The sequence below is a fragment of the Camelus dromedarius genome, chromosome 16 (genome assembly GCF_036321535.1).
Source record: "Camelus dromedarius isolate mCamDro1 chromosome 16, mCamDro1.pat, whole genome shotgun sequence".
NCBI lineage: Eukaryota > Metazoa > Chordata > Mammalia > Artiodactyla > Camelidae > Camelus > Camelus dromedarius.
The window spans coordinates 40,005,290-40,116,492 of NC_087451.1; the positions used below are offsets into that span (position 1 = coordinate 40,005,290).

At 43.7% G+C, this 111,203-nt stretch overlaps 7 protein-coding genes across 20 annotated transcripts; 5 read left to right on the plus strand and 2 right to left on the minus strand.

The window, feature by feature from the left end:
* Nucleotides 1–499: 499 nt before the first annotated feature.
* On the plus strand, nt 500–10,390 carry SMARCD2 (SWI/SNF related, matrix associated, actin dependent regulator of chromatin, subfamily d, member 2). Its single transcript, XM_031468871.2, has 13 exons — nt 500–1,037; nt 5,448–5,632; nt 5,831–5,873; nt 6,005–6,127; nt 6,951–7,106; nt 7,542–7,637; nt 7,754–7,855; nt 8,010–8,171; nt 8,341–8,438; nt 8,623–8,758; nt 8,939–9,061; nt 9,197–9,298; nt 9,424–10,390. The coding sequence occupies exons 1-13, from the start codon at nt 831–833 to the stop codon at nt 9,475–9,477; spliced, it is 1,587 nt and encodes a 528-aa protein (XP_031324731.1). The 5' UTR covers nt 500–830; the 3' UTR covers nt 9,478–10,390.
* A 51-nt stretch (nt 10,391–10,441) lies between these two features.
* PSMC5 (proteasome 26S subunit, ATPase 5) lies at nt 10,442–14,719 on the minus strand. Its single transcript, XM_031468876.2, has 12 exons — nt 14,637–14,719; nt 14,021–14,092; nt 12,916–12,985; nt 12,493–12,590; nt 12,266–12,322; nt 11,957–12,187; nt 11,516–11,642; nt 11,223–11,413; nt 11,025–11,123; nt 10,834–10,944; nt 10,655–10,741; nt 10,442–10,551 (listed from the first exon to the last, which is right to left on the minus strand). The coding sequence occupies exons 1-12, from the start codon at nt 14,658–14,660 to the stop codon at nt 10,498–10,500; spliced, it is 1,221 nt and encodes a 406-aa protein (XP_031324736.1). The 5' UTR covers nt 14,661–14,719; the 3' UTR covers nt 10,442–10,497.
* Nucleotides 14,720–14,768: 49 nt separating this feature from the next.
* On the plus strand, nt 14,769–22,088 carry FTSJ3 (FtsJ RNA 2'-O-methyltransferase 3). The gene is made up of 21 exons (XM_010981699.3): nt 14,769–14,831; nt 15,194–15,286; nt 15,460–15,565; nt 15,848–15,894; nt 16,017–16,096; nt 16,738–16,837; nt 16,939–17,133; nt 17,218–17,333; nt 17,443–17,547; nt 17,631–17,731; nt 17,953–18,033; nt 18,125–18,268; nt 18,385–18,520; nt 19,621–19,799; nt 19,954–20,074; nt 20,155–20,420; nt 20,696–20,784; nt 20,885–20,984; nt 21,084–21,267; nt 21,350–21,444; nt 21,539–22,088. Exons 2-21 carry the CDS (start codon nt 15,220–15,222, stop codon nt 21,729–21,731), a joined length of 2,505 nt encoding a protein of 834 aa, XP_010980001.3. The 5' UTR covers nt 14,769–14,831; nt 15,194–15,219; the 3' UTR covers nt 21,732–22,088.
* A 121-nt stretch (nt 22,089–22,209) lies between these two features.
* DDX42 (DEAD-box helicase 42) lies at nt 22,210–56,903 on the minus strand. 3 transcript variants are annotated; one of them, XM_031468870.2, is made up of 18 exons: nt 56,743–56,903; nt 46,854–47,090; nt 44,905–45,055; nt 40,638–40,699; nt 39,257–39,293; nt 38,207–38,356; nt 34,702–34,806; nt 33,107–33,226; nt 32,241–32,417; nt 31,513–31,641; nt 30,504–30,603; nt 29,861–29,908; nt 29,251–29,348; nt 28,015–28,291; nt 27,033–27,259; nt 25,710–25,820; nt 24,425–24,526; nt 22,210–23,814 (listed from the first exon to the last, which is right to left on the minus strand). In XM_031468870.2, the coding sequence occupies exons 2-18, from the start codon at nt 47,072–47,074 to the stop codon at nt 23,104–23,106; spliced, it is 2,826 nt and encodes a 941-aa protein (XP_031324730.2). In that variant the 5' UTR covers nt 47,075–47,090; nt 56,743–56,903; the 3' UTR covers nt 22,210–23,103. The 3 variants fall into 3 exon arrangements, with proteins under 3 accessions (XP_031324730.2, XP_010980004.2, XP_064351747.1); XM_010981702.3 differs by having other exon boundaries at nt 56,732–56,879; XM_064495677.1 differs by lacking the exons at nt 39,257–39,293; nt 46,854–47,090; nt 56,743–56,903 and having other exon boundaries at nt 44,905–44,956.
* A 570-nt stretch (nt 56,904–57,473) lies between these two features.
* Nucleotides 57,474–75,974, plus strand: CCDC47 (coiled-coil domain containing 47). Its single transcript, XM_010981703.3, has 13 exons — nt 57,474–57,681; nt 62,286–62,566; nt 63,030–63,137; nt 63,634–63,808; nt 65,210–65,331; nt 65,584–65,649; nt 67,874–67,975; nt 68,184–68,294; nt 69,022–69,107; nt 70,433–70,491; nt 70,781–70,890; nt 71,114–71,281; nt 74,318–75,974. Exons 2-13 carry the CDS (start codon nt 62,303–62,305, stop codon nt 74,396–74,398), a joined length of 1,452 nt encoding a protein of 483 aa, XP_010980005.1. The 5' UTR covers nt 57,474–57,681; nt 62,286–62,302; the 3' UTR covers nt 74,399–75,974.
* A 3,058-nt stretch (nt 75,975–79,032) lies between these two features.
* On the plus strand, nt 79,033–105,201 carry STRADA (STE20 related adaptor alpha). Of its 11 annotated transcripts, none has more exons than XM_064495681.1 (16): nt 79,033–79,127; nt 79,418–79,582; nt 79,940–80,065; nt 80,352–80,510; nt 86,918–86,997; nt 88,672–88,729; nt 91,062–91,090; nt 96,446–96,548; nt 96,951–97,072; nt 98,522–98,630; nt 98,749–98,872; nt 100,464–100,635; nt 101,177–101,281; nt 103,431–103,672; nt 103,964–104,006; nt 104,285–105,201. In XM_064495681.1, the coding sequence occupies exons 5-16, from the start codon at nt 86,962–86,964 to the stop codon at nt 104,435–104,437; spliced, it is 1,296 nt and encodes a 431-aa protein (XP_064351751.1). In that variant the 5' UTR covers nt 79,033–79,127; nt 79,418–79,582; nt 79,940–80,065; nt 80,352–80,510; nt 86,918–86,961; the 3' UTR covers nt 104,438–105,201. The 11 variants fall into 11 exon arrangements, with proteins under 11 accessions (XP_064351751.1, XP_064351749.1, XP_031324717.1 ...); XM_064495679.1 differs by having other exon boundaries at nt 79,982–80,172; XM_031468857.2 differs by having other exon boundaries at nt 79,982–80,065.
* A 2,577-nt stretch (nt 105,202–107,778) lies between these two features.
* On the plus strand, nt 107,779–110,148 carry LIMD2 (LIM domain containing 2). 2 transcript variants are annotated; one of them, XM_031468868.2, is made up of 5 exons: nt 107,779–107,933; nt 108,640–108,725; nt 108,922–108,966; nt 109,047–109,186; nt 109,261–110,148. In XM_031468868.2, the coding sequence occupies exons 2-5, from the start codon at nt 108,684–108,686 to the stop codon at nt 109,418–109,420; spliced, it is 387 nt and encodes a 128-aa protein (XP_031324728.1). In that variant the 5' UTR covers nt 107,779–107,933; nt 108,640–108,683; the 3' UTR covers nt 109,421–110,148. The 2 variants fall into 2 exon arrangements, with proteins under 2 accessions (XP_031324728.1, XP_031324729.1); XM_031468869.2 differs by having other exon boundaries at nt 107,868–107,995.
* Nucleotides 110,149–111,203: the final 1,055 nt, after the last annotated feature.

Consider the following 111,203-nt stretch of genomic DNA (forward strand, 5'->3'; position numbering starts at 1 on the left):
CTTAAAGAGAGGCAGAGGCATGTTCAAAATATGCGATAAGAACTCGGCGCTTGGCCAAGCCGACCCTTCACACAGCTGGATCGGGTCTGGAGCAGCCCTTGTCCTTTGGCAGCTCTGAGCCACCAGGATAGGCTTTTAAAGAAAGTCAAGTTGGCAGCTGTTCTATTCCAGAAAACAGCTCTAAATTGTCTTTAATGCTGAAAACGTAGAAGGGAGATTTGACAAAACTATTTTTAGGGAGCATGGACCGGAACCTCGGCGAGCCGGAGGAACAGGAAGAAGTGCTGCAACTACCGTTCACTGCTGAAGCCCTACGTGACCTTCTACCCCTGACCCCGCCCCATACTTCCGCCCCCGCCCCATCGGTGGAGGGCCAGCCCAAGGCTTGTGGGCGGGACTCTGGGTTCGGCAGTTAGGGGCGGTGTCTGTTGGGGGCGGGTCTCGCGAGGGGCGGGATTTGAGGAGGCATCCTCGCATTGGGCGGCTGAGTATAGGTGGGGCCTAACGCTGGGCTGGGTTAGGCGGAGTTAGTTGCCGCCTCTGGGTAACTGGACCCGGGTGGCCAAACCTCCGGAGGCCCGGGGCGGCTGGCGGGCCCGTAGCAGATCCCGGATCCGGAATTTCCCGGGCAGGACCGGAATCAGGATCGGCTCTGCCTCAAACTGGGTTTGTGAGGAACTCGCGAACTTGGATTAGGAAATCCCGGAACCCGGATCAACAAACCCCAGAACCCGGAATTTAGATCGGAAAGTCCCGGAGCGCGGAGCGCGGAGCGAACTCAGCGCGGAGCCCGGAATCCGGATCGCGACACCGCCGGACGGGACGGAGCGATGTCGGGCCGAGGCGCGGGCGGGTTCCCGCTGCCCCCGCTGAGCCCTGGCGGCGGCGCCGTTGCTGCAGCCCTGGGAGCGCCGCCTCCGCCAGCGGGACCCGGCATGCTGCCTGGACCGGCGCTTAGGGGGCCAGGGCCGACTGGAGGCGTGGTGGGCCCCGGGGCTGCAGCCTTCCGCCCCATGGGCCCCGCGGCACAGTACCAGGTGAGGAGGGCAGATAGGCGGGCGCCGCCGCGAGCACGCCTGGGGTAGGGGGCGAAGGGGGCCTCGAGTGAGGGCCCTGGGGCTGCCTCCTGGAAAGAAGGCACGGGGGCTCTGCATGCGGAGTTCACGGGGCACCGCGGAGGGCAAGGCCAGGGACCCTCGGGCTCTGCGAGGTGGTGGTGGAAGAGTTAAGGGAGAAGGTAAGAGTGACTCTGGGATAGAGAGTTTGAGGCAGTTGGGAGGGTCTGGGGTCTTGCTTGGAACAGGAATTCTGAGTGAGAGATGGAGTTGTTGGAGCTAGTGAGTTGTGAACGGTGGGTTGAGAAGTCTACTGTAGCTTTTCAGGTAAGGGGTCCTGGGAGGTGATGAGAAAGTTTTGCAAAAGGGCCCTCACTGAGACACCAGGGTTACCCTGCATTGGTCTTGGTCCTTCTCCAAGTTTGCTCTGTGTTTTTTCTAGTTGGGAACTGGCAGAGTTTTAGCGTGTCTGAGATGGCTCCCAGCTGCTGAGGAGGAGGAAGAAGGGCCTGGCTTCCCACAGCGCAGGAGGCAGAAGATAGGGCCAGGGAATTCCAGCCTGTGCAAGGGGGAGTCTACTCCTGCATCAGGCCCAGGGGCCTTCACGCAGGGATAACTCTGGGTTAGACCAGAGAGGGTGGTGGACAGGCCTGAGGAAGGAGAAAAGTCCAGCCCATTGTGGACAGACTGTTTTTGGCGTTCTGCCTGGTGTCATAGTGTCCAGGAGTTGATTAGTCTGGAGGAGCAGAGAGGCTCCACCGAGCTCTGCTGGTCTGGGGCTGGACCAGCCTGTAGAGAGCTGCTTCAGAGGGTTCTGTCCTGACCCCTATGGGGTTTGGCTTTGCAGAGGGCTTCTCAGGTTGCAGCTTCAAAGGCCACTGAGAGTCCGAGACTCTGTCCTTGGGGTCAGTGTGTGAGGAACTCCGTCTAACCCTGCTGGAGGGGCTTATTAGTCCTCCAGTGCATTGTTTCTGGTTGCCCCTGAATGCTTGGCAGTTGTGTCCATCCTTTTCCCACCTGTCTCCACTTTTAATTAGCTTTTAGGTTTTAACAATGCCGCGTCTCAGTCCTGTGTCTTAGCTCTTGACACTGGCTTCTTTCTAGTCTTAGGGAAGCTGGGACTCTCCTCTACCTCAGAGCTCCAGGTAGAGGCCCCAGAAATGGATTCTTATAGAGTAGGGTACACATATCTCCCCTGACCCCTCCGCCCTCACTTTGTAGAGATGCTTAACAGTAATTTTTCCCTCTTACTCCCCTTTCTCCCTCCTACCTCTAAAGTAACAAAAGGTCTGGGTATTGACAGAGACGGACCTGGTCCCAACGACTCCAACTGGGATCCATCATTCCCATCTTGCTCTCTCTCATGGGGATTCATGGGCCCAAGATGTCTCTGCATCTGTCATTCCCACCCTTGGGCCAGTTCACTGGGTCTTTGGCCTGGGACAGATCTAAGGAACATATAGGAACCTCTGCAGTTTCCTCAGCTTGCAACCTGTGGGAAATGTGGCCTGGAGAGAGCCCCTGAAAGGATGATTCCACAGCGATTTTCAGGGAGTGTCCTTGGGCCATGGCAAGGCTGAGCTGGCTGGCTGGGTAGCCCCAGGCTTCTAGGAGCAGGGACGCAAGGAAGGCACTGAGTATCTGCTCCCAGGGGCTTCTCATCTCCCTCCGCACCCTCCTCCTCTGGTCCCCAGCTTCTCATGGCTGTAGAGGTCGATGGGTGGTGGGGGGAGGCCCCAGTTCACTTTGGCTGAGTTCAAGAAGGATCCTGCTTGGCCTCTTTCCAAGTTCAGTTATGTGACTTCCAGGAGAAGGGATTTGAGATTTGAGGAGTGAGGGGGCGCCTCTCTGTTGGGATGCATGAGGTGAACTGGGAGAGCAAGGCTCTCAGGGCCCAAGTTGGGCAAATAGGGGAGCCTGTTAATAGGAGGGAAGCAGGGACCCCATCTCCTTGCTGTGGATCACAGTCTACTAAGGAGCTTAAAGAAAACAAAAAATAACAACCCCCCAAAAAACACAGATTGCTGGGTTCACTCCAGAAAGTTGAAAATATTTTCTGCATACGCAGGGCTTTCTTCTCTCCTCCTAAGTCCTTAGGTCCAGCCACCAGGAGCACCAGGGCCACAGGCTCTGGGCCAGGGCAGAGTGTGCTCTCTGGAGGCGGCAGCCTCCCGCCCCTGCTGTCCCTGGTGGTGGAGAGAGAATCCAGCTGGGGATGTGGGCTGCTGCTGGGCTGAGGGAGAGGAGGTTGCTACTTGCTTCTGAGGCTCAGGGCACAGAGCTAGGCCTGCCCAGCCCTGCTGCAGGTCGGGGGTTAGGGAGCCCAAGAGTTTGGGGATATTTTTGTTTTTTCTTTTCTTTTTTTTTTTTTTTTTAACTCTTGGGTTGTTTTTTAGAAGAGGAGGAGTTACTGGTGCTTCAGAGCCCAGGTGTGGAGCTTGGCAGGGCCGAGCTGGGACTTCATGAACTGTAAGCAGCCTTTCCCTGGGCCCCTTCCCCCTCGGGAGAAGCCTGGGGCCCTGGGCGAGCTGGCGCTCCGCGCTTGGGAAGTCTGGAGCAGATGTCTGGAGGGGCCTCTTCCCGGCCTGCCGCCTGGTTTGGGGACTTCCTGTTCCGGGAGCACCTGCCTAGGCGGAGTCAGTGTTGCCGAGGTTTTGTGAGCCGCCTAGCAAGGAGGCCCTTGCTCCCACTCTGCAGGTCCCTGCTTCAGTTTTTCCTTCCCTTCAGCTCAGGAGCTGCCGGCAAAAACTAAAGCCCAGGGTGCTTGGCGCTGGGCTTACATCTGTGGCCACCCTGAGTGTTTTTTTTTATCATCTCTGGCTGTGGCTCATTAAGGCAGAGAAACAGACTGTCTTTCGCCTCTCAGCAGCTCAGCTGAATCTCTTCCTGATGAGGAGAGACTTGTGGCAGGACTCCAAAAGTCTCAGAGCCCCCCATGTTTAACCCCATCCTCTCAAACGCCTCCTTCCCACCCTACTCCTTTCCCCTTCCCCACATCTTTGGGGCTTGTTTCTCTCCATCTCTGCATCTGGTCAAGAATCTGACCCTCCTTGGTGAGAACATGGGTTTAGGGCTAGATGAAGAGGTGGAGTGGGAATCTCATCTCTGTGATGCTGGACTGGGGGCGGGGGTCCTTTGATTTGGTGTGAGTCCCCACCCAGCCTGGCTTGGTTGGCTGATTGTGCTGGTTGCATAATCTGGGCCCTGGGGCCAGCCCTGTGAAGCTGCCAGGGACAGTGTGTGCAAGGCAGAGCTGCCAAACAGGCCTTACAGGCAGCAGCCATGGGGAAGGGGGGTGGGGGTTACTCCCAGATGGGCTCCACAGAAATGTTGGGGGCTGGACCTCAATGGGAAATCCTTCTGCAGGCTTCTAAAGAAGCCGCCTCTCACCCAGATTCCTCTGCTGACCCTAAGGCTTTGGTCCTTGCATCCCAGGATAATCTAATCTCCGTTCTCCAGTCTGGCATTGCCAGGGCTACGCTGAGCCCAGACCAGCCCCAGCTGCCAGGTGGTGTGTGGACCACCAGGTCCAGCAGGTGCCAGCTGCTCTCTCTCCCTCCAACCACTCAGGAGCCACAGCTTCCCCTTTGGGATCTTCCGGCGTAGGGATTGGGGGCCAGGCAGCAGGGAGGTGAGAAAAGGGTCCACTTCCGGGTTGTGAGCATGGGCCATATGGTGACCAGATGGTCTCTGTACTCTGCCTGAGGCCCCCTCCACCAGTTGGGACGTGCTCCAAGGCCTCCTGTTGCAGCTTGCTCACCTGGGGTGCCGCTGCCTGGTGGGCTTGCCAGCCCATTGGACTGCCTTTCTCCCCTCAGTCACACTACCAGGCTGGCGACAGGGGATGGACATTGGGGCTGTGCCCGTCAGCCTGCTCATATCACACTGCACCCCACCGCCTGGCTGTGACACTTTCCCCAGGCCTCCTATGCTGCGCTTCTCCCTCCAGTTGGGAGAAAGAGAGGGATGGGAGTGCTTGGTGGAAACATCTGAGAGCCTCCAGAGTGCCTAGAAGCCGGCTGTTCCCCAGGAGCAGGGGCACAGTCTGCTAGGGTTGGAAGGTGGTTGGAAGGTGGTTGGAAGGTGGCGATGGGCCCTGAGAAACTCCCATGGGCCCTTCTCTCTGCGGGCAGGATTCTCCTCCCACCCCCTGGGCTCTGCAGGCCTCATTCGCTGGCACAGCTGCCAGGGCGGTTGAAGGGGGCGGGGCAGGTGTGGTTTACACTTCTGCTCTCGAGTGCCTGCTCCCCTTTGTTCCTGGCACTCCTGCCTGGGCTCTGGCGTGCCGCTCAGGGCTGGACCCGGCCGAGGAGAGGGATGGAGGGAATGAGTTATGGGCCCCGTAGGGCCCTGCCGCTGACCTATGTACCCCCATTGGCTCACTTCCCTCAGCGGCCTGGCATGTCACCAGGGAGCCGGATGCCCATGGCTGGCTTGCAGGTGGGACCCCCTGCCGGCTCCCCATTTGGCACAGCTGCTCCACTTCGACCTGGCATGCCACCCACCATGATGGACCCATTCCGAAAACGCCTGCTTGTGCCCCAGGCCCAGCCCCCGATGCCTGCCCAGCGCCGGGGGTAAGACCATCCTGTTTCTTCTACCCTACTTAGCACAGCTCTAGTGGAACAGAGGGTTTCCTTCTGTCCTAAGAGCTGTGATGACTGAGGAAGTCTCCTGGTTCTCTTGGGGGAAGGTCCTGGGGACTGGAGAGGTAGATGGGGCTGGGGGGAGGTCCTTTGGACCATTGACCTCTTAAGGGGTTTCTGTCCTCCCAGGTTAAAGAGGAGGAAGATGGCAGATAAAGTTCTACCTCAGCGAGTGAGTATGTTGGGAGGGGGCCCAGGAGGCCCACCCAGTGGCTGGTCAGCTTGGGGTGGAAGGAAGGGAGGAAGGAGCCAGAGTTACAGCTGAAACAAGCTGATGAATAAATTCCTTCTCCCTTCCTCCAGATTCGGGAGCTTGTCCCAGAGTCTCAGGCGTACATGGATCTCTTGGCTTTTGAGCGGAAGCTGGACCAGACCATTGCTCGAAAGCGGATGGAGATCCAGGAGGCCATCAAAAAGCCTCTGACGGTGTGTGCAGACCTGGCCGCTACTGGGCCTTCCCAAGCTTCTCTGCCTCTCCCTGGCCTGGTTTTCAGGGGCTGAGTGAGGATCTGTGATGGGCTAGAGCAGGATTAATCACACTGCAGGATACTGCCCATCGAGCACGAACTCAGTGTAAAGTGGTAGGGCCAGCGTGTTTTAATGAAATATAAAATAGTAGAGATTATAATAATTCCTCACAATAGTACTTACCATAGTGGCAAAGAAATTATTTTATGACATTTTTGTTTCAGATATAAATATGTGTGTGTGTGTGGATCCTGGATCATGATTTAAAATGTAAATATTATAGATCATGGTCAGAAGTTTGAAAGGCAAAACTAGAGCGTAGATAAGGATAGTTCGTATCTTCTTCCCCATCCCTAGAGAAGTTTTCCTTTCTTTTTTTTCCTCTTTCTTTTTAAAAAATAGTAATGTAGAACAGTCCCTTGAATGGTGAAGGCTTTCCAGGAGATGATATTTTGGGGCCATGGTGGGTGTTTCAGTTTCATTTAAAATATGAGCCAGAAGCTTCTGATTTGCCTGATAGCACCCTGTTTGTACCTCTGTCACACCACTGATCCCCTGTTGTTGGAACTGTTGGTAGTACATCTGTCTGTCTCCCCTATAAAATTGTGAGTTCACTGAAGACCAGGACTGGGATTTCCTACTCCTGATTCCAGCGCCTAACAAGGGGCCTGGCCCACAGTCACTGTGTTGATTGCCGAATGACTTTGGTTGGGAAGATTGGGTGGCATTGTTTTCCAACACGTTGGTCCGCCTCCAGCTAATCAGTTGTCTTTCCCTTTAGCAAAAACGAAAGCTGCGGATCTATATTTCCAATACATTCAGTCCCAGCAAGGCAGAAGGTGATGGTGCAGGAACCGCAGGGACCCCTGGGGGAACCCCAGCAGGGGACAAGGTGGCTTCTTGGGAACTCCGAGTAGAGGGAAAACTGCTTGATGACGTGAGTTGGGGAAGGAGGTGTCTGAAGGGGAGGTGGCCTTTGTGGGTTTCAGACTTGGGCCAGACACCTGGGCACTTCCGGGGAAGTCCTGCCTGAGGGGGACGACTCTGCCAGAGTTCTTGCTCAGCACGGCTCCAGGCTAGTAAGAGGTTGGAGATTTGTATGGTTATTACAACAGTTTTCCTGCAGATGGCAGTAAAGTGTCCCGAGGAAGGGGTACCCCTTTCTCATTCAGGGTCCTCTATTGGCTGGCAGTGGGCTGCATAGAGCCCTTTCCCTGCCTCCAGTCTCACTTTTCCCTGCTTCCTTCAGGGCCCAGGAATCCTCAGTGCCCTGAGCTTAAGGGCTGAAACAATATTCCTCTGTTTTGGGTTTAATATAGCTTAAGCTTGAGAGCTCAGCAGCACCCCCATCTCACACCCTTTGTATCCGCAGCCCAGCAAACAGAAGAGGAAGTTTTCTTCGTTCTTTAAGAGCCTCGTCATTGAGCTGGACAAGGAACTGTACGGGCCTGACAACCACCTGGTGGAGGTGAGAGTGGGTCTGAGGTTCTGGTGCACAGGCTGACCTGCTAGGTGGGCAGAGAAATGGCCTTGGTCCCCTTGCAGGGCCACATGTGCATGCTCTTCTCCCCTCCTCCCTGCCAGTGGCACCGGATGCCCACCACCCAGGAGACAGATGGCTTCCAGGTAAAACGGCCCGGAGACCTCAACGTCAAATGCACTCTCCTGCTCATGCTGGATCATCAGGTGACATGCCCTGGGGCTATGTCTGGGGTCATAGGGATGCCCTTCTAGGGGACAGGAGCAGGTTCCTATTGTAAACCCTTCCCATCCCTGCCCTATTCTCCCACTTTGATTTTTCACAAGAACCCCTCCTCTGATCCCCTCTGTCCATTCCCAGCCTCCCCAGTACAAGTTGGACCCCCGACTGGCAAGGCTGCTGGGGGTGCACACGCAGACGAGGGCTGCCATCATGCAGGCCCTGTGGCTTTACATCAAACACAACCAGCTGCAGGATGGCCACGAGCGCGAGTACATCAATTGCAACCGTTACTTCCGCCAGGTTAGCTGGGATGCCACCCCACTCTAGTCTCGCAGCCCCTGCCTTGCCTGCTGCTCCAGAGCCCCACTGGCCAGTCCTTGGCCACCTTCTCCTCATGGACCCTGGGACTCTGGGTCCACTTCCCTTTATGCCCTCAGAGGCATCACCAACCCTCTGGTGCCCTCTCCAGATCTTCAGTTGTGGCCGACTCCGTTTCTCTGAGATTCCTATGAAGCTGGCTGGGTTGCTGCAGCATCCAGACCCCATTGTCATCAACCATGTCATTAGGTAAGTGGGAAGTGGGGGATGGGAGGGCTAATCTAAGAGCAGTTTACCTTTGGCTGATGTAAAGCCAGAGAGAAGCAGCAGGTTTGGTTGCTTGCTCCCAGAGTGTGTGCATTTGGCCCTGGTGGGCGAGACGGAGACGGCTGTGTGCTCACCTTTCCCACCCTGTCCTGCCTTGTATCTGTAGTGTGGACCCCAATGACCAGAAGAAGACAGCCTGTTATGACATTGATGTGGAGGTGGATGACCCGCTCAAGGCCCAGATGAGCAATTTCCTGGCCTCTACCACCAATCAGCAGGAGATTGCCTCCCTTGATGTCAAGGTGGGTCCTCTACCTCCCAGCCTCCTCTGGGGCCCAAGATGGGGATGGGCAGGCTCTGTCGGTTATTTGCATTCTTGTAGCACCTTGGAAAGTGATCTTCATCTGAGTTCTTTGGGGTTAGGCCTAGAAACAGACTCCCTAGGGGTGGGGACCAGTCTGACACATGCACCCTTTCCCCAGATCCATGAGACCATTGAGTCCATCAACCAGCTGAAGACTCAGAGGGATTTCATGCTCAGTTTCAGCACTGACCCTCAGGACTTCATCCAGGAATGGCTCCGTTCCCAGCGCCGAGACCTCAAGGTGTGGTCCTCTTTCTGGAGGTTGAGCCCATGTTAAGCTCTGGATGGTTTTACCCCCATCACTATGCTTCTGGTTCCAGGGGCAGATCAGCTCAGGTGGGTATCATGCTAAAGCTTTCCTCCTGGCTCTCTGCAGATCATCACTGATGTGATTGGGAATCCCGAGGAGGAGAGACGAGCTGCTTTCTACCACCAGCCGTGGGCCCAGGAAGCAGTGGGGAGACACATCTTTGCCAAGGTGAGGCAGCTCTGCCCTGCCTGCTGGCCTGTGGTGGTGAGCTGCTACACACGGGAGGGGCAGGGTGAGCTGCTGGCCACAGCGGGCAGGAGACAGGCCTGAGCCGCTGGTCTCTCCTCCTCCAGGTGCAGCAGCGAAGGCAGGAACTGGAACAGGTGCTGGGAATCCGCCTGACCTAACTGCTCAGGGATCCTTTCCTCTCTCCAGGCCCTGGAGCCACCCCCTCCTCCGCCCGGAAGGGGACCACCCTCTAGGGTGCAGACGCGTAGGATAAGGAGCAGGCTGAGGATGTCTCCTGTCACCCGCTGCTCCCCGGCTTTAGCTTCATAAATGTAGTGATAGGATTCCTTGTTGCTTGTCCCCAGAGCCTTACTTACTGACCCACTTCACACGTTGGCTTTAGTTGGGTTCACATCAGAGGCCTCCTCGCCCCGGGCAGGCAGGCCCAAGTAGGGCCTGGAGGCTGTGCTCTGACATAGTAACCGAGACCTTTCAGAACCAAAGGCCGCTGGCTTTGCTTGTTTACAGACCCCCTTGGGGCGAGTGTCAGCACTGGCTCTGGGGAGCTGGGCGAGGAAGAGGGGCACAGCTCCCTCTTTTCCCAGCCCTTCTAAACCAAAGTTCTTTGCCATTCCTACCAGCCCAGCCTAGCTGCTGGTTTTTTCCTTTCCTTTGGGTATTTGCACTATTTGTGGAGCAGGTTTTTCTATGCGGGAGCCACTTTTTTTGTACGGGGGGGTAAGTTGGGGTTTTTTAGGGAGCCCTAATCGGTGCCTCCTCCTTTCTTTTCTTTCCTCAATCTATGCAAGCGGCTCTGGCCGCCATCATCTCCTGGGATGCCAGAGGGCTGCCACCCCAGCACTTGGGCCCAGGGGTAACGCCTCCTCGAGGGAGTGTACACACTAGTCCTCCAGCAGGGCCTGAGGTGTGGGTGTGCGCGCTTGGTGGAGAGCAGGGGGAGGCGAAGCAGGAAGGTGGGGAGGACTGTTGTTGCCCTTTGGAGCTCGGAAAGGAGGGTGGGCCTAAGGCTTGGCAAGTGCCACTTCTGGCAGGTTTGGAAATTTCCAAATAAACCTTTGTTTATTGGTGGTACCCAGACCTGGTCACTGAACAGTGCGGCCACTCATTAACAGACTCAAGTCCTCAAGGGCTTGTCCTGCAGAGCTTTATTTGAGGGATCCACACTAGGGACACCCGCCTCACTTCCACAGCTTCTTGATAGACATGTTTTTCTCACTGTCCTTCTGCATGACCTGGAGAGAGACAACATTTGAGTTAGAAACTGGGTGAACACGTACCCTATCCCCACTGCTCCAGAGCTATCATCAGCAAAGGCAGAAAGATGGAGGCCTGTACCTTGGCTACTGCCATCTCAAAGTCCTCCTGGGTGACATGGACTCGCCGTTCTCGCAGAGCGTACATACCGGCTTCGGTGCACACGCCCTGCGCGGGGAAAGGAAGACAGGTGCTGCTGCAGTGCCCTTGAACCCAGAGCTTCCTGCCTCTGCCCCTCTCTCCCTGGGCACTCCAATTACCTTCACTTCAGCCCCTGACGCTCCCGGCATGAGCTCTGCAATTTTTCTCAGGTTGATCCCCCGGGTCAGGTTCATTTTCCGAGAGTGGATCTTCAAGATGTCCAGCCGGGCCTAGATACGGGAGAGAACAGCCTGAGCCCACAGCCTACCCCCAGAGCCAGAGCCACTCCCCAGCACTACACATCACAAACCTCTTCGTTAGGGGGAGGGAATTCAATTTTTCTGTCGATGCGCCCTGGGCGAAGCAGTGCTGAGTCCAGGATATCAATCCTATTAGTGGCCATGATGACCTGAGTAGACAGAACGGGTGGCATCAGCTAAGCCCTTCCTGAGGCTGCACCTCACCCAGGGCTTTCCTTTGGCTCACCCCACGGCCAACCCCACCTCACCTTGATATTCTTGGTGGCCTCAAAGCCATCCAGCTGGTTGAGCAGCTCCAGCATTGTGCGCTGGACCTCACTGTCTCCTCCGGAGCCCCCCTCCAACCGTGAGGAGCCGATGGAGTCGATTTCATCCATGAAGATGATGGACGGAGCGTGTTCGCGGGCCATGACAAACAGCTCCCTCACCATCCTTGCCCCTGTGCAGAGGCCAAGCTGGCATCAAAGAGCTGATGAGCTCCCTACCCTCGCCTCCACCCCTCTATTCCAGCTTTAGTTGTGGTGTTTCTGGCCACAGTTACCTTCCCCGATGAATTTCTGTACCAATTCAGAGCCAGAGACACGAATAAAGGTACAGTCTGTATGATGAGCCACAGCCCGGGCTAACAGCGTCTTCCCAGTGCCTGGGGGTCCGTACAGAAGCACTCCCTAGAGAGCAACAGCACGACTCAGGGCAGAAAGCCAGCCCCACGTCTCACTCACTGAACGTTTACTGGGTTTGCACTGTGCTAGATAGATCCTGTGCTAGACACTAGAGACACAAAAAGTGAGCATCAAGGTCCCTTCTGGAGCATATACCCAAACCACTTCAGTGCTCTGGCACCATCTGCATGGGAAGGGCCAGCTTAAGTAGGCTCCTGTCAATCCCAACATCTCCCCGACCTTGCCCCCCACATTCAGTTCTGCCCCAGCCAGGAGACATATGGCAACAGCATAGCCTCCTCCACAGAAGCCCTGCTCACCTTGGGCTGTGCGATGCCTAGCGCTTCAAAGAGCTCAGGATGCTTAACGGGCAGCTCGATCACTTCTTTGATCTCCTTGATCTGCTTGTCGAGCCCACCAATCATCTCATAAGTTGAATCTGGCACCTTCTCCACCATCATCAGTGACACTAGTGGGTCTACCTTGTTAGGCAGGATCTTGTGCAGAGTGTAGCTGTCATTTCTGAGGGCTACCCGGCAATTGGGTGTCACCTGGGTGAGGGGAGAGAGTTTGAGGAAGTGGTGTGGTGAGAGCTGACCCCCACCTCCCACCTCACCTGCAGCACTCACGTCATTGATGTCGATGTTCTTGTCCACATCTACGACAAACTTGCCCTCGGGATGTACCTAGAGAAACAAGGGCTCATGACCTTCCCTGACAGCCACTGAATCACCAACCTCACCCAGGAAGACCCATGAGTCTTATTACAATAAAATGACAGAACAGTGTCCTCACTGCACATAGTATGGGAATGCAGTGGGCAGTGGGCTGGCCCCTAGGGTCATACTGTCTTTACCTTAACCAACACTTTCTTCTTATCCATGGCCCGGACCACTTCCCCCACATAGGAGCCCTGTTCCTGCAGCAGCTGCAGCTCTTCCCGCAGCAGGCGAACTGGATGGGAAACAGACATAGTGGTCACCCAGACACTTTGGTGTCCCCTCGCCCATGACTAAATTCAACATGTGTGAACAAAGCGCCGTTTTAAAGTTCTGAAGGGAAAGCCTCAAAAAAGTAAAAAATTCATGTTTTAAAAGAGATTACGATGGGGCTTGGGAGAGAGATGTGCATGTGAACAACTATGTGACGAGTGCAAAGCATCCCCTTCTACTGGGAGAAAATAGTAAGCACCAAATGTGAAGACTCACTTCAGGAAGACTGAACAGTCAGACCTCAGACAAAGTGCCCACACGGAGCCATCCCATCTCTCCCCCCTCACCTTTTGCATTAAGCTCATTCCTCTGTGCCTGCAGCCTCCGGAGATTTTGGCTCTTATCATTCACAATCAGCTGCAGAGGACAAGAAGCAAAGGGGTGAAAACAGTAGGAGGTTAAAATGTTGGCCAAGACCCTCATAGGCTGGTATGAGTTGAGTGAGGAAAGAGTACAGGGCACCTGCATGTTTCAGATTCTCCAATATTGATCCTAATGACTCTGTACTGTCCTCCAAGAGTCTCTCTGGAGCGTAGGACAACCATCAAAAAACAGCTGCTTGTCTAATACTGGTCCAGGAACAACAAACTCTAACTAAGAAGAGTTAATAGCTGGCTCATACAGTCAGTCTCACAGAGTGGTAACATGGTAGAGTGGGAAGATCTCTGAGTTAGAAGCCTAAGTTCTAGCCCCACTGCTGGCAATTAACAGCTGGGTAAGGCTAATGAAAGCCATTTAAAAGGTCTACATCTATTACCAAACTGCCAGTGGGTCCAGCATCTCCTACCCTGTCTCTTCTCAGGACTAACGTGAAGAACAAATGAAAGCACACGTAAAACATTTCAAAAATGACAGACCAAATACAATATCTGCAAATGTGACTGGAGTTCAGAATTTTTCACTGTGGCTCTCTGCCATTCAATTTATATTATTATTCTCATTTCTGTGGTCCCTGCTCCCTCTTTAGGCTAGAGCACTGGGTTGTCCAGTTCTTCATTCAGTCCCATGGAATCAGCATTGTCCAGACTCCTCAGTTCTGTCTTTCCTCACTATGCCTCAACCTGTCTCTGATAAATTTCATCTCCTGAGCCTGTGTTCCCTTTTGTAAGAAAGCCCTTCATTCAGGCTTCTTCCAAAAGGTATGGCCTTGGGCTGGGGTACCTTTCTTGTTAAATCTGACTCTTGAAGATGTTTAACAAACTGAGTATTGGTTACCTTCAGATGGACGGGACTTAAGGGGAACAAGAGACTGATAACTTCATGTACTTTACATTGTTGGCCTGTTTCTTCTTTCACTGAGCCACCAGTGGAACTATATGGATTTGAGAAATCTGCTTCGTCAATCCTACATCCCCTTCTAGCTCCCTCTGGACCTTTGGAGTCCATTCTCACCTGGAGTTCTTCAATCTTGGACAGATAGTATTGGCGGAGTCCACTGCCTGCCTTCCCCTCTTCCAGCTCCATCTGAAGACACAGTGTAACTATTACACAACAGGCTAAACATCGAAGGTAAAAAGCTACTTCCAGCTTGGACTATGAAGACTTAATAAAACTTGAGTTCTAACCCCTCACTCCATCTCTTCAGAACCCTCCATTTCCCCATGACTAAACTAAAAGCAGAATGAGAATGCCTCCTACCTCTTAAGACTATCAGGAGATCAAGAGACGACACACACGGGAACGCTATACAAACCCGAGGCGTTATTACTACAGGAGGAGCCAGCAAGAAGGACGGGTGCCCTGACTCCAGCGACTCGCGAAAGGGCCGGTTCCCGCTCCCCCGGCTCCTCTCACTCCGCTTCCACCGGGTCCTTCACTCCTGGCTCTGCCCTGACCCGCCGGGGGCGGCGCTGACAAAGCAGATCCGGTCCCAGGCAGGGCCCAGTCTGCATTGGTCCACCCACCCCCAACTCCCCAGACTCTGTTGCACCGGCCGACTGCCCACTTTGGATCACACTTGTTCCGCATCAAGTCCCGGTTCCCATCCCGGCCGCCGCCACCGCCATACCTGCTCGGGTCCGTCAAGCGCCATCTTCCCTCTTCCGATATGACCGCCGGCATCAGAGTCTCCTTGGCGCGCAGACGCAGAATCAGGGGCTTGGGGCCCGAAGACAAGGACAGAGAACAGTTCCGGGTCAATGTGCGGGGAGAAGACAGACGATAACAAATAACAGGGACCATGAGAAGAGGAGGGCTAGGGGAGGTCAGGAGATTTGGAAGGGGATGAAGAGGGCACGAAACTCCTAAATGTTACTGTCTAGAAACTCGGTTTTGGTTAAAGTAACCTTCTTTCCTGGTGCCAGCTTCCAACTTACAGAACCTGGGGACAAAGTGTAGAGAAAAATTTGTGGCCACGCTCAAGATGGCGGAAAACTTGGCGTCCTGGACGCAAGAGACGCAAGCGGAAGCGGAAATGCGTTTGCTGCCTACATGTGCCGCTCCAGGGGTGGTGAAAACGGCGCTGGGTGGTGGAGGAAGGAACGGTGTTTGCGGCGGCGAGTGGAGAACGGAAAGTTTCGTCTACTGCTCCGGGAAGAGACGTCCCTATTTCTGCTTTCTCTCCAGATTGAGTGACACTCCCCCATTCCTCCATGGGCAAGAAGGGCAAAGTCGGGAAGAGCCGGCGGGACAAGTTCTATCACTTGGCGAAGGAGACTGGTGAGTCAGGGTTCGCGCCGTTTGCGGGGGAGCGAGCCACAGACCTTGGGCAGTTCGCCCCTCTTTCCGAATATTGAGTTTCTCTTTCGCTGAAGGGGTGGTGGATTGTGAGGCCGCAGAAATCCTGCTGGGAAAACGCTTCGCGGACTTTATTATTTTATCGCTGTCCCCAGGTTACCGTTCCCGCTCTGCTTTCAAGTTGATCCAGCTGAATCGCCGCTTTCAGTTTCTGCAGAAAGCTCGAGCCTTGCTGGACCTGTGCGCTGCACCAGGTGGATGGTGCGTAACACCCGGCACTTGTAGCTCCTTAAGGAAGCTTTCTGGGTTCCGGCCTTGGATGACAGAGTTGCACTGAGGGAGGGAGGGATACAGTAATACCAAACTCAAATTTCGTTACTCTTCAGAACATAAACTGCAGAGAAAAAGGTTTGGAACGTGTACACATGACATGTCTGGCTACTGCACTTGGCAGGTGTTCCTCACACCGGTGTGAGAGATCACATTGCCAAAAGAGGGGGAGGGTTAGTTCTGGGTATTTTAATCTTTATTTCTCTTTTATAGGCTGCAGGTGGCTGCCAAGTTTATGCCTGTATCCAGCCTTATTGTGGGTGAGTGACAGGTAGCTCACCTGGGTATTTCAGAGGGTGGAAGTGTGAGACACTAACTGTAATCTCCATTTCTTTCCTGCTTGAGGCACCGTTTTTCAGTAGCCTGCCCTGATTTCTTCCAGGAGTGGATCTGGTTCCAATCAAGCCTATTCCCAATGTGATAACACTCCAGGAGGACATTACAACAGAACGCTGTAGACAGGTGATGGGAGCCTCTTTTCCTGTCCCCATTATATGCAGACACCCACAACCGTTCCTCTTCCCACCCTGGTCCCCTGAAGGTACATTTTTCCTGTTTACCATACCTTAAGAAGTGCCTGCATACTGTCTATATTACAGATCCCATAATATGTCGTGTCTACCCCGACTTTATTTGCTCAGGAAAGAGGTGTTTGGGGAAGGGTATAGCTCAAGTGGTAGATCTGCTTGCTTAGCATGCACAAGGTCCTGGGTTCAAGCCCCAGTACCTCCTCTAAAAATAAATAAGTAAATAAACCTAATTATTTGCCCCTGCCCCTGACAAAGATAAGAAGAAAGAAAGAAAAAGAAAGAAAAGGTGAAATAAAGACATTTAAAAAAGAGAGAGACGAAATAGGTGTTTAGAATTGGAGGAAGTGCAGAGATTTCTGTGAAATCCTTTCCAGTGGATTCACTAGTAGACTGTAAGCTCCATGGAGACAAATGTGTAATTTTTACTTATTGTTGTATCCTGTGGGCCTGGCACAGGATTCGGCCCATGGTGGGCACTCAACAAATGACTGGGTGGATGAATGTCTGAACCTGGGAATCCATTCATAGCCATCTCTGCATTTCTGTTGTCATTATCTCTTTCCTTCTTTGTAGGCCCTGAGGAAGGAGCTGAAGACCTGGAAAGTTGATGTTGTGCTCAACGACGGGGCCCCCAACGTGGGAGCTAGCTGGGTCCACGATGCTTATTCACAAGGTGCTGAGATTGGGGGATGGAGAGGGAGTGCATGGAGATGAGGGTGGAGGTGGGCACGCCCTCCCAAGCTGTGGAGGTCCTCAGCTGTCTCTCTCCCACAGCCCATTTGACATTGATGGCTCTGCGTTTGGCTTGTGATTTTCTGGGCCGTGGTGGCTGCTTCATCACAAAGGTCTTCCGTTCCCGTGACTATCAGCCCTTATTGTGGATCTTCCAGCAGCTGTTCCACCATGTCCAAGCCACCAAGCCACAAGCCTCTCGCCATGAATCTGCAGAGATCTTCGTGGTCTGCCAGGGTGGGCATAACTTTCTTTGTTCTCTCGACTCAGTCTCCCATCTACCAAAGCACACTTAATATTAATAATATTTTATTATCTCAGGATTCCTGGCTCCTGACAAGGTTGACAGTAAATTCTTTGATCCCAAATTTGCCTTCAAGGAGGTTGAAGTCCAGGCCAAGACTGTTACTGAATTGGTGACTAAGAAGAAGCCAAAGGTGTGCTTGGGGAGTGGGGCCACCCTCAGGTGGAACTCTGGGGCGGTTGGCCTGATGTGTCCTCCTAACACCCCAGGAGGGACTGCTCAACTTTATTTCCCTCCCTAAGGCTGAAGGCTATGCTGAGGGCGACCTTACTCTCTACCACCGAACCACAGTCACTGACTTCCTCCGAGCTGCCAACCCTGTTGACTTCCTCTCCAAAGCCAGCGAAGTGAGTCCCCAGACCTGAGGGGTGGAAGGGGCCCCAGAAACATGGCCTGAATATCTCCCCTGACTCCTTCCCCTTGAAAACAGATCTCGCTTGATGATGACGAGTTGGCACGGCATCCAGCTACCACTGAGGACATACGGGTGTGCTGTCAGGATATCAAAGTGCTGGGGCGCAAGGAGCTTAGGTGTGCACTGGAGGGGGGAGCCCCGAAGGCAGAGGAAGGCCTTTGAGTGAAATGTTGGATCTCTGGGATCAGGATGCTGCTGTGCTAGAGGTTGGGATGGGGGCCTGAGCCCTAGGAGTTATGTGGCTCAAATGTGGAATTTGGGGTGTGCACCTAAAACAGAGGAGGAGGTGGGGACAAAGAGGGAGACAGAAAGGTCAGGAATGGTGTTTCTGGGGCAGGTGCCTCCTGAACTGGAGAACGAAGCTTCGGCGACATGTGGCCAAGAAGCTGAAAGAACAAGCAAAGGCAATGGACATCAGGTGAGGAGGGGGATAAACCAGTGCAGGTGTTGACTGGGCGCTGGGGGGAAGCGTCTGGGAAAATAACCAGCTCCTGGGGCTGTTTTGTCAGCCTCAGCTCTGGGGAGGAAGAGGAAGAAGGTGATGAAGAGGAGTCAACAGCTGGGACTGGGCATCAGCCCTCTAAGGAGGAGGAGGAACAACTGAACCGGACCCTGGCAGAGATGAAGGCCCAGGAGGTGGCAGAACTGAAGAGGTGAGGGGAGCTGGAGAGAGTCCCTCAGCAGGTGAAGATGGGAGAGGATAAAGGCCTGGACAGGGAGTCTTCAGAGCTGAGCAGCTCTGATTCCTCAAACCGTCCCATTCCCTCAGGAAGAAAAAGAAGCTGCTCCGTGAGCAGAGAAAACAGCGGGAGCGTGTGGAGCTGAAGATGGACCTTCCTGGGGTTTCCATCGCAGACGAGGGGGACACAGGCATGTTCTCCCTGCGCACCATCCGGGGTCACCAGGTGAGGCAGGGTTGGGGCAGATAGGAGACAGGAGGATGTTTGGGCATTTGGAGGTGGGGGCACCAGATGTCTTTTTGGTAGGTGCTGAATGGCCATGACTCTTGGTTGCTGTTTTACCCATAAAAGATGACTTGGTGAGGGGAGACAAGAGGAAAAATAAGAGCCTCTTTTTTCAAAGGCCAGGAAGGAACATACACCTGAAATGATGAAAGTAGGGAGATTTGTGACTGTGATGTAGATTTAACCTCATAGAACTAGGATATTAGAACCAAGAAGCCCTTGTCGTAAGAAGCTTGCGTTATAGATGAACCCGGGCCCTGGGTTACCAGCACGTGCGATGGACGGTTCATGGGAACGGCATTCGTCAGTTCACGGAGACCATTTAGCACCCTGCTGCACTAGGCTGCCCGTGGGGCTATCTGCTGATTACTGGACAGTCTCCTTTTCTTGATAAAAGCAGTGCACAAAGTGAGGTTTCGTGGCTGTTGTGTGGGAATGTAATAACCAGGTCATCAGGAGAGGCAGTAGCAGATGACCACTTATGCACTCTCTGCCTCAGTTTCCTCATCTGTAAAAGAAGTAACAAAACCTACCTACTAGAGCTTTTGGAAGGAATAAAAAATGATGGTATGTGATTCAAGAAATAGTAGTTACCTTTGCAATGAGGAAAAGATTTAACCAGATGTCACCTCCAAAATCGAAGTGAAACAATTCTTCCTTTTAGATGTATGTTGCTTGGGTTCCTTTATTTAGTAGAAACAAGAGTTGTAGATTGTATATTTCTCAGGTGATAAGGTCTGAGAGTAATTTTTTAAAAACCAGTGTTGTAGAACATTTTAAAGTTTGACACTATATAGACCATGGGGTTCTTTTCGGTAAACCTGTTTCTGCTGTCATTGAAGATGAGACAACTGAGTGAACTAGAATGGGATGTTTTAAAGTTAACCCCATCACTTCCATGTTTGTAAAAAGTAGATAATGTACTTGCCACAGTATGTTTTGCTAAGTTGCTAAGAGTAAACTAAGATAATGAACATGGGGGGAAGAGAGCAGTATGTTCCTTGTTAGTGCCCTTGACCGCTGTTTCTGTCAAACCTCAGTTGTTAGAGGAGGTAACACAAGGGGACATGAGTGCTGCAGACACGTTTCTGTCTGATCTGCCAAGAGATGACATCTACATATCCGATGCTGAGGAGGAAGATGCATCTCTGGATAGTGACCTGGATCCAGAGGAGCTGGCAGGAGTCAGAGAACCTCAGAGTCTAAAGGAGCAAAAGTGGTAAGAGGGGGTTTGGGGGTGGTGTGCAGGAGGAAGTCCTGACACCCTCAGCTTGAGTCCTGAAGCAGAACTGGTGGCAGGTATTGCCAGCAGGAGCAGGGGGAGCAAGTCCTCCAGGGCACTGACCCTCCACCCACTTCCCTTGCATCTGCAGTGTACGATTTGCTGAAGCAGAAGATGATAAACAGGAAGAGGAAGAAGAGAATCCACTGCTGGTTCCGTTGGAGGAAAAGGCAGTACTGCAGGAAGAACAAGCCAGCCTGTGGTTCTCAAAGGTAAGCAGAGGCTGGGGGCTGGGACAGACAGGGACTGGCGTTCCCTGGGAGAAGGGTGCCTGACGAGTTCCCTGTCACAGGACGGCTTCAGTGGGATGGAGGATGATGCCGATGAGGCCCTGGAGATCAGTCAGGCCCAGCTGTTGTATGAGAGCCATCGGAAGGGGCAGCAGCCACCACCACCACCTTCCAGTGTGCAGACTGAGAGGAAACCTCGTCCGTGCCAGGAGGAGACCCTTAAGGAGGCAGAGGCTCCTTCAGAGACAGAGGCTGCCACTGGCCCTGGAGGGGAAGAGAGAGATGGCAGCTCTGACAGTGACAGCAGTAGCAGTGAGGACGAAGATAGGTGAGTGGTTGCACCTACCGGGAGAAGGGATGAGAGGGAGCAGTGGTTCTAACCGGTACCCGCTAAGTTGGGGGTTTTCAAACTTGGCTGTAGACGGAGAACTTTAAAAACACTGACGATTCTGATTTAAGTGGTCTGCAGTATAGCCTGTGTGGCAAGCTTTCTGCAAATTCCTCAGTTTTAAATAGGAGCCAGGGTTGAGGTGATGACGCAGGAGGGGATCTGAGTGGTCTGGGTGATGATGGGACATTCGTGCACGGTCCTCACTTCCACAGCTGGAAACCACACCGCAGGAAGAAGCGAAGCCGCGGGCCCAAGTCAGATGACGATGATGGGTTTGAGGTTGTGCCTATCGAGGACCCGGGTGAGAGCTCTGCACCCAGTGGAATGGGAGGCGGCATGAAGGCTCAGTGTTGGGAGCTGAGTGTTCGCCAAGGCATTTGACTTTCTCCTTCCCTCTCTAGTGAAACATCGGATACTGGACCCTGAAGGCCTTGCTCTAGGTGCTATTATTGCTTCTTCCAAAAAAGCCAAGAGGGACCTTATAGATAACTCCTTCAGCCGGTAAAGGACCAAAAAGTCGTGATAAGTGGCGGGGGAGGGGTAGGTGGATGATTGCTTCTTTGAAAGCCTGGTCATGAGGGCTGTGTCCTCTCCACCAAGGTACACATTTAACGAGGATGAAGGGGAGCTTCCAGAGTGGTTTGTGCAGGAGGAAAAGCAGCACCGCATACGTCAATTGCCAATTGATAAGAAGGAAGTGGAGTATTACCGGAAAAGGTGGCGGGAAATAAATGCACGTCCCATCAAAAAAGTGGCTGAAGCTAAGGCCAGAAAGAAACGGAGGGTAAACAGCGGGGCTATCTGAGATTCTGGGTGGGTAGGGCAGGACAGGGAAGAGGTCAACCCTGACGGAGGTCCCCACACAGATGCTGAAGAAGCTGGAGCAAACCAAGAGGAAGGCAGAAGCTGTGGTCAACACAGTGGACATCTCAGAACGGGAGAAAGTGGCACAGCTCCGAAGGTGAGGGGCTGGGGGGTGCTGTGGGGAGAGGTCACCACAAAGGTGCATGGGGTTGAGGGGCAGAAAGCCTCTAACCTGTGTCTTCCATTTACAGTCTCTACAAGAAGGCTGGGCTCGGAAAGGAGAAACGCCAAGTCACCTATGTTGTAGCCAAAAAAGGTGTGGGCCGCAAAGTGCGCCGGCCAGCTGGGGTCAGAGGTCACTTCAAGGTGGTGGACTCGAGGATGAAGAAGGACCAAAGAGCACAGCAACGGAAGGAGCAAAAGAAGAAGCACAGGCGGAAGTGAGCAGAGCCACCAGGACCTCTGGGAGGACAGTATGAGGAGGAGTGACTTGGTGCTGCTTACACTCCAGCCTCCTTGGTACAGCCCCACCCTTGTCTACATGGAGTCATCAGAAAGAGAGGTGCAGGGTACCTAGAACTCTCCTCCTGGCCAGAAGAATGGTGCTTCATTGAAGCACCATTGAAATGTGTTGGTGCTGTCCCAGACCCTACAGCCCTTCTGTGAAGAATGTGAGTTGCTGGATGAGAAGTCACAGCATTTTTAAATCATGAGGAGGTCAGTACTGTACTCTATTCCTGGGCAAGTGGGCCTCTCAAGTCTTCCCCCTTTGTTAACTGAATAAAATCAGGATGGACGATAGATGTCTTTTCTGACCGTTCCTGAAACAAAACACGTGAGTGTCCAGACCATGTACTGCACTGTTCGCAATCTATTTATATATGGACTTACTGTGAAGCAGAAAAGACAGACAATCCACAGGTCCCAGTAGTAAAACATTTACTAGAGCAAGCAGAAAGGAATGCACATCTTAAAGAAATCTTCACAAAGTCACAAAATTCGATGTATATTTCCGTTTATAAACAAGATAGAACAAAAATCATCAAAATCATTTCAGCAAAAGATTTTTCTACCATTGTGGCAAGTTAAAAAAAATACAATGAAATAGGAGAAGACACTTTAAAAGCTCTTGTATTTATTTTTGTTTTTTAATTTTAAATTTAGCAACACTTTAGACCAGGAGCAATCCTCGGCCAGGGCCATCTTCCCCGTCCCAGCGTGTGGCTCTGGGTCGAGCAGGCTGCTGCTTCCTGTCTCGGGGCTGGATACAAACCTGTCTGGGGAACCTGAGCATCAACCCTCACTTCGAATCAGACACCTCCCTTCCCTGCAAACATTCAGAAGCACCACAGTGCTTCCCAAACATCCCTAACACCTCCATGGATTGGGTCTGCAGAAGCCAACTCCTAAAAAGGGGACTGACTGGCCACAGAAAAAGAACTTTATTTGCAGATGTTCTTAAGGTGACATTTTAGTAAAAAATACACACTACATATAATATAAACCTAGAGTGAGTTTTGTGCCCTATAAGGCCCTTTCTTCCAAGGTATCCTCAGCTGACCCTCGTGACATCTCACCCAGAGCCAAAAGAAGCTTCCCAAGTCTTAACTGCTTCTAAGGACCAAAGCAGCTTACCAAGAAAACATCTGAGAAATTATCCAGATGAAGGAGTAATGTCTCCAAGCTCCAGCTATCCACTAAGGGCAGGGGGTCCTTACACCTTGGGCCCCAACCCAGCCCTGAGACACCTAGTTACCAAAAATCTTTCTAAAAATAAAATTAAAGACAAGTGATTTCACGCTTCAGCACATACCCTCTAACTGTCCCATCGACTTTTCTTGCGCTTAGGTGGCTCGGGGACAGCGAAACCATCAGCTGTCTTATCTGTCTTGCTGTCCGTCTTGTCCATCTTGGTGCTATCCACCTTGGGGTCCATCTTGCTCTCACGATTACAACTCTCTTTTCTGCTTTCACCATTCCGACCATCATTTGCACCTCGGCTCTCCCCATGTCGGCCTCCACCTCCTCCATGCCTGTTCTCTCCATGAGGATGGCCATCAGTATGACGGCGGCCTTCAGCGTGACGGCTGCTGCTTTCTGGGTAGCGGTATCCGTCTCCATGACGACCACCATCTCCATGACGTGGGCTATCACCATGCCGATTGCCACTCTCTCCATGACTATGACGGCTGCCACCCCGGTTCTCAGTGTATCTCTCTCTTTTCCCATTGCCACCCCCAATCCCTTCTCGGCTGTTATTCCCTGAAGCTGTGTTGTTGACTCCCTGGGCTCCAGGAGGAGGATAGGTCACTGGGGCACTGCTGAGGTTCCCAGTATTGCCAAAGCCTGGGATGCCCTTGGTGGCACTGGGAATGGGGCTGTCAGGACTGTTATGGCCCTGCTGGGCTGAATTAGTCGGAACTGAATTCAAGCTCCCCGCACTAGTCCAACCACTCGCCCCAGCAGCAGAGCTCCCAGCCTTCTGGTTGCTTAAGCTGGCAGCAACAAAGTGACTCTTGTACTGTGACTAAAAGAAAGAGACAACAGCATTAGGTAAGACAGTAAGTTCAAGAAACTTGACAGCCCCACAGTGCTGTGGTTTCTGTACCCCTCTATTAATGAAAAGGGTAAATCTTGGGCTCTAACTGAAACATAAGTCCAGAGAGATAAAATACGTAATCTAAAGCCTAGATAGTTAATTGGACGCCAGCTAGCTAACTGGAGGAGTATGTATGGAAGAAAAATGGGTTCCGAGTTCACAAGAGACACAAGAGTCAAACATGCCTTAGCTAAAAAATGGCAATTACTCTCAACCAGATTACGAAAGCCATGGAGGTGGGCAACACTGTAGGCTGTCAAGGCAGGGAGGGAACACCAGTCCTGCTGTAGGACAAGAGCCCTGAGCGTGACTGCGGATGACCAGTAAGAGGGGCTTCCCTAGCCTCTACAGCTGCATCTCTGTAAACTACAGTTAAGTTGATATTCAAACTGAAAGCAGGGGGAAGGCCCTACCGAAATCCAGCAAGCACTGAGTCTGCGAGGCCAGCTACCATCACAGGACGATGGCCCCCTCATCACTGCCCAAGAGGTACTAATGAAAGCTCTTTTAGCTAAAAGCTAAATGCTTAGTTTCAGACCTGGAAAGCTGCTTTCATTGCTGTCAGCCGATCTCCCATGGCTCCTGTGGACGGCTTGTAGGCTTCGTAATTGCTCATTACATTGTTATTATTTCCTCGGTCCTAAAAAATAAACACACCCACGAGGATGGAAGATTAAGTAGGAAAGTCCACTGCCACAGACTGGGCCTCAATATGCTGAAAACTGAAGTGGGAGCTAAAAAGGGAATGGGATGTTTTTAGAAAGTACTTATGTTTTGTGAGAAAAGGCACAGTAATGAATCATTTTTAACATGCTTATGCCTTTCAACCCAATAATTCTATTTCTGGGAATTAACCCTAATAATCAGAAATGAGGTCACATTATGCCCAAAGCTGATCATGTGGCATAATTTATACACAAAAAATAAACATGTATTCTGTAAAAATTATGTAAAAGCTGAAAAGGACACAAGGCAGTATAGCGCATACATGACTGCTCAGGGATTCAGAGTCTGAATCTCAGCTTTAACACTTCACCAGCGTAAGCCTGAGTGCCTCCGTTTTATTCTCTCTGCTTACTCTCACTGAGTGGTTATTAAGATTAACTGAGTTAACCTATGTGGTTGCCTGGGCTGGCCATGGCATACACTAAGTGCTATTAGTTATTGTGATTATCTGCGTGATCCACATCATCACCATCATCACTAATGTGGGAACAGGGGATTTAACAAAGACACCAAGTTAATTATAATGCTCCAGAAATAGACTGGCAGCTTTCTTCCTTAAGAATCAAAGTGACAGGAAACGAAGTTAAGAAAGCCAGTCAGAGGGAACTTTTATTACCTAGTTTGTGAGAAAAACTAGTTCTCATATCCCTGATGTGATTTCCCAGAGAGTGCAGGAATCATTCCTGAGTTTAGTCACAAAGCATAGCCAGAGTTTACAGAGTGACCCCGATGGCTCTAGACCAGTGTTGGAGGGCTTGTAAAAGACTGCTGGGCCCCACCTCCAGAATTTGATTCAACAGGACTGGCAGGTGAGGGGGCCCACGCACGCAGTAGCCTGCATTTGCCACTGGTCCAGGGACCACAATTTAAGAACTACTTCTAAACTAGACTGATTTCCTAAGCATGCCTAGCCAGCCAGGAACACACAGGTACTTCTTCAGTAGAAAGTCACACTAAGAACCAGCACTGTATTGACTCCAGTCAGCAGACTAAACACAGCTCCCTTCTAGACACAGTTCTGAACTCGCTGAGGCTCTCGGGTAGACGAGAACAGGACTCAAGACCAGCCCTAAGGACACTACTGTAGCCACACTCACCGTGTTCTCAGCGCCGAGGCCAGGCCGCTCCCTGTAGCCTAGGCCTCCTCCACCAATGTTCAGCTTTTTCCCTTTCCCTCCTTTGAAGCGGGATTTCCGAAACCAGGCATTCTGCATTGAACACAATTCAAGGTTAAGCCAGGAGAGGACGAGGACAAGTTCAAAGAGGAAACTAAATGGAAGGGAAGAACTTTTTGCTTCATCTTCAGCCAATGTATCTATAGCAAGGGGGAAACCGTTCACAGGAACCACAAATTAGCTTCTTTTTGGTAATTTAATCCACGAAATTTGTCAGGAAGCTTTGATTCTTATCTAAGTCTTCCTTTTACTGCTGCTTCCTTCCTTCAGGGCCTTCAGGAAGGGAAGTCATTAAGATACACCTCAAATGCAGAGCAGTTATTTGGCCATTTCTAACTTCCTTCAAGAAAATGAATTTATTTTCTATTTCTCAAGCAACCTTTTTTAACATCTCTGGGGGAGGTTACAGCTTTATCTGACAATCACACGTTACAATCAAAAAGTACTTGAAAGGTAGGGCAGCCTTGGGCAAGGTACTGATCAGGGAAGCTGATTAATTTGAGAGCACAGGAACCCTGAATCACAGTGAGATGCAGGAAAATGCCAAAGACAAAATACATCTTCAAAATTTTAGTTTCAGATTGGCTCTCTATACCCGGGGAAGGGAAGGAAACATTCTACTCTCTCCTGAAATGCAATCCTTCACCCAGGACCTGAAGCACGGGTAGTACAACACCACAACTGCAGTAAGGGTTAACAGTTCTGTGGGCTGGCCTATGAATTGTATCCCAAACCCATTTGTAATATGGGGGCTGTGTGTACTAAGACTCAAGATTTAATTCATTAGATGCCTCACTCAGTTTTGAATTGGTAACCAGTGGAGTCAAAGGTCTGAGACGTAGATCTGAGGAACAGTGAAATACACCGTACTTTTTAAAAAAATATCACACATTTTTAGCCCTCAAAAGAAAAAACTGGGGGAAAGGGCAGTGAGGAGAAAAGTTGCCTTGAGATTAAATTTACAAGTGTGATATGGGGCAAGCAGGTGGAAATTTCAGAGGGACAGATTTTAGCCAAAGAAAGGAAAAGCTTTTCAACACAAATGCTGCTGAAAGGAGAGGGTGAGAAAACAGAACAGATAAATTTTAATGTCCTAGAATACCAATCTATACCTCGTAAGTGCTGCCCCCACCCGCCCAACTTCCTTGTCATGTTTCTGTTATCTGCTGTTAGCTGCCTGACTTACTGAAGTTTTTCACGTAGTTTTACAACCTGGAGCAATCTGAAGTGTGCCCAGCTCCTCACCTGCATTGCCAGATCTAGGAGTTCCTTAGAAACATGTTGATTGGCTCCTTCCAAGTTCCGGACAAGGTCACCAGCAAAATTGCTGTCCTTGGGGGTCAGCAAGGTATAGGCCACGCCCTTCTCACCCGCTCGTCCTGTGCGGCCAATCCTATGAGTATGGGTATCAATGTCTCGCGCCACATCATAGTTAATGACAGTCTTAATTGACGGAATGTCCAGACCACGGGCTGAAATAAAATAATAATAATTTTAAAACCCCAAATTCTTTTATTCAGGAGTCAAAACAACAAAGTAACCCAAAATGCTAACCTTCTAAGAACCCACATTCCTCTTGTCTAGGCAAAGTGCATGGTCTGTTGTGCTGAGATACAGGCATGTAAGTTGCCCTTCTAGAACAAATGCTACTATCACAGATTCTGTGATGCTGGGCCAACTTAGTGTAAAGGAAATCTATCTTTTGCTATCAAAAACCTGCCATGGTGCCTCTCTCGCACCAGAAACATGTTTAAAAAAAAATTAAAACCAATATCAAATGTGCCTTGAAGCTGAGAAGTGATCTTTCTGGGAGAAAATACCAGTTTTTAAGAGTGCCTATTAAAACTCGGAACAAACTCAAAAACCATACTTCAAAATTTTTCTTCTGATCTTGAGTAAAGTATGCCCGACCTAATAAATCAATGTAAGATATCTACTATATTCAGACACGCAACAAGGGCATAACGTATGATGTAACTGCGAAAACAATTTTTTCCAACTGTTTTCAGGGATTCTTTTCTTCAGAGCGAAACATTAAGTGAAAAGTGGTACCTGGAGCTCCAGGTTGTGATCAGTGTGCTCTGAACTGCTGCTCCATGGGGCGTGGCCAGCCAAGCCAGCAGAGTGCCTTCAGTCAGCCCCCTCAGGTATTGTACGTGTTATACAGCAAGACAGAGCACCCTTATAGCACAGGCATCTAAGGTTACTGGGGAAATTCATACTCTACCTGCAACATCTGTGGCCACAAGGACTGGGATGTCCTTTTTCTTAAAGTCTGAAATGACCTTGTTTCTTTCACTCTGATCCATGTCACCATGAAGCAGGCCAAGATTATGACCCTCCTGCTTAAGGTTATTGGCCAGCTCTTCAGCATTGGCTTTTTTAGTAACAAACAGGAGAACACTCCCGGAAGAGGTAAACTCTACCAGACGCCGGGTAAGCCAGTTCCATTTACTAGGCCCAGAATGGAGAATCTCCACAATCTGAGTCACATCTTCATTTGCCTGGAAAGAAATAAATGAAATAGATGACTGACATTTGTGCCTCAGGACACATGAGCAAGGACCAGACATCACATTTTCTACCTGCATCTAGAAGAACCCTGAACAATCCTTCTCCTTGGGCCTTCCTTCAGCAAGTCAAATGCAGCCCAAACCTTAACATGTGTTCTCCAATCACAGTGATCTCCATCTCCTCTAACGTGTATGTACATGTAGCTAACTACTTTGTAAGCCCCGATACTCTGCCAGTACTTTCCTATGTACCTATTCAGATTACTCCTAAGAGAGTAAGCTCCTTCTCTGTCCCTCCCACTTGCTCCCAGCACAATTCATACGCGCACATACAAGGCACTCAGAAATGAAAACCAGACAATGTTAAAACACTAACTGCACAGAACTTTAATAATAAACCAAGCAAGCAGCTTAAGGAATTCTTAAGGCTTTACTGAATTCCAAATCACAATTGTAAGAAATTTTCCACATAGGGCATATGTATAGTTAAGAGAAAAAAAAAAACAAACAAATCTTAACTCACTTTCAAACCACCCCACTCCTCCTCCCACAATCATTAAAATGTCAATTCCAAAAAAGTAATTACTTACTTATTTAATTAAAATAAAATAAGACAAAATGTCAGCTTCATCCTAACTGACCAGTAGTCTTCCAGGCAAAACTTGCTTTTCCCCCAAAAATACTTGGAAAACTTTTAAACATTCAAAAAGAGTAAAATGAACAAAAATCAACTCCCATGTACCCATCACCAAATTTCAACAATTACCAACATTTTGCCAATCTTGCTTCATCTATCCTCCCTTGGGTTTTTTAAAGCAAATTTGAAACATGTTGCCTCATCTGTAAATGCATAATTATTTTTTTTCTCTTAATAGTGAGAAATTAATTCCATGTCTCCATAATATGAGAAATAATCCACTGGGATCCCATCCAACCCTGCTCAGGGTTACCTCTCCAATATCTCCCTGCACCACACGAATAGGGTCAATCAGGATGTCTCTGGCCAGTTTTTCAATCTTTTTCCGAAAAGTTGCACTGAATAAGAGAGCTAAAAGGTAAAGTAAATTCTGTTAAAGAAACAGTATGACTTTTCCTTTTGAATACTCAGTAAGCCTCCTGTTGACATTCATTGTTCAGTTAAAAAAAAAAAAACCTATATGAACTTTTAAACCTAGTTTAAAAATTGATTCATTAAGGAAAAAAGATCTGCCCTTATTCTATTATTATACATTTTCAGTTAAGACAAGGGTTGTCAGCATAGTTCAGAAAAAGGCTCTTGACTTCAAATCAGCAGATCTGCACTGTGTACTGCCTCTGTATGGACTGGGGCAAGAATTTAACTCTCACCCTTGGTTTTATCATCTGTAAAAATGACTTAAGTTCTATCCAATGATCTCTAAGGTCCTATCCAGCTCAGATAAATTGTCATTATCTCTCCCTTTATGGATCTCACTAGTACACACATGGTCATTTTTGCTGCCATGACTGTGAATGCTTATAAAGTAACAAGGTGTTTATTCTGAGTACAAATATAGCTTAGTTAAACTGCTTCATACATACTCTGTCTGTCAGGACGGACATGACTTGCTATGGATCGCACTTGGTACTCTGGAAGAAGTAGAACAGTAAAATTAATATTATAACTCTGTATGATAGTTTGGGATGCCTAGAAAAAGTCATTTTAGTTAAAATCTTCATATAAAACATTATAAACATTAAGGAAATTCTGAAACTTCTAGACTTATCACTCAGTATGAAACTCAGAAACACCTGCCCTCCATCTAGCTGGGCCAGGCCCAGTGGTGGTCCAATCAGTAAGACAGTTATTTAGAATTTTCACACAGCTGGGTAAGTCAAGGAGGACAGGAAAGCAGAAGGCCCTGAATATGATATCCACCTACTTAAGAAAAGAGACCTAGATCTCCACAATCAAAGGCACAGGAATAAAAACAAAGCCTAGCGACAATACTCACCCTATACACACAGACACTTTCAAGTATCTTCAACCTAGTCAAGCCTAACATACTTCTCCTGAGAGAACTTTTAAAAATAGTTCATGTCTTAGCTATATCCCTATGGTCTATCCCTGTCCAGAAGTATCTTTAGCTTCTCTCATGCAGATAAAACACTGGTATGTCTAGAAAGACACGGGAAAAATAACATCATGAGGATGGGACAGAAGAAACTAGTATTCAAGGCATACCAAATCCCATGTCAAACATTCGATCTGCTTCATCAAATACGAGGTAAGAGACTCTCTGAAGATTGGTAGCTTTCTTCTTCACGTGATCAATCAGTCGACCCTATGAGATCCAGAAAATGAAAAGTACAGTCATCCCTCAGTATCTGTGGGGCACTGGTTCCAGAATTCCCCACCCCAACCCCGCCAGGAGGACTCTCAAGTCCCTTGTATAACATGGAGCAGTATTTGCATCCTGCGTACATCCTCTTGTATACTTTATCCCATCTCTACATCACTTATAATACCCACTACAACGTAAAGGATACATAAGTAGTTGCTGGCACAAGGCAAAGTCAAGTTTTGCTTTTTGGAAAATTCCCCCCCACCAATACTTTCAATTCTTAGTTGGTGGAACTCACAGCTGGGGGAAACTTGTCGATGTGGAGGGTCGACTGTATAATTAAAGGCATTTACAAGAACTTTCTAGAATTCTGCTAACAAAAGTGCTAATACTGTCTTGGACTGTAACAGACACTAGTCTGACAGCCTTAGACTACGCGCTACAGAGACCAAAAGAACAGAAATTTTGTAAACTCAATTGGATTCTTCCTTTACATTAATTATAATTTAAATTGTGAGAAGGTGGCCAGAACTATTTTTGTGAGGCATTCTGAAATGACCTAATTTAAAGCCTCATTGCTGATTTTTAATACTTAGACTACAGTCTTCTGGGCAGTTCTGACTACTCTAAATATGTTTCTGATTTTTGATGCTCTCAGTTAAGCATGGTTCCATTTTTTAGAAGAGCATAAGAAAAACTCTGATGCAGAGGGAAACTGGTAGCATAAAGAATCTTACTGGACTGCTATTTTAGTCAACCAATCGAAATTCAGCTAAATCCAGCCGCTGTCACTCAAGAGTATCCTCAGCCCTGCCTTACTACATTTTCGAGGAAATGCCCTCCAACAACTGACCGATGTCCCCACACCAAAAGAGGCTGAGAAGCTACTCAGACCCAAGACATACTTACTGGTGTACAAACAACAATCTCTGCCCCTTCCTGCAGGGCTTTGGCCTGCTCCCACATGCTCCCGCCTCCATACACGGCCACTGATCGAAGATTGTATGCTTTTCCAAACCGCTTACATTCTGCATGGATCTACAAAGGCGACAGAATGATGTATTAACAAACTGTGACACTAACAGATAACCTCTGTCATAACCCAGAAGGGAGTTCTGAAAAACACAGAATGTGATGTCAACAGAAAACCAAAAGCTAGAAAATGCTTTAAAATCAAAATTTTATTTATAATGCAAATGAAGAGTACCATTATCACATCTCCATAAGCTATCTAAAATCTTGTGATTAATTTTCACTTCTCTTCCTGACCCTGTCTCATTGCCTTTCCACCAAGCACAATGAATTAACAATGCAGGAGGGAAACACTGGGAGCTTACAACACAAACAATTCCCATATTATATTTTTTCTCCTAAAATAGTAGTTTTTTTTAGGGAAACGTATGTATTTGGTGATACAGAAAATATATAACACATAATATTTTCCAGAAATTTCATGGTAGCACTACAATGTGAATGTACTTAATGCTCCTGAACTGTAAGTTTAAAAATGGTTAAAATAAGTAAATTTTATGTATTTCACTACAATTAAAAAAGCTTCCTGGTAATTCTACCCGCTTGACTGGCTAGTCCCTTTTCAGTTCACACATGGAAGGGGGCATTCTACATAAAGCACATACCTGCTGGCACAGCTCCCTAGTAGGACACACAATCACTGCAATTGGTCCATCACCTGGTTCCAATTCCTTCTGGTCCATTATGTGAATCAACATGGGCCAGATAAAGGCTGCAGTCTTTCCACTGCCTGTTTTGGCAATACCAATCATGTCTCTACCACTTAACGCCACAGGTACACCCTAGAGGAAAAAAAAGTATCCACTCTAAACTTGCAGTCTTAAATGTGTACTGAAGGAAATCCCAGGGAAGGGTAAATCACTATTAATGACATTTATTTCCAATGGAACAAAAATATCCTGGGCTATGCATACTGGCTATGGAATAATGAGAAATACCTGGCATTCCCATAAACAATTTTTAAGAAATAATAATATCATTGCTAAAATTTTAAAAAATTTACCTCCTTGAGAAAGTACAGACTACCTATCTCATCTATATACCGAAAATTTTCAATAAAATTCATATATAAATGGAAAACAGAAGCTATTACTTTCAGTTATAAATGAGAATTTTCAAGTCAAGGACAGAGGAATCCTTGTCACTGGCTGTGCTAAATTTGTCCACACACAAATGTTTTTTTGTTTGGTTTAGGCCTAATGAACTATATTCTTCAAGACATATTTTGAAATATGTCATATCCTATTTTCAAGACATTTATCAGACACAAAAGAATATTTCCCAGACCCTTACCACTTAACAGTGGTAAAAATTCACTTTTGCTTTTTAATTTTTAAAGTTTTCAAAAATACTATCCATGTCAATACAGTTCTGTACTAAACACTGTTTTACTGCTTTGACTTGTTTGTAAAATAAATATAGTCACTGAATGTCATTCTACTTCATTTTCCTTTCAATATGTTTTACTTACCTGGCACTGTATTGGCGTGGGCTGTGTGTACTCAGATTTCCGAATCTGATGCATAAGTTGTTCATCAAACCCAAAATGAGCAAAACTACTTCCTGGTCTAGGAGGTGCAGCACCAGAAACCTAGAGACAAAGACAACTTGCAGGAATGACTTGTACTTCAAAATAACCAGCACCGAAAGTTCAACAATATCCGCCTGTATCTATCTAGCAGTTAGGTTCAGTATGAAGAAGTGAAAATACAAGTCTGCAACCAATAGCCTACACTGTCTGAAAAGGTAAAACTCAAAATAATAACAGATCTAAAACTTCATGTAAAAAACTCCAAGATAAAACTCCTGAGAAAGCAGTCACGTGATTTTAAAAGATTAAGGGCCTAGAAATATCTTAAAATTAATTTTCTCTTAAGAGATAAAAAGAAGTAATGTTCAATGAATTAGAAGTCATTAACTTTTTTTTCATTTGTATAACTATTAGGTAGGTAGCAGGAAAAAAAAATTTACTCTTGAAATAAAATGAGGAGTGCAAATGAGTTCCAAATAAGACATGTCTTTACCCACTGGTTATAAAGATATAATCTACTGTCTCCAATTTGTTATTCCTGAAGAATTAATGTCCCACTTAGTGACAGTGCAGACAATGCCAAAACGTTTCAACTGTACCCAGGTGAAGAATGGGGCTCCACCTCCATGCTGACTCCAACAGTGGTGACCTTTCAATGTTTCTCCGGTGATGCTGATATTTCTAATCAGCATTTCACTTCAAAGTTTTTTTTGAAGGGGCACTTCTTGGAAAATAGGCAAGTACATGCGCGCGCATATGCATGCACGCGCACGCACGCACACACACACAGAGCACCCCCGACAACCACTCACCCACCCCTTAGAAAACACAAGTTCAAACATCATGTACCAACTGGTAAAGCCAGAAAGTTGTCCACACCAAAGCAGACACCACCATATTATCTGTATGTTTCACGTAACATCTAGCATCACCCTAAATAGTGTGGCCAATGTGCAGCCCAAAGCTTTTTAGTGAACAATTTAAACTATTATTCTGATATTAGTGCATGCATATTTTTTAGAGTTGTTAGTTTTTTCTTCTAATTAAAAAAAGTGTGCTGCATATAGTTTGAAAAGCAAGTGTATCTTAATTTTGAAATATTCTAACATTTCCCATGTTAGTCACCTCCATTAATCTTGTCTCCTCTTCCTGAAGATGGGAACCCCTTGCTTCATCTCTAGCCCACCCAATACAGTTCTTAGCACATTGTTCTCACTGCAGAAATACTTACTGGTTTTAGTTTTAAGGTCACATGACCTACTGTTCCAACACAACATACAAAGTTGACCAAACATACTCATACAGCATTCATGTGTGTCACATGAAAGAAAAAAATAATCATATCTTAAAATATCTGGAAGACTAAAACAATAAAATCAAGACACAAGAGCTCAAGGATCTAATTATTACTCTATCAAAGAGAGTTCAGGGACCATTAAAAAAGAAACTAAAGGTTATTTTAATTTGGATAAACAACAATACTAACTCCGGACTTATTAATATTAATATGCACATTGCCTTAACAACTGACTTACCCGAAGATTGAGCTTATGCCGGAGATCTATTAGCTGCTGTGGGGTGAGGTTGGTTATCTCTTCATGCTCATTGTAAAAATTTTTTTCAAATGGTGGATAGTCAATCTGCAGGTCCAATTATTCAAAGTTAGTCTAGAATTCAAGAGTCAATCCTGTAAGTTTGATTTTAATGCAAAATAACCTCTTACAAATATTATACAAGTAAAGCCATAACCAGCTAGAGAGAACAAAGGAATTCATTTATCCATGACAAAAATCCCAAAAGTACAGCCAGTACGTTCTCTTATTCCCTTTTTCAATATAAACACAAATCTACTTCCTAAAGAGACTCTTAAGAACACCTCAGATTTGGACAACTTTGACACAGACTAAGGAATCTCTAATGCCAAAGGACTCAGATATTCCACATGTAACAGATCTAGGCATTTAAAAACACTTCTAATATTTCCTTTGGGGAGAGCTCTGCCTTTAGTGGGAGTTCTATTCTTTTTGATAACATGGAACTGTTTACATAACTTTTAAATTATATGCTCAAGCATTTCCAACTCCAAAGAGGGAAGAAGTCACATTTGCTACTCTTTTCATAGCCTACTGTACTAATAATACAAAACATTAGCATATTATTACATATGAATTTGGCTAAATGATTCTCTTTTTGACATGGTATGTCTACAATAAACTTATTTTTTAAGAGGAACTTAAGACTTTCATAGATGGTCAAAAACTTCATAATCTTGGATACAGCCTAAAATTAATCATCTTTCTATCAACAAAAAATAAAGAAGTATAAAGTTTTCCTTTAGCATTATTAATAGGACCTTTGTTATGCTCCCTACAATGCTGCACACTATGCTGTTAACAGGATTTTATTTAGTTCTCTTCACTTATCAAAATGGAAGCTCCATTAGGGCAAGAATTTTTGCTTCGTTCACAAAAACTCACAAATATGTAAATTTTTTACACACACTTTTTTTTGTATCCAAAAGAAAAACAGAAGAACAGAAAGAAAGGGGTATCCCGTCCACATTTCTGGTCTCTCCTAGTAGACCGCCCATTCGTATTAGGACAACTGTGGGATACCCCAGGCATAATAATGAAGTTCAAGCACTTTGTCAAGTATCTCAAACATTTTATTAGACAATTATTTCAAATACTTGTATGTTTTCCCTTACTGGATTTTTCACCCTTTATCATGGATATATCCTCCTAGATCAGTTTCACATATTTAGTTTCATTTGCCACCAACTTCTTATGTGGTAACAGCTATGCAAAAGGAAACTGAATATAACCCACACTCCAACCTAGGCCAGTAGTTCTCAAACTTGTTAGTCTCAGGTGCCCTTTACACTTTTTACACAAGTTTTTGTTTATAGAGACTAAATCTATTGATATTTACTGTAGTAAAATTAAAGCAGAGGGGAAAAATTTTAATTTATAATTCACCTAAAAATAACAAACCCAATACATTTTAACATAAATGCTTTAATAAAAATAACTACTTTATAATACTGTTCTACATTTTTGCAAATCTTTACTCCTCTGATACTATACTGAAACCTGACAAGCGGTCATTCTTAAAGGTTACTGTCATTGTGAAATCTGAAACCATATCAATAAACTTTCATTTTGTTATATTATAATTCATGGGTCTATCATGTAGTTTGAGTGGAGCTTTTATTCATGCATGATTTTGTAACATACACTGGCCAATTGAAAATACTGGTTCACTGAGATGGTATGATGATCATCCAAAACATTTCATTATATAATTATATATAGATACACACACACACACACACACACACACATAACGTTTATCACCATCAATTTCATTACAACAGACTTTAAATATTGGAAAGCTGTCAAGCTCACTGTGGTGAATTTAAGTTTCCCAAATTCTAATTTTTGTTTGAAAGCTTGAATTTCTATTGTCGACTGAAATAAATGCGCAGCCTAAAAGTTAAGAGTTATGGTTTATTTGGCGGGAGGACTCGAGCCGGGCTGAAAGCCTCTCAGATCACTCTGAGGGACTGCTCCCAAGAGGTAGGGGAGGAGCTAGGATATATAGGAGCTTTTACAACAAAGACCAGGTAGTTGGAACAACAATAGATTGCTTGTTATCTAAAGAAAACCAGGCATCTTAAGTTAAAGCATTTAGTGCTTTTCTACGTATGGGAGGAAGAAAACATTTGGGCTCACTGAATTCATTCCTTTCGACAAGCACCTAGCTATCTAGGGCCAGTATCCTGTCCTTTCTTATTCTGAGTCCGCTCAGAGGGCACCACTGTGAGTGGCTGCAGAGGCTGGGCTGCAGGCCTGTCCTCACTGGGGGGTGGCGGCAGACGCTGATGACTTGGTTTCAGCATTCTTTGTTTACTGACATGGCTGCAGTATTTTCATTCACATTGCAGTATTTTTGTTCACACTATCATGGGCAATAAAAACTTTCAACTGTTTTCCTTAAAGTGTCATTCATTTTCTCAAGTGAAAATGGTGTTCCATGAAGAAAAGCAGCTAGTTCAGCTCACAACTCAAACACCTAAGTGCCTGTCCCCTTGAAACAGCTGTCTTATTTTGCCATGTGATAGAAATGCTTTATTCATTCTTCCCATTTTGTCACACACAATGAAAAGACATGTAACATAAGGATCAAGATTTAGTAAATAAGAATTTTTACTGTTTCGTCAAGGATATTCTTAAGTGAAGCTGGCTTTTGGGGGGGGGGGTAACCATGATGGTCTGGCAGGGAAGAACACAGTGACAAGAACAGCTGGTACCACTGTCTTGATTCATGCTAAGGTGTCTGCACTGCTTTTATCCACTGGTGCAAATGCTGACACAGTGAAGAAGGCAAATCATCTTAGCATTACTATAAATTCTTCTGACTTTGTAGACTCCCTGAAAAGATCCTTCTGAATCCTAGGGCCATACTTTGAGAACCACTGCTTTAGATCTAGAATCACTAGGGTATACAAGATCTATCTAGTCTGATACTTAACCTGCATGAAATACTGATTTTTTCTTTTTTTCTCCAAGTGGATATACTGATACCCTTGTTTCCTTTTCCTGATTTAAGGAACCTGTAATTCTTGGTTCCATTTTGAAGGAATAGCCTCTCATCTGCCCCAGATCTGGGAGAAATAGTAAAGATTTACAGCAATTAAAAAGCAAATGCAGGCCCAGGGACTCACTGTGAAAGAAAGGTGGCAAGCGATGGTGTGGAAAACAAGTACAATTGCTTGAAAAAAATTCTTAGCCGAAAATCGAATGTGAGCAAATAATTCAGCTATACCTTGAACAAAAATATAGGCTATAAAGCCTCAACCACTCAGTCACTTTCTGACTCAATCCCTGGGCAAAGACCTCAAGATCCCAGAGGACAGATGGTCTTGTGATCTAAGGAGTACAAATCAGGAGTACTCAGATACTGGGAAAACCTAAATATTAAAGCTGAAGAAAACTGTACCAGCTTGAAAGAAGAGTTAAACTCAGCAAAACACCATACCTCTGAATGATCAATAGGAGGAAGAGGATCAATGATTTTTTTGGAAGGTGCAATTGGATTTCCATCACTATCATATTCCAAATTATCTTCCTCCTCCTCTTGAACCACACCAGCAGTTGGGTTCTCTGCCATGTACCGAAAATAAGCTTCCTGCAGGAAAGCACAAGGACATAATCATACCCAAGTACAATTGAGAACATTTCTGCTCCTGTAATTAGTGTACACAGTGTACCAGATGACTGCAGTTTAAATATCTACCAAGTAAGGCAAGACTCTTACTAGCAAAGATTCCTTTAAACAATAGCAGTATTCAGAGGGACAATCAGAGGAAACAAATGAAAGTTAGTACCATAAAAATGATTTAGCTTGCTTAACAGAAGACTTATAAATCTATCTGTTCCACAGCCTTCCTGATTTAGCCTGCTTAACAGAAGACTTATAAATCTGTCTGTTCCACAGCCTTCCTGGGGTGTGGTGTCTAGCTACCCTGCCCAGAGCTGTGGAACACATGCTGTGACTTTACCAATCCAAGTTTGGAAGCTGACACTGATTAGAAGGGTCACAAACATGGAAAGGGCTATTGATCACTCTGGTTCCCATCTCACCATCCCACAACTGAATGGGGAAAAAATACTGAAGGACAGTCAGTTAATTAGTGTTCCATCTCGAGACACAAGAATCACAAACGGAGCCCTTAGGAACAGGTAGAGGTTAGATATTGCTAGAGGCTATCTGTAGATCCCACACTACTGTATTTCTTGATTTATCAGACTACACGTTAATTTTAATTAAAAAAAAAAACAAGCTGAATAAAGCTCATATTTGTTTTTGATGCCATAGGTGATCAAAAGTTCCATCTTCAACATGGGGGAAAGCCACATGAATCTTTATATTACCAGTTGGTCACACATGTAGAAAAGGAGCAAGTCAAATGACATTCCCTGCTGAACGTCAGGAATGGCCATTTCAGTGAAGGCAAGCTCTAGCTTGTCCCCAGTATAGACTTTGTGGGGTAAATGTAAAAGATAGAAATACTGCATAGGAACTCACTTGGTCATCTTCCTCTTCAATGTCATCTCGAATACCCCTGGAAAAACAAGCGGAGAAACAAACTTCCCTGCAAATGTTCCACATACCCAGCTCCACACTTATAGCACATTAGTGTTGAATTCCATACAGCCAGGAACTCTCAACACTAACAATAACAAAGCAGCAATGAGCACAGTGTAAACTATCCATCCATCATATATGCCTGGTTTCATTCTATAAGCTGCAGTTTGCATTTCTTTTGAACATGATGATATGATACTCCTAGAAACATCAAATTCTAACAGGATATAGGGAGTAAAACTTTTAAAGTTAGATACCCAAGGATCCTTGTCTAGTCTGGTCAACCCCATACAAGAAACACAATGCAGTTGTGAAAAGCATTTTTTAAAGTATATTTTTAAAAAAACAAACCTGCATTGGGCATACACTAAAAAGAATGTTATAACCTTCTTAATGTACCTCAGAGTTTCTAGCTCTAGAGTAATTGCATTCAGCCAAAATCCTTGGGGATAGAGAGAAAAACTACATCACCTCTTTAAGTTTGGCACTAAAACTCCCAAACAATTCAAAGAAAACTTTCACCTCCACTTGCATCTCTCAGGAGCTACAAAACGTACAGCTGCTTAGTTCCCACAATCATCCCTTTTTAATCAGACTTTCTGCCTAACCTAGGGGACTTGTAATTCCTAAGGCAAGCAACACCACCAGTACAGGGCAGCTGGAAGAGAACGCAATACAGAGTAAGCACTGAAAAGAGGGCTGAACCTCCTTATGGCACAGGAACTTTGCGGGGGGGGGGGGGGGGGAGCACTGACTGCAAAGCAGAGGGAAAAGTCCAACCACACCTTCTTGTGCTTAGAAGCAAAAGACTTAAGAGGAGTGTCTTCAGCAAGGGAAAGAGAAGAATTCTCTTTCCCAGAAAATAAAGTATTTCAAGTTCTGACTAGTTGCTAAAGCATGATGTCACCCTTAAATGAATTAGATTACTTATTCATAATATACATAGTATGTTATGATATAATCACCATTACTTCTCAAAAATAATGCATTAACTTCTTTTATATTAGTTACGGGACAAAACTCAAAGCAATGAACCCGAACTTTAGTAATGATGCTCTCTTGACTCCCATTGTAATTCATTCTGTTTACTAAAAATTATTTATAATTGAATACCAAGTATTCTACCAAAAAGAATGTTTTTTTAATTACTGCAAATGCAAAGTCATCTCTATTAACTATAAAAACATTCAAGATAACAGGAATAACTTCAAGTCAAGACATCTGTGTACTTTAATTTTCTCTATAAACTTTGGGGGTACAGGTTTTGCAATAATGCAGCAATTTTCATGTAACTTTTCTGAAGGAGAAGAAAACAACTTACTTTACGTTTTTCCTTTCCTTGTCCTTTTCTTCAAGTCTCTTCATGTCTCTCGCCGCTTGATCCTAATGAAAAAAAAAAAAAGAAAAAAGGGGGAAAAGAGGTCATATGGAATCAACTAAAAACACTGAAAGGGAAATTTCGTGAAGAATTTTTAGATTTGAGTAAGAACCACCACAGTTCTAGCTATATGCCTTTGCTGCAATCAACGATTATTTTTCAAAGAGAAACACCCAAAGGTGGGAGGGTATAGCTCAGTGGCAGAGTGCATGCTTAGCACACACAAGGTCCTGGGTTCAATCCCCAGTGTCTCCTCTAAACATCAATCAATCAATCAATCAATCAAAGTACCCCTCCCATAAAAATAAGTAAATAAAGAAAATTAAAAATTGAAAAAAAAAGAAACACCCAAATGTTCTAAAAACTTGACTCACCATGGACTGCATGATTTTTATCTGCAAATATATCATGTATGGAAAAATTAGCAAAATTGCTTGATTAGTCTATTTTTTAAAGACGACTTACATCAGATTACCAATGGGGCTAGTAAAAAAAAAAAAAAATGCGTATTTCTGGATCTGGCTCTGGAAAGGTGGGACAATTTTGTCCCCAGTGGACATTTGGCAATGTCAGGAGACACCTGGTTGTCACAACTTGGGGTGAGGGACCGTTACTAGCATCTAGTGAATAAAGGCCAAAGATGCTGCCAAACACCCCACAATGCACAGGACAGCCTACAAAGCAAAGAATTATCCAGCCCCACTTGTCAATGGTCCTGAGGTTGAAAAACCCTACTCCAAATCTACTAAATCAGAATCCTTGCCGGTAGAGTTAAGTGCATGTAATTTTCCCACTTTCCATTGGCAATTCTTATGCACAACAAATTGATAATTACTGATCTAAATTAATTCTCTGTTCTATACATGTGAAAATCAAGGTCATAAGAATTAGTAATTTACCCCAAGGTTAAAACACATTCTGCATAACTGTTTATTACAAAACAACATGAGTTTTTCCGACTTCTTTGATTAAAGAAATACCACAATATATTACCTGACATGGTCAGATTTTCTATCTATTCAAACATTCCTTATTAAGAAATATTTTAAAAACAGAAGTTACACATAAACAACTTATTTTTCAAGGGACTGGGCCACATATAAGATACACTTCAGGCCAGGGCTAAAGTGAAGATGACAAAAGTAGTGCAACATAAGAAAAGGGCCCAAAATTTATAGAACATATTTTTTAAGCCTACATAAATCTTTGTTGAAACACTAGCTAAAAAATCAATCTTCATCCAGTTCAAACACTAGAAAAGTTTACAATTTCTAGAAAAGTTTACACTTGATCAGGGATTAATACAGTATTTTGGAATAACACTCTCCCCAAGATCAGACAATATCCAATCTCTGTCCTAAAACCAGTAAAACCCCTTTGGATACTGTACCAAAAAACACCCAGAAGAATGATTCTATATCAGAAAAATTTAACCCCCCAAAAGCTTCAACTATTTAAAATTCCAAGCAAGAGAATCTGGGCAATTATTGGATATTCCTACTCAAAAAGGGCTATGCCAGCTTGAACTTAACAAAAATTAAGTTTAAATTTAAACCTAGAAAATTAAGAGCTGATTTTTATTCTAACTCATCTCTATGGATCTCAAGAAATAATGAGAAACCTTTGGGAAATGTCCATAGCTCAAGAAGACGGGAAAAGAAAAGGATATGCGTAAGATATCTCAAACACAACAAACCATTAACTTATTGCCTTTTACTTTTGAGAGAATCATTCAACACATTTACTAAATTGCTACCATGCTGCAAAGCACATGTATGTTCTTAGTAGTTTTGTAAGTATTATGGTAGAAATACACAATGCTACAAGAACTCAGATACGGAATGATAAAGCAGAAAGAATATGGGCTTTAGAGTTGAATCCTGGCTCAGCTACCTATTAGGTGTATATTCTTTGGCAAGTAATTTGAGTTGTTCTAAAACAAAGGCAAGAAACTCAAAATACTTAATGGGTACCAATTTGACAATAAACAAAGTCAGGCCAGGGTAAGAAAAGTTGTACTCTTTTGACAGACATGCTTTACTTGTACTTTAGCAAGGAAGAATATTCTAAAGCATGCTCTAATTTTTCTTGTATCACATAGTCCTGAGTCTTTAATTTTCTGATATTTGATGAGACCTGAGCTCAAGAAAAATATTTCTCCACTGTAAGAAAATTACAACACAAGTGTGATGATAAATGGTTCTAAATGACGGCCTCAGTGTCAAGTAAACAATAGGGACTGATGGGACTCCCATGAACTGCAAAAAGGCCTGCCGTGTCTATAGCAGGCAGCCATTTGCTCAGCAACAGCCTATTTTTGCCACAAAAGAATGCAGGCCTAGCCTTGCCAGATTTTCCACTTTTCAAGAGTCTGGACTTTTAGACAAAATTTCTCAATCTTAAAAACACTGGCTCACATTTTTAAAAAGCAATGTTTAGGCCAAAACAAAAACACATTTATATTGGATTCTTTATTCCCTTACTTCCTGAGAGGAGAGACGAATTCTGGCTGAAGACTTCAGGAAACAAGTAACTGAGGAATCTAGAAGGATTTTATTTCATAAGCAATCAAGTGACAGGTTCTGAGCAAGAGTTATAGCATGATAAGAAACACACTTTAGTTTAAGTACTCTGTAGCTGTACACCACATAAATGGGAGAGAGGAGAAACCAAAGCAGGGAGAGAATTTAGACCAGGCAAGAATTAATAAGGGTATATGGTAGGATGACTACTGTGAAAACAAGAAGAAATAGATGCAAAAGGATATTGTAAAGACTGACAGAACTTGGCAAACAACGAGAGGAAAGACAGCATGATGTACTGCAAAGAGCTAGTCCTTGGGACTACTAAGCATGAAAAATTAGATTTGAGTCCCAGCTCTGCCACACAGTACAATGTGATTTGGGGAAAGGATTTGAATTACCTTAGGGTTCAGTTTTCTTATTAGTTAAAGTTATATATATATTTTTTTTCCTCTGCCTATTTCTCTTTGTTATTCTTAGGATTAAATAAGTCACAAACATGCTAGATTATCTGCTAAGAAGAAAAGAATGGAAAATTAAAGGGAAAAGTTAAGCCAAGGTAACAGTGTGAATATTGCTGCCATTAAGAGAATTGAGGCCAAAAAAAAAAAAAAAAAGACCCGGTTGAGGAGGAAAAGATGATAAATTGGGTTTAAGGTGCCAGGGCACACATCCACGTAAAAATGGCCAATATGCGCCTAGAAAAGCAGATGAAACCAAAGAGAGATTATGGGACAAAAGATATTAATTATTCACATACAAGTTACATTTTAGAAGTGGATGAGGTCACTAAGTAAGGTATAAAGAATGAAGATAGCAAGTCAGAACAGAGAACTGTAGGAGAATCATATTTGAGAAACTGGAAGAGGATCACAAGAATGACAGAAAACAGTCAGATGGCTACATTAGGATTTATTTGGGTCTACTGATATGGTAGTTACTGTTTTTTTAAGAGTTATAGAGATACAGAGATACTAATGGATGAAATGATTTGTCAGAGACTTACTTTAATCTAAAAGAGGAGTGGGAGGTATTAGATAACACAAGACTGGCCAAAAGTTGTTAACTGATAAAGGAGGGTGAACAGTACGTGGAGCTCATCTTATTATTCTACTCTTGAATGTGTTTGAAATCTTTCATTAATAAAAAGTAAATAAGTAAATAAATAGAGAAGTCAGAGAGATGGGAGAAAAGGACAAAATGCAAAATCACAAGAGCCTATGGAGAAGAGTTTTAAGAAGGAAGTGGTCACAAGTTTCAATTTCTACAGTGAGGTCGTGAATGTTGATGGTAAGACATAAACATTAGCAGTGCAGAAGAAAGAATTTGTAATTTTAGCAAGTTCCTAAAGGTTAATTACTTTACATAAATATGTATTTAATAAATCCTAGATTGAATAAGATAACATTCATTCCATTTTAGAATATACCAAGAATTATTAAAACAAAACACACACATGCAAATCTTGAGCTAATATGTTCAAGGGCTACCGTTCAAATTCCTAGACACTAATCATCTCTGAAAACGCTAGAAGGCAAGTAGAAGTCTATTTAAAAAACTACAAAATACAAGAGCAACTCTGCCCCAGAAGGGCCAAAAACCAAATACTGAATGAGGACTAAAGCACGAGGTTAATTTGATCTACTTCTAATTGCTGAAAATTTTAACGTAACAGAGATGATACTTGCCTCCACTTCAGCCATGAATGCCTCTAAGGGATCATCATCGCTGTCAGAATCTACTGGCTTGGAATGAAACTGCTGGCGAGTAGGTGAGTTTTCAGCAGGAATGTAAGGTAAATCAACATTGCTAGAATCTTCTTCCTCATCTTCAAAATATCTGAAAATTAAGATGTATAATTGATAAAGTGTTTAATTTGGGGTCAGGTGAATCTTGCATTTAACAAAAATTTTTATTATGGTATATGTTACTATTAAGAGATTTAAAATATAAAGGTCAAATTGGAGACCTTCAGCCTTTGGCTTAGGATCTAACTATTAAGTATCAAAATGCATGCAAAATCCTAATTGCAAAAAAAAGTCACAGCAGATTCTCCATTCCAATAGTGTCTGTTAAAATCACATTTCCAGTTCTGTCAAAAGGAATTAGTTTTCAGTACAAATTTAGTACATCACTGTTAAATAGATATAGCAAATATTAGCATATGTTATGGAAAAAATTACTTTTGTGTGTTTATTCTTTACAATCCTTTAAAAATTTTTAGAGACATATTCATTAGACTAGAGACTTTCTTCAGAGGTGCTGGGCTATTTTCTGAGGACCAACAGAAAACTTCTAGAATTAAAAATAAATGTTTAGGAATATAGCCAATATTTTATAATAACTATAAATGAAGTATAACCTTTAAAAATTGTGAATCACTATGTTGCACACCTGAAACTTATATAATATGGCCTATCAACTATACCTCAAAAAAAAAAAAAAGTGAAAAGAAAAAAAAAAAAAAAACAGAACAAAAAACTCAATCCAAAATCCTCACCATATTAGTTAAGTACTGAGAAAAAAATCTTCAAAGTCTGGAGAAAGCACTACTTTCCCTCTAAAAAACAGCCCAGAAAAGAGTATCTATATAGCTCTTTAAAAACTAATAAAACAAAAATATTCTTTAGACTTTACCTCAGAATTAAATGCAACAGTAAAACAACCAAGTATTAGTTTAAGGAAATCACAACTGCAGCTTAAAATTTTGAAGCATTTCAAGTCTTCATAGGAATTATTTCAAAAGCTCTAACCACTGTTATGTGCTATACACACACACACACACACGCATGTTCATTTATATAGTAGTTTCATTTAAAGTATCCCTGAATTGGTAAACTGCTCTCTAGAATAATGATCCTTGACTTTGCTGAAACTTAAATACCTACTTCTGCATTTAACTGCTAAATAACATACTAGTTTTTTTTAAATGCTGCTGTGTACTTTTAAAACTCTGTTCTTGAGGGGTTTTTTTAATTAAAAGAAAAAAATCTCAAGCAGTGTCACAACCAGGCTGGAAATAACAGCAATACAAGATTTCTTCATACTCGGCAAAGAGGGAAGTTACATATAATCTACAGGAATCAGAGCTCAAACTTTCAAACCCCAGCTTTTTAAAGCTATCACCTTGCTAGATAATCAAGTTAAAAAAGATAACTGGTAAATAAATATGTTTCCTGAGAACTGCGGGCAAAAATATGAGATTTTCCTACCACTATTAAGATGTTACAAAGTAAGAGTTTTAAAGACTTGGGTTTTGAGTTCAAACTATATCTCTACAGGCAGACAACTTCCTGTGTTTCCAAGACCATTTATATGGTGTAAATAAAAAACTTCAGTAAAGACCATCAAAAACCACATGAATTACTTAAAACTCTTTAACCATATTCAGGTTTCAATGGCTTCAAATCCTTTTTGGAACAAGTAAAAGTAAAGAGGCACACAAGTACTGTATTCCTTAAGAATGAGTAAACTTGACAAGTTAACTTATTAGGAATGATGCAATTCAGTGAGATAATCAATTTAAGAAGTCGTATTAATACTGGAAAAATAAATGGTTTCTTTGCTTCAATTTCTGTTGATATAATGAATGTCTCAAAGCACAACCTTTGCTAAATTACCAGGAATTACCACTTACGCATTTTCTTCATCAAAGTTGGCCCGTTTAGAACCAATTTTGTAGAAAGAAGGGAGCTGTGGTGGAGCTGACTTTCCAAATCCAGAAGAAGAGCTGGTTGCCCCAAAGGCACTGTGGGACTGTTGTGGGAGTTTTGGTTCCTCCTTCTTTCCAGCACTAATAGCAAAACCTCCAAAGCCAAATCCTCTCTTAGTACCAGGGCCACCTTTATTCCAGTTCATGGTGTCAATGATTGATCTGTTAGGAACAAGAGACATAATACAAATTTTATTTTATAAAGTAAACAGCCCACTGATTTTTACATCTCTTCCAACATCTACCTACAATTTTATTTTAAACTTTTGCCTCTCAATTAAAACTTTAGGTTTGTACTTCAGATATGCAATATTCTACCCTAATGAAATGGTCACATTTTCTGAAACACTGAAGAAATTATTATTTTATTGAGATCTCACTCCAAACAGGAATGCATCATTTAATATCATACATTTCAAAAGGATTTGATTGTTGGTTTAACATCTTATTAAGCTGCCAAAAACATTCACAACATAACAAATATTTGAGGGAATCTGACATGCACTAGGCTTGTATCAGACAACTGAAGATACCAAGATAAAAAGACTTAATCTCTTAATCTTTATTCTCAAGGAATTTACACTCTACCAAAAAAAAAAAAAAAAAAGACAAAAACAACCTACAATTATTATAATATAATGTAATGTTTGCAGTAACAGGGATTGAGGTACTATCAGAAAACCGTTCCCAAATTAAAGTTCACACTGTAGTTTTAGCTAGCTAAAAAGTTTTAGCCAGATGTCTGGTAATGACTTCTAAATGAAGAATCAAAGAATCAAAACTTAGATGACAGATGAGTTATTTGTAGTACCTATGTGATTGTCTCTAAACGGCACCTGTAACCCATGCATTTATTGAGCAACTGCCCACTAGAACACCACCCAGGAAGAAGCCATGATTCACTGATATGTTGCCTGAAGTATTCAGTTAGCCTATTATCAAGGATTACAAAGAAATTTCCTGAACACTGATTAAATCAGTTTAAGTAACACCTTATATTTTGTTAGTCTCGGTTCCAAAAAATCTTTTTTAATGACACAACCTAAGTTTTGTAGAAAAGCAGAAAACTCAGAAAGCAAAAAGGAACAAAATTTAAAATTACCTGAAATTTCCTCTCTGATATGCAATTTTGTTGATATCTTTTACAATTTTTTCCATGCATATATGTACACACACACAAATTTAAAAAAACTGAAACCATAGTGTACATATTTAGCTACTGATTTCTTCACCTAATAACATGAACATCTTTAAATGTTAATAAATCTATTTCTCCACTAGTTTTACAATGTTGTGCAACATATATAGCTGTATCTTTGTGCATACTCTTGATTACTTCCTTGGGATCAATTTTTAAAATGCAATTGCTGAGCCAAAGGGAATGTGCATTCCATGATTTAAAAATTTTAATTACTACTTAACATTTATGGAAAAGTGTCCATTATACACTGAGTAACATGAGAAGGGCATGAACAAGGTGGGTGGTATGATTCACAATGTAACTCAATGTAAAAGCATGTATTACCTATACAGAGATTGCTGGAGGGCTGTTTATCAAAACATTAATAGCAGTTATTTTATTTTTACTTTCTTCTTTGTATTAAAGTTTACCATTAATAAGAAGAGTTTAAATGTTTATAATAGACTCTGAATCCAATGTGGAAAAGAGTTCCAAAAACTGCTTTTTACAATGGCATTGCTGAAGTAGACCACGCTCTACTTTCCTGGTTCCATGCCCCTCCCCCACGTACACCTGGTAGGTTTTGTTTCAACTACTATTATATAGCAGTTCAGTCTGCTAAGTATTAAATTTGATTTATGCTATGTCAATCTCCACCCTTAGTTCCAGGTAGGGACTGTCCTTATTCATTTTAGACCTTCCATAGAAGTTATTTATGGCTATAATAAGCACTTAATAAGTAACAGTTTAGTTGACCTTAAGAGCATTTCCTGCTTTCTTCAGGAATCCCTTTAGGGGGATCAGCATAATTCTAGTGAGATGAGATTTATTAAGAATATTTACAAGCCAGAAAACTTTACCATCTGATAGTACTGTTTAACCAATCTGTAAGCCTGGCTTTACAAGAGTTGTTCCTAAGCAACAAAAACGATAGATTCTGAATTTAAACCTCATTTTTCCTAGTGCATATAATGTAAGAAGCTGCTAATAAATAAGCCACAGAAATCAGAAAGTAGGCAAAGGAAGGATGGAGGGGAAAAAAAACCTTTACGTTTGGGTAGATTTTAAGAATTACAAGAACAAATCTCCTAGCAGGAAAACTTTCAATGGCTTACTAAAAGCTTGCTGAGGAAGGTCAGGCGGCATACTGGGTGCTGGGCATTTACAGATGAAAAATAACAGTCCTACTCTCAAGGAGTTCACAGTATACTTTAGCCAGCTTTAAAAAAAAATGACATGTTCTTACAGAGATACTGCACAAAGTGCACTCATTGATGGCCCAGCAGAAGGGTACCCAATCTATGATGAATGGGGTAGAAGGCAGTTTTTCTGGAGATGACACCAGTGTTAAGTTTTGAAATCTGAAGAGGCATTAGATCCAGGAAGAAGTGTCAGAAGAGGGCATTTCAGATTGAAGGCACCGTAAATACTACCACAGAAAACTGGAAATAGTTCAGTGCAGGTGCAGTTCAGTAGGACACTTAGGAAAGTTACAGGGCACATGTTCAGAAAGACAAGGAGGGCTCAGATGAACAGTTTTCTATGCTATGCTAAGAATATACTGTATTCTGCCAGCTATCAGGAACCATTAATTTTAAGCAAAAAGGGGACATGTTTCTGATGAGTGTTTTAGAAAGATTAAATGAGCGATAGTAGGACAAGTTGGACAAAAGGAAGGTGATTAGGAAGTTGTTATAAAAATACAGATGTAAAGTGACAAGGTACCTGAACAATGAAGGAAGTGGTTATGAGGAAGGAGAAAAGGCAGAGATGGTGGATCTGAGTTATTTACTTAGAGATCTGTGAGGAGGAATCAACTGTGGTGAGTGACCAATAACTGGATGTAGAAGCTAAGGAGGAAGGAAGAGTCTAGAATAACTTTGGAGGTTTCTGGCTTTTACAGATTGGGTGAATGGTGGTGCCATTAACAGAGATGAAAACCTATAAAGCCAGGCATGGAGAAGCAGGCAGAAGATGAGATCAGTTCAGTATCTACAGGAAAGCTAAGGAGAAGTAACAAGGTCTGTAACTACAGAGAGAGATGTGTGATGGAGCGATAGATTTGATATGAGACACTTGCATTTGAGGCTACCTATGCAGATAAGCAAGCAGAGACAGGGCACAGAGAGAATGACAAGAGGGGCAAAGCAATCGTAGTGCACGTCAATATCTAGGAACGGGCTGGGAAGAGAAGCTCATACGGAAACTTGAGAAGGAACAGACAGGAGAATAGCGGAGAACAGTGACACAGGTGGTTGGGAAGTTTTACAGAAAGAAAGTAATGCCCAGTGGTAAAAACTAAAGAGAAGACAGGTGAGAAAAGAAAATGCCTCTGTTGGAGCAATAGGGGCAGGGTTAAGGAATGATTGGTAAGTAAGTGGTAGAGGATGAAGACTAGGCCAAGAGGAATACAGATTACTTTCCAGGCTGTTTAACAATGACAGGAAGGAGAGTGTGAGGTGTTAACCAGAAGAATTTTGTTTAAGGAAAAAGGTAAGCACGTTTTTATGCCAAAGAGGAAAAGCCAACAAACAGAAAAATCAAAGATGTAGAATGAAAGGAGAAATCATAGAAACCAGGTGCTGTGGAGACCTGACAAGACCAAAATCCTTAACAAGGAGTAAAAAACTCTTCCCTCACCCCCAAGACTGAGGATAGGAGAAAAGGATGGGCATGACATAAATTAATCCTACTAAATAATCAAAGGGCTCAAATTACAAAAGAAACAAATTCAACACTTGGTTTTAAAAATATGACTTTTGCCACAAACAGGCAGGCTGTGTGACTTTGGGCAGGTGAGAGTTGTTTAATGGCTTACAGACATAAGATGCACAATATGCAATACTTTCTTCTTTAACTCTTGGAGATCTGGGTCAACTCAAAGGCTGAGAACACTTAACTGTCCTCAAACCTTTCACTAGTGTGATCTAGGACACACTGTTCATTTTCCCTAATTAATTGCCTCTAGTAAGGCCAAACAATTGTGCTTTCTATTTATCCCACTGACTAGAATGTTAGCTCCACAAGGGCAGGGACTTCGCCTGTTTTGTCCAGCACTGTATCCTTAGTGCCTAGTGTGTGTATAGTATTCAAAAATTTTGTTTAATGAATAAATATCATGCATTCAGGCTTTTCAACATTCATTTTTGGAAAACCATCATCCCCCATTATCAAACCTTGCTATCTAGCTATCTAGATCTCCTGATTAAATCTAAGCCAGATCATCCGCAATGTACCATTAATTCCACACTCTCTTGAGAAAAGTTTTTCCTACATTAATCCATATATATGGCTATAGATCCTTGACAATCACAGAGGTTTGAGGGACTGTAGCTGATATAAGAACCAAAGACAGAAGATCTAATCTCTATTTGGTTTTATGATGTTTAAAAAAAAAAGGGAAAAAAAGAAAAGAAAAAAGGAACCCTCTTTCGCTTAAACTTTTAAGGCTATTAAAATTAATCTGCATCCTCTAAGTAAACACTGTTTGGAGAAGAGACATCTACTAAGTAGTTGATAAGAAAGTCAAAACAGTGAGAATATTAAAAAATTAACTGTAGTCCTGCTATTTGTGGGTCTCCTCAAAGTTCCTTTTATTTGGTCATACAGGACACACACACATGAACTTCTAAACCTCCTCTCTAGTTATAATAATACGCCTGGAAAATCCTTCCCACAAGCTGGCAAACTCCTATCAAACAGTTCTGAAATTTCACCTCTGCTTCCATAAACACTTCTAAAATTGATGACAGGAAAGATGAAAACACGCAACAGCTTCAGAGGATACAGAAATCGCATGGCTCCCAATACCCAGCTAAAGTTCACACGTTTCATTAAAAACAACAACCAGCAACAAAAACAATCCAACTTTAAAAATGGGCAAAGGACTTGAATAGACATTTCTCCAAAGATATACAAATGACCAGTAAGCGTACGAAAAGATGCTCAACATCATTAATCATTTGGGAAATGCAAATCAAAACCATTATCACCTCACACTCATTAGGACAGCTACTATTAAAAACAAACAACAACAAAAACTCCCACAAAAACCCAACACAACAGAAAATAAGTGTTGGCAAGGATGTGGAGAAACCAGAACACTTGCATATTGCTGGTAGGAATGAAAATGATTCGGCTACTATGGAAAACAGTTTGGTGATTCCTCAAAAAAATTAATCATAGAACTACCATATGATACAGCATTTCCTCTTCCGGCTATATATCCAGAAGAACTGAAAGCAGGGACAGACATCTTTACACTCATGTTTATAGTAGCATTACTCACCATAGTCAAAAGGTGTGTAAGTAACCCAAGTGTCCATCAATGGATGAATAAATTCTGACGCATGCTGTAACATGGATGAATCTTGAGGACATCATGTTAAGGAAATAAGCCAGTCACAGAAGGACAAATGCTGTATGATTCCACTTAGGTGTGTAAGTAACCCAAGTGTCCATCAATGGATGAATAAATTCTGACGCATACTGTAACATGGATGAATCTTGAGGACATCATGTTAAGGAAACAAGCCAGTCACAGAAGGACAAATGCTGTATGATTCCACTTATATGTGGTCCCTAGAATAGTCAAACTCATAGACAGAAAGTAGAATGGTACTTGCCAGGGATTAGGTGGGTGGAGGGTGGGGAGTTACTGCTTAATGGGGAGAGTTTCAGTTTTACATGATGAAGAGTTCTGTGGACACTATAGTGGTGATGGTAGCAAAACAGTGTGGATGTACTTAATGTCCCTGAACTGTACACTTAAAAATGGTTAAGATTTTTTAATGTGTATTTTACCACAGATAAAAAAAAAACTATGAAAACTAAAGAATTAGAATTCCACTTGCACATATATTTTCAGATTATTTTATTCAGTTTATGACAGAGATTAACACTGTCTAGACCTCAATTTCTACTCTGAAAGGCAAACATATTTGTGAAATTTTAGCTTTTTTCTTTTTAAAAAATAGTGCTTTTTAAAATAAAACATCTAATTTGAAAAGAATTATCTGTATAATAGAATTATAAACACAATTTATGAGATTTGCTTTAAAGAGAACCACCTAAGTTTAGTCTGAGAAATAACTTTGCTTTATTCTATAAACACTGATAACCACTTTCTGTTATGTGCCCAGTATTGAGGCACACCTCTCCTTTCCCACTTCCACTATTGCAATAATTTCCTAAAACAAACAACCAGACAACCAAGGCAAAAGGGAAGCTATTACAAATAGAACCAGGTAAGGCCTCTTTTGAGGGGACAGATTCTTGACATTTGACAAGTAACCCCCAACCTCACAACTTAACTGTTCTAAGAATGTCTTTTATCAGAAAAGTGGTGGTGATATACATCTAGAGCCTGCATCTACAACCAGCAAATACTCCATAATCCACGAGAAGCGACACTACGTGGTAAAGTATTAAATGGTGAAGTAATAGAGGGTCAGAAATAGAGAAAAGAGAAAATAAATTTCCATCTCCTTTGGCAGGTGTTTGTTAATATTGTGAAACTAGAGAAAGTCACACTCAAGGGAGGTGAACGTTCAGATTCTCAGCAAAACCTCCTTCCAGGTTCCTCCAGACACTGGGCCCAAACTTTCCTGCCTTACATTTCTGATCCTGTCATTCCCTTCGATTAAATAGCTTTCCACAGTTACTTAGGCTGGAATGAGACAACAAACTACTTTACAAGCACTTTGGTGAAGGCTCTTCCCTCCACCTGCATTCCCTCCCCACCACATCTCTCTCTATACCTACCTACCTAAGTCCTATTCCTCAAAGCCTATCTCAAATATCAACTCCTAGAACTAAGGCACAAATATGATCCTCCCCAGAGAAGTGGTATCTCCTTCCTCAAACTCCCCTTCTAGTCTTCAAAAACCCAAGATTTACTCGTAACTATCTGTGTTCTGGATTTCTCTCTCCAGCTCCATGTTACAAGTTTTATGAGTGAAGAAGCAGGCTTATTTATTTTTTCCTTTTCTGTTTTCTAGAGAATACACTCATTGTTCATGTTTATTTGATACACAGGAGACCCAAGGATATTTACAATTTGGCTGAGGAGAAAAATTAAAGATAACATAAAGTCCTGCTTGATACTGTTTTAGGCACTAAAATGCTGTGGTTTAGCAGAAAATCATAACAGCAGATTCTGGAGCCAGCCTGACTGCGTTTAAACTCTGGCTTTGCCATTAACTTGATGGGAAACTCGTGGAAGTTATTTAGCTTCTTTGGCCTCAGTTTCCTCATCTGTAAGATGGTGAGACTATCACCTACTTCACAGGGTTGATGTGAAAAATTGAATTCATACCCAGAAATATACTTAGAACAAAGCTTGGCATGTTGTAAGTGCACAATATATATTAGTTGTCATGTGTATCACTAATAGTTTTTCTCCAGAAATCAATTTCTCCATTGGTAAAAGGAGAATATCAAGCTAGACTTCTCAGGTTTCTTTCAAATCAGGAATTCTATGTATCAGTGCCACATGACACTTAAGATGTCAGAGATCACCATGAGCTGACAAGTGGGAACAGGCTTCAAAAGAGAGCTAGGAACTCAGGCTAGACACAGAAAGATGCAAGCTGAGTAGTGAAGTGTGAAGGAAGAAGACACTCTAGGCACAAAAGCTAGAAATAGCAAGGCTAGGAAATTAGAATAAGTGTGGAGCATAAGAAAGATAATTTGGCTAGAGCTTATGTTTTGGGCAATGGTGGAAACTAAGATATAAACTAAATGACTTTAAAAATAACTAAGAACCAGTAAGTATAAAATTACATTACTTTATCACTTGTGTTTTTGGAGGGGACAGTTCTAGCTGATCACCATCTACTGTATCTAATAACTTGCCCTGAGACTATCTCGCATTATAAACCTGTTAGTTCTTTAACAAGAATCTGTTAAGACCCAAGAATTTCAACACATTATTCTAAAGGCAAAAATAAGTAAATGCTGGGTTACACTTATTTTAGAAGAATCTCTTTTCTCTGTTGGCTTAAAGAAATTAAAAGCTGATTATATGACTATCAATTTGATAAAACTGAAACATAAAGAACTGTACTCTTCCATGAATTACACATATTATTACAATGTAAGTCAAATCTTACCACTCCTCTACTGCAAACCTTCAGATAGGTCCTATCTCAGGCAGAAGAAAAGTGAAATCCTCACAACAATCTAAAAGGCCCTGATTGTTCTGTGCTCTCCCCCACCCCCACTCCCATTCTTCCCTGACCTTATCTCCTACTACTCCCTCCTTTGCTCACAGTGCTCCAAGCATACTGGTCTTCTAACTGTTCCTCTAACAGGCCAGCATTGTCCTTTTCAAGGTCTTTACACTTGCTGTTCCCTCTGCCTTATTTCCACAAAAACTAGCTAGGCTCACTCCCTCACCTCCTTCGAGCCTGTCTAAATATCATCTTGTTTGTAAATACTTCCCTGACCACTCTATTTCAAAATGCAACACCTCCCCATTGTTCTTTCCAGCCTAATTTTTTTTAACCTAAGGCATCAATCATCTTCTAACATATAGTATAATTTACATATTGTTTTGTCTCTCTTCCCTCCGCTAGAAATTAAGTTTCATGAGGGGAGGGATCACAGACCCAGAACAGTGGGAGGAAACAGACACACAGAAGGTACCGACAAAAATATTTCTGGAATGAATGAAGTGCAGATTAGGCCATAAAATGCCCCTTCTAGGTAAAGGAAAATAGAAGACATTTTTATCCCACTGCTGAAAGCCCAAAAATCAATTCTGGTACGAAAGACTTATTGTTCACCTTCTATGTGCCAGAACTGGGCTTGGTTCTGGAAAGTTAGTGAATTAAGACAGAATCTGTGCCCTTAAGAAGCTCGGAGGTGTGTGCACAGGAGGGAATAGATATAAAAACATCATTTACAGAAAACAATATACATGGGAAGCCAGAGAAACTGAATGACCGCCTAAAGGAGTGAGGGGATAAGGGGACAATGCTTCACGAAAGTGATAAGGCGGCTATGACTCCCCCAGACTCTGGAATAGTACCACAGTTCTTCCTTACATTATCATTAGCCCGTATGCTTGCAACTCCACATAAATTATTTAGTCACGTCAGATAAGCTCTTAAGTAGGCCGCAAAAAAGTTTGTGTGACGATGGTGATGCTAATCACTTACGTACTCAAAGCTACACAAAGATCACCGACCACGTCTTTTACCGTCTTCCGATTTGGCAACTTTTGCCTATAGGGTCCCCCTGATTTGGAGGCTAGCATCTGCCAGCTGCTGCCGACCTGGGTCAGAATCCTCCCCGTAGCTATCCCTCTCCCGGAGCCCAGTACCCTGCAAATACCTTCCCTAGCAGGGCGGACGGGCGGGCGAGCGCTGCCTCCGGAAAGCCGCCAACTGGGCCTCCGTAAGAGTTGCGGGAGAAGCGGGAGTCGTGGGAGGACGAAGAGGCTCGAAGGACCCCTCGAGGCTTCAGCCCCGCACTCCCACCCCTCCCCGGCCTCCTGGGCCTCAGATTCCCGGAGGTTCCACTGACTCTTTGTTAAGAGAGGCCGCGGTTCCCTGGCCCTCATTAGGCCCCGCAGTTGCCTCCGGTGTCCCATGGGTTACGGCCCCGAGTTCAGACCCACCTCGCACAAACCTGCAGCTGTGGCTGCAGCGGCAGCTGTTAACTACCGCCGACGTGAAGAAAATCCCACAGCCCGAAGTACGCGCGGTACAGGCCTGGTCCCGCCGCGCTCCTCCCTCTCCGCCCCCTTCGCAGCCGCCGCCGCCGCCGCCGCCTCTCGGCCCGTTGCTGACTGGGGGAGGGGAAGACAAACCGGACATGCGCAGTGCAGAGAGCGCGGGCAGAAGGGCGGGGCCTGGGTCTACGGCTCCCGGAAGGCGCCGCGAGTTCCGGAATTTAAAGCTCCAGAATGCCTCCCGGACTCAGACTCTGGCAGGCAGTGATGCTGGTGAGAAGTGTTCATGGCCTGTTGAGGAAGTGGGCCTGGGAGTGAAGAAAATAGCAGTGACAGGGAGCCTCCCCAAAGTCATAAGAAAACGGCTTGGGCAGAAACCACATATACATAAAACTGTCGATCCCCTGAACTCCGCTCTTTTGCAAAGAAGACCTGGGCAACATTTCTCCGCCTGCCTCTGGCCACGTGGTCCCGTAAAGCATGGCGACCTTTAGCTTCCGGAGCACGGGTTCAACGTGACGACAGCTTGACTGCACCCTAGTGGAGAGCGCTGGGATCGGCTGGAGCAGTTCCGGCCCAGGGGCGGGGGTTATGTAATTCTCCCAGCAGCCCCACCTCGCCTCAGCTGGGCGGGGGAGGGCGCGGTCCCCGAGGCCGCGTCCCGCCCCCGCGCCGCGCGCAGGCGTGGACAGGCCGCACGCAGTCTACGTAACGGATGGCGGAGGCTACGTGAAGAGTGGTGCGGCGTGACCGAGCTACTTCGTCCCACTGTGTCCTAGAGGCGTCGCGGGCAGTGAAATCGTAGTGACTCGGCAGACGGTGGCCTGGCCAAGAGGCTGGCGGGATAGAGGAGGCGGCCGGAGAAGCGTTGGGCCAGGTTCTAGCCCCCAGTACAGGTAGGAAGCGGGCCGTGACGGGCTAGCCGGTGGGGCCGGGCAAGGCCGAGCGGTGACGCTGAGTTGCGTGGCCTAGCCAGGTCCCATTTCCCACCCAAGCCCCTAAGTCCAGCCTTTGATGACATGCACCGTCCCCGCGCCTTCTCGCCTCTCCCGGGTTTCTTAAAAACAAACCAAACTTTGTCCACCCCTAGGCCCATTTTCTGTTGGGGGTTCTGTTCGGAGTTAGAGTGACTTTAACGGTTTGGGGGAACTTCCAGAACTGTAAGCAAATGCCAACTCTCAGAGCAGAGTTAGAGGAAGCCTACAGTGTGCAGCAGAAAGAATGGAGCATAGAATTGATTCTCCTTGCTGGGAAAAAACGACCCGGCTGGTTTAAGAGAAGCAGCAACCTCTGTGGTCAGTCCTCTCTGAAGGTTTCTAACATAAGGCATGTTTTTACCCAACGTGGGTAAGGAGACAGGGGAATGTCTCTGTGATATCCAGAAGCCTCAGAGTCTGGCCATTGTCAGGAAGGCCTAATCTAACATGCCAGCAAGGAATGATTCCTGCACTTACTCCACTTTCATTTTTAAGTCCAGACCCAGTCTATGAGACTGGCAGGTGAGCCAGCAGAAGGAATCACACCGGACTTGTTAGTGCTGGTGTTCCCTGCCCCAGGAGTCTCAGGCAGGGAGTTGTGCGTTTGAGAAATGAGGTGACAGGTGCAGCAGAGGGAAGGCCAAGGCACAAATGGCTTAGGTAATTTTAACCTAAATAACCTTGAAGGAGCCCTGTTACACAGTGCTGAGAGATCTTAGAAGTGCTTTTATTGGTGTGAACATTCTAAGTGGAAATTTAGTTTGAAGTGATCAGACCTTTTGGCAGGCAGTTAATCAGGTTGACTGTGCCAGTGTTAACCTTGATTTGCTTCTACTTCAATAAGTTTAAAACTGAGATCTGTAAGGGAAACACTAACAATGAAGTATTTTTAAATCTTAAAGGGCTCAGTGGAAGGATATAATGGGAACTAATATTTAATGAGTGCCTGCTGTGTCCCCGGCACATACCTCCTGTAACATGCACTACAGTCCTATGAGGCAAGTAGCCACTGAATATCCCTTTGTGTAGGTGGGGAACCCAGATTTAAGTAATTAGTCCAAGATCATATGGCTGGCAAATAGTGGAGCTGATGTTTTAAAACAAATATAACTCCACCAACATGTGTGCTCTTTTTCATATTTCTTCTACTTTTGGTTATGAACCTGGGGATGCTTAGAGACACATCACAAACCTCTTTGAGGTTGTTGTTGAGAGGGCAGCTATGTTTTCCCATAAAATGTCCCCTGGTGCTAACCTCAAAGATCGAGTATTGGAAAGGATATAGTATTGGCCTATCCGTGGTGACATTTCTCAAATCATTTGTGCCTTTCAAAATTTAAGAAATTTGTCCAATTCTGAGACTATTTCTTGAGCAGCCAGTGGTTGCAAGGTATTGGGCAATAGCCTTTGATAGTGAACTGATTTCCTTTATGAATTTATGGCATTATAAATACGAGATACAGAATATTTGTTATCCCAGAGCACCTTAAGAAATTAGTACATACTTCTTTTTGCCACCCATTCACTCCATTAGTACTTAGCTCCCTGCATCCTGGCTTCCATACTTAACCACTCCTCCACAGTTGCCAATAATGATTTCTTTAGAAACATTTGGAAATTTTTAGTCCATTTCTTACTTGAACTTTTTGCAGCAATTAAAACCAAGCTTTGTTTTCTTCTTAGGTATATGCTTCTGCTTTGACTTCTCTGATACCGTTTTGACCAAAGTCTCTTTTTCTCTAACCATTCCTTCTTAGTTTCCCATTACAGTTCTTCCTATTATGCCCACCTCTTAGCTGTTATGATTTGCTTCAAGACTTTTTGGTGTCCCCGCCCCCTTTTTTTTTAACCAACTCAGTGCTCCCTGGGATCTCATCAATTTCCACACCATCTCTATTTCCAGCTTCAGCTTGTATCCTGAACTCCAGACTTACATTTCAAACTACTTCCTTTTTTCCTTTTGTAAAATACCTTAGAGATATTGTGAAAATTAAGAGATAAATGTTAGTCATCTAACATTCTGCTTGAAAACACTCCAAAATTTTCAATAGGTACTACATTTAATTTACTGCATTTCCCCCAATTTTTTCCTCCTTTATTGTTCTTTATCTCAAGGATGAGTTTGTCCAGCTGTTAATCAAAGCAAAAGTTGGAATCACCCCAGATCTTTCTTTCCTACATTCCGTATATTCAGTCACTTTATGCTGACAAATGTAATTCTTAAGTATCTGTCAAAATCTGTTTTCCTGTCATTCTCCAGTTCAGTCTGTTTTATCTCCTGTCTAATCATCTCAGCCACTTCCTATTTTTCCTGCTTCAGGTGGTATTTAAATAAGGATCATCATGACCTGGCCCCTGCTGGCCTTTTTATCCTCATTTCCCCCATTTGGGTCTGCAGACCCAATGCTCCAACACACCAAACTCCTGAAATATGCTGTTTTAGTCCTTTATGCTATAGCTGTTCCTCAGTCCAGTGCCTCTTCTTGAGTGCAGAAGCTGTGCTTTCATTTTTTAAAGAACTTTTTATTGCAAAAACACATCAGAGGGAAATTAGAAAAATAAAGGCAAAATGCTTATAATCTTATTATATATAATAACTTTACATGTAGGTGTATGTTCTTCTAAATCTTTTTGTTTGTGTATTTGCTTCTAAAACAACATGAGTTCTAACTTAATTTGTGACAATTTTTTAATGAACAAGAAGTAAACTTGTTTTTTGTTATGTATGCGTGTTTAACCAGTTTCAGATTTTCCCTATTGTAATACTGTAACACATATCCTTGAAGCTAAATTTTCTTGGCATAGCGTCTGATGTGGGGATATGCTCAGTGAAGGCACATTTGATTCGTTATGGTAGGATCATTTTATGAAAAGCAGCGAAAGCCAGAAGAGTTTTTACATAATTCTGCAGAAATTGGTTAGCCTTCAATGATTACTGAATCCTGACATAGCAAAAGTTGTGTTTTAGAAGGATAATAGTTGCTTTTAGGTTGGAGAAGTAGGGTGTAGGGAAGAAGTTAAGACAAGGGATGCCGTTTAAGATAATACTGTGCTTCTTGAGGAGGTGGTGATAACTTGGATTATCAGGGTGGCTTTGGGAATCAGAGAAGAAAACACCAGAATTTGATGGCTGATTAGATTTCAAAGGGAAAAGAAAGTGAGAAATTAGGTATCTTGCTGTTTTTGACAAGTATGAGACTGGAAAACATGGGATTGATGATAATATAGAAAAATTCAGGTACCTGTTGATTTTGAGATAATTGGAGGGCAGGGGTCAGCAGAATGCAACCCCAGAGGCAGACTGTTTTTGTACAGCCTGTGAACTAAAAATTGTTTTTACATTTTTAAAGGTTTGTTTTTTAAAAAAGAAGAATATGCAAAGAGATCAGTATGTGACCCACAAAACCTAAGATATTTACTCTCTGACCCTGTGCAGAAAAAACTTGTATGGCATCAAAATGGACATGTCTGTTAGACAATCAGTGATACGGGGCTGGTGTTTAAATAAGAGGGGAGGACTGGAAATACAGCCTAGATAGATTTGATGGTTGAAGTCTAACTACCATTCAAACTCTAACTCACATGATCTCCCCTTTTTTGTAAAGCCTTAAATGTTTGGTAAGATGATTTCATTGTCTTTCGTGTTTTCGTATCATTTGCTATATTTTTATCACAGATCTGATTTCATTATATTTGTTGGTTCAAGAACTTGTTTAGATGGTAGAATACCTAGTGTTCTCTTCAGAAAGCTATGAAATATTAGTGTATTTAATTCCATTAGCAAAAAATTGCTACTTTAAGTAAATAACAGAATCACAGCCACTGTCTTACACTATTGAGAAGCAGCCTGAGAAGTGGGTCATATCAGGGATTCTGGAGGCAAAATTGGGATCAAACCATAGCTCTGTGTCACCTGGTAGTTGTACTACTTAGCATCTCTGTGCCTCACTTTTCCTTATCTGTGATGGGGATGTTAATTAGCTACTTTCCTCAAAGGCTTGTTATGAGAATTAAATTAGTAGCTTTTTGTAAAGCCTTTAGGACAGTGCTTAGCACTTAGAGTCTTAAACATTTGCTTTGATGATGATGATGATGATGATGATATCCGCACATAAAGATCTAAGGATGAGTGGCTTTTCTATTCATGTATCGTTTTTGTTACCCTAAGAGATAAGTGATTGCATCTCATTCTTATTTCATTATTCCCCTTCCCAGTTCCTATGTAAAGCTTTTTATAGGCGTTCCAAGAATGCTCACTGAATACATAGTATAAATGGAAACCAACCTAAAGAAATTAAATGACTTGTCTGAGATTTTACAGATAACTAGTGAGAGTCCAGACTAGAACCCAGATCTCTTGATCCTCACCTTAACTGTTGTTTATATAATGCTATTGGAAATGAATAGTATTAAATAAGAGAAAAGCAGGAAAGAGGCTTAGATATATTTTTAACTATTTACAAAATTTGATTGATATATGTAAAATGGCAGTCCTTTTAGGTTTTTTGTTTTTGTTTTTTAAGCTCATTTTTAAAGTGCAATGAAAGCCTTCCACGCTTTCTGTGTTGTCCTTTTGGTATTTGGGAGTGTCTCTGAAGCCAAGTTTGATGATTTCGAGGATGAAGAAGACATAGTAGAGTATGATGATAATGACTTTGCTGAATTTGAGGATGTCACAGAAGAGTCTGTTACTGAATCTCCTCAACGGGTGATAACCACTGAAGATGATGAAGATGAGACTACGGTGGAGTTGGAAGGGCAGGATGAAAACCAAGAAGGGGATTTTGAAGATGCAGATACGCAGGTAAAGGCTCTTTTTTATTGAGTTCTTGGGAAATTGGAAGGATGGGAAAATGCGTAACTAGCACTTTCCCCAGATGTTAATTAATAGTAATGCCCAGGTCCGAGGGAGACCTTTACTCTCTGGTATGTTCATTTTTATTCAGTAGGTGGAGCTCTTCTAAATGTTTGCAGTATGTTCCCACCTTTTACAGTCATCAAACAGTGAATTTTATTTTTCTCCTGTGTGGAAAGCCTGGCTGGGGAAGGAGTTGGGTGGGTGGGTGTTGGTGGGTGGAAATTATGTCATTTAGAATTAGAGTTCAAAAGCATGGAGAGTCATCATTTGTTAAAAACATGTAATATCTCTGTGTTCTATGCTTGCTGCTTTCATGTTCTGTTTTCCTCTGCAAATGTTGCCTATGAAAATGAGATAAAATTGCTGGTGACATTTGTGGGGAAAAACAGATTGTGCCTCATTTCTGTAGGAGGGAGACACCGAGAGTGAGCCATATGATGATGAAGAATTTGAAGGTTATGAAGACAAACCAGATACTTCTTCTAGCAAAAATAGAGACCCAATAACAATTGTTGATGTAGGTATACAGGATTTTGAACTTCAAAGTAACAAACAATATCTTGCTGTCATTCATCTCAGAAATATAATTAGTGACACATAGCTGGTGTTGGTGTAACAGTGGGAGCCATGAAAGAGTCTGGCATCAGTTCTCCTAATAGTGCTCTACACCCAGTGAAACAACCCTGTGTTTTATTCCAGCCGTCCTAGTTTTATTTATCAAGGAATGAAGAGGATAGACACTGGATTTATTTGGGGCAAAACTCAGAATCAAGATGAATACAGAGGGCTTTCCAGCTTTTCATCCCATTTGATTATCCTCATAGTTCCTTAAAGACTCTTTTACAAAGCTGACCTAGAACACCAAAATGGACGTATTTGTCAAAGTATAGCTGTACTCAGTGACAGTTATGTAAAGTGTTTACTTCTGTTCATGGACTTTCTCAGTCTCCTTCATCCTGTGAGTTAGACTTCAGCCTCAGCCAACAATTAATGGAATGATTGTTCTTCTTTAGGTCCCTGCACATCTCCAGAACAGTTGGGAGAGTTATTACCTAGAAATTTTGATGGTGACTGGTCTGCTCGCCTACATCATGAATTATATCATTGGGAAGAATAAAAACAGTCGCCTTGCTCAGGCCTGGTTTAACACTCATAGGGAGCTTTTGGAGAGCAACTTTACCTTAGTAGGTAAGTTAGGCTAACAAGTCTAGCTGCCTGCTGAAAACCACCTGGTAAGAACTGCTTATTTCCCTCAGTGTAAGCGTCTCACTGCTTTCATGGACTGCTGAAGAGGATGCTTTTTTCCTTCCTCAAAGATCCCATTTTTGTTAGGTATTACACACTGAATAAATTGCATTTATGACATAATTTTCTCATCTTTATTAATTAACATTTGCTATACAGCTTCAGACTATGAGATGATTGGTGTTATCGAAAGTTGATAAAAAGTCTGGCCAAAAGCAAAGAATCCTGACATTTTAGGTAGATTGATAAAAGCTTTCAGTTCATCTTTTAGAAATCAGAAATCCCTCAGAAGTCCTTCAGGTTTTAGGCACGTTGGTCTGAGATCCACTGCAGAGGTGTACACTAAAGTGTCTTAGAGGAAGCCCTGTCATTGTGTAGTATGTGGGGTAAGGTGGACTCACCCACCTTCACCTGTTTGGCTTTCAACACTCTGCTTCCTTCTAATAACAAGCAAGTATCCATTTCCTCTGCTCTTTAGCAGGACTGTTTATTATGTTGTGCTACGTATTTTGTATACATTGATTCATACTTTGTATTCATTGAGTCTTATTTAATCTTTGTAACAATACTGTCAGTTGGGTATAGTTTCTATTTTCCTAAGGAAGGAGCTGAAGTCCAGAAATGTTAAAGGTTGTCTGAGCTATTAAATTGCAACCATGATATTGGAACCTAGTCTACCTGCTTCCAAAGTCCAAAGAGGAAAAAAATAAGCAGCCTTTAATGCCCTCTACTTCTGTTCGTGCGTTTTCATGTGGGTCAGTCTGCTTTACCTTGTAAGGCTGAGCACTTTTTGGTTCACTTAATGAATAAAGTGAAGAGAGGAAATGATTGAAATTTGAGCTTTTTCTAGATCTAAAATACAACTCTTAATACCACTATTATCATTTTGCTGTAGGAAAAGCAAACTTGGATAAAGTTAACTGGAAGGTGACACAGTAAGGGGGTGTTGAATAGTTTGTATTAATGATATTTTTTATTCACTATATAGGAAGGTTTTTTGTTTGTTTGTTTTTTAAATTTCTGGCAGAGACATTTAAACTGACTTTGCTCCATTTTGTACCTGCTCTTGAGAAATTTGTACTCCATGCTGATCATCATTTTAAGTAACAAGGACACAGAAAGTAAAGCTGGAGTCCATGATTTTTTAATGGAGACAGTAAAGCATTTTAAAAGTAAAAGGAATAATAATGCCCATCTATTGTAATCTGTTCCAAAGGAGAGTTCTATAAGATAGCAAAGTATGCTGACCTGAAGTTATCATCATTCTGGGGTCTGAGTAGAAGAGGGTGTGGTGTTAAGGCCCCAACATTTCCAGTGAATCACATTAAGTGGTATTACCTCTAGGGGATGATGGAACTAACAAAGAAGCCACCAGCACAGGAAAGCTGAACCAGGAGAATGAGCACATTTACAACCTGTGGTGTTCGGGTCGAGTGTGCTGTGAGGGGATGCTTATCCAGCTGAGGGTAAGTAGGGAATTTCTGGTACAGTGAATATCTTTGTTTCGTTTTCTCCAGTGTGATCCCAAATCATGTAGGTTCAGAGTCTTATTTCTTTCATGTTTGACTTAAAATGAGATCTGAAAATCATCTTTTTGCTGACTGGCAAATGTAGAATATATTTGATAAAGCATTTGATTCCCCCTCCAAAGTCTTTTCTTTATAGTAAGTAGGAGTTGCAACTGTTCTCTTGATCTTTGTTTTTGTTTTGTTTTTCAGTTCCTCAAGAGACAGGACTTACTGAATGTCCTGGCCCGGATGATGAGGCCAGTGAGTGATCAAGTGGTATGTATTCTTCCTGCTGGTTTTCTCTGTACAGAGTGAATTTGTAACTTCTTAGAGCTTATTCTATTTCTTGCCTGGATTCTCTTTGGACTTTTCTGACAGTGTGTCCCTTGCCAAAAAATGTAACCTTTTCTATGTAGACAAATCATCTTCCATTCAGTGTGCAGTTGTGTGTGTGTCGGGGGCGGGGGATAGGGGTTGGGGAGACACACATGCTTTTTGTAGGGAAGGAGGTAATACTCTACCACCAGGTAGATCAGCTGTATCAACCTGGATGATGGAGGGAAAATCGATGGTTGCAGACAGTTTACCCTCATAGCTAATTCTTCTCCTTGTGTCTGCTTTTATCTTTGGCAGTAAGCTGGGTTTTTTTCTCAAAAATTTTTTGCTTCAGGTAATGGATCTTGGGCCAAATGAGCTCATCATATGATCTGGGGACCTTATTGTTTGGTATACCTTCTTCCCTTTATTGAATTAACATGTTAATCTGCAAATTGTGTCCTTCATCAGAAATGCCACATTCCCGCTCCCTTTATTCTTCCAATAAATAGTTGTGCTGACTCCCACTGTTACAAGAAGCAAAAATACACAAGGCAGCTTTCTTTTTTATAAACTAGTAGAACAAGAAGTGTATGCATACATATCAAAATACAAAGGTGTACTTGGTTAATAAGTGCTACATTGATATAATTTTTACCAGATTGAAACTCGTTGCTGTTTTAAAGGTCTCATTTTTAGTTGCAAACCTGTATCTTTTATTTATTTCAATTTTTATAACATGGCCACTGATTATTTGATCTACTAATTTTTAGAGCTTCGTCAGTTAAAATTCAAAGGAGGAAGTTGTGCTGCATTTTTTGCCTTCCTTTTGTAGAAATTATTCTTCGGAGTATTGTTAATCATTTTCCGTTCTTTCCTGAGATAGACTTAATCTTCTTTATGCCTCTGAGCCAGCCATCCTTTTACCTTTTTTTTTTCCCTCCCTGCAATGACAGCCTCAAAAAAAAATATGGTTCTTTATATTTTTTAGCCCTCTTTCCTGGGTTCTGTCTAAAGTGTTACTTTGTGTAATTTTCCCTCAGTGATGGAAGGGCAGGAAACCTTAAGCAGCCACCATCTTGCCAGATGTCTTCTGTATTTCCCTACATTAGCATTGTCCTTCTTACATGTATATACTGGTCATTTTTTATCTAATAGTAGTCATGTTTTATCATACCAGACTCTTCAGGCTTATAACTGTATCTCTCACCCAATTTAGAGTATTAAAAACTGTTTAACCTGCCTCGGGGTTTTTTTTTGTTTTGTTTTGTTTTTTTCTTTTTTAGGGTGGGGAGGGGAGGTAATTAGGTTTGTTTATTTATTTTTGGAAGAGGTACTGGGGATTGAACCCAGAACCTCATGCATGCTAAGCATGTGCTCTACCACTTGAGCTATAACCCCACCCCTGGGGTGTTTTCTAACACCAACAACCAGTTTTCTCATTCACCAGATACCAGCTGGGTATCCAACTATTCAATTTAATTTGGTTCTCATATTATCTACCTGGAGTTAGTGCCAGATCCCACAGGTTAAAGGTCTCAGTCCCACAAGATTGTTGACAATTAAGATGCAAGTTGCAACTCCCAGGCCACCATACTTTTGACTGCCCAGCTCTAAATCAGAAGTTCCCACAGCCCTCCCCTCAGCTTTAATAGTTTGCTAGAATGACTCACAGAACTCAGGAAAATACTACTTGTATTTACCAGTTTATTGTAAAGGATACAGTTCAGGAAAGGCCAAATAGAAGTGAGGCATGGGGTTGCAGGTGATGCACAGAACTTCATCCCCTCTCTGGGTACACTGCCCCCTCCCGTCCACCAGTAAGTTGATGTGTTCAGTGACTTGAAGCTCCGGAGCTTGGGGCCTTCTTGAGGTCATTTGGGCTGTTGGCACAATTCAGTTTCCCGTAGTTGTAGGTTCCCATTTTCTTGCTAGTTGTCACTGGGAACCACTCTTAGCTCTTAGAGGCCATTCTCAGGTCCTTGCTGTGTGGTGCACCCCAACCCCCACAGCTCTTTCACATTTTGACTCATTCTTCAGGAACGACCCAGTCCCTTTTGAGGACTCACTTGATTAGGTTAGTCCACTGATCACAGTGCACCTTTTGATTAACTCAAATCAGCTCATTAGGGACTTTAGAACCTAACAGGTTAGCTTTGTTGTTTTTGTTTTTGTCTTTTTTAAGCAAATAAAAGTAACCATGAATGATGAAGACATGGATACCTATGTGTTTGCTGTTGGCACTCGGAAAGCCTTGGTGCGACTACAGAAAGAGATGCAGGATCTGGTATGTCAAGTTCTTCCAACTCAAATAATATGCAGAAACTGTGCCTTTTCATTACATAAACATTCCACTTCAGAGCATAGGATAATTATATCACTTGAACATTGTTAAACACCAGTTTGAAATAGGTCAGTACATATTCTCTTGAGAAAAAAAAGTCCTCGTGCATAATAAAATGTCATGTCTTACTTTCAATTACTTCTTCCTCTAGAGTGAGTTTTGTAGTGACAAACCTAAGTCTGGAGCGAAGTATGGACTGCCAGACTCCTTGGCCATCCTGTCAGAGATGGGAGAAGTCACTGACGGAATGATGGATACAAAGGTAAATGTAACACTGACATGTGTTTGCATACCTTGGCCATTTACAGGGCAGTCTCCCTGAAAGCCGCACTGTACAAGTTCTTTTTTATGTTTCTTTCCCACACAACCATTAAAACACCTTCTTTAAACAATAGATTAACTTGTCAAAGAGGCAGTGTGATTAGTTAAGACGTTCTCTCTAAATCAAGAGGAAATTGTCCCTAGGGTTGCTAACGGCTTTCAAGTTTTTTGAAAAAGGACTACAACTTTAATCCTTATCACCATGTCATTTAGTGCCATTTTTTTAAGGTTTCAGGTAGTATAGCAGATGGGTACATAGAGAGCTATCTTTTTCTTACTAGTTGTGTATCGTAACAACACATCTTAGTATCATAAAAATACAGGATACCTCAAAGACAGTTCTAAATGTAAGTTCTGGGAGATGTGGTTGTGAAGAATCCCCTGAAATTATTTTAGATTTTATGTTCATGCTCTCATTCGTATTTAGGACATTATTTTGAAAGATACTTTCAGCAGCTAAGTAGGAAGAATTTTAATCGTTGGTATGACTAAAGAAAGGTACTAGTTTGTTTGTAGAGCGAGTCCTTATTTAAATTTAATTTTTTTAAACTTTAGCCTTAACGACATTGTATAAAAGTAAGAAGGATTAAATAGTGAATATCTTTATGAAAAAAAAGGAAATGCATCAAACCTACTTTAAAAAAATAATTTTCTTTTCTTTATTTCAGATGGTGCATTTTCTTACACACTATGCTGACAAGATTGAATCTGTTCATTTCTCAGACCAGTTCTCTGGTCCAAAAATTATGCAAGAGTATGTATGGAATAAAAATACTGAAATTATTATCTTCACTAGCTCTCTGTGTTGAAATACTTGAAAGGTGCTCCTGCAATTTCTCTTCCCAAATAAGTGAGGGACGTTGGTGACAGGCATCCAGGTTTTCCTTTACTTTGACTACATGCATTGTGAAGGTAACTGGAAACCCATGGGAGACAAATAAGCCTCCCCCATTTGCATGTGTCACCGTGTGTGTAAACACCACCCACTCAGTGAGGCAGCTGAGAATCTCATAGAATGGCTAATAGAAGAAAGTGCATTGGTAATCTCTATCCTTTGTAGTCTTAAGTGTTTTTTTTTTAATTTATGATATGAATCTGTAACGTTTGATTGCAAATCTGTGAGTTTTGTAATTCATGGCCTTTTCTGGCTTCCTTCTTTAAATGGTTGGGTGATTATATTCTTTCTGGCATATTATCAGACACCCTTAATGCCCATAAAGTTTCTGGCTTTATAGTAATAATGTTCAAATGTACATATTAAAGGCTTGAGTTTGTTGTTTGAATTCACAGCCTGTCTCAGAGCATATTTAAGCTTATCCTTGGTGTAGAATTGGTTCTGACCTAAATTTTTGGCTAAGGGCTACTCTTTCATAAGCTGCGGAGTTGAGTACAGTTAAAAGCCAGTTTGGATTTTAGTTCTGTGTCAGAATGACTCGAGTAATCAAAATTATTTGTGCCTCTAGATAGTGTTGCATCATCCTTGCCTTGCTCAACTCAGTAACAGCACTGTGGGCAAAGTATCATGTTGTGGCATTCGTGTAGCATTTTGCGTGTTGGGGAAAGTGAGGGGGGGTTGAAAGTCAAAGATTGCAAGAGGAATCTTTGGTGAGTCAGAACTAAAGTATATATGCTATAGTAGGTTACTTCTAAGTTTATTCTGAGCCTGAATCAAAATAAGATCCTATATTATAGGAAGATAGATTAAGAGTTGGAAATAAAACATAAAACTCCATCAAAATAAAAAGGTTATTTAAAATATGGGCCTCATACTTAAATATAGGCTCATTTCTGGCTCCCCTGGTGAGATGAAATATATCCTCCCTGAAGGGGACATCACTGGGGTTGTTCAAGGATAGGATAAAGATCACTTGGAAATACATCCGTCAGATAAATGAGTAGACCAGATGACTTGTAAAGCTCCTCTGGGCTCTGAGATTGTATTGAACTTGGGGACGCCAAGCCAAATACTGTGCTGATTATTTGCAGGTATCTGTTCATCTAAGTGAATTGGGTGACTTATGTACTTGGAAAATCTCTCTCTCTCGTGTTCTTTCTAAATAGCCTTTTCTTTTATGACAGGGAAGGTCAGCCTTTAAAGCTGCCTGAAACTAAGAGGACACTATTGTTTACATTTAATGGTAAGTGTTCTGTGTCCTGTGGATTCTTTGTTTTCTGTGAGATGATCTTAAGGAGAGTATTGTTTCTTCCTAAATGGTAGCTATTAAAAACTCCGTTAAAACTAACCCCATGCCAGCTTATTGGTTTTTGGGTTTCTTCAATAAGAGATATTTTAATTTCTATTTTCTTTGCATTTTAGCTGCCTAAGAAACTTGGAGAAAGGTTAATATAGAAAGAAAAAAAAGTTAATTAATACCAGAAGTATGAATGCTGCCATTAACTCAATAGGAAAATGGCTTTGTTTTCCAGTGCCTGGCTCAGGTAACACTTACCCAAAGGATATGGAGGCTTTACTACCTCTAATGAACATGGTGATTTATTCTATTGATAAAGCCAAAAAGTTCCGACTCAACAGAGAAGTAAGACCTGCAGCCTTTATTGTATACGTTGGCGCCTTTTATTGTGTTTTCCCCGTGGGGGGGCGAGGGGGTGTCTGCTATCAGTGATTTCAGCAATTGTGTCTTTGCTAGTTGACTTGAAAGTGCTAAATGAGACTGGTTTTATGAAGGAATACTAAATGGGATTTTGCTTCTGTTGGATTGAATTAAATTTCTTATGAAACGCTTTGTTTCTTGGGGAAAGGGCAAACAGAAAGCAGACAAGAACAGAGCTCGCGTGGAGGAGAACTTCTTGAAGCTGACGCACGTGCAGAGACAGGAAGCCGCACAGTCTCGGCGTGAGGAGAAGAAAAGAGCAGAGAAGGAGCGGATCATGAATGAGGAAGATCCTGAGAAACAGCGCAGGTTGGAGGTGAGACAAACTTTCTTGTTGCTGGGGTAAAACTAAGACTTCTAAGGATGCCTATTTGTGCCATATTGGCTCCTAAGGTAATTCTGTGTGGGAATGTGCACAGAGTAAAAGCTTAGCATGTCTCAGCACTTGGAACAGTTAGTTGGTGGTCCTATAAAAAAGAATAAAGAATCCTTCCTGTTCAAATTGTGTTAGAGTCTGTGATCCTAGAGAATGATGTGAATTATTCCATTCCTCCAGCCCAATCCCTTTTTGAAAGTTCCACTGTCACCTTTCAAGCTAAGCAGTTACTGAAGTGGAAAGAAATTAAGAATTTTAATAGAAGCCAGCACATGTGCCCTGTGGTCCAAATAACCCTGTTCTATGAAATTTTTATTTTGATCATAGAATTAGAGAATTCTAATATTTTTTGTTTGTTTTTTGTTTTATATTTTGTACATAACTAGAATGTCAAACTTAGGAGCTTTGGGGGCTGTAGTGTGCTGTGTTTCAAACATCAGCATGTTCTCACATTTTGTGAGGTGAAATGCTGTAGTCCAGCTCGAAAATTTTAATCCTTGTAAATGCTGGTCAAAAAAGAGGAAGGGAACAAAGCTAAGAAATGTGAATTTTAATGAGAATAACCTCAGGGATTGAAGAAAATTCTTGCAAGTGGAGGGAGTAGGCTGCCAAGAAAAAGTGAGCCCTGTGTGACACTTCAGTTGCCGGTAGAGTTATTAATGCTGTTGGGTGAAGTGCCCAGAATACAGCAGGACTCCTCTCATCCTATCCTTCCTCATCATGTTTGGTTTGGTTTGGTTTAGTTGACGGGTATTTTCCCTCTGAAAATAGAGCTCTGTGTTTATGCAATGTTCTTTATAAACATAAATGGCTTTCTAATGGATATGCTGGAAGAATCTACATGGACTCATTAATAGACAGTCCCTTTCATTTTTCTATGAGAAAAGAAGTTCTCTAGTTATTTCTAGGGTTTGAAACTACAATAGGTTTAAGAAAAAGGGGGCCCAGAACTTGAGTCAGATTGTAAACTGCTTGTGGCTATAAACCATGTGTTTTTTAGAACTACCACTGTATAGTATCTAGGCCTAGGTACCTTGTGAAAAGATCCAGTAAGTTAAATGAGAAAGGAACCAAAAAAAAAAAAACTTTAGTGAATTTCTGGCTTGAATGGCTCATTTATACAAACGATTTGGACCTTCCTGCCACTACTGGTATAGCTTTGTTTGTTTTGTTTTGTTACATATTTAATTTGAAAAATATAAAGAAACATATACACAGATGTTAAAATTAACCTTAATTCTATCCTATAAAAATATAATTCTTCAGACAACTGCTATCCTTAAAGTAACCACTGTTAACCCTGTATAGTTTATTTAGTTCATCAACTACATATATGTTTAGTGTACGTATCCTTTTTCTTAATGTAGATCATCTTATAAACTTTTTATATTAAAAATACAGTAGTCTATCAAGAATCTTTCCATATTTGTGCTTTTTTTTTATTTCCTGAGGAAAATGATCCTAGGAGAGAAAGAGAGAGATTGGCTGTCAGTAAGAAGTTGTACCAATTTATACTTTTACCAGGATATGATATGAGTTCCTCTTTACTCATATCTTTATGAAAACTATTTAACAAGCTTTTAAATGTATGATTCTGATAGTGTAGAAGTGGTATCTCATTTGTTTTGCATTTTTTGAATTATTATTGAAAAGGAACATTTTTCATGTAATTTATTGACATTAACAGAAATATGTTTCTTAAATATGTTAAGGTAAACAGATTTCTTCTCTTAACCACTATGCTGTATTCTGTGCATTGGTAATTTTACACATGCATATAGTATGTAATATGGTAAGGATGGAGAGTGTTGGGGAAAGAATGAGTATGATGGAGGTAGGGCTTGGGACAGTGGGAAAGGGACTTTGCGACAGTATTTTGACCATTCTATATAGCTGTCCCAGAAGAGTATATAGCTTTTGACATATACGCTATTGCTGTTTGCTTGCTCCTGAGCCCTCACAGGAAGCAGCAGCTGCCAAGGGAGGTGGGTTCGTTCCTGCCTTTGTGAACCCAAACTCAGAATGCATTTTTCCAAAGAAGTTCAGTTCTTCGAAATACTTACATAATAGCACAGCTGTGGATATATAAACATTGAGGCTTATACTGCTGTATAGATGGATAGTTTTCTGTTATCTAGTGTGGGAACCTGACACAATCAGTAGTTCCCAAACCAACAATTTACAGATCATCCTTTGAAACTACATTTGTTATACTGTCAAGAACTTTATATATACTATGTTCTTTTATTTTTCCTCCCCTATATTTTCTCAATCTTGTACCAGTGGAGGTGTATTTTGTTCAGGACTTTTCTATCTTAAACCCCTAAAAAAAAATTAAGTTTGAGATTGCAGCTGAAATAAGCTTTAATCAGATATGACCACTAATAACTAACTGTGGAGTCATACTTTGGCCTCTGTGACTTCACTCAGTATAGATAATAATAACCAGTAACTTTTGGTACCAGAATTATGTGTTTGAAGCTTCTTTCTCCTTCTGCACAGCCTCCTAATTCCTAAATAAAAATATGATAAAAGTTCCCAATTGAACATTATAAATTGAAAAGTGTTGTGCTTGAATGTAACATCTATGCTAATAAGAAGGGATTTACAATTAATAACCTGATCAAGCAAGATCTTAAGGTTTTAGAACTGAAATACAAATCCTTGGCAGATACATATGTTAACAATGAAAGTTGGGCTAGTGTTTCCTGTGTATAGGAAAAATCAGACCAGAATAACAAAGTCTGCTTAAATGTAGTGTTTAGTTTCTCCCTAAGTTGAGGTTTTAGTTACCTTTACTTTGTTTCAAGTTACTTTTCAGTAACCAACATACATAATTAGCAATTTTTATAACTATCTTCTGGAACGTTATTTGTGGTGCAGGCATAAATAGTATAGGCAGTATTCTAATTTTGATTCTTTTTTTTTTTAAAACAAGTGCTCAGATCTAATTTTGGATTCCCTCTTTTACTCTAGGAAGCTGCCTTGAGGCGTGAGCAAAAGAAATTGGAGAAGAAGCAAATGAAAATGAAACAAATCAAAGTGAAAGCTATGTAAAGTCATCCCAGAGATCTGAGTCCTGATGCCACCTGTAAATTTTGAAATCCCAGGAAACAAAAAACACCAGTTCATTTTTCATCTGAAAGTTTCCCAGAGACTGAGAAATCCTTATGTCGTCATCTGTTCTGTTTTGGGTATGGAGTTTTACAAAGGTTATAGATACATTGGAAGGACTCTGTTTCAGTAATTTTCTTCCAGGTAATCCAGTTTTGATTATTTTATAGAAGGAATGCTATATGAAATCTGTAGTTTTAAAACATTTAAAAAATTAGAACATGAGTCATCAGTGCTTTTAGTGCTTTGATGTTTGAAGAAATACCATGGAAATTTATAGGTACATAGTTAGATTGTTGCTTTTGTTCAAACTAGGCAGTTGAAATGGCTATGAAGACTGACTCTAAACTGAGATTCCACAAATAACTATTGGAATTGCACAATAAACATTGCTTGGTGTTTTCTTCTGTGTCTACATTAAACTTGTAAAAAAGTAAAATTTAGAACACTATACATACGTGGTATTGAAATTTCAGGGACTCAAAACAGTCTAGTTCAGTATATGTTTTGTAGGTGGGAGGTGCTGATGCCAGTATTGTAGGCTACCTGTAGGCTTTAGGATACTTATGCATACGTGGAAAATTCTAGGGATAGGTAGTACAGGAGCACGGTTTTCTCCTACCTGCTACCACGAGCCAATGACAATGTGAATGCTGTATTTTAAGTGGTTGTATGTTTTAAGTAACACATGCATGAAAAGTTAATTGCTTCATCTAGATGAGCTCAGTGGTCTATGTGAAGTCACAAATGTTTTCCTTCTTGGTTGCTGCAACCTATTGGATGTTCACGGAGAAGCTCTGTTCTCTGTGTTATGGCTGCGTCCCTTTGCTTCTCCTTCTGCTTTTATCTCTTCCACAATTGAGGCTGGGTATATTCTTATAAAGAAATAGCCATGAATATGCATAAATGTACTTTTAAAAATGAGCTTTCCTAAACTATTGAGAGTTCTCTCTGCCTCTGGAGGAGGGAACTCTTGGGGGAGAGGCCCATCTATCTGCACGAGCTTTTAGCTTGTTCAGATATCTGCATTTTATAAATGCTTCCTACTAAGAAAGCATTTTTTAAGTCACTGCTTGTACCCGGTAATTTTTGCTGGGGATGGGAAAGGGTTGGGTTTTTGGTGGGAGAGGGGTGGGTGGGTTTTTGTTTGTTTGTTTTTGATGCTTTATGTGCAGGTGTGTTCTGAGGCAATGACAAGTTGCTGTGAAAACAGCATGTGCTGCTGCCTTTGTAACTGCATGGAAATTTTTCACATGGGTTTTTCTCTTAATTTTTCTCTTAATTAATAACCTGCAAAAGTTAATGCAGAAATGTGTAAACTGAGATGCAAATGTAATATTTTTTAACAGTTCATGAAATTAAGTTATTAAAATAAGAAAAATAACATAAAATTTAATTACCTTAATGCTATATAACTCTAGAATTAGTCTTGTTTTACAAACCTTTAAAATGCATTTTAGAAATCAAAGTTGATTTGCTTAGCTATCTTTTGACTAATAAAAGCTTTCTTAAAATCCCACACATTTGGACCATGGCAGCTAATTTTGTAATTTAAGCATTCATATGAACTACCTACGGACATATATTAAACTAATTGACAAAAATATCAGAGTGCCGCCTTTACTTTTCTGGGATTGCCCTACAAGAGTATAAGCCCATAGGAAGGTTCTTGTTCAATAAAAGTCAGCACTGAAATGCTTTTCCTTCAAAAGAGTTGGCATTGACAATAATCCTTTAGTTGTTACCAGTTAGTTTTAGAATGTTTTATATTTTTAGAGCCCCATATGTTTTTAAGGGGCTCCTCCCCAAAGACCCCAACTAGAATTAAGACACCGTTGTCTCTCCTGTGACTAAGAGGACAAAGAGAGGAGAATGTTGTTGACTGTCACACATTGGAAAGCCACTAAGCCTACCAATCTTGCCTACATTGCCTGGGCACTTAGCAATGCCAAAACAAGCACTGGACTGGAGGATAAAGACCTGGCTTTTAGTTCCTGCAAAACCCGTTACTAATCCTTTGATTTGGGTCAAGTCACTAACCTCTTTTGAGTCTCTGTCTAACCCTTCTACAAAGTGAGGATAGTAATTATTTTCTTTACCTACCTCACATGGAGGTAAACACCAAGAGGTAATATATGTAAAATTCTCCTGTAAATGATAGCACTTTAGCCGGGGAAGGTATAGCTCAGTGGTAGAGCGCATGCTTGACACACAAGGTCTTGGGTTCAATCCCCACTACCTCCTCTAAAAATAGATAAACCTAATTACCCGCCCCGCCCCCAATGATAGCACTTTAAAAATGTAAGGTATCATCTAGGCCTATTTTCCAAGTGGTGTATTTTTGCTTTATTCTGTTTTGCTTTTCTTTACCCCAGTGGAAACCAAGTAGACCCTTTCAGAGTTCTCTAACTTCACCTGCAAAACTTGACAGGTGTACTGGGGGATGTGGAGGGGGAGGTACTTTACAATTCTGTTTCCTTAGTAATAGAATCTTTCCTTGTCAGGCACCAGATGTGAAACTCTTTCTTTAGGTGAGACTTAGACCAAACAAAAACATTAATTAGCATTCTCATTCCACCATCCAAGATGTATGGGTTTTAGTGTGAGGGGTGAAATACTGTGTTTTATCATCCCAGATTCTTTCCTCGCTGTTCCTGCCTCCATTTATTTTAAATGATTTGAAAGGATTAAGAGGGAGGACACAGTTATATGCATAGGAGTGGCTTCTATTACAGACTGCTAAAACAATGGTGAAAATTATTTGCATTTGGAAAATTAGTTGCATTTGGAAAAAAGTGTAGTGTCTTTATCTTTGTACAAGTTGAATGCCATCTTAGCTCTCTGAGCTGAGAAGTAATACCAACTTCAGAAAAACTTTTTTTCTAAAAGGGAGAAACTTGTATCTACTACTGTGCCACTTTTAATGGATATTATCTTTTTATTTTCATTTTTTAAATTAACTGTCCTTAATTTCACCTATTTGCTTTTATCCAAATATAACTTTTACTTATGTAAAAGATATCCAGGCTTTTTAAAGCATTTAGTTCTATGGGAGTTACCTGGAAATCAGATAATATTGCATCTGCCTAGGTTATTTGTTATATCAACTTTGCTTGAGGGAGAACTCTTTAACTATTTTCTTACCATGTTTTCAACTTAAATGCTTAAATAGCTTTCTTTTGCCTCTATTTCTTGCATGTAACTATCACTTAGCAAGGTTATAGCAAAGCTAGAATTGAAGCCAGTTTCCTGCTTCAGGAAAGAGCTCTGGATTTGTGGGTAGAGACCCAGGTACTATTCTAGTGCTTTAACAAGCCTCTTTCCTTATCTATAAGTGGGCATTATCTACTTTCCCCTTTCTAAAATGCCTATTCAGAGGATCATACTAGATAACATGTATAAAATGCTTTGACATATGAAATGCTCTATAAATTAAATAACCTTGCTCAACTTGTTAATTACACATCATAAGCATTTCTAGCTCTTACATGAGTATTCTAAGCAATTAGTTTTACCTTTCTCACAGTTAATTTATGAGATATCTTGAAGAGGGCAGTGTGCTTAGTTAAAATGATACGCAGAATTAAAAACAAAAGAGCCAGGATCTTCAGTCCATCTCCATTCCTCTAGATTTCAAGCCAGTTTCAGAATGCTTTAGAAATCTTGGAGAGTTCCAGCCCTTATTATATCTAAGTGGAAAGCATTAGGGAGCTTGTGTATTCCAGGACTCATAAGTCAAAAGCAAAGCAAGAGGAGACTGTAAACTCTGAAAGTTGATCTTCCATTACATCAGTTTTCTAACATCTGAATTTAGGAGGCCCTTTTGCGAAGAAAACTAAAGCTAATTGAAATTTGCTCCTTGAAACAGTTACTACAGAGTATAGGCCAAAATGTTCTTAATCCAGCTTTTGTAGGCAGTCATATAGATGGTGAGATCTTTTAGCCACTCCTCCCCCCCCCCCCCCCCGCATTTAGAAAATGACACAGCTACTGGGCTAGGTATTAGAACAGATGAGAAGTATTCCCGTGTTTAAATTCCCCATTGTGATGGCTGCATCAAGTCTGGCATCTTTTCAGGCCTGACTTCTCTAGTATCCTCGATTCCAAAGACCACATGTGAAGATGGTCTTTTCAGAAAAACACTGCAGGAATTTTGTCTCAATTTGTTACTATCTTGCTTTGTCGATTTACCAAGTTTGCTGCTGAGAGAAGAAGTATCTTACTTGACAATGAGAGAACAGTGAGGATATTGCTTAGGGATGTTAAAGCACTCTGTAAGATCAAAGTGATGTGTGTAAAATTGAACGAGATACTGAGATGGACTGGCAAAGCTCACATTCAGTTTCGGCGTCAAATTTCCATCAGTCCGTGTTTGAATGTAGCTGAACTCCCCCATCTTGGAAGTTAGATCGGTATAAATCTGTGTCAAGAATTAGCTGGGAAGGGCTAATGTTCATTACTTGATGGTGGGTGTGTTATTCAACTTTCGATCCACTCCACCCCCGTGGACGGAGTCAGTCACTGAAAAACGCAGTTTCACCGAAGGGAGTCTCTTGCTCCACCACTTATTGCTTCATCATTTCTCAAGCCTGCATGCCTCAGCTTAGACTAGCTTCCCCATCAAGGCAAATCTGACAGGTTTCTGCAAACAGTACATGTCGCAGAGTTGTGGGTAAGTAAGATTCCAGAACAAAAAGATCTGGGGAGGGGGAGATAGTTCCCATTAGTTGAGCTATTTTCCTCCTTTTACAGATAAAGAACTTGAGGCACAGAGAAAGGGTGGGTTTACGCTTTGAAGCTTGGCAGTCTGGTACCCGAGAGGCCAAAGTGAGAAGCATTTGAGATACTTTCAAAGAAAAGTGCGAGGCAGGTCTTTTGAAGTCCTGCCACACGAAAGGAAAAAGAACAAAAAAATACTAAGTAGCCAAGTCAGCAGCCAGTGTTGATTTTGCCTTACTCTAGTCCCCTTGACTCTTCATTGCTGAAACCTTCCTACTTCCTTCCTGCTGCGGGGGCGGAGGCTCCGGGGAACCCTTTTCGGACGCCGAAGGCCACACCGACAACTCGGTCGTTGGCTTCCACGCTTGGGAAAACGAGTTCCTTCTGTTGGAGACGTAACGCCCTTAGGTACGCGCAGCGCTTAAGGAGATAACTCAGAACTGGAGAACCGCTCCCTTCTTGAAGTCGCTGCTGAAGGCGGGTCGCACCCAAAGCAACGCGGGAACCGGGCCGAGGCGGGGCTTCATCACCCGCTAGGGGCTGGGCGGGGCTTCCTCACCCGCGCGGGGCGGGGCGAGGCGGAGTGAAGCTTCCCCAGCCGCTCTAGGGTGGGGCGGAGCTTTCTCACCCTTGCGAGGTGGGGCGGGCGGGGAGGAGCTTCTCCACTCGCCCCGGGGTGGGGCCGGGGATGGGGCGTGGCTTCCCCATCGCGGGGCGGAGCCGGGGTAGGGCGGGGCGGAGCTCTCCTCTACCCGCCCACCCTAGATCCCTCTACTGCGCATGGCACGTTGCGTACCTCTCTCCCAGCAACCGGCCTGGCGGCGGCGCGGCCTTAAACTAGGGAGGCGGAGCTGAGACGGGGTCGGAACTGCCTGCTAACTTCAGGACCAGGTACCGGGCTGGAGGGGCCGCCTGGTGCGCTCCAGGGATCAGTCCTTCCTCGCCCCGACGCCGATTCCATCTCCCCAGGGGCGGCTTCAGCAGAGCGGCCATCCTAGGTACCCCCCTCACCTTCCACGGGCCCCTTTTCACCCGAATCCTTCTCGATTCCCAAGATGAGGGGCTGCAGCCCGAGAGTAGAATAGGCTTGGGCCTGACCCGGAGACACTGGAGCGGAGTTACCCCGCGGGATAGGCGAGCGCCTGCTTTCCCTCTCCCTTTCCTCTCTCATTTTCAGGTGGGAAACTTGGGGCCCAGATGGTAGTTTGTCTGATCTTTCAAAGAGGAGCCATATCCTATTGCTGCCTTCTCCCCGCACCCTACCCCCCACCGCATCCCCATCTCATCCCAGGCTGGATAGGCAGTGAGTCAAGCCCTCTTAACGACAGAGATCCAGGTGACTCCCAAAATCAAACTAAACAGAGCTTCTAATTATCTTGTTTTCCAAAATGTTTAAATGCCCACAGTAGATTTCGGGTGGAGATGGGGTGCGGGTAGGGGAGTAAGTGCGAGGGAAGGCGAGTGGTTAAATAAAACTGTTCACGGTTTCAGGAAATAGGGAACTAACTTCTCTGCCCAGCCTTCTGCTAAGATATCCTGGCATATTCTAATTCGACTTCTTCTAAAAGAGGAAAAGCCTTTTGAATTGGTCCTTTTCTTATTGTAGTATCTGTTGAAGTAGAACCATATTCCAATATGGGAGACCTTCCTGTAGCAGAGAACACCTGAGATGAGTAGTGAGGGACAGGTAAAAGTTAACCAGGTTGCAGGGAGGGTGTAGCTCAAGTGGTAATGCACATGCTTAGCATTCATGAGGTCCTAGGTTCAATCCCCAGCACTTCCTCTAAAAATAAACAAACCTAATTATTCGCCCACCCCCACCAAAATAAAATAAATAAATAGTGCAATAATAAATCAAATAAATTTATTTTAAAAGTTAACCAGATTGGGAGAGTGAAAATGGTCCAGAAAGGGAAGCAATATCTTTAAAGTTTCTTCCTTTGGTCTCCATTTCCTACCTGCCTTTCAAGCTCCATGTCCTAAATATGGACCTATCCCAAGGCTTGCTTCCCAGCCTTCTGCTTTTCTCTCACCATTTTCTTCTTTGGTGAATTTCTGTCACTCGTATAACTTTAGCTAACTCCCAAGACCACACAGACTCTTTTAAGCATCAGTCTTAACTTTTCTAACTGAATGCTATATATTTCCCCTTAGGATATATAACTGTTTTCTCAACCTCAGTATGACTTAAGAGCTCAAACTCATCTTTACACCAAAACCACATCCACCTCTGAGCTTTCCTATTTTGTCTTTGACACACTACTCTTCCCCAGTTACTCAGCACAAAAAAATCGGAGTCGTCAGAGTTGTTCATAGGTAGAATGGATTCCCTTATGAGTAGTGAGTCTCTGGCACGGGAAGTTTTGAAGCAGAGACTAGATAACCTTATATCCAGGAGTTTTTGAAAGCTATTCCTCCAAAGAGTGGAGGATGGGCTAGATGACTTATGGTGTCTTTACTAATTAAATTTCTTTATTTTTCCTTCTCCACTCTCCATCTATTTCTCAGCATTCCCTCTGCTGCAGGCTCTTATCGTCACAAAATTGGTCCTTTGTAATTGTATTCTAACTGGCATTCTTTTCTCTGGGTTATTTTCAACTCCCCTTCTCCCACCCCTTTGCAGGTTAATAATATTCCTTAGAATGTTCGGTAGAACGAGGTTTCTCAAATGTTAGTCAATATGGCAGCATTACCATCATATGGGAGCTTGTTAGAATGACTCCCTAATGAAAATCTGCACTTTAACAAGATCCTTAAGTGATTTGCATGCACAATAAAGTTTGAGAGACACTACCTTAGACCACTGTTTTGTGTTTGTCAGCTTTCTGTTCAAAACCTACAGTGGCTTCTACTGCCTGCTGAATAAAACCCATACTCTAGCATGCACTTCGGGCCTTTTCATTGTTCTCATACATGTGGAGTTCTGCCTCTGTGACTGCCCTCACGTTACCTGGAGAGAATATGCAAAGTGCTGACACACCTCTCAGCACATTTGGTCACTCATTCAGTATTACTGAGTGCCTACTGTGTGCTGGGCACTATTCTAGAAACCAAGAGATACACCTATGGACAAGTAAGCACTAAATAATCAGTAGTTAATACTATTTCCTGCTTGAAATTCCCACTTTCTTTAAGTCCTATGTGACATTTAAACCCTACCCATTCAATGAAACTATCCAGGTCCACCCCAACACATGGTAATCTTTCCCTTTGCTGAACTCCATAAGTAGTTGCCCATTTCTACTTGTGCATTCCCCAGACCTGCTGAATTAAAATTTTTGGAGGTGAAAGGTCGGGCATCCATAGGTTTTTCTAACTACACAAACTGATTTGAAACATGTCCTGGTTTGGGGACCAGTGGTTCAGATCATTAACGAAGCTGTTGAAATGGCAGCTAGAACCAGTTCTTGGGTCTCTCCAAATGGGCAGTTATATTTGTTGATACAGTGTTTTGATTTTTTGTTTGTTTTTTGTGGGAGGGGTAATTAGGTTTATTTATTTATTTTTAATGGAGGTACTGGGGATTGAACCCAGGACCTTGTGCATGCTAGGCGTGTACTCTACCACTGAGCTATGCCCTCCCTCTGATACAGTGTTTTGGAGTTGACTTTATTTTCTGTTTCCATTATTTTTTCCAGAGCATAGATAATTACTCTTGAGGATAAAAACCATGTTTATCTACATTAATATTTTTTCTTTCTGTTGTAGACTACTATTAAATTTCTTTTACATGATGCTTTTTGTCTAATGTTATTAGACAAAGTGCATTTGAATAATCTTGTTTTTCAAATTCAATCTGTATTTTTACTATTTCATGGCAAGATAAATGAGTCTAAACATGGTGGGGGGGCTTCTATAAGAAAAAGTTAGGTGAGAATAAATGCAATTTGATAAAAATCAATAGATGATTTTGAAAGGCCTCCTCATTCCCCTAGATTAAAAAAAACATTGCTCTGCCTTCTTTGAAGCAGTTCTAAGGATTTCTAGAATTCTATGTACCAGACTAAGTCCCTCCCACCCTCCATTGTTATACCACTACCACAACCCCTCACAACCCCAGCCCACCTCAAAAAAGAAGGAAAATGTGGGAGGTGTTTTCCTAGATTCTTCAAAAGCATTTCTAATTATTTATCTTAAGTCATCACTTTTTACATCAACTTTATTGAGATACAATTTACCTATAACAAAATACCCTTATTTAAATGTACAGATTGTTGAGTTTTGACAGATGCACTCACATCACCACCACGCAGTAAAGATGTAGAACTTTTCCATCACCCTGTAAAGTTATCATATGTCTCTTCGGAGTTGGCCCCTCATCTCACTATTGGTCCCAGGCAACCAAGATCTGCTTTTTGTCTTACTTTTACTTTTTCTAGAATTTCATGTAAATGGAAACAATACGTAGATTTGTCTGACTTCTTTCACTTAACATGATATTGTTAAAAATTTTTTAAGAACATGATATTGTTGCATATATCAGTAGTTTGTTCCTTTTTATTGCTGAGTAGTATTACATTGGTGTATATACCACATTTTAAAAATCCTTTTCAGTTGGTAGACATTTGGATTATTTCCAGTTTGGGGCTGTTGTGAATAATGCTTTTATGTACATTCATGTACAATTCTATGAGAATATGTTTTCATTTCTCTTGAGTAGGCTACCTAAGGAGCAGAATTTTGGGGTCATAAGAAGCTATTAAACTATTTTCCAGAAAGGCCATACTTGTTTGCATTCCTGCCAGCAGTGTATGAAAGTTCCAGTTGGTTGATAAACTTTCTAACACTTGGTATTTACTTTTAGCTATTTTGGTGGGTGTTTAGTGATATCTCATTGTGGCTTTGTGTACATTTCCCTGATGACAAGTGACGTTGAACATCATCATGTGCTTAGTGACCACTCGCGTATCTTCTGTTCAGATTTTGCCCATTATTTAAACTAAGTTGTCTTACGGAGTATAGAAATTCTTTATATATTCTGTGTTTAAAGTCCTTTGTAGACATACACACACAATATATTTTCTCACAATCTTTTCATTTTCTTTTTTTTTTAAGTGAAAGTAGATTTATTGAAGAAGATACACACTCCATAGACAGAGTGTAGGCCATCTCAAAAGGCAAGAGAGGCAACCAGTCTTTTCATTTTGGCAGAAATTTTTAATTTTGATAAAGATCAGTTTATCAGTTTTTCTTTTATATTTCATGCTCTTGATGTTTTTTTTTTTGAATCTTTACCTATCCCAAGATCATGATTTTCTCCTCTGTTTTCTTTACTAGTTTAAACTTTTCCTTTAGTTCTATGATCCATTTCAGATTAATTTTTGTGTACACCATAAGGTAAGGGTTGAGGTTCATTCTCTCTAAATAGATACCAAGTTGTATCTAGACTATTTTTCCCCATGAAATTACTTTGGCCATTCTCTTGAAAATTAATTAACTGTATATGCATGAGTCTATTTCTAGATTCTGTGTTCTATTCCATTGATCCATTTGTCTATCCTTAGACCAAAATACACTCTCTTGATTACTGTAACATTAAAGTAAATCTGGAAATCAGGTAATGTAAGTCTTTTAACTTTGTTCTTTTTCAAAATTATTTTGGCTATTTTAGGTCCCTTGTATTTCCATGTAAATTTCAGAGTCAGTTTATCAATGTCTTTTAAAAAGTCTGCTGGGATTTTAATTAGGATTGAGCTGAATCTGTAGATCAGTTTGGAAAGAATTGATATCTTAGCATTATTGAGTCTCCCATTTTATGAACATGGCATATCTCTTATTTAGATCATCTTTAATCCCTTTTGGCAGTGTTTTATAATTGTAAATGTACAGGTCTTATCCATAATTTATTAAAATTATTCCTAATTATTTTATGTTTTTATAGGTATTGTAAATGGTATTGTTTTTTCAATTTCACTTTCTAATTGGTCGTTGCTAGGATATAGAAATTCAGCTGGGTTTTATAATTGACTTTCTTTCTAAATTCCTTTTCTTAAGTATAGAATACTTAGAATTTTCTATGTGTACAATCATGTTATCTATCAATAAAGAATTTTACACCTTCTTTTCCAATCTGTACACCTTGTATTTCTTCTTGCCTTTCGGCATTGGCCAAAACCACTAGTACAGTGATGAACAGAAGTGATAAGAACATTCTTGCTTTGCTTCTATTCTCAGAGTAAACTCATTCGTTCTTTTTATTGCTAAGTAAGTTGTTAGCTATAAATTTCTTATACATATCTTTTACCAAGTTGACTTAGTAAATTCTATTTCTATTTTATTCCTATTTGACTATTTCTAGTTACTGAGAGTTTTTTTTTAAATCATGAATTGGTGTTGAATTTTGCTTTTTCTCCATCTATTGAAATGATTGTATTTTTTCTTATTTACTCAGCTAATAAGGTAAACTTATACATAATATAAAAATTGTATTATTTTTAAAAATCCCTTAAACTTGGTTCTTTATTTGCAAACAACTTCAAAGAAAGACAGTTTTGTATATATTGATCCATTTTTTTAATGTTAAATCAATCTTTTATTCCTATGGTAAACCCCATTTGGTCATGATGTGTTATGCTTTTAGCCATTCTATAAGTTCGTAACTATAAATATCAAAGATAAAACAAGATCAGGGTGATTTGAAAAAAGATAAGATACATTTGAGAAATGGCAAAAGCTCTTGGAAATGGGTAACTCAAATTTAAAACTTAGTAGAAAGGCTAGAAAATAGAATTTGAAGAAATCTCCTAGAAAGTGGAGAGTTGTAAAGTAGCAGTGAACTAAGTATAATGCTAGGGGATAACTCTAGAATTACACCTTTAACTGTTAGAACTTCTGTTCCTATCTCTTTTCAAAGAACTAATATTCCCCAGAATTGGAAGATCTAAATCTCCACACTAAAAAGACTGACTAAGTGCAACTGGCCTAGAAAGCAACCAGTCCAGACTGCAGGAGGGAGATGGAGGGCCTCGGGAAGGCAATCTCCAGGGAAACTTTGGAATGCATGAGTTTGAGTGTATGGAAAAATACATTGATAAGACTAATAGCAGAGACGTTGGGGTATTTGGGAAAAGTTAATAGCTACATGGAAAAATAAGCAAGCGAAAAAATGAGGCAGTTATTAACTCTAGAGGAAAAAAATAGGTGTACAAAAAAGAAGACGTGATCATCTCTAACTGCCTCAACTAAGAACCGTGTTTGCATAGTCATAGTAACATAAATGTGGACTATTGTTTTAATTAAAAACTATGTTAGAACTATGTTGGGAGAATGAAGGCAGGGAAGTAGGGTGCAGGAAGGTGATATAGGAGAGCTGAGTCTTCATCTTCCATGGTAGGAAGTTAGTAGATAAATGTTTAAAGTGGGTAAGTCATGGACATAAACAGTATTTAAGAATGCTGATAAGAAGCAGGATAAACAGCCACAAGAATTGAAGGTAATTGCTTCTTCATAGCGGTCAGTGGAGGACTGGGTCAAGAGAAATTTAAAAATTAATTTAAAGAAAAAAAACCATATAACAAACTTCTCTTTTCTTATAGAGACTGCAGTATTTCCGAACGTACTTGGCCAAAGTACACCCAGGTTTATTGTCATTGAAAGTTTCTCTAAACAAATCCTTAGAATCTAGCAATTTGTAGGTCTAGTACAGTGCTTTGAATGTAGACTCATGGTAAGTTTTTATTCATCAACAGGTATTTTTATAAAAGGAGATTTGACTAACTCAATTTGTGTCTATCTTCCTTTTAGGTTTAAATTTTTGAAATTGAAATAGGTCTACACATTAGGAACTCATGTCTTTTCTTGTAAGTAAACCAGAGCGAATTAGGGTAAGTGTTTCTATTCTTCTTGCTTTACTATTTTTATTTTCTGAAAAGCAATGTGTTTTGGCAGACATTGTAGGTGGTTTTTTTATATGGTGCTCAGAATCATACACAAGTGAGGGATATATATAATGAAGCAGGTATTAAGGCCTCCACTCCTGAGAAAAGAGTTTGCAGGCAGAGACTGACCAGAGACACAATATGGCCATCAGCTTGTCTGATAGAGAAGAAACAAGGTGGCCTATGTTACGAATATCAGTCATGCCACATTAAGTTAGTTGCTAGCCCTTTTCAGTGTAGATATGTACCGGCTAGTGATCGTTCCATTTCCTATGTATTTTCAGTGAGTGTGTGTGTTTTAAAAATCAGCATCAAAAAAAGATCAGCATCAAATTGTAATCATTGAAACACTTTTTTTCTAAGTATATTCATAGGTATTATACCTGAGGATTTCACCAGCTAAAATGATCTCAAGAACAAATACTGGGTTTAGCTTCTTTACAAGCTTCTATAATTTCGTAAAAGACTGTCTTATTTTATTTATTATCAAGTACTTAATTTCTAAGTGCAGTAGTAATTATTTTAAAATTCTGTAACAGTACATATGTGCTGTGAGACATTATGAATATACCACTTTCTGTAAATATTAAGGTCAAGTTATATTTTGTGGTACAGTGCATATGAACTTTTTATATCAAGTTTTTTTAATTTAGGGTATTCTTCTTTTAATTTGGAAAAAAATTGGTATAGAGAAGGGCAGAGAATGATGTTATAGTTTCACTTCATAATCCATATTATGCGAATTATTTCTGAATGTTACTTAAGCTTCCTTTTTCTTCTGTTTATGTGTATAAGAACAGTTTATATTGGAAAGAGTAACTTTCACTGTTAATTAAGAGAAAAAAACCCCAAATCTCTCCTTAGCCTGAACTCTACCCAGTGGAAAGGATGCCCCTGAGCCAAACTTTAATACCAGTCCTTAAGTGAAATGCAATCTTGATTCCATTGCTTTTAAATATGAGCTTCCTTTCTATTTCAACCTAGCCTGATTCAGGTGAAACCAGACCACTGACCAGTATGCTGGAAATCTAATACTCGCTTGAAATAGGCCAGTAAAGTGAACCACGGTTTGGTCAGGCTAGTTTGGTCCTTGTAAACCTGGCAGAAAATGTAAATGTTGGTTAATATCTTCAGAAATCTTAGTGGATGAAAGAATATGCACTGTGCTGTTTCCTTTTACAAATTAATAGAGACTTGTGAAAAACTGTTTCAGCCCTGTTTTCTGTTTCCAGCAGTATTGTTCAAATTGGCATTAATTATGCAAAGCATCTGTAACAGACAGCCATGGAATGACTAAGATGGAAGCAAAGGCAGTTTTATATGTAGGAAGGATGAAAACATTCTTCATTTTTAGGACCAGTACTACTTGTTCCTCTTCTGTCAGATTTAACAATTGTTCATCAAATTAGGCAAAGAAGAATAGAGAAAAAAATTAATCTATTGTTTTCAATTGGTTTAAATCCAAGATTGTTCTCAAAACTTTTCCATAGAATTGTATCTTAATTGTACTACATGATTCTGTTTTTGTAGTTATGAATTTGTTTGTCTATCTAATGGCTGATAGCTAATTTGTTGTGGCTTGGAAGAAATACTAATTCTCTTTGGGGTTTTCCTCTTTAGCGGTGGGTCTCGGAAAAGTTCATTGTTGAGGGCTTAAGAGATTTGGAACTATTTGGAGGTAAGTACAGTATGGCATTTAGCTATCACTTCAGGATAAATACCACTACCCTTTATTGATTACATCATTGTTATAGACGTTAGTGATTTGAAGGACAAGTCATACTATATATTTGGCTCCTTTTTGAATCCATGGTTTCCCTAAAATTTGAGGACTAATCTGGCAGTTGGCCCCTGCCTGTCTTGATTGTTAGAACGCCAATATTTACTTAAAAACACACATTTCTTCTAAGTATTTGTCAAGTTGAAATTCACATTTTTAGAGGAAAAAGCTAGATATTTAAAAGTCTCTATCCTTGAAGATTTAAAAAATAAAATTATAGTCAGGACAAAGGCAGCAGTGATATAAAAGTTATAGTTTTACAGACCAATCTAGTTGGCTGATCTTTTCATGGTAGAAATTATGAGACTTAAGAGAACTAAGGAAAAAATCTGTAAGGCAAAAATATTAACTTCTATTGTAACACCCAAATGTTGACTCAGAAGCAAGGTAGATTTGCAATTTTGAGGTTTAACAGACCCAGACATTCCCCTTCAGCTGTTTTCAAATTGAGCTTTTTGGGGAACTGTGATCTTAATTTAAAGCAAAGAAAATTCTTTTTCTTTTTTTGTTTTCTATTTAATTGGAGGTACTGGGGATTGAACCCAGGACTTTGTGCATGCTAAGCATGCGATCTACCACTAAGCTATACCCTCCCACTTGAACGTTCTTTTTCTATAAAAAGAATTGTAGTAAAGCCCCGTTCTTTGTGTCTGAACACCAGGGTACTCTCTTTGACTCCTATAGCTAAAGAAATGGGTTATCAGATTGTGCACATTGATTGACTGGTCCAGAATACCCTCTAGAGGCTTGAGTAATTGAAAACTCAAACTTATTAGTTACTAGGTGGTACCTATTAATTCATTTTCCGAATGCTACTCAAAGAACTTTTGGCATTGTATTATTCATGAACTTTGTCAAAGGGTTGTGTTTTAGACAAATAAGAGTTTAGAAGAATGATGAGTTATTTTTGATTCAGTTATAAAGAATAAAAATAAGCTGCACAATGAAGGAAAGGCTAATGGAACACAAATACTATATTCTGGTCCTATTCTCATTTTTTCCCATCATTAATGAGAATACAAAGGTTTAAAAGTAAACATTAGCATTAATGGAAATTGAGTTGGGAGGCCAGTTTACAATTAATTAGTTAAAAATATTCTGGTTATATGAATTGGATTAATGGATTTTAGCTTCAGTGTCTTGAGTGTAAGATCTCTCCCTATCTTTTGATAATTCCCTAGTCTCTGGTCTGAGGAGGATAAAGAGATTGTTCTATATATTGTTTACATCTTGATGAAGTGTATATTACCAAGTTTGTACAGCTTGAAATTTGCCTTCTGCTCTGGAGTACTGAGTTTGATTTCCTCTCATCTATTCATCTGGCTTCTTACTTTTGACAGACTGTCTTAAGCAACTGCTTCTGCTATCTGTGTACCAGGAAACTGATGTCCAAGGCACACACACACACAAAATCTTATTTTGATAAATTGAGGCTAATTTATTCTGCAGCCAATCTCTAACAGCATAACATAAAATATTTGGTAATGTGTAATCATTCCAGTACTTCACAGTTAAAAATTTGATCATTTTTATCACTTTTACAGGATGGAGAAAATCAAAAGCACAGATATGAAATTTGTCTGATTTTGGAGCAGAAAGTCGTTTCAGTTGTCCTTTGCTTTATTTGTTTTCACCAGAAGTAGCAGAGGGTCAAAAAGCCCTTGCTTTATTTTCATTCAGAATAGCTTGTATCTGGCTGGAGAATCATATTGGGTAATGATCCCACGAAATGATCCCACATGTTGCTGTATAAAACTTTTTTGGGTTTTGTTTTTTTTTTTGGTAAACCTGTTTTCTAGTCCCTGCACTTCCTGGGAAATAGACAGCCAGGTCTATAACTTTATACTGAATTTTTTGTTCACAGCATAAGACTCTGAAACCAGCCTATTGAAAGTAGAATTGTGTGCTGATGGAAAGTCACTGTATGACCAGAACTGCAGGAGTTGAGTTATACTCAGTAAAGAATGCCCTCTGTAGAACAGGAGCCTTGTCCAGTTTTGAAGAGCCATAGATTTATGTTTAAAACCCCATCTAGCTGCAGCATTTTTACTGTGGATCTCTGTGTCTGTGTGCGTGTGTCTACATGTAGCACTGCAGGCACTTTTTGCTATAATGACTCTTAAGTAGTTTCTATGAATAAACGTAGTCCTAAGTGCAATAGTTGCTGTTCTGAATGTGGGTGTGTCTTCTGCTAAAAACAAAATGCCAACAATCCATTTCTCTACTCCAGAGCAGCCTCCGGGTGACACTCGGAGAAAAGTAAGTGACTTTCTAGGCTCTAGCACCATGGCTGTTGCATGGAGATGATTTGTTGTGGAATTCTGTGAGTTCTTTTGTTTTTTGTGATTGGCTTATCATTTTATGTTTCTGCTCATCTGTCATTGAGCTTTATTTGTAGTGTAATTCTTCTACTTGTGAAGACTCAGGTTTCACCCTGGAGAGATTATGATATGTACTGTGAAAACTGAAAAAGTCTCAGGCCTTTTCTGTCTCTCTTGGGGATTAAGGTCTCCTGTCCTTCCCAGCCCTACCAATCACCCACCACCCTCTCCAAAAACAAGAGAAAATGTCAACAGTCTAACATGTGGTTATCTTTTAGTGGTACTAAATTTTCCAACCTTAGTCTGTTAATGATAGATTCCAGTCCACAGAGATAATATAGATTCCTGTCTATATTATATGGCAGGACCTCAAATCTCCAACTTTTAAAACAAAACCCCAAATCTTAAAGTACAAAACAAAAAAAATGTATTATTTTATTGGCAGAAGTTACAAGACTCCTGCCCTGCCTCTTACTGTTCTAGTTTGTTTTACCAGTGGAAATGAAGCAGCGTACCGAGCTGTTTTTGATGCTGTGAATCATTGTCTCACAAAAAAAGGATAAGAGTCCTTTTCTCCACAGACTTCTTCCTCTTCTCAGATGACAGACCTTTGTGCCTTTTGCAGGACAGCCCCAAGGTGAATGCAGGATAATGCTGCTGACTAGGGGTTTCTCTTTGAGTAAAGCTTGGCTGGGCTTTACTAGCAAAGAGCACCTTTCTATCAGATTCAGATATTTTCCAGTCAGGAGACCAAAAACATGTCCCACAGGGTCAGTTAGGTATTTTTCCAGAGTACAGTACCAATTATATACAGTTTTTATATTTTCACAGCTGCCTATGTTATACCAAAAGCTATCCTGTGTGAAACCTGTGGGAGGTTGAATGTGTTTATTCGTTGGGCATTTCATAAATATTGTCTTTCTGTGCTTTTTTGTACTTTGTTTTAAACTCTTTAAACAAAGTTATTTTATGGTCATTTCTGAATATCAGTAACTTATGTATTTTCAAATGCTCCAGAATGAACAAAGTGCTTTTCATGATGGGATAAACTAAAAAAAGATTTTGACGGAATTAGTTTCTCGCTCTAGGCAATTGGAGGTTGTGCATTACACTAATACAACTATGCCATGCTGTGTTTAAAGAGAATGGACTTAATAGCTCATCCTTTTCATCTGAATTTTGACCTTTTCTAAATCTGAAACAGTATAATGGACTAACGTGCCTTTCTTGTGGTAAAGTCAGACCAAACCTCCTCCACTCAACATATTGCCTTTGTTTGTTTGTTTTCCTAAACACAGGTTGGCTTCTCTCTGCATTCAGACTAGAACATGCACAGAGTAGGAAGCCTCCATTTTAGGATCATTTCCAGTGAGCTGGGGACAGAATGGTGGAGGAACCACAGCAACCACCAGACTAGTTCATTCCAGATTGCCCAATGAACTCACAGTCCCAATTCCCTAAAGAATTTTATTTTCTAAAACTTAACATTTTTAAGTAGTTTTCTATAGTCAGCAAAGACGGGGGAAATATTTGTCAGGTTACAAAATAATCACATCAGTAGATTTATGAATCATTCCCTTTCTAGGCTCAGCGAAAGTGTGTCTTCAGTGTGTAGCCTGGGAGGTGGCATGACTTACATGCACTCCTAGCAAGGAAAGGGGGGATAGGCAATTAAAAAAAAAAAAAAAAAGCGTCCTGTCTGTAGTTCTTCCAAAGGGAGTTATTTAAAGCGTATTATTATTTTTTTTAATCTCAGGACTCAGCTATCCTTTATAGTCTTTTTTTTTTTTTTTTTGAAGTTAGAGAAGCATTAAGGAGTTTGCCTGGAGATCAGAGGAGAGACCTTCAAATACAAAGTAGTTGTAGATTTGTTCTCATTGGGCCATATTGTTACCTGCTGAAAAATGCAGTACTTTCTCATGTGCAGGTGTCAGGTTCTGATCTACACAGTTCCCCTAGTAACAGGGGAGCTAGTGAATATGTTATAGGAGGGCTGGCATTTCCAGTCGAGGTCAGCATGTTGAACCATCTCCAGTGGAACTGGCTGGTTCGGTTGCTCTCCTCTTCAGCCCATTGGAATGACAAGGTCATGGGCAGAAAACCTCCTGAGTTCAAACGTTGCTTGAATGATTCTTTTGTAAGGATGTGCCAGCATTGTTGTAGGCGTTGGGAAACACATCAGTGAAGAAGACAAGGCCCTGACCTCATGGAGCTCTCAATCTAGAGGAGGAGACGGGCAATAGATAAACTAAACTGCAGTGATCACTGTGAAGAAAAGAAAGCAAGATGATGCAATAAAGTGACTGGGAGCCTCCCTGACTTTGGCTGAACTGTCTTCAGTGAATAGATGACATTTAAGTTGAGACCTCAGTGACAGAACAAGAAAGGTGGTGGGGGCAGGGAAGGAGTAGGGCAGGGGTGCTCCAAGCAAAAGGATGGCAGGTGCGAATTTGCTAAGGCTGTGCTTGTCCAGAGGGGTCCGGTGCAGCAGGTCCAGGGAGTGTGGTGTGGGATGGAGTCATGGGAGCAGGTGGCAGCTGAGTCATGTGGAGACTCACAGGCCAGGGTAGAGGGGTAGGTGACCCTGATTTTATCGAGGAGTAGATTGATACCTGAGAAAACAGCATCTGCAGAGCAGCACGTGTGCAGCGGATTAGAGGTACAAGGTGGAGATGGACTCTTCCAGACGAACTTTGCATGCAGCTTAAATTCTCAGCAGCGGGGAGTCGCCGTTTCCAAGCTCGCGGCTTCAGCTTTTTGTTCACATCGCTACTCCGATTTGTCCCTGGGTTGTCTGTACCTCTCTCACCTGTGTGAGGCCCCTGGCTTGTAGTAACAAGAACCTTAAGGTTGTTTTGAAAACAAGATAGTTTCAAGAAGCTACAGTGGCTATTAAATGATCTGAGAATTTGTTTTCAGAGCATTTGAAAGCACAGATATGTGTAAAAACCAAAATCAAACCAACCTTAACTTATCAGGCTCTACTTAGGATTCTGTTTTCTGCATTCTCTCTGTTCTGTCTTCTTTGTTGAACACGAGAGTGACCAAAAGTAGGCAGCAAAAGGAGGAGGAGAAGAATAGAATTTATAGTTATTGAACACCCGTGATACCAAGTAGCGTAAGTTCTTTACATATTTTATCTCATTTCATTGTCACGACAAACCTGTGAAGTGGGAATTATTCTAGTGATGAGATGCCGAAGATCCCAAGGGTTAGAGGGGCTTGCCCAGGGTCACAGAGTAGGTGATAGACTGAGTTCAAGTTCTGCCTCTCCCTGGACCCTAAGCCTAGAGTCTTCACATCGCACCATATGTTTTACTCAAAATAGCCTTTCCCAAATTGGGCAGATGTTAGGCACAAAAGACTTCTCTGTACAGGTACCTCTGGGAAGTGTTAGGTTAAACAAAGTTAAACTTTGTCAAACTACAGAACTTCTTTCTCAAAGCCTTTAACACAATACATAGTACCCGTTGTAACAGTCCATGAGAGAGAGTGCTGCATTTTGTAACTTACTTGGCCATGTAAACTTCTTTCATGTGTTAACTGCCAGGATCAATGTTCCATGGGGTCTGCTTTGGGGAAATCCTACAGAAAACAACTAGGTAGAAAAACGGACAAGAGACAGAAAGAGGCATTTTCACTTTGGAGGAGTCCCACATGGTGAATAAATATATGAAAAGATGCTCAACTTCATTAGCAATCAGAAATGCAAATCAAACCCACAGTGATATTGGCAAAAATTAAATCTGAATATATCAAGTGTTAGGGAAAAGATGGATCAGTGAGAACATACTTGAATTGCTGGTGGGGGTGTAAACTGACATAACCATTTTGGAAAACAATTTGGCATTATCTCCTCAAGGTGAGTGTTCATATACTCTGACCTCCAATTCTACTCTTAGGTATAAGCTTTAGCATATATGCGTCAGGAGAGATGTTCAAAAGTGTTTTTAGTAGTACAGTTCATAATAGCAGAACTGAAAAACAACCCAGAAGCCCATCAGCATTGGAAGGATAAAGTGAAGTACATTCACAAAATGAATATTGTACAACATGGGTGTACAACTTGGCTTTATATTTCTATATGTAATATATATAATAATATATGGGTGAATCTTAGAAATATAAAGCTGATTAAATTAGAACTGTGGCTTGCCAGCAGGGGTCAATTTTGCTTGACTGGGTTCCTCTCAATGTCAGTGTAAATGGTACCAGAGGCAGAACCCCATTTGATTTCCTTCTATTGGTTGTGTCAACTGTTTTGAAACCAGATGTGCTTGAAATGTCAGGACACCCCCCAACCCCCAGAAGGTGATGCCGCCACGTGGGAACATTCTCAACTGAAACACTTCTGGCTCGTGCTGAGCCAAAAGCATTTCATGCGTTCAAAGACCTTTTCCTGATCAGAGGTCAGGTTTATGAAATGCAGCATGTGAAATATGAGCTGGCCTAAGGCTCTCTGTTTCAGTTTTACACGTACCTGAAGAAAAAGGATCCAAAAGAAAGAAAAACACTCATAGTCCCTAAATCATACAAATAAATTTGGTCTGGAAGAAGGAAACAGCCTGTTAAGCTAAAGGAAGAGCTGTTGGCCTGCTATGAATTCTGCTGGGCACTTTCCATCAGGACTTCAGATATGATGCCTGCATCCTAGATGGCTTGCGTCCACCTTCATTTGCAGCCTGAGTGGGCAGGACCGAGGGAGCAGGTCACTTCTGTCTGGGATGATGGCTGAGACCTGGCCCAGTGTGTTACCTGTTTTCTTGCTTCACTTGGAAATGTCAGGTTATAAATAGTCTGGGCTCTTGGTTTGCTAAAGAGGAGGCCTCTTATAGCCACATTTTGCCTATAGCAAGATTCAACATTTGGGATACGGTAGTCAGGACCTTAAAAATGGGACCCTAAAGCAGCAGGAAGTTCAAGAGAACCTCCCCCTGCCTACCCATCTGCCTTCTCTTTTCTAAATGTGCCTTTCTCCAGACATCCTTCCCCAAGTAAGACTTTCATGGTTTTTAGCCAATGAGGACAAGGACAAGCAGATCAGTTGTTGACTGGAACTGGCCCTTGTCCCCCATTTGTAGATAGCACTCACACTTACTCTGGTATTAGTGCCGATTACTGCACTGAACAGCTGAGATTTTACTCTATTTCTCATCAGATAGTGCTGGAACTTCTTCCTTGCTCCAGAGTCAGAGTTTATGTGTTTGTTTAGAAGCCAGTCTCCTCGTGGGTCTGAGTTACCATCTCCTCACTCCCAAGTTTCCCTTACTAACCTATTTTTCTTTTTGTTTAGACCAATGAGGCGAGCTCAGAGTCGATAGCATCCTTCTCCAAACAGGAGATCATGAGTAGCTTTCTGCCAGAGGGAGGGTGTTATGAGCTACTCACCACTATAGGTAATGTCCAGGGCTGTCATTGCTTTCATGCTCCAGGGGCCGCTGCAGCTTTCTCGGCATCCTTAGATGGATGTGTGCCAGAAGCTGTCAGCCAGTTAGCAGGATTCATGGTGACAAAACTGGCTTTTGTGGGTCTTCTTTGGTTTTCTTCTTCCAAGTATGAAAAAGAGATCACGTTTCCAGGAGAGAAGCTTTTTGGCAATTTTCTCTTTCGGGCTGTATACTTCTGGTGTCCCAGGCCATAGTCAGAACAGTTGGCTGAGAAGGAACTGATGGAAGGAAAATCAAGAAATAACAGAAGTGAAAAGTTTTACCTTGAGTTTTCTTTTAAAATCAGTCTCTGTAAGGAAGCTGAAAACCTTTGTTATTGTCCCTGTTTATGGCATTCCTCTGTCCTTTTAGGCAAAGGATTTGAGGACCTGATGACAGTGAATCTAGCAAGGTACAAACCAACGGGCGAGTATGTGACGGTACGAAGGATTAACCTAGAAGCTTGTTCCAATGAGATGGTGACATTCTTGCAGGTAATAAAATGTGAATGTGACACTGGAGGGTGGGCACTTAGTTCCAGTAGTAATTACAAGGCATCCCTTACGTCTGTCTTCTGAAGTAGCTTCCAGGAAATGAAGTGAGATCAAACCAAGAAGTTACAGAAGCTCTCGGTGAAAAATCTTGGGCATTTGGCATTAAGGATTCTGTAACACTGCTCGGCCCAGTTTATATTCCCCTCTTCTCCAAAGATTCCTTTGGGCTCATTTATTTATTATTCAGAGAGGCTAAGCAACTTGTGCCTGGTCATACACACTAGTCAGTGGCAGAGGTAGGATGCACACCCTGACAGTCTCGTTCCAGGTAGAGGGCAGCCTGCCCCACCACAGTGGACCATCTTCCAGCTCTTACTGTCCTGTTAGCCTGATGGGCCTTTCTATTGGAGAAGCAAGTAGCTGCCCTCGTATTAAACTAGGAGAGGCTGCAGGTCTAGTAACTGCCTGGAGACTGGATTCTCCTTCACAGATGAAGGCACGTGCTGAGAATTCTTCCAAGTTAGGGCCTGGGTCAGTGTATTTGAGTACAGTTGGTTGCAGCCTCTCCCCCTTCTTCAACTACAGTGTTTTTCTGAATTCACGCTCATCTGATGCTGTTCTAATACCAGCTCCTGGGTTCAGTGTAGTTTTGTGGGTCTGAGGATAGAGCAGAAAGTCAGTCCCAGCTCAGCTATTTGGGGAAAAACATATCTGAGTTTGTTCTAGAGCATTCTGGGCTTTGTGATTCTTTATTCTGGAGACCCGTGGACAGATAGCAGGTGCTGCCTATTTAGTCTTGGCTCATTTCCCAGAGCCTAGGACCCTGGAGTTTCTGCTGTTCTTTTGTCCAATTTTTTTTTTTTTACATCTCTGTCCAAATTTATTTTAAAATTTGTGTATCTTACAATTTCTATAGCTGCTCCTGAGGAAGGTGCCCTGAGCCTGAGGTCACTGGAGAAATCTCTCCTCATACTTAGTAGTTATTGTTTGTTCTTTAATGCTTTCTTTCCTTGTTTCTCTTGATAACGACATTTTCCTTTACAACAGGAAAACATTTTTTGTTTTCTTATCTTGGAGAGGAGTTCTGTGTCTTGGCCCTCGAAGTCGAGCTAAGCTTGTAAGTTCCTCAGTCTTCAGTCAGCAGCTTGTTTTTATCGTCTCCGAGGTGAACGGCGACCCTCGGCTGTGTTGCTGGCTGTCCCCCTGTCGGCGGGGAGTCATTTCTGGATGCTGTCTACAACTCGCGGGCAGAGCCGGGCTGGCTTCCCCGCTGAGACGGCAGAGCCTAGTCTCTCTCATACTGGCGGGATCTGCCTAGGCAGCCCCCAGGATTCTAAGAAGAGGACCCAGAAAGGCCTAGGTCCCCGTACAAGTCATGCTGCCACCTTCATGTTGCGCGTCACTCCTCGGTGCCCCTGGGTTCTGACTGCAGCTTACCATTGCTTTCAGGGGGAGCTCCATGTCTCTAAACTCTTCAACCACCCCAATATCCTGCCGTACCGAGCCACCTTTATTGCAGACAATGAGCTGTGGGTTGTCACGTCATTCATGGCGTATGGTGAGTGGGAAAGGGGTCCTGGCAGAGAGGGGTTCTGTGAACTCTGCTGTCAGCTTGCTGATGTGTGTGTTTTCCTTCTCTGTTTCCCTTCCCTCTGTCCCCATGATTCCTACTTCAGGTTCTGCAAAGGACCTCATCTGTACACACTTCATGGACGGCATGAATGAGCTGGCGATCGCTTACATCCTGCAGGGGGTGCTCAAGGCCCTGGACTACATCCACCACATGGGATATGTGCACAGGTGCTTTCTTGGGCCTCCTCACCCTTTACAAGAGGGGTGTCTGGGTGCATGTGCCCTCCAGTAAACAGTTGAAGGTTGACTGAAGTGAGTGAGGCCAGTGTTTAAAGGCTCGGACTCTTGCCCTTGCTTCTGCTGGGGGGACAGAGCATTTCCCCGTCAGTGCTGAAGCCTGGTCCTGAGTGCTGTGTGAGGGGCACATCTGACATGTTGTTGCCTCTGCACCCCTGCCCCCTCCTTCCTTGGAGCACCCAGACTGGTGAGTGTGCCCCAGAGTCAGCCTTGTGCCGAGAGGCTCAGGAGAAGACAGATTGCTTGGAAGACAGTGTCAGGAAAAGCGGCTCCTGGTAGGAAAGATAATAAAACTAGGACCCCTACCTAAGTCCACATACAGAGGAGCACTTCAGATGGATTACAGGCCTAAATGGAAACTAGACACTTAGATAAGAGGAAATGTGAGGAAATATTTTTGTGACCTGAGGCATACCATAACTTCTAAATGTTTTACAAGCACAAAACATAAGGCAGGAAATTGATTGATTTGATTATATCAAGATTAAAGCTTTCCCTCCAATAAAGGACACCATGAACAAAGTTAAGAAAGGAGTTACAGTGTGGAAGATGTTAGTTTTGTCTAAAACACACAGGAGATTACTAACAAGGAAATCTTGTGACTCAATAAGAAATGGATAGCAAAGCAGTAGAACAATGAATAAAGGAAAGAAAGCCCAGAAGACTAAAGGTCATATGAACAGACACTCAAACCTAGCAAGAATCAGATAATCAAATTAAAGCAGGAGGATGTCACCTCATATACCTAGGACTGGCAGTAATTCGGAGGCTGAGTAAGGACTGGTGTGGCGAGGAGGTAGGTCTCCTGTCTGGATGGTGGGTGGTGGCCCAGTACAGCCTATCAGGGTCACTTGGAACTGGGACCATCAGTGCTGCCTCTGGGTGCACACCCCCAAAGAAGCCTGCCCACAGGCCCATCGGGGGTGTGTATGTGGCCGCCTTTGTTCATATTTGTGGTGATTAGGGGCAGCACGAGTGTCCCTTCCTGGAAGAATGGATTAGTAAGTGTTAGACCCCACCCCAGAGAGCAGGTGGCAATCAGAAGCAACAATTAGATGTATACAGATGGTGGTTGGAGAGTTTGAAGATAGAGTACTGAAGAATGGGATGCATAACACGGTACCACTAGGTGAATTGAAAATGGCATGCAGAACAGTGATGCACTTTATGAGAATGCTAGCAAGCAACACGCACAGATTAAAGGCAGTGGACAGTAGAGGAAGCAGTGTTCTGGGAGCATAAACAAGAACTTTAACAAAACATAAATAGGTTTTAAAATCTGGTGATTTGAAGAAAAAAGCTGGTAATATGTAAATAGGGTCATTCTGTTTCTTCTTTTTCGTATATGTTTGATTTTTCAAAAGAATACGTGTTTATGTGTATATAATACATACATATACATGTATAACACTCACACACACACCAGGGTAGAGCACTGACTGGATCTGGTGTTTGAAGACAGAGATTCACAAAGCTTGGTGAGGGACTCCTGCTGCCCGGTGACCCCCCTCTCTGCCCCCAGGAGTGTCAAAGCCAGCCACGTGCTGATCTCCTCGGACGGGAAGGTCTACCTGTCAGGTTTGCGCAGCAACCTCAGCATGATCAGCCACGGGCAGCGGCAGCGTGTGGTGCACGACTTTCCCAAGTACAGTATCAAGGTCCTGCCTTGGCTCAGCCCGGAGGTCCTCCAGCAGGTCTGTTCACGGGGTCCCTAGGAGCCCCCATGCCCCACCAACTCATGATTCCCCAAGGAGACCTTCAGGACTTTCCCGGCGATGGGGTTGCCCTCTGCTTCTGAGTGGAGCAAGGGCTTCTTGGAGGGAGGACTTCCCTGTTGGCAGGTAGACCTGGGAGGCCTCTCTGCCCAGGCGTTCCGGGCCCATTGCAGTGATGTCGTTCCCCTCTGTGGGGTCCCAAACTGGACCTCATGCTCCCTTCCGAGAGGCTCCCATCTGAGGGGAAGAGCAAGCATTTGGGAAATGTTTGGTTCTCTCTCCACCCCTGTACTAAGCAGGAGCGCTTCCTCCTGCGGTTCCACAGCATCACCAAGACATTCATTCCTCCTAAAATAGCAACTCTTCAGTGGTGCAGGCGAGGAAAGTCTTAACCACGGGTCCCAATTTGGGTACAAGCATTCTTTTCTTCTCCCCAGTTTTTGCTCCAGTCACTTCTTTTTCTACGAACAGTGACCAAGGCTCCAGTGGAGTGACCTGTGGCTCTTTTCTCCTGATTTAGAATCTTCAGGGTTATGATGCCAAGTCTGACATCTACAGTGTGGGAATCACAGCCTGTGAACTGGCCAATGGCCATGTCCCCTTTAAGGACATGCCTGCCACCCAGGTAAGCCTGCAGCCCAGAGGTTTCCTTCTGGCCTCACTGCCTTCTACAAATACTTGTTGAGGACCACAACTCAGGACACCGCCAGGGCTACTAAGATGAAAGACCCAGTCTCTTCCTTCAAGAGCCCTCCCAGTAGGGGAGATAGCTGTGTGACTGTTGACCTCTGTCTGTGATATCTGCGGTGGTAATGGAGCCCAGCTAGGGCAGGGCAGGAGCAGGCTCTCTGCTCACAATCGCATGGCCTGGAGCCTACATACCAGGTGTCTATCTAAAACATATACATCAAGCTAACAAATTTTTATAAATTTGTAAAATATGTCTATCTTCATACCTTTATCAGTATACCTGGAAGGCCAGTTTCTAACTTAGGATTCTTAGACTTCTCAGGTTCTGCGCTACCATGTTGCAGCCAATACCACTGGAGCCTCCAGCCTGCAAGTTCACCTTCTGTTCATGCCCCTTTTAACGACTGCCCTTTGGCCACTCTAGGCATACACACAGCCAGTGGCATTGGAGACAGACCCAGGGAAGAGGCTTGTCTAGGTCTTATCAAGTCCAGGAAGTGGACCTGGGTCATTTGGGCAAGGATACCTGGGTCCCAAGTACCTGGAGAATGACCTAGAACTGGGAGGGGGTTGGGGCAGGGGTGTAGGCTCTGAGTGAGCCTCTCTCTGAACCCACAGACTGCTTGTCCTGTGGGAGGCGAGCAGCTAGAGAACAGCCAAAGGGCTGCTCTAGAGGAGAGGACCCAGGGAGGCTTCTGGGCAGAGCTGACACTTGAGTCTTGAAGACAAACAGGAATTAACGGTGTGAAGAATGGAAACTGGAAGGAGACTCTTTTAGGCAGCAGGAAAAGCATGTGCAAAGACCCAGAGGCAAGAAAGAATAGGATCTGGGAATAGCTAGTAGTTGTAAATGGCTGCAGTACAGGTGCTTCTGGGGGTCTGCTGGGGGACATGGCTGGAGAGGGAAGCGGGGGCAGATCATGGAGGACCATGTGGGCCATGCCAGGGCATTTGGTTCCAATCCCAAAACACACGGAGAATTGCCAAAGGCCTTTTTTTTTTTTTTTTGACAGGGAAGGTAATTAGGTTTATTTATTTATTTTTAGAGGGGGTGCTGGGGATTGAACCCAGGACCTTGTGCTTACTAAGCAAGCGCTCTACCACTAGAGCTACACCCTCACCCCCACCAAAGGCTTTTAAGCACAAGAGTGATAGCATCAGATACACATTTTAGAAACATGACTCACAGATGGATTCGCTCTGGGAGGCTGTTTAGGAGGATATGGAAATCTATCCTAGGTAAGGATCTAGAAAATCTAAGTAAGATGGTAACAGATGTTCAGGAAAGAGTGAAAAGGCTGTTTAAGATAAACAATAGATACAGTTCCAGAAACAGAGTCTCCAGTAGAACTCCCGGTGATGATGGAACTGTTCTGTATCCGCACTGTCCAACACGGTAGCCACTAGCCGCCTGTGCCTGCTGAGCACTTAAAATGTGGCCAGTGAGACTGAGGAACTGAATTTAAGTTAATCTAAACATAAACAGCTCTCTGTGTGACTGGTGGCTGCCATATTGGACAGCACAGCTCTAGAGGGAGTTCCAGGTTTCTGTATTGGGTCCCTCGTGAAGGTGACGAGGATATCCATGAGGACAGCAGTTCCTGCGGTGGGCTGCTGGGACATGGAAGGAGTCTGAGGACTTTGGAACAGCTGCCCAGGCCTAGCCTGCCCCTGGGTGCACTGGTCCCCTGCGGCAGCTGCAGCGACACCCCAGGATACGGCGCTGTGGGCGCTGCGGAATGGACCCCATCGGACCCACCTGGGAGTGGCAAACTAGGGCCAGGCTTCAAAGAAAAGACCTGGCTGCTGCCTTGACCCTAAGGCGAGGGCTCTAGTTAAAAAGATATAATACCTTATAAAGGGGCAGAGACTGTGCACCCCTTCCTTCCAGCCATGGTGAGGGCGGGTACTTCTTTGCAGTCCTCCTCTTCAGTTTGGGCTAGCTAGGGTGTGGCTGCCGAGCCTGTGGCCAGCACGCCTTTGGAAAAGTCAGACTTAGTCCACTGCTGCCTTCACTCCCCCTGAATCACTTGTATATTGGGAAAAGTGTATTTGTGAAGAAACCCTGGCTCTGTCCTCCCCAGATGCTGCTGGAGAAACTGAACGGCACGGTGCCCTGCCTGCTGGACACCAGCACCATCCCCGCTGAGGAGCTGACCATGAGCACTTCGCGCTCAGTGGCCAACTCCGGCCTGAGTGAAAGCCTGGCCACCAGCACCCCCAGGACCTCCAACGGCGACTCGCCGTCCCACCCCTATCACCGCACCTTCTCTCCCCACTTCCACCACTTTGTGGAGCAGTGCCTTCAGCGCAACCCGGATGTAAGGTACGCCTGCTGGGCTGGGAGGGGCTTCTGGGGGCGCCGAGGCAGCTCTGGAGTTTAAGGCAGGGTTTGAGGGGACGCATCTGCCCTGTGAGGGTCTGGGTTCCCCGGAGGAGTCCGGAGCTCCCGCAGCACGAGGGATCAGCACGAGGCTTTGCTGAGAAGCCAGCATGGCTGTTGTTTCTTGTTGAGCTGAGGGAAGGCTAGAGGGGCACTTGAGGATAAGGCAGAGCAGCAGGATTCTGGAAACCAGGCACAGAGGTGATGCTGGTCTCTCCTCCCCTTTCTCTACAGACCAAGTGCCAGCACCCTCCTGAACCATTCTTTCTTCAAGCAGGTACAGTAGCACTCTCCCAAGGCCCCCTGGGTTTTTTTTTCCTGGCCTATGGTTCCAGCTACCTTCAGTCCCCTCAGCTTTGAGGTCTTTGGGTATATTCTTCCTTTGAAGCAGAGAAATGACTGTGTTTCTGAAGCCCTTTGATGGCAGTGCTCCTCCCTCTCGTAGAGACTCTTGGCTCCAACAGTCCATCTGTCACTGGGCCATGGTCCCTCACCCCATGGTGTCCTGGGACTCAAAGCAACAGGATCCACCCCCAACTCTCTTTCCTCCCCCAGATCAAGCGACGTGCCTCAGAGGCTTTACCTGAGTTACTTCGCCCTGTCACCCCCATCACCAATTTTGAAGGCAGCCAGTCTCAGGATCAAAGTGGAATCTTTGGCCTGGTAGCAAACCTGGAAGAGCTGGAAGTGGATGACTGGGAGTTCTGAGCCTCTGAAGAACGCACATTCTCTGTCCCAGGACGTGTGAGCCTGCAAGGACCCTTCCTGAGGGCTGGCCACATTCCTACCCTCCTGGGTGCAGGTTGGGCAGAAAGGACATTTCTGCCAGGAGAGTTGGCTGCTTACTGACTGGGAAAGAAATTCCTCGAGAGAAGCTATCCTTTATTGCTCCGAGGCTTTTAAGACACAAGGGAATCCCAACAACCAGGGATTGGGAGGGGCTGGAAAGCTGACATTCACAGTCCTGTGAGCTCAGGCACCCTGACCTCTTCGGAAGGAAGAGATGCTGTTCTGGCCCTGAGGGCTGAAGTCCAAGCCCAGAGTTTGACTCATTGCCCCAGGGAACTGTGTGACTTCTTCTGCCCACCCTGGCTCTCCTACCAGCCTGATTCCATTCTTTTCCTCTGCTCTCGGATCCTATAGGTTCACGGAGGGGCAAGCAATAAGACCCCCTCCCCTCAGACCTCGCCCTAATAACTGAAGAGAAGGGTATTTTTTCTTTTTAAGCACTAGGTTAAGGCTGGGGAAGTCCCTCCTTATCCCCCTTTTGCTTGGGCCCTGACACCTAAATCCTTCCCTTGATTCATCTGTGTTGCTCATTCCTTTCCCACCAAGAGTCCATGTGACTGCCTCCTGCCAGCTTCCTCGGTGCTTCCTCCAGGGGCCGTAATGTCTTGCCTAACCTGAGGGCTTAAGTCCTTATGCTGTATTAGTTTCATTGCCAGAACAAATTAAAATTTCCAGAGAATCCACAGGAGAATGACATTGTTGTGTGTTGGCCGCGCAGGCTCAGACGTGACTCATCCCACCCCGGGTTCTACCATCAGAGAGTGGTCCCACAAGTGCTTGTGGAAGCACAGCAGTGACCTATTTCATGAGCTAAACAACCTCACAACACACACACATTTCTTTAAAACTCATCATGGATTTGTCTCTTAATTATCTAATGTTGATACTATCAGTTTTACCCTGTGGCCATCAAACTGCTCTGGGGCTAGAAAGGTCTTTGTGCAGCCCATCCGCAGGACCACTTCTGAGTCCAGGTAGCAGAGGCTCACTTTTGGCAGGAAAGGAAGTGGAGGGGTTTTGTAACAGGACTCATGGTATCTCCTTACCACTGGAACTAATACTCAAAGAGCAGGTAACCTAAGAACCAGACCCGGCCCCTCCCATTGTCCTGGCTGGTGGCCAGCGAGTCCGGTCTAGAGGACAATTCTAACCTCAGCCTCCTCCATGGTCCTTCCCAGCCTGCGTGCGTCCCCTGCCAGTCCCTCCGCAGGGGGTGCCCTTCTCCAGCTCAGGCACTTGTCAGATGAAGGAGGCACCCCTCCCTCTTCCCTGGAGATGCTTTGATCCATCAAATGCCCTCACTTTCCCTTTCCTCAGAAATTGTAACACCAGTTTACAAAAGAAAAATAGAAAATCTCTTGGGCAGTTACAGGGGTTGAGGGGAATGGGAACGACCTGAAATGGCGGAGGGAGTGAGAAGGCCAGGTCACATTTATTTCCAGTCCTGCCCAGCTTTTTTTTTTTCTTTTTCTTTTTCTTTAAACCTCAAGTTCCCTTTTCTTGACAGCATTATCAGCTTGTTTTCTTTCCTCTGAAGTGCTTTCTTCACCTTGCCGTCAGCTCATCCTCAGCGCCCAAAGTGCTGATTCTGTGGTGGCCACCTTCAGTTCAGCCCGCAGACCGTCCTGGGAAGGGCAAGGGGCCTCTGGAGAGGCAGCCAGGCAGTGCCCACGTGCCCGCCCGCCCGGCTCCTTGTGCTTCCGAGGGCTTCACCTTCCTTCCATCACCACAGCGCCCCTTGAGAGTCTGAATGCAGGTGTGGAAGCTTGGCCAGGAAAGATGCACATTAACAGTCTTAGAAGTCTCACACACACCACATCCAGGGAGTGCTCAGGCCTGCAGCTCAACCCAAACATAAATCTTTCTCCAGAGAAGGATGGGGTGCTGAGAAGCTGAAGCACAGCGTGGGTGTGCTGAGTGAGCCAAGGGAACAGCTGGGAGCTGGGGAAGCCTGCTGCCTCCCTCACTCCCCTGCCAGGCAGAAGGTGCTGCGCTGTTCTGATCCCTGACAAGTGTGTGGGCTGCACTCTGGAGCCACTGGTTCTATTCCTGCCACAGTATGGGAACAAGCTATGTTGAGGGCTGTGCTTCATGAAATAGCTTCCAGCCCAACAGTCCCTGGTGCCCAGTGTCTCTGGTGTCACCCCCAGAGATACCAGCTGTGCTCCCTGCACAGCTTATGCTCCACCCCACAAGTGAGTGACAGTCCCCTGCCCCCTGTGTGCCTCAGACCTGTTGTGCAGTGTGCTGGAGCCGAGACCGCCGGCTTGGCCAGAGGGCAGGGAGTAAGGAGCCAGGGTTGGGGTCAGGAGGCCTGGCTTCTCACGCCAGCCCTGCTGCTGTAGCTTTGCTACTTGGAATAAGTCACTTCAAATCTTCAGGCCTGGCTCCCTTGTGTCAGATGAGGTTTGATGAACCGAGGTTTGCTTATTTGAAGAATGTAAATCTCTTTGCCTGAAGAGGGTGTCTTCGACTTCCCGCAGGGGCTGGGGAGGAGGGAGACGGGGGTGACTAAACCTACAAAATCCAGTTATAGAAGTGCTTTAGGACGGCAGCGTCGGGAGGACATGCGCTCCTGGGCCCGTCTCCGGGACGGCAGAAGGCGCTGAGGAGTGGCGGCGGAAGGTGACTAAACACGGGGTTCCCACGGCCCTCCCTGCGGCACAGGCCGGGCTTCGCGGCCTCGCTTGGCAGGACCGCGTGCCCGGCCGCCGCTGCCAACTTCCTCGACCCAATGTGCGCGCGCGGGGGCGCCCCTGGCGGCGGGAGGACTCCGCGCCAGAGGGGCCGTGGGAGCCGCGCGGGGGCCCTGGGCGGGTCCATGGTGCCGCAGGGCCCTTGGAGCGCCGGACGGGCGCGGGGGCTGTTGGGTCTATCAGGGAAAAGGAGGCAGCGAAAGGCCCAGGCGCGCCTGGTTATCCTTTTCCGCTGCGGGGGCGCCAGGAACGCCATTTGTCCCGCGCACGCAGCCGTCTCTACCTGAACTTGCCCCTGCCTCGAAGCCTGTGGTATCGAGCCCTCTGGCTCCGGGCCCTGCCTCCGTCCGGAGCGGGCCGACGGGGCGGCCGGCTTCGCGAGGCCCGCGATTGCGGGGCTCCAGGGGCGGTGCGGAGCGCCGGGAGCGCGGGGTCGGCGCGAGGGGTAGACAAAGGCGGGGGACGCCGAGCGAGGGGAAGACAAAGCGCAGAAAGGGGGTCGGCGGCGGCGCCGGAGCCCCGGAGGCGGCTCCGGGCGCGGCGGAGCCAATGGGCGGGCGCGGGGCGGGGGCCGGCGGGGGCGGTGCCGCGATAAGGCGGTGGCGGCCGCGGCCGCTCAGGGACCACTGGCAACCGCGGCAGCTTGCGCGCGCGCACTCCTTGCACTCGAGGCGTCCCCCGGAGACCGACCCCCGCCTCGCGGCCCAGGCCGGGGCCCGGTGAGACCCGCGGGCGGACCAGGGGAGGGGTCGGCGTCCGGCTTGCAACCCGGGCCGCCCAGGTGGGGGCTGCGGACGCGAAAGCCGCCGCCCATGGGGTCCGGACGCCGAGCGCCTCAGCCCGTGGCTCTCGACCCGGGCCCCGAGGCCGGCGTCCGCAGGGGTCCCAGGTCTGGAGTCCGCTTCACGCGGGTCCAGGGCCGAGGAGCCAGGAGCGCGGGCGGCCAAGCCGGCGAGCGCTGTCCAGAGGCTGCGCCGGCCCGGGCGGCCAGGGCCCCGGCCTCCGCGCTTTGGCCCCGCGCTGGGTACCGTCGGGCCGGGGTCAGGCCAGGGCGGCAGATTCTAGCCGCGGTTCCTCCAAGCCCGCCCTCTGCTGACCTCCCCTCTCGCCAGGCGGGGTCTGGGTCTGCGGGCGCTGGGGCGGCTGCGCGCGGAGCCCCTCCCCCAGCTGCTACCCGCTAACTCTGTTCTTCCCCTGACACATGGTTCCACTCAGGGACCCCTGCCCCCTGGGGAGCCGCTTTAGGGGGTGGCGGGCGGAGGGGAGGTGGGTGAGGGGCGGAAGTGGCAAGACCCAGAGCAACAGGAAATGACTTAGGGAAAGTCCCAACCACAGCCCCCAGCCCCCTGCTTGTAAACACCCCTCCCCCACCCTGCGGGCTGGGGAAAGGCTTGTGGGGCCCTCCCAACCGACTTCCCCTTGCAGAACGCACCGGGTGCACTCGGGGACTCCATCGCCTCCAACGAGCCATGTTCCAGGCTGCAGGAGCCGCCCAGGCCACCCCTTCTCACGTAGGTGATCAGCCCGGTGGGAGGGCACTCCCCAGCCCCCGCAGGTGTCATGCCTGCGGGTGAGGGGGTGAGGAGCAGCTTGTTGGCCTGTCCCCTTCCTCTCCCCCTTGAGTGTCCCTGGGATCTGGGCTGGTGACTGCAGCGATGGTCTGGGACATCCCTCAGCTGACCCTGCCCCAACTGCCCTCTCCCTCAGGAAGCCAAAGGCAGCGGTGGCAGCAGCACGGTTCAGCGCTCCAAGGTAGGGCCCTGAGCCTGTCGTGTGCGGGGAGGAAGGGATGGGAGCTGCCCAGGTCCCTGATGGAGGCTCTTCCCCAACAGTCCTTCAGTCTTCGGGCCCAGGTGAAGGAGACCTGCACTGCCTGCCAGAAGACCGTGTACCCCATGGAGCGGCTGGTGGCTGACAAGCTCATTTTCCACAACTCTTGCTTCTGCTGCAAGCACTGTCACACCAAGCTCAGGTGCGCCCCCGCCCTGCCCTTCCCTTCCCTTCCCGCCCTGCCTTGACCTGACCACAGCTGTTTTGCTTCTGCAGCCTGGGCAGCTACGCTGCACTACACGGGGAATTTTACTGCAAACCCCACTTTCAGCAGCTGTTTAAGAGCAAAGGCAACTACGACGAGGGCTTTGGCCGGAAGCAGCACAAGGAGCTCTGGGCCCACAAGGAGGTGGACCCTGGCACCAAGACAGCCTGAGGCCCCTCTGACTGTCCACCCCTCCTCCCTCCTTAGAGGGTCTGGAGCAGGCGTGGGAAGGGTGGGGAAGAGATTGGCGCGAGTGGGGGCAGGGTGGGAAGGGGATGAGGCCCTCTTGCTCAGGCAGAGGGTTTCCGGCATAGGGCTCTGCTCCAGGATTCCCTCCTCCTCCCTCAGTGGGTGGGGGTTTGGGAACCAGGATTGGGGTTTGCTTACCACCCTGCTTCCAGCTTCTTTCAGCCTGCCCCAACTCACCCCATGGCCTCCTGGGAGGCCCCCAAGCCCAGCTTCCCTATCTAGGTGCCTTTTCTCCAGCAAGGAGTCAGCATGCCCCCCTCAGGGTCCCAAGCTCCCTCACTGCCACCAGGGGCCCTATGTGGCCCCGTCTCCCCATCTACCTCTGCCCTTAGCCTGGTCCTGAGCCATGGAAACTGGAGGAAGGTGAGCCAGTGTGTCGTCTGCCGGGCCTCACTGAATGCCCACCAGGACCCTGAAGGGGAGGGGAAGGGAAGTGGAGCAGCCCTGCTGCCCTGAAAGGCAAGGCAGGGTGTGCCCAGTGGGGCTTGAGACCGTCTGGCACCGCTGAAGTCAAGCAGAAGCTAAAGCACCCACCAGGCTGAGAGCCACAGAGACTGGTGGGGGGCTGGCGGGGCCATGCTCCCCTCTTTTCCCATTTCTTCTGGTTCTGACTGTTGTGATCAACCCTGTTTTAAACATATTTCAACAGATCCTGACTCTGTATTATGTGGCCTGATGGGGGGCTTGTTGGCAGGAAGGACAGACTCACCATGTGGAGGTGAAGGGGGACAGGGTCAACCCAGAGCACTCCTGCCCTTGGTTGGGGGGGCGGTGGGTGTCAGAGAAATACAAGGCAGCCTGGGAAAAGGGGATCTCCTCTTCCCTGTCAAGTCTCCATGCTGCCAAACCCAGAGTATTTAATAACCAAATCCCTCAGCCTTGTGTTACATAAGAGGTCAGGCCAATCAGTGGGTCACATTGCCTAGCTTCACTGCACTTCAGTGTGTTAGGGTGAAAGGCAGAATCCTTTTACCAAGTCTTTGGTGGATCCCCTTTGCCCTGGAAATCAGGAAGGGATGGTGGGAACCAGCAGACCCATTGCTATCAGAGGTTCCTTAGTCTCTGTGCCTTTTCCCCATTTGTCATCTTCCCCCTGCTTTTTCAAGCTCCAGGGAATGTGGCAGCTGTAGTCTGCCACAGGTAGTCTAAGGAAAAGCAGCTCATCTGTTCCTGAAGGACAACGGTTTACAGCAGAACAAACAAGGAAAGCTTGAAAGACCTGAGGCCTCCCCGAACCCCAGCAGCATCCAGGCAGAAAGTCTGGGTTGTCCTGCCCCAGACTCAGCTGTCCTGAATTCCCCCAGCTGTCCGTGGACTACATGAGTTGGCGGAACAAGAGGGCAGACTCCTTGGGGATATGCTGCTTCCACCCCATACAAGTTCTTAAGTTCCCAAGTAAGCTTATGTCCAGAGGACATGAAGGAGCTGGGCCTCAAACTGGTGGCAGGTGGGCCACTGTGCTGTGCCCCTGGAAGTGGCAGAGCTAACAGTAAGCAGAAATGGCACCCTGAGCCTGGGTCCTCAGAGTAAGGAGAGCTGCTAATAGCCTCACTCAGGACAGGTTCAACTTCCGTACCAGAGGCATCAGATGGGGACAGCGATGGTCTCTTTCTGCTTGAGCTAAGCAACAGCGGCAGATAGACTGTGAGGGAGACACCAGATCCCTGCCCTGCAAGGATACAACTTAGGAGTCCTTCCCTGAGCT

Excerpts from the sequence above, each read along its gene's own strand:
- SMARCD2 (XM_031468871.2), top strand. The coding sequence starts at position 831 with ATGTCGGGCCGAGGCGCGGGCGGGTTCCCGCTGCCCCCGCTGAGCCCT. Across the intron at positions 8,172-8,340 it reads GCAACCGTTACTTCCGCCAG|ATCTTCAGTTGTGGCCGACT; the intron begins GTTAGCTGGGAT and ends TGCCCTCTCCAG. Across the intron at positions 9,062-9,196 it reads CCCAGCGCCGAGACCTCAAG|ATCATCACTGATGTGATTGG; the intron begins GTGTGGTCCTCT and ends GGCTCTCTGCAG.
- PSMC5 (XM_031468876.2), bottom strand. The coding sequence starts at position 14,660 with ATGGCGCTTGACGGACCCGAGCAG. Across the intron at positions 12,188-12,265 it reads AGAACATCGACATCAATGAC|GTGACACCCAATTGCCGGGT; the intron begins GTGAGTGCTGCA and ends CCCCTCACCCAG. Across the intron at positions 10,552-10,654 it reads TTGAGATGGCAGTAGCCAAG|GTCATGCAGAAGGACAGTGA; the intron begins GTACAGGCCTCC and ends GTCTCTCTCCAG.
- FTSJ3 (XM_010981699.3), top strand. The coding sequence starts at position 15,220 with ATGGGCAAGAAGGGCAAAGTCGGGAAGAGCCGGCGGGACAAGTTCTAT. Across the intron at positions 15,566-15,847 it reads TGCGCTGCACCAGGTGGATG|GCTGCAGGTGGCTGCCAAGT; the intron begins GTGCGTAACACC and ends TCTCTTTTATAG. Across the intron at positions 18,034-18,124 it reads GCAAAGGCAATGGACATCAG|CCTCAGCTCTGGGGAGGAAG; the intron begins GTGAGGAGGGGG and ends CTGTTTTGTCAG.
- DDX42 (XM_031468870.2), bottom strand. The coding sequence starts at position 47,074 with ATGAACTGGAATAAAGGTGGCCCTGGTACTAAGAGAGGATTTGGCTTT. Across the intron at positions 45,056-46,853 it reads AACTTTGATGAAGAAAATGC|ATATTTTGAAGATGAGGAAG; the intron begins GTAAGTGGTAAT and ends CTTAATTTTCAG. Across the intron at positions 34,807-38,206 it reads CTCCTATTGATCATTCAGAG|ATTGACTATCCACCATTTGA; the intron begins GTATGGTGTTTT and ends TTGGACCTGCAG.
- CCDC47 (XM_010981703.3), top strand. The coding sequence starts at position 62,303 with ATGAAAGCCTTCCACGCTTTCTGTGTTGTCCTTTTGGTATTTGGGAGT. Across the intron at positions 65,332-65,583 it reads GGATGCTTATCCAGCTGAGG|TTCCTCAAGAGACAGGACTT; the intron begins GTAAGTAGGGAA and ends TTTGTTTTTCAG. Across the intron at positions 70,492-70,780 it reads ACTATTGTTTACATTTAATG|TGCCTGGCTCAGGTAACACT; the intron begins GTAAGTGTTCTG and ends TTTGTTTTCCAG.
- STRADA (XM_064495678.1), top strand. The coding sequence starts at position 86,962 with ATGTCTTTTCTTGTAAGTAAACCAGAGCGAATTAGG. Across the intron at positions 103,673-103,963 it reads CAGCGCAACCCGGATGTAAG|ACCAAGTGCCAGCACCCTCC; the intron begins GTACGCCTGCTG and ends CTTTCTCTACAG. Across the intron at positions 104,007-104,284 it reads ACCATTCTTTCTTCAAGCAG|ATCAAGCGACGTGCCTCAGA; the intron begins GTACAGTAGCAC and ends TTCCTCCCCCAG.
- LIMD2 (XM_031468868.2), top strand. The coding sequence starts at position 108,684 with ATGTTCCAGGCTGCAGGAGCCGCCCAGGCCACCCCTTCTCAC. Across the intron at positions 108,726-108,921 it reads CCCAGGCCACCCCTTCTCAC|GAAGCCAAAGGCAGCGGTGG; the intron begins GTAGGTGATCAG and ends CCTCTCCCTCAG. Across the intron at positions 109,187-109,260 it reads CACTGTCACACCAAGCTCAG|CCTGGGCAGCTACGCTGCAC; the intron begins GTGCGCCCCCGC and ends TTGCTTCTGCAG.